The 144,179-nt window shown below is 40.7% G+C and overlaps 1 protein-coding gene and 1 non-coding gene across 11 annotated transcripts; both read right to left on the bottom strand.

The window, feature by feature from the left end:
* Positions 1-20,632: 20,632 nt before the first annotated feature.
* On the bottom strand, positions 20,633-20,739 carry LOC112129511 (U6 spliceosomal RNA). Its single transcript, XR_002911903.1, has one exon. It is a non-coding gene; the product is annotated as a U6 spliceosomal RNA (small nuclear RNA).
* A 12,924-nt stretch (positions 20,740-33,663) lies between these two features.
* Positions 33,664-128,680, bottom strand: ATF7IP2 (activating transcription factor 7 interacting protein 2). Of its 10 annotated transcripts, none has more exons than XM_054533451.2 (16): positions 128,553-128,612; positions 127,404-127,544; positions 127,200-127,316; positions 100,272-100,310; positions 95,285-95,327; positions 85,867-86,017; positions 83,593-84,422; positions 81,395-81,519; positions 76,836-76,970; positions 74,496-74,594; positions 57,525-57,682; positions 42,742-42,815; positions 41,395-41,450; positions 40,933-40,999; positions 36,333-36,418; positions 33,664-35,481 (listed from the first exon to the last, which is right to left on the bottom strand). In XM_054533451.2, the coding sequence occupies exons 7-16, from the start codon at positions 84,410-84,412 to the stop codon at positions 35,068-35,070; spliced, it is 2,034 nt and encodes a 677-aa protein (XP_054389426.1). In that variant the 5' UTR covers positions 84,413-84,422; positions 85,867-86,017; positions 95,285-95,327; positions 100,272-100,310; positions 127,200-127,316; positions 127,404-127,544; positions 128,553-128,612; the 3' UTR covers positions 33,664-35,067. The 10 variants fall into 10 exon arrangements, with proteins under 10 accessions (XP_054389426.1, XP_054389431.1, XP_054389430.1 ...); XM_054533456.2 differs by lacking the exon at positions 128,553-128,612 and adding an exon at positions 128,233-128,544; XM_054533455.2 differs by lacking the exon at positions 100,272-100,310 and having other exon boundaries at positions 128,553-128,680.
* Positions 128,681-144,179: the final 15,499 nt, after the last annotated feature.

The raw sequence follows: 144,179 nt of genomic DNA, 5'->3' as shown, positions 1-144,179 counted from the left end.
CTTACAGTCATGGTGGAAGGCAAAGGGGAAGCAGGCATGTCACATGGCCAGGGCAGGAGCAAGGGTGGGGGTGCCACACATTTTTATTTCATTTATTTATTTTTGAGACAGAATTTCACTCTTTTTGCCCAGGCTGAAGTGCAATGGCGTGATCTCGGCTCACTGCAACCTCAGCCTCCCAGGTTCAAGTGATTCTCCTGCCTCAGCCTCCTGAGTAGCTGGGATTACAGGCAGGTGCCAACACCCCCAGCTAATTTTGTACTTTTAGTAGAGACGGGGTTTCACCATGTTGGCCAGGCTGGTCTTGAACTCCTGACCTCAGGTGATCTGCTCCCTTGGTCTCCCAAAGTGCTGGGATTACAGGTGTGAGCCACCACGCCCAGCCACCACACACTTTTAAATGACCAGATCTCACAAGAACTCACTATCACAAGGACAGCACCAAGTGGATGGCGCTGAACCATTAATGAGAAACCACCTGCATGATCCAATCACCTCCAACCAGGCCCTACCTCCAACACTGGGGAGTACAATTCAATGTGAGATTTGGATGGGGACAAATATACAAACGACATCAACACCCCGAATTCCTTCTGGAGAGCTCTCTCTCCCTCCCTGTGGGCAATCTCTTGTAGAGGTCAATCAAAGTGATTTGTAGCATATGACCCAAGGCAGGCCAATCAACTTCCCTCTTTCAGAGCCTCTCCTGGGCTCCCCAATGGGATGCCACAAGGATGGAAACCCAGTAGGTCTTGATTCCTCCAGCACCTGTCTCCCACCAAGTCTCCTGTTCAGCCTCTTCTCTGATTTTCTCCTTGCTGTGTGTTGAGCCTTCTCTAGCCCACAGCAAGATTCTGGGGGCTACCCCATGTGCTTCCCCCAGCCCCTCTCCTGATTAAGTTCTGGTGCTCTCAGCAACTCTGAGTTTTCTGAAGGTTTTCTCTCTCTCTTTTTTTTTTTTTCTGAAATGGAGTCTCACTCTGTCACCCAGGCTGGAGTACAGTGGCACAACCTCGGCTCACTGCAACCTCTGCCTCCCGGGTTCAAACGATTCTTGTGCCTCAGCCTCCCTAGTAGCTGGGACTACAGATACATATCACCACGCCGGGCTAATTTTTTTTTTGTATTTTTAGGAGAGATGGGGTTTCACCATGTTGGCCAGGCTGGTCTCAAACTCCTGACCTCACCTTTCAAAGTGCTGGGATTACAGGTGTGAGCCACCACACCTGGCTGAAGGTTTTCTCTCTTATTCCATGACTGCATCCTGCTGCAATGCTCTGGAAACCTTCGTCCTGTTTTATATTTTCACAGGGAGCAGAAAAGAATTGAGGTTTCCTATGTGATTTATTTGGCCACATTCAACTTAGTCCATCAGATAAGCTGTGTCATCGTTGACTATATAGGCTACATGGCTTCTATGGTTTCATTGAGATTTGAACACTTTTCCACTTGTGTTGGATTTTCAGCTTAAACTAATTTATTTTAATCGACGTCATTCAATTCCAATTTTATAAAAGGATGAACGCACAACGGAAAAGAGTAGGGAACATTTTGCCTGATAAGAAAATCCGCCAGCAAGGATGTTCAGCTCTAAGCAGAACTGAAGCTCTGGAATTAAGAACACAGCCAAGGAAAAGCTTTGGACTCTGAGTTTAAAGAAGCTGACTGACTTGTAAGGCAATTCCAGGTAAGATGGGTGAATCAAGTTAAGAATCAAAAGCAACTGAGATCAACGTGGAAGCCTGGAAGGTAAGGGCCATATTTTATCTAGATACTAGCTTAGAGACTTGCTACATTGGCATTATATTTTAAGTATGTTATTTAGTAGTATTGTGAAATCAACTGGTTTCAACATTGAAAAGGATAAAAATAACTTATGAAAACAAAACGGTTTTTTTTTTTTTTTAAAAGAAGGATAAGGTGCATGTTTAATTTCAATTGCAGAAATGAAAGGAAGAGACACTCCTGCCACCTGGTGGGCATTTATCCAAATTGTTTGTTCAGGTCTTTTAGGGGTGAAATTCGTGTCGTTGAATCTAGGTTGAACACACAAACCTTCCAGCCCCAGCAGCAGTTGGGTTTTATTTCCTTCCCCTTGACCTGGGATCTGTACCTTTCTGTTTCCAATTAAGGCCTTTATAAACGAAAGCAACCTGGTTTGGCCAGATAAAAGTTCATGTCTCCTTGCCAGTGTCCTCGTGAACTGTATCACACTGCTCTCTGGAAATCTCGTGTGTGTACTTTTCACTTGTTAACCTCCTGTGTCCCCCACTAGAAGGCTAGCTGCAAGAAGGCAGGGATTCTGTCTGGTCTTGCTGTTCATGATAGTGCTTGGTACACTGCCTGGCATATTGGTTGATAGTTCCCTGATGAACGAAAATTTAACAAATAGGTGAAAACAGAGTTTTGGGTTGCCTGAGTGGCATGTTCCAAGCCTTTACCATATCATAAACCTCTTAGTTCAACTGCTAATAATTTCTTCTGTGTCTTGGGTTACAATCAACCTACCCAAGTTTGGCCTCTATCTTGCTGCAAGAAGTAACTCCTGCCCATAGCTGTACCAGATCAGATTTACACAGAACTCGTTGGCCTGAAAGAAGGCCTCCAATCCTACTACTTAAGTATCCCAAATATCTCTCTGCTTGCTACTCATGGGTCCCACTTTGCAAGCAAGTGGTGGGTGAGTGTCCCTGGCTCATGGGACATTTTTTTTTTTTCATAAGGAGATAAGTGGTAGATAAGTAAAATTAGCCCAGTAGGAACTGATTTCAAGCTGTGGAGTGATGATTAGGGTAATTTGTGGGTAGTCCAGAGAATGCCCCATGATCCTAAATAATTACCATCACGTGTTGTTGCCATAGTGGTCAGATGGGTTTGAATTGATCATTGGCTGTGATTAGGGAGTCTCCTGTGCTGACCCATGTCCTCCCATCAGAGGCATCTGGAACATCAATCCTGCAGATTATTCAGATCATTAGGAATTCCCCGTGGAAGCTCAATTCTTTGCTGCATCTGAATAGTTAAACCTCTGTGTTGCAAAAATCAAATACCATCTGGCTTTTGTGTTATCTTGGTTAAATCCAGTCAATCCCAGCTTCTTCAATGGCATTTATGATATTCTGTTCCCCCAAATCCAGAGAATCATAACTGGGTTAGAAACAGTTTTATTTAATCTTGAGTGTAGAAAGATTGTTTTCATAGATCAGACAGCATTTACCTCCATCAGAGTAAGAAAAAACAATGTCCAGGTGTGTCGTTGCCCCAGTGATCACAGCATCTGTTGATATGTTCCTTGATATCAGCCTTATATATCAAACTTACTGTCATCTTTAAAGAAGTTTACTTCATCCAAGCGCGGTGGGTCATGCCTGTAAAACCAACACTGTGGGAAGCTGAGGTGGATGGATCACTTGCGGTCAGGAGTTCGAGACCAGCCTGGCCAACATGGTAAAACCCTGTCTCTACTGAAAAAGTACAAAAATTAGCCAGGCGTGGTGGCATGTGCCTGTAGTCCCAGCTACTCAGGAGCCTGAGGCATGAGAATCACTTGAACCTGGGAGGCGGAGGTTGCAGTGAGCCAAGATCGTGCCACTGCACTCCAGCCTGGGTGACAGAGTGACGCTCTGTCTCAAAAAAATAAAAAATAAAAAAATAACTTAATGGCATTGGCAAATGGTTGCCCACCCCACAAACCACCTACCCACCCTAGTATCAAAATTATGGGAAATTGTTTCTTTCAAAGAGACTTCAGAAAAATATTGTATCCTGGTATAGAATGGATTGTTATTTCATTGTCTGTATGAAAGGGCCTTGCTTGTTGACCAATATTTGCATTTTAATTAATTTTTGCCCTTTCCCACTATCTAAATAGCAAATCTGTTGTAACTCCTGTGGTTACTGTCTTTTTAGACTTTGCCTGTGTGTTTGGATGTTTGGATTCCAGTAGAGAGGGTTCTTCCCCCGACACAGTCCCACCACTCGTAGTTCAATTGCAGGAGAGGAAAAACTTCATTTATCCTGTTAGATTCTGTGACTGGAGTCTGTAAATTAAACTGACAACAGGTAGATGAACAGGAGGAAAGACATACAAATTTTAATATTTTTACATGCATGGGGGCTTCACATAAAAGGAGCAAAAATGCAAAGCAGTGGTTAGACTTCGGGGCTTATATACCATCTTCCTTTTTTTTTTTTTTAGAGATGGAGTCTCGCCCTGTCACCCAGGCTGGAGTGCAATGGCATGATCTTGGTTCACTGCAACCTCCGCCTTTCGGATTCAAGTAGTTCTCCTGCCTCAGCCTCCCAAGTAGCTGGGACTACAGGCACAAGCCACCACGCCTGGCTAATTTTTTGTATTTTTAGTAGAGACTGAGTTTTACCATGTTGGCCAGGCTGGTCTCGAACTCCTGACCTCAGGTGATCCGCCTGCCTTGGCCTCCCAAAGTGCTGGGATTAGAGGCATGAGCCACTGTGAGTGATCAAAAAAAAGAATTCTTTTTTTTTAAAATTAGTCAGGAGTGGTGGTATGTGCCTGTAGTTCCAGATACTCAGGAGGCTGAAGTGGGGGGATCTCTTGAGCCCAAGAGTTGGAGGCTGCAGTGAGCCATGATTGTGTCACTGCACTCTAGCCTAGGTGACAGAGACTCTGAGAAAGAGAGAGGGAGGGAGGGAGGGAAAGTCTGGGTTCCTAGGGCTGGTAGGTTGTGGAAAGATGACTAGGAAGTGGTGGGTAAGGGTTGTTTAGTAATGTTTGTCATGCCAACTCATCTCTGTGCCAGTCACCCTGCTATGGAATAGAGAAACATCTTTACATGGGGAATTTCCCTGCTTTTAGGCAGAAAGGGAGTGGGTAGAGAGCTCTTTTTGTCTGCAGTTTCTCAGTTGCTCTCAGCTCAAAATAATCCTTAGGCCAAAGTGGCCTGTTTTGGGGTAATGTATTCTGATCCCCTTCAACACCAATAGAAAATCAAGGTAGATGCACACCCCTCCTCCCAAAGTCTCATGAGGGTGAAAGGCAGGAACTGAAAGGATTATATTTGTCTTCCTTATAGGGCTCTTTCTCTCTCTCTCTCTCTTTTTTTTTTTTCTTTGAGGTGGAATCTTGCTGTATCTCCTAGGCTGGAGTGCTCACTGCAACCTCTGCCTCGTGGGTTCAAGCAATTCTCCTGCCTCAGGCTCCTTACAGGCACCCACTACCACACCCAGCTAATTTTTGAATTTTTAGTAGAGACAGGGTTTCACCATGTTGGCCAGGCTGGTGTCACACTCCTGACCTCATATGATCCACCCGCCTCCACCTCCCAAAGTGTTGGGATTACAGGCATCAGCCACTGCACCCGTCCTCTTTTTTTTCCTCTAAGTTCAGTTCAGTTCTTCCACTCTGTCATCCTGGACTTGTGGCCATGGGTAATATGTAAGATCTTAGTCTGTCTCTGCTTTTGCAACCTTGACTGCCGTCTGACAATTCAGGATAAGGCGTCTCTGCTTTCATGATACTGGCGCATCTGACTGAGTATCAAGAGTAAGAGCTCTTGAGGGGATTGACGGAGGGCTTTGCAGCTTCCTTATTGGTGGGTAAAACGTCTCCCAGCAAATGTGGGTGTCTAAGAGTATGCAGGGGAACCCACCTCCATGGCATATGGGGTGAGGGCCTGGTGTCATTTCTTTGAACAAGCCATGGCTCCCAGTGGAGACGCAATGTGTTAGTCAGGCTAGGGCTGCCGTAACAAATTACCATAAACGGCCAAGTGCGGTGGCTCACACCTGTAATCCCAGCACTTTGGGAGGCTGAGGTGGGCGGTTCACCTGAGGTCAGGAGTTCGAGACCAGCCTGGCCAACATGGCAAAACTCCATCTCTACTAAAAATACAAAAATTAGCCAAGCGTGGTGGCACACACCTGTAATTCCAGTTACTCAGGAGGCTGAGGCAGGAGAATCACTTGAACCTGGGAGGCAGAGGTTGGAGTGAGCCGAGATCACACCACTGCACTCTAGCCTCGGCAACAGAGTGAGACTCTATCTCAAAAAAAGAAAAATTACTGTAAACTTGGTGACTTAACACAACAGAAATTATTTTTCTCGCCATTCTGGAAGCCGAGGTGTCCACAGGACTATGCTCCCTCTGGAGGCCCTCATGGAGAACTGACCCTTGCTTCTTCCAGCTCCTGATGGCTCCAGGCATTCCCTGGCTTTTGGCTGCATTGCTCCAATCCCCACCTCTGTCTTCACATTGCATCTCTTCTCTCCCTCATCTCTGTGTGTCTCTTATCAGGACACTTGTCATTTAATTTGGGCCCAGATCATCCAAGATGATCTCATCTGGAGATTCTTAATTACATCTGTGAAGATCCCCTCCCCTCCCCTCCCTTCCTCTCTCCTCCCCTCCCCTCCCTTTCCCTCTCCTCCCCTCCCCTCCCCTCTTCTTTTTTAAGACAGAGTCTCACTCTACTGCCCAGGCTGGAGTACAGTGTGGTATGATCATAGCTCATGGAGCCTCAACCTCCTGGACTCAGGCGATCCTCCCAACTCAGCCTCCTGAGGACCTGGGACTACAGGTGTGGGCCATCATGCCTGGCTAATTTTTTATTTTTTTTAGATTATGGGGTCTCGCTATATTGCTAGTCTCAAACTCCTGGGCACAAGCAATCCTCCTGCCTTGGCCTCCCGAAGGGCTGTGATTACAGCAGGCATGAGCCACCGTGCCTGGCCGATCCTTTTTTCCAAATAACTTGACATTCACAGATTCTAGGATGAAGACGTCTCTTGGGGTGGGGGACCCAGTTCAACCAGCTGCACATGGGATGCAGATAAATGCTGGAAGGGCCCAGAGGACGCTTCTTGATGATGGAGTAGAGTTTCTCTTTCTTCATTAGCAAGGGAACCACACACATTTGTAGAGCAGTGCCCCTTAAAAATCATCATTTATATTTTCAGTTCCTGTCTCAGCAACCAGATGAAGTCTTGAGTGGAGTCCCTTCCATCCACATTAATCTGTTGATGGTAGTGGTGTGTTCTCTCAACATCACCACCAGGTGGCAGCCAAGAGCTTAGAGTCAGGCGGGCTCATGCTTGCTGCCTGACCCAAGTGCATGGTCTTGGCTCCTGAACTGAGACCCAAGTTTCCAAATAACGACAGAGGGTGCCAATTCAGCTTTGCTCTGGCCTATTCAGTAACATGTCACTTAATAGGGAGAATTACCAGATCAGTCCACCAGCCAGCCTAGTGTGGCAATAACTTACCCCAACTGTTTAAGCATTTATATAGTACTACCTGTTTTTTGTTTGTTTGTTTTATTTTTGAGAGGGAGTTACGCTCTTGTTACCCCGGCTGGAGCGCAATGATGCGATCTCGGCTCACTGCAACCTCCGCCTCCTGGGTTCAAGTGATTCTCCTGCCTCAGCCTCCTGAGTAGCTGGTATTACAGGCATGTGCCACCACGCCCAGCTAATTTTGTATTTTTAGTAGAGACGGGGTTTCTCCATGTTGGTCAGGCTGGTCTCGAACTCCCGACCTCCCGCTTCGGCCTCCCAAAGTGCTGGGATTACAGGCATGAGCCACCGTGCCCGGCATACACACCTGTTAATTTTGCCTGTTTGGCATTTCTTTCCTTACTTTGGGGTAGTTGGGAATGTTAATCACATTAGCCCCTTCCCTAGCACAATTATTGTTTCAAAGATTGGCATATTATGTCATTCCAGTGGGAGCATCACAAAGAAAATCTGATATTCTTTTCTTTCTGTGAATCAACCTGTAGCTTTCCTATAAGTAATTCCCCCAAAACACTTGCTTGCAGTCACAGGACCCTCATTGATGGGATCTGCATTTTGTTAACAGCTTAAGTTGGTCAACTCTAGCACAGGCCAGGCTAAAAGTAAAAAATTCTTCATTACTGAATGAATATCCTAGGTAGATTATACAAGGATGTCCTTATACTACAAAAGAATGTTCTTTTATAATATAAAAGGATGTCCTTATTCAGATGTCCTTAGACCAATTACTTTAACTTTTGGAATGTCCAAATACAGTCAAAATTGACCCCTGAATTGTTTCTAAAACTGAGAGCTTTTATTAAAATAGCAAAAGGAAGAAGTGATAGGTTCCGTGAAGCCTATAGCTACAGAGATTTATTATTGAATTTGTTCAAAACATTTTTGTGTTTTAAATGTTTCCCAGATGATTCTGATATGTGACCAGGGTTGAGGACCAACATTTCTGTATGAGAGCTAGAGCAGGTGTGAATTTCAGAATTAGAGGTATTTAATTTGATTGTTATCTCTTTCTCTTTCTACTTTTTGTGCCTGGAATACTTAGTTAAAACTTATTAAGCACGGTGGCTCACACCTGTAATCCCAGCACTTTGGAGAGGCAGAGGCAAGCAGATCACTTGAGGTCAGGAGTTCAAGAGGAGCCTGGACAACATGGTGAAACCCTGACTCCACTAAAAAAAATACAAAAATTAGCCAGGTGTGGTGGTGTGCATGCCTGTAGTCCCAGCTACTCGGGAGGCTAAGGCAGGATCACTTCAACCTGGGAGGCGGAGATTGCAGTGAGCCGAGATCGCACCACTGCACTCCAGCCTGGGTGACAGAGTGAGACTCCATCTTAAAAAATAAATTAATTAAATAAAACCAATTAATTTCAGGAGACCTGATTCTCTCTTGCTGAGATGGGTAGAGAGAAATCCTTTGGCAACTAAACCTGTTACTCTAGCATTCTCTCTGTTTTCCAAAAATCCTGCTTAAGCTCTACTTATCTGTATTTAATGTGAAACTATCCCCCCTTATTGTTCTTCTATGCCACCTCATCTTAAAGTCTATATATTGATAGAGAAGTGCAAGAACTCAATGCAGAACCTGAGGAAAGAGAGCAAGAGAATTGTGGAAGTTTGGAAGAAGTGAGGGTGAACAGATTGGATATCTTTCCAAGTTAAAGCAGTTTGGAGCCAAGGCTGATGGTAAAGAGAATATTGCAGAATTTGTTAGATATCCATTAATGAGTAGAATCTGGCAATTCCTGGAACCATAGTTCGAGATTGAGGGTGGAATAAAGATATATCAGATACACCCACAATCAGAGAATTGAACACCTATAGCCCCTAATTGAAAGAAAAAGTGTAGGATGCCAGAAAAATGGTAAATACAGAAATGTGATAAAAATGCCAGTAAATTAAACAATTATTGACTGGAAACAGCCGTGATGAGCTCTTTTTGCTTTTTATAAGATGGGTCTAAACTTATTGATAAAAATAACAAATAGGCTGGGTGCAGTGGCTCACACCTGTAATCCCAGCACTTTGGGAGGTTGAGGCGGGTGGATCACCTGAGGTCAAGAGTTCGAGACCAGCCTGACCAACATGGTAAAATCCCGTCTCTACTAAATACAAAAAATTAGCTGGGCGTGGTGGCACATGACTGTAATCCAAGCTACGCAGGAGGCTGAGGCAGGAGAATTGCTTGAACCCGGGAGGCAGAGGTTGCAGTGAGCCGAGATTGTGCCACTGCACTCCAGCCTGGGCAACAAGAGCGAAAACTCTGTCTCAATCAATCAATCAGTAGGTGTTTATCTGGGGTAGGGAACCCGTAGTTAAGGCATTTTCTTGGAAGATCCTTTTCTTGATTGTAAGGATGTCAGAGATATGGATTAGACTTTGTTGGGAGAAAAGGTTTTGAATGTATGTTGATATTAAAACATTATGAATAAAATGACATATCACAGATCTGCATCATAATAATTCAGTGACTGATGGGAGCTGAGAGGGTATACAGGGTTTAGATGAAACAAGGTTGACATGAGTTGAAAATTGTTGACCGAGCATGGTGGCTCACGCCTGTAATCCCAGCACTTTGGGAGACCGAGGCAGGCGGATCACCTGAGGTCGGGAGTTCGAGACCAGCCTGACCAACATGGAGAAACCCCATCTATATTAAAAAATACAAAATTAGCTGGGCATGGAGGTGCATGCCTGTAATCTCAGCTACTCGGGAGGCTGAGGCAGGAGAATCACTTGAACCTGGGAGGTGGAGGTTGTGGTGAGCCGAGGTCACACCATTGCACTCCAGCCTGGGCAACAAGAGCTAAACTCCGTCTCAAAAAAAAAAAAAAAAAAAAAAAAAAAAAAAAAAGGGAAAAAGAAAATTGTTAAAGGTGAGTGATGGATAGATATCACAATATTGAGCTTCATGTGTGCTTCTGGAAAATAGCGATGGTTAAGAAATACCTCCTACCTTAGGTGGCCCAGGAAATGGCTTACTGCAAAGAAACCCACTCTTTCCCATGAGACTCGGATAAGACCCATTGTTTGACCTTATAACAAGGACAGAAACAGACCCTCCAAATTCCCATTGTTTGTCACATAAATGATTAGGTGAACTGTCTGTTCCCATTGACCAATCCAGACAAAATGCCTGCTCGTTGACCGTATTTTAGGCAGACATCTCTCTTCCCCCTGGTCCCTGAACTCTGGCCACACTTCAGTTTCAGCGAGCAATGAAATGTGCAACACCTCCTACTCCACCCTGCCCCTTAACAACCCCTCCCAAGAACCTGCTGATTGAGACATCTTCTGTCCAATTGCTGGAGCACCCCTCTCCCCCACATCTAGTAATTTCTAGACTTACTTTACTTCTTCCTATAAAGGAAAACCATTCCCACCTTTATTCTGAGACACTTGTAGATCTTGTGTTTGGAGCATTTTCTCTATTATGATAAGTCTTTTACAATAAAGTCTCTCCTTCCCTAAGGCTAGATTTGTTTTTTACTTGACAGATACATGGGATTTTATTATACTGGTCTTTCTACTTTTGTATATGTTTGAAAATTTTCATAACAAAAAGGTTTAAAGTAGTATATGTTGGCTAGGTGCGGTGGCTCACGCCTGTAATCCCAGCACTTTGGGAGGCTGAGGTGGGTGGATCATTTGAGGTCAGGAGTTCGAGACCAGCCTGGTCAACGTGGTGAAACCCTGCCTCTACTAAAAATACAAAAATTAGCCGAGCATGGTGGCAGGCAGCTATAGTCCCAGCTACTCGGGAGGCTGAAGCAGGAGAATTGCTTGAACCTGGGAGGCAGAGGTTGCAGTGAGCCAAGATCGCACCACTGCACTCCAGCCTGGGTGACAGAGGAAGACTCTGTCTCAAAAAAAAAAAAAAAAGTAATATATGTTGACATTTGAGGGAAGTCACTGAAAGAACAGAAAAACAATGAAATTGCTGTAAACAAGCAGAACGAAGAAGGAAGAAAAGAAACGTTTCAACAGAAGGAATAGAAGGAGAAAAATAAGCAAACAAAGAGGATAATAAACAAAGAAAATACACAAAATAATATGGTATAAAATAAGTCTCACTGCACATTTCAATTGTGAACCCAAAACTATCAAAGACAGATCTCAATCAATTTAGAAAGTGTATTTTGCCAACGTTAAGGATGTGCCTGTGACACACAGCCTCAGTGTTACAGGAAAGGGGTCTCGATCCAGACCCCAACAGAGGGTTCTTGGACTCCACACAAGAAAGAATTCAGGGTGAGTCCATAGATTAAAGTAAAAGCAAGTTTATTAGGAAAGTAGGGGAATAAAAGAATGGCTACTCCATAGACAGAACAACCCTGATGGCTGCTGGTTGCCCCCCTTTTTTTTGAGACAGTGTCTTGCTCTGTCACCCAGGCTGGACTGCAATGGCACGATTTTCTTGCCTCAGCTTCCCGAGTAGCTGGGACTACAGGCACATACGCCATCAAACCCGGCTAATTTTTGTATTTTTAGTAGAAACCGGGTTTCACCATATTGGCCAAGCTGGTCTCGAACTCCTGACCTTAGGTGACCCACCCGCCTCGACCTCCCAAAGTGCTGGGATTACAGTCATGAGCCACTGCACCTGTCTGGTTGCCCATGTTTATGGTTATTTCTTGATTATATGCTAAACAAGGGGTGGAGTATTCATGCCTCCCCTTTTTTAGACCATATAGGGTAACTTTCACACGTGTCTGTGTGAAGAGACCACCACACAGGCTTTGTGTGAGCAATAAAACTTTTTAATCACCTGGGTGCAGGTGGGCTGAAGAGAAGGGAGATAGAGGTGGGGCTGTTTTATAGGATTTGGGTAGGTAGTGGAAAATTACAGTCAAAGGGGATTGTTCTCTGGCTGGCAGGGGTGGGGGTCACAAGGTGCTCAGTAGGGGAGCTTTTGAGCCAATATGAGCCAGGAGAAGGAATTTCACAAGGTGATGTTGTCAGTTAAGGCAGGAACAGGCCATTTTCACTTCTTTTGTGATTCTTCAGGCCATCTGGATGAATACGTGCAGGCTTGGGCTCAGCGGCCTGACAGTAACTTCCGCACATTTCCATGGCATTTGTAAGCTCTCATGGCACTGGTGGGAGTGTAGCAGTGAGGACGACCGGAGGTCACTCTCGTAGCCATCTTGGTTTTGTTGGGTTTTAGCCGGCTTCTTTACTGCAATCTGTTTTAACAGCAAGGTCTTTATGACCTGTATCTTGTGCTGACCTCCTGTCTTGTCCTGTGACTTAGAACGACTAAGTCTGGGAATGTAGCCCAGAAGGTCTCAGCATTATTTCACCCAGCCCCTATCAAGATGGAGTTGCTCTGGTTCACACACCTCTAACATTAGGAGGTCCAGATGACACGTGCCTACTGTGGTTGGGGCATAGCTTGGATTTATACATTTTAGGGAGATATGAGACATCAATCAATATGTGTACGATGTACATTGGTTTGGCCTGGAAAGGTGGTGTTAGAAATAAGAGCTCGGAGTCATAAAGAAAATGAGCACTCAAACAAAAGATTTCTCAGCAAGCCAAATTTACTTCTGCAGAAAGGTGCAGCTTGCACCAGTCATGACTGCAAGAGCACACCGAGTGGGGCAGGGCATGGGTTTTTATCCCTAACACAGTTCCTAGAACTTCTGTGTCCTTTCCCCATTGGCTGAGGTTGGACTTCACAATCTAAGCTAAGGTTTAAACTGAATAGGGTCTATTAGATGGGAAGGAAGAGGGACTGTCCTTTACTAGGCCAGAAGGACTTGTCTGAGCGCCACAAAGGTGAGAAGGTTGTTTACAGAACAGGTAGCTAGGAGACAAGGAAGTACAAGGAAGTTGGTCGTAAGAAACAAAGAACAGAGAACTAAAGCTTTTTTGAAGATTAATTTATCATCTCTGACATTGAGACAACCGGGTGTAGGGTGGGAATTTCCAGGTCATAGGTAGATGAGAGACAAAGGGTTGCATTCCTTTGAGTCTCTGATTAGCCTCTCACTGAATATGCAATTTACATGTGAGAGGAGGGTAGAGGAGTAGTCACTTAGGCCTTAGTCTGGTTTAGTGAAACAATAGGGCAGAGGAAGCAATCAGATAGGCATTTGTCTCAAGTGAGCAGAAGGAAGACTTTGAGTTCTGTCTGTCCCTTGTCCACAAGGAATTTCCTTCTGGGAAAATTGTGAGGGGAGGTATGTAGCTTTTTTTTTGTTTTTGCTGCTGTTGTTAAATCTTTGTAGCTATGTTATTTAGGAATAAAATGGGAGGCAGGTTTGCCTGACATAGTTCCCAGCTTGACTTTTCCCTTTAGCTTAGTGATTTTTGGGGTCCTGAGATTTATTTTCCTTTCACACAGTAATCACTATAAATAGAGTCTGAGGGTAGAATCTATCAGATTGAACTGAAATAAACAAACTGTGAAGGAGACCGTAAGAACCTCACCCAAATCTCCCAAAGTAAGAGGTCCCAGATTCTTCCAGTTGTGATATAACTTGTGTGTTTTGGACTTTTTTTTTTTTTTTTTTTTGAGATGGAGTCTCGCTCTGTCACCCAGGCTGGAGTGCAGTGGCGCGATCTTGGCTCACTGCTGCAACCTCCACCTCCCGAGTTCAAGCAATTCTCCTGCCTCAGCCTCCTGAGTAGCTGGGACTAGAGGTGTCCATGACCACGCATGCCTGGCTAATTTTTGTATTTTTAGAAAAGATGGGGTTTCATCATGTTGGCCAGAATGGTCTCCATCTCCTGACTTCGTGATCCACCTGCCTCGGCCTCCTAAAGCGCTGGGATTACAGGCGTGAGCCACTGCGCCTGGCTGTGTGTTTTGGATTTTTTTGAGGGTCTAGACTAAAAGAGACTTTGGAGATCTAAATCGTCTCATTATAGTTAAGGAAAGCGATTTAGGAAGGGAAAGCTACCTACTCAGGGTTACATATTAAATGAGAGCCAGGGAAACCAGAAACCAGAATCTCCTCCCAATCCAACAATTTTTCCTATTCACCTGAGATTCCTGATTCATCAACCGCAGGACATAAGATTAGTCTAGAGCAGATGTCACTGGAAAGGAGTCCCAATCCAGACCCCAAGAGAGGGTTCTTGGACCTCATGTAAAAAAGAAGTGAGAGCAAGTTTATTAGAGAAGCAAAGGAATAAAAGATGACTACTCTGCCTGGGCACGGTGGCTCACACCTGTAATCCCAGCACTTTAGGAGGCCGAGGCAGGTGGATCACAAGGTCAGGAGTTTGAGACCAGCCTGGCCAATATGGTGAAACCCCATCTCTACTAAAAATACAAAAATTAGCCAGGTACGGTGGCAGGCACCTGTACTCCCAGCTACTCTGGAGGCTGAGACAGAAGAATTGCTTGAACCCGGGAGGCGGAGGTTTCAGCGAGTTGAGATCACACCACTGCACTCCAGCCTGGGTGACAGAGCGAGACTCTGTCTCAATTAAAAAAAAAGAAAAAAAAATGACTACTCCATAGGCAGAGCAGTGGCATGGGTTGGTCAAATGAGAATACTTATAGTTATTTCTGAATTATATGCTAAACAAGGGGTAGATTATTCATGAGTTTTCTGGGAATTCCTGAAACTGAGGGTTCCTTCCCCTTTTAGACCATATAGGGTAATTCCTTGGCGTTGCCATGGCATTTGTAAACTGTCACGGTGCTGGTGGAGTGTCTTTTAGCAGGCTAATGTGTTATAATTAGCGTATAATGAGTGGTGAGGGTGACCAGAGGCCACTTTTGTGGTCCTCTTGGTTCTGGTGGGGTTTTGGCCAGCTTCTTTAGCGCATGCTGTTTTTTTTTGTTTTTGTTTTTGTTTTTGTTTTGAGACCAAGTCTCGCTGTCGCCCAGGCTGAAGTGCAGTGGCGCGATCTTGGCTCGCTGCAGGCTCCGCCCCCCGGGGTTCATGCCATTCTCCTGCCTCAGCCTCCTGAGTAGCTGGGACTACAGGCGCCCGCCACCTCGCCCAGCTAATTTTTTGTATTTTTAATAGAGACGGGGTTTCACCGTGTTAGCCAGGCATGGTCTCGATCCCCTGACCTCGTGATCCGCCCACCTTGGCCTCCCAAAGTGCTGGGATTACAGGCGTGAGCCACTGCGCCCGGCCCTAGTGCATGCTGTTTTAACAGCCAGGTCTTTGTGACCTGTATCTTGTGCTGACTTGTGTCATCCTGTGACTAAGAATGCCTTAACCTCCTGGGAATGCAGCCCAGTAGGTCTCAGTCTCATTTTACCCAGCCCCTATTCAAGATGGGGTTGCTCTGTTTCAAACATCTCTGACACAGATACAGAATTTCATCAGATTTAAAATTTTGCCTCACTTTATTGACAATAAAAAACCAATGATGGGGAGGGCATACTCCATTCTCTGTTGGAAGTGTGGAGTGGTGAAGCCTTGAGAGCAATCTGTCAGGATTCTACACTGATAACTGCCCTGAAAAGCCTAGAAGAAAATATACCCAGCTGGTAAGAGTAGTTACCTCCTCAGCAGAAATGTTCCCGGACCAAACTGAGGGTCAGGCTGCTTATTCTTGTGGCCCAATACCAAGATGCAGATGAACTGGGAAAGGAAGGAATTTTTATTTGGGTAACTGGTTACAGGGAGAAGGCCTGGAAAATATCACCAGACTAACTCAAAATTAGAAAGTTTTCCAGCACTTATATACCTTCTAAGCTATATGTCTACATGTAAGTGTGCATTCATCTAAAGACATAAGTGATTAACTTTTGTTTCTTTTTTTTTGTTTTTTTTGAGACAGAGTCTTGCTCTGTCATCCAGGCTGGAGTACAGTAGTGCCATCTTTCTTCACTGCAACCTCTGCCTCCCAGGTTCAAGTGATTCTCCTGCTTCAGCCATCCAAGCAGCTGTGATTACAGGCACGTGCCACCATGTCCAGCTAATTTTTGTATTTTTAGTAGAGACAGGGTTTCACCATGTTGGCCAGCCTGGTCTCCAACTCCGGGCCTCAGGTGATGCACCCACCTCAGCCTCCCAAAGTGCTGGGATTACAGGCTTGAGCCACCGCACCCAGCTAACTTCTTTTAATCTATAACTGAGATCTCAATCCTGAAGACCTTCCTCTGTAAATTTACTTAATCTAAATGGCTCCAGGTGCTGGGGTGATTACCCTTATCTTGTCTCCTGCTAAATCATGGAGGTTTGGGGAATTCCTTCAGACCTGATGGGACAAGAGTACCACCATCTTAACAAGACTCCACCACCTTAAACTATCAAGTTTCCATTTCTCAGAACTGTCCGTTGCCACCTGACCAAACTGCAAAAGTCAGCCCCACCTATATCTTCAACAGAGCATAACAGCCCTAACCAAGCATATCAAATTCCCCAGCAGTCCCAACCAGCCAGCACTCCCCTAACCCCTCCCCTACAGGAACCACACCCAGAGCACACTTCCCCCACTGGGCCCTTTTTAAATGCCTCAGGCTGTAAGAGAAGTTTGCTCCTGATCCTGCCAGCCAGAAGCCCTTCTCAGGTTTACTCTCAATAAACCTGTCTCAAGTGTTTGAGCCACTCTCTTGTTTCATCTTCCTTCTCGTCTCTCCCTGTGCTCTAACAGGACCCCCAATAAACTTCTTCATTGGAGGCCTAGGGAGTTTTTTCGGACCCCCAATAAAACTTGTTTAATCCTAAACAGGTCCCATTAAGAATTCCTTCATTATCTTGTCATGCTTTATAAGGCCCACAAAAAGCCTAGGCAAAACTCTTGTTGGGCTTTTGTTACATTCCAGCCTTTGTATGAGGGCACTGGCTTTCTCAGCTTTTAACCACTCAGTCAGTGCTGAGACAGTTGTTATGGAGGCCTGTGTTAGTGAGACCTGGCCTGCCATGGAAGGACTGAGTTGGGAGTGAGTGGTGCTAAAATGAGACTTTTGATTTTTTTTTAAGTGCTATATTTATAAAATAGTTTTCTACTGGGAATATGTTCACATATTGTGATTTTTTTTGAAAAGAGGCTGCTGGGTGCAGTGGCTCACACCTGTAATCCTAGCACTTTGGGAGGCCGAGGTGGGCAGATCACAAGGTCAGGAGATCCTGGCTAACATGGTGAGATCCCGTCTCTACTAAAAATGCAAAAAAATTAGCTGGGCATGGTGGCGGGCGCCTGTAGTCCCAGCTACTTGGGAGGCTGAGGCAGGAGAATGGCATGAACCCGGGAGGAGGAGTTTGCAGTGAGCTGAGATTGTGCCACTGCACTCCAGCCTGGGCAACAGAGCGAGACTCCATCTCAAAAAAAAAAAAAAAAAAAAGAAAGGCCAAGCACATCTGTTATCCCAGAAAATTAGGAGTCCGAGGCAGGTGGATTGCTTGAGCTCAGGAGTTCAAGATCAGCCTGGCCAACATGGCGAAACCCCATCTCTACAAAAAATATAAAAATTAGCTGGGCATGGTGGTGCGCACCTGTAATTCCAGCTACTTGGGGGGGTGAAAGGCTTGCTTGAACCTGGGAGATCAAAGCTACAGTGAGCCAAGATTGTACCACTGCACTCCAGCTGGGGCAACAGAGTGAGACACCCTGTGTCAAAAACAAATAAAAGAGAGAGAGAGAGAGAGAGATATATATAATTTAATTTATATATATCTTTATATTATATATTATATATATCTTTATATTATATATTATATATATAAAATATAACATATATATTATATATCAACAGAAGATGGCAAGTCACTCAGAAGTAGTCATGGAGATAAATATATATATATTTATTTTTATATATAAAAATAAATAACAGATATATATCTTTATTATATATAATATATAAAAATCCAAACATATATAATAGATAATATGTATTATCTATTATATATTACATAAAAATCCCAACATATATAATATATATTTATAATATAATATATATTTATAATACATATTATATATAATATATTTATAATACATATTATATATAATACATATTTATAATACATATTATATAATATATATTTATAATACATATTATATATAATATATATTATATATAATATGTATTTATAATATAATATATTATATATTATTTATAATATATTGTATATATTTATAACAATATATTTATATAATATATAATATAAGATATATGATATATAATATATATTTTATAGATTATATTTTATATATGATATATTATATATAATTCAATGGTATATATCTTTTATATATTATATATAGTTATATATCTTTTATTTTTATAAATAAAAGATATATATAATTATATCTTTCATTTATTTTATTATATCTAAAATAAATAAGTGATATATAATAAGTTTTATGTAAAATAAATGATATATGTTATATAATATATATTTATTATTTATTTTTATTATATATAAAAATAAATAAGTTATATATATATTTATCTCCATGACTACTTCTGAGTGACTTGCTGTGTCCTGTTGACCCGCTTGTCTCAGTAAATCACCAGTTAGGAAACAAGGTATTTTTCATTCTCTGCCTCGCCTAGCATTTTAGCTTTGTCCTAGGTATTTTATGTTATCTCATTGTTGGGTTTTTGCTCTGACTTGGTCTTGACGTCTCTCTCGGGCAAGGATCTATAAACTCTAGCCCTGTCCTGATGGGGGTCCAGGAGAAGTGGGCGTTTGGAGCGTGCCTTTCATGGGATTCTTCTTTTTCTGGTGGACGACCTAAAGCCTGTGTCCAACTGGTTACCAGGTGTCCCTCTCCCACGAGACTTGTTTGTACTGGCAGACACCCTTTTGCTCTTGCTGACCTGTGTGCAGTTTGTTCTTACCGACACAGCCACTCTCTGGGAGGAGAGCCCTGACCGGAAGGAGAGTCAGGCTCAGGTGTGTGGCTCAGGTAAGACACAGAGCCGGCAGTGCAACAAAACACAGGAAACCACAGCAGCGCTTTCTTACTCACAGGTCCAGAGAGAAGAGTGGTGACCACAGGGTTGACGGGACGTCCAAAGGCGGCAGGGAGCTCCTCCAGTGGGTGGGGAGCAAGAGAGAGAAGGATCTGCAGGACTAAAGCCTTTACTCGGGTCCAGGAATCACCCCAGCAGGTTTCCTGTGGGGAGTTCCCACTGGTGGCTTTAAAGCAAGCTTGTCCAACTCACGGCCCACAGGCTGTGTGTGGCCTCGGATGGCTTGGAATGTGACCCAACACAAATTCGTAAACTTTCTTAAGACACTATGAGTTTTTTTGTATTTTTGTGTGTGTGTTTTTTTAGCTCATCAGCTTTCATTAGCATTAGTGTATTTTATGTGTGGCCCAGGATGATGACTCTTCTTCCCATGTGGCCCAGGGAAGCCAAAAGGTTGGACGGCCCTGGTTTAAAGCAAGCAGGCACGGGTCGGGCTGTGACTGGGAGGTGATCACTGCAGCATATCTGCACAGCACAGGCAGGCTGTGGGGTTCACTGGAGTGAGTCAGGCAGGTTGTATCTAGCTATCCCATGGGGAGGTGGTCACCAGGATAGGGCAGACATCTGGATGGATGACACTGAGGAACTAGGAGGAGGTGGAGAACTGCAAATTGGAACTAAGTCCTGCTTCTGGTATGGGAAAGTGTAACTTGTATTCAAAATGGAACCATACAAATGCAAATTAAAACCACAATGAGATTCCACCTTACTCCTGCAAGAATGGCCATAATTAGAGTCAAAAAACAATAGATATTGGCATGGATGTGGTGAAAAGGGAACATATTTACACTGCTGATGGCAATGTAAATTAGTACAACTACTTTGTAAAACAGTATGCCTCAAAGAACTAAAAGTAGATCTACCATTTGATCCAGCAATCCTACTACTGGGTATCTACACAAAGGAAAAGAAGTCATTTGAAAAAGACATACGCATACATGTTTATAGCAGCACAATTTGCAGCTGCAAAGATATGAAACCAACCTACATGCCCACTGACCAAGGAGTAAATAAAGAAAATGTGGTGTATATACACCATGGAATACTCAGTCATAAAAAGGAACAAAACAATGTCTTTTGCAGCAACTTGGATGGAGCTGGAGGCCATTACTCTATGTGAAGTAACAGGAATGGAAAACCAAATACTGTATGTTCTTACTATTTTTTTTTTTTTTTTTTTTAGCGAGAGTCTCACTCTGTCACCTGGGCTGGAGTGCAGTGGGGCAATCTCGGCTCACTGCAACCTCTGCCTCCCGGCTTCAAGCGATTCTCCTGCCTCAGCCTGCCGAGTAGCTGGGATTACAGGTGTGTGCCATCACACTCGACTGATTTTTGTATTTTTAGTAGAGACAGGGTTTCACCATGTTGGTTAGGCTGGTCTTGAACTCCTGACCTCAAACAATCCACCCACCTTGGCCTTCCAAAGTGCTGGGATTATAGGCATGCGTCACCATACCCAGCCAAAAAAATATGGAATGCTTCACGAATTTGTGTATTATTCTTGCACATGGGCCATGCTAATCTTCTCTGTATCATTCCAATTTTAGTATATGTGCTGCCGAAGCAAGCACTGTTCTTACTTTTAAGTGGAAGCTAAGGTACGAGGATGCAAAAACATACAGAGTGATATAATGGACTTTGGGGACTTGGGGTGGGGTGACATTGGGAGGTGGGAGAGATAAAAGACTACATACTGGGTACAGTGTGCACTGCTCAAATGACAGGTATAATAAAATCTCAGAAATCACCACTAAAGAATTCATCCATGTAACCAAAAACTACCTATATCCCAAAAACTATTGAAATAAAAAAAGCAAATAGAACCATAAAATTATAAGAATTTACCACACTCATTTATTCCTTACAATGGCACTGTATGTATCTATCAGGATTCTTAGTCTCACTTTTAAAAAAATTTTTTAATTTTTTGAGACAGTTTCGCTCTTGTCACCCAGGCTGGAGTGCAGTGGCATGATCTCAGCTCACTGCAACCTCTGCCTCCTGGGTTCAAGCGATTCTCCTCCTCAGCCTCCTGAGTATCTGGGATTACAGGTGTGCACCACCACACCTGGCTAACTTTTGTATTTTTTTCAATAGAGACAGGGTTTTGCCATGTTGGCCAGGCTGGTCTCGAATTCCTGACCTCAGGTGATCCGCCTGCCCCAGCCTCCCAAAGTGCTGGGATAACAGGCATGAGCCACCACACCTGGCCTAGTCTGCCTCTTAATAGAAGAAGAACCAGTTAATTATGGAAAAAGAAACAGAGAAAAAGAGGGAGTAGGAGGGAGGAAAGAAGGGGGAAAGAGAAAAGAGGAGAAGGGCAGAGAAGGGAAGGAAACTATTACAAAATGTAGGCGGCCAATACTGCCTACATTTTGCACGTAGAGAAAAAGAAGGCTCAGAGACATAAAACTTGTTGCCCAAACTAGTTAATAAGTGTTGGAAATGACTTTCAGACCCAAGGGTGTATTTGTGAAGTCCATATTCTAGCACACACCAGTGAATGAGATATGCTGCTTTCCGGGATAGGTTGGGAAGCTACTGCCCTCCTCAACTCCTCAGAGCAAGGTTGCTCTTCCTGTGTCCTGGGAGTCCCCATCGTCTCAGGCAGGGAGCTATAGAAAGTTATAAATAATTTTTTGGTGCTGCAAAAGAAATAGCACTCAAACATAAATTTAATTTTCTCAGCAAGGCAATTTTACTTCTATAGAAGCGTGTGACTCACAGGTGGAGCAATGGCGAGAGCACACCTGAACAGGGGAGGGGAAGGGGTTTTTATTCCTGACACAGGTAGCCCCTACTGCCATGTCCCCTATTGGCTAGGGTTGGACCTCACAGTCTAAGATAATTCTGATTGGCTATTTTAAAGAGAGCAGGGGTATGAACTGGAGTGGCAGGGTGAGTAGTTTGGCAGGAAGGGTGGTTACAGAACTGGTGACTCAGGATAATTCAGGACGGAGCAGGTGACCAGGGGTGACTTAGGACGGAGCAGGTGACCAGGGGAACAGATGTGAACTACTGATTAGAACTGGAAAAGGTTGTTTATGGAAACTAGGGATGAGGAGAATGAGAAAGTTAAACTATAAAATAGAGAACAAAGAACTGAACATACTGACATACTGATTATTTGAAGAGAAATTTAGAACTCACTGTATTCAACAACTCCATCCTCTTGAATTTTACTTTCTCTTCAAACTTCCTTAACATGTCTTGGCTTAGTTGTTCTGCCTGATTCTCTAAAAGAAGCAGCTTCTCTGAATAAGGTGGAGGAGAGTTAAGGGAGGTTTTAGTAAGTGCTGTCTCTGAGTCTCTGCACCGGCCCACGGATGCATGGTATGACACAACACCCAACAAGAATGAGTACACCTATTACAGCTGCAAGAGAAGTAAGAATTGAGGCTATGATTTCTTACCATTTACCGAACCACCTTTCTAGCCACCCTGAGAAATGGTTATTTACTCCTGAGTTTTTGGCTAATTCATTGGACTGAGCAGTTAGACTTTGCAATGCCTTTGTTATACTTCCATCAGGGGTGGTATTGTTTGGGATGAAGGTACAATATTGAGTTTTGTTTTGTTTTGAGACGGAGTCTTGCTTTCGCTCTGTTGCCCAGGCTGGAGTGCAATGGTGTGATCTCAGCTCACTGCAACCTCCATCTCCTGGCTCCAAGCAATTCTCCTGCCTCAGCCTCCTGAGTAGCTGGGATTACAGGTGCACACCACCACACCCGGCTAATTTTTGTATTTTTAGTAGAGATGGAGTTTCATCATATTGGTCAGGCTGGTCTTGAACTCCTGATCTCATGATCCACCTGCCTCGGCCTCCCAAAGTGCTGGGATTACAGGCGTGAGCCACCGTGCCTGGCAACTACAATATTGAGTTTTAATCATAACACAAAGTCCTCCTCTTTCTGCTAATACCATGTCTAAGGCTATTCTGTTTTCCCAAGCCATCTGGCTAGTAGCCCCTAATTGCTCAGCTATTCCTTTAACAGCATCTCTAGTGTAGTTAATAAACTGCTGTTTGTTGTAATAAATGTAATTTATCCAATCTACATTCTTATTGTCACCCACCAAAATATTGACTCTACTCCTACAGCTATTTGATCTTGGGCTTTAAATTTATCTAGTACTCCCTGTGGGACTCCAGTTGCATCTAAATAAACATGAGAGTTGAAAGACCCATAAGGGTCTTCCCTTGTTTTACGATGTTGTATTTTCCCTCTCTCTGGTTGATGAAATGCCAGGGTGAAAGGGATAGCCAGTTGGACTAGAGCACAAGTGCTGCTCCAGTTACTTGGCAGTGTCCAGTAAAGGTCCACCACAATACTGCCACACATCTGCTTGGGGATGAACAAGGCTGACTGATTGGTAAGCTCCTGAAAAGTCTTGTGTCCTTTCAGTTCTCCAAGGAATAAATTCCCTCCTTGTCGTGAAAGACACGAAGCGAACTTAGGGTTGGGAGATGGAGGCTAGATGGCCCTCGGAGGCTGACCCACAGGGTGTCGGACTTCGGGATATAGCAGAGAGACAGCTTGGCACGACTTGCTACCCCAGGCTGTGGGATCCTGGAACAGAGCTACCATACAGCCCATGCCTGGTTGACTGGAGGACCATCCTAGTGGAAAGGGGATAATCTGGGCCTCTGGCCTGTCGTGTGCACAGGCATAACAATTGCTTTTGTTTAGCGTGCAAACAGAATATTGGATCCATTCCAACTAGGCATTTGCATCTTGATATCCTGTCTCTATTGCTAAAGTTTGTTTTAAATCATTTACCTCCTCAACGTCTACTTTGATCCTATCACTGGGTATATAATGAGAGAAGGTTTGTTTAGTGGAAAACTTAGGAGAGGGAGAAGGCCATGCAGGAGGTGAGGAGGCAGTGAAGCACATTTCAAAGGATCTTATGGGGTCCTTCTCTGAGACTTCTGTTCCTATATCATAGAAATGGCTTAATGAAGGGGAAGACCTCTGGGGAGCAGAGATGGTCGTCAGTACTGGATTGTACTGGTTCAGCTTACAATGGGGAGGGTAACTTCTTTAGTAAAATGAATATATGGTTTTAAGAAGCTGAAAGTACTAGTTGGGGCGGTCCATCCTTGCTCTTTAGTATTTTGTAGAGCATTGGACCAACTTCGGCAGAGAAGCTCTGCTCTAGGAGGACAAGATTCCCAGTTTATACTGGAAACCTTCGTCAAACTCTTCCCAAACTAACTTATCCCAGTTAACAGATTTCCAGTCTGAGGAAAGCTAGGAAGGATAAAAATACTTTTCTGAAGTGGAGAGTTGCCTCTGGTTTGGCAAATCTCCACAGGGCATCACAAGGCAAGCATCCAAAGTAATAGTTTGGGGTGAACTTGACCTGGTTACATTAATAACAAGAGGACTAGCAATAGAAGGGGAAAAGAAAGAGATGCAATATAAGAGGATCAACCCCGTTTTAGCTTTAGCTTGCTTGTGGCCCTGGAATAGCTGTCCATGATTTCGGAGGGGGTGTTGCTCATTTGACCCAGGTGTGATGAGTCCATCCTTTTTCTGCTATTCGAATTGTGATCTCAGTGGTTTGAAGCACTAGGTAGGGTCCTTCCCAAGCCAGTTCAAGTTTTCCTTCCATCCAACTTTTGATGAGGTCATGGTCCGCAGGCTGATGGTGGTGTACTGGAAACTCTAGGGGTGGTACCTGTGCTAAAAGACCTTTAGTTCTGCGGGAAGAAAAAGTGGAAGATAAACCAAGTATATAATTTCTGAGAAACTGATCTTTTGTTTCAAATGTAGGAAGATCAGTAATGGAATGTAGATAAGGCAATCCATAAAGCATCTCATAAGGGGATAGGCCTATGTCTTTTCAGGGAACAGTTCAGACTCTCAACAGGGTAATAGGCCTTTCTACTTTCCCTGATGAAGGTGGGTGCCAAGGAATATATTCCCATGTTATATCCAGTACCACCTGTGCTAATTTCGTAATGACATGTGCAGTGAAATGAATCCTATTATCTGAATCAATGTTTTCTAATAATCTACACCTGGGTATAATATTTTCTGTTTTTGAGATGGAGTCTCGCTCTGTTGCCCAGGCTGGGGTGCAGTGGCACGATCTCGGCTCACTGCAAGCTCCGCCTCCCGGGTTCATGCCATTCTCCTGCCTCAGCCTCCCGAGTAGCTGGGACTACAGGCACCCGCCGCCACGCCTGGCTAATTTTTTGTATTTTTAGTAGAGACGGGGTTTCACTGTGTTAGCCAGGATGGTCTCGATCTTCTGACCTCGTGATCCGCCCACCTCGGCCTCCCAAAGTGCTGGGATTACAGGCGTGAGCCACCACGCCTGGCAATATTTTCAACTAATGCCTTGACTACATTATTAGCGGTTGTACTTGAAAAGGAAATAGCTTCTACCCAATGAATAAGGTGATCTACTATTACTAATAAATACTTTAGACAACCAATTGGAGGCATCTCTGTGTAATCAATCTGGATACTTTGGAATGGCCCTAAGCCTGGACTCCTTTCCCTAAAGGGGAAGCTTTTACTATGCAACTGTCTGTAACCCGTTTGGCCAGGGTATAAGTTTCTATGCACCCATAAACTCCGAGGACTGCGTCACACATGACTTGGGGCCCCCAGTGGTTCCCTTGATGCAGTTGGAACAAAATTTTCCTCATAAGGGGTTTGGATAACATTTCTTTCTGGTCTGGCAATATCCATTTTCCTTCTGAATTCTCTTTAGCACCTATTTTTTATTAGTTTTTAGACCAAAGAAAACCAAACAGCACTTTATATTTGACAATCCTTCCTGTATGATTTTATACAAGATAAGCTACATTTCACCTTTATATTAATGTGCTATTAATGTTAAACTCAATTTTAATAAAACCTTGTGACATATTTATGCAATTTTAATGTCTGACCATAAGGTAAGATTTTTATAGACTCTTTTAAACCCTTTATAATTTTTGCTAAAGAGCAGGTTAGTGCTTTAAGAAAAACCTATTGTGATTTTATTTTAATGCCCAGTTCACAGAAAAACTGGATGATACCCCATTAACTTTAATACGTTTACACACAGAATTTCCTTTACAATTAAAGTTTCAAAACTTGCTTAAATTTTCAAAACAAATTTTAACCTTTTAATGTAGGTAAAAATCCACATTCTTATGCCTCCTTAATAATCCTTTTACCAAAAGTATATTTTATTTTCCTTACACACCTCGCACATAAACTGTTTCTTCAATAGTTTTACGTTCAGGAGGCCTAATTACTTTTAAATTATACAACATTTCTTGCATAAATTCCCTTTTATAACATTTTTCACGACTTTCACAATCTTTAACATGCCTTAACTTTCTGACTTGTTGTAAACATCCTTTTCTTTCAACAACCAGTTAATTTATTTTAGGACAAGAATTTACCATATAAGATTGTTTTTACATAAATTCTCCTTTTTTTTTTTTTTTTAAATGTCAGAGATGATAACCATTCTTTCCTAAAGCAAACTTCCTTCGTGTCTGTGGACTAGACTGCCTACGGCACAAGATTAGAAGTTAGGATAATACATGTTACACTGTCAACTTTTAGCAAACTTTACTTTTGTTGAAAACCTTGTAAATTTGGGACTTTAATTAAAGACAGGCTTTTTCTGGTATCTGGGGACACGGACAATAGCTATTTCTTTTGGCAATTGAAGGTTATTTAATACTTGGGTGATTAATTCCTTGGGGACCAGGTCTTGGCCTTTGCTATTAATAAGACCTCGTTCAGTCCAAATTTTTCCAAATCTATGAGCCACTACAAAGGCATGCTTAGAATTGGTATAGATGGCTCTTTCCTTGTTCTGTAAGTGCTTTAAGGCTTGGCTGAGTGCAAACAGCTCACAAGTTTGAGCAGACCAATTATTAGGCAAATTTCCTAACACTATTTCTACAAGAGCTTCTCTATCAATTACTGAACACCTATTGTGTCTTTTTCCCTCAATCATCTGGGAGGAACCATCTATAAATAAGTGTTGTCCTGTCCTGAAGGGAGTTTCTCCTAGGTCTGGTCAGATCTTTGTATGGTAATTAATTACATCTAAACATGTGTGCTCTCTCTTTAGATTTAGATTCCCTGTTAGGAAACCTGCTGGGTTAAGCGAATTATCAGTGGTTAATGTTAAATCATCTTTTTCTAACAGAATAGCCTGATTTAAGATTCTTGAGTCAGTAAGCTACCTTTGCTTTTTGACTTAGGATAGTTCTGACCTGGTGAGGTGTGCTCACAATGAGGATTCCTCTAAAAGTTATTTTTCTACTTTCTTCTGTTAGCAAAGCAGTTGCCACTATAGATTGAATGCATTTGGGCCATCCACTGGTTACTGGATTAAGGATTTTTGATAGGAAGTTTATGGGTTGCCAGTGGCCTCTGTGCTTTTGGGTATTTCTAAGGCTACGCCCTTGTTCACACTGACAAAAAGATGGAATGGCTGCTTACAGAGGGTAAAGCTAGGACAGGGGCAGTTACTAATAGATGTTTTAACCTTTCCACCTACTGGATTTCTGATAATTGCCAAATGGGGGGGTTTGGCCCATTTTGTGTGAACTTTTTGTATAAAAGCCTATCCATAGACAACAGTACCTGACTAATCCTAAAATTTTCTAAGTTCTTATTTAGTCTCCGGCAGAAGCAAGGATATAATGCCTTCAATCCGTTCAAGCTCAATTTTCTGTTTACCTTTGCTAATTAAATGACTTGTTCTAATATTTGACTAAATACATTTGGAGACTCTGTAAACCCTTGGGGTAAGACTGTCTATCAGTATTGCTATTTTTGACTGGAGTGAGGGTCTTCTTACTCAAAGGCAAATAGGTCGTGGCTGTCCTCTGCTGACAAGCCCAGAAGGCGTCTTTTAAATCTATTACTGTAAACCATTGGTGACTGTATGGGACCCTACTGTTAATAGTATAAGCATTGGGAACAACAGGGTGGGTAGTTTGGACTATTTGATTAATAGCTCTAAGGTCTTGTGTTAACCGGTATGACCCATCTGGCTTCTTTACAAGCAGTATTGGAGTGTTATAGGGAGACATACAGGGTTTAAGAAGCCCATCACTGAGAAGGCCTTCAATTATCAATTATAGGTTTTAAATTTATTCTGGCTTGTAAAGGAATAGGGTACACTGCTTTCTCTTTACTACTTCCCCAGGGGTTTTTAATTTAACATGAATCTGAGGAATCTGTAACTTTCCTCAGTTCCCGTCTTTTGACCATATATCAGGATGAATGTGTTCTTCATCTGCAGTGGTGAGCAAGTTTAGGGAGGGGAGGAATTTTCCATGATTGATTTGGAGGCCTAAGCCTAATTCTAGCATCAAATCTCTTCATAATAGATTTGTCTCTGCTTCCAGAATTAACAGAAATTTAATATTAGCTGATTTTCTTTTATATATGACTTTTGTTCTTCTTCCTATTCGGAACTTTGTCTTTTGAGGGTGATCTATTTTTAATTTGAAGCATTTGTTTTGTCCTCTTTCTGTCCCTTTGCCTCTCCCTCTTTCTTTGCCTCTCTCTCTCTCTTCTACTCTTTCTCTCACTCTCTGCTTCCCTCTTTTCCTCTCTTTCTCTCTTCCTCTCTCTCCCTTTGACTCTCTGTCTCTCTCTCTTTCTCTCTCAGATTTTTTTTTCTTCTACCTTTGAGTCTCCTGGCTTTACTTTCATACCCTTTATATTGCCTGGAGAGTGGGGGTCTAGGTTCTTTATAGGTTCTGGGCCCCTGGGTACTTTGTTGCATGGTGGGCACAATTTTTGCCTTCTGCTTTTGTTTTTCTTCATCTCTTTATTTTTGAGATGGAGTTTCACTCTTGTTGCCCAGGGTGGAGTGCAATGGCATGATCTCAGCTCACCGCAACCTCCACCTCCCAGGTTGAAGCGATTCTCCTGCCTCAGCCTCCCAAGTAGCTGGGATTATAGGCATGCGCCACCACGCCCGGCTAATTTTGTATTTTTAGTAGGGATGGGGTTTCTCCATGTTGGTCAGGCTGGTCTCGAACCCCTGACCTCAGGTTATCCACCCACCTTGGCCTCCCAAAGTGCTGGGATTACAGCGCCCAGCCTCTTCATCTCTTCTTACATATACTTTTTGGGTTTCTCTTAGAAACTCTTCTATAGGTTTATCTTTCTAGTTTTCTTTCTTTTATAATTTCTTGTTAATATCTGGCTGTTAGTGGCAAAATGAAGTTTTAACATTTCCTATGTAAGAGGATCCTCGAGACCTAGACCAGTATATTTTCTCATTTGTTCCTTTAATCTGTCTAAAAATTCTATAGGCCCTTCATCTTTCCCTTGCTGTATATCAAATGTTCAGGTAAGATTCTGGGTTTGGGGTACAGATTCAACCCAGGTACAGATTCTGGGTTTGGGGTACAGGGACAAATCTATTAGGAAGAGATTTGATGCTAGAATTAGGCTTAGGCCTCCAAATCAATCATGGAAAATTCCTCCCCTCCCTAAACTTGCTCACCACCACAGACAAAGAACACATTCATCCTGAGATATGGTCAAAAGACGGGAATCAATTCTCTAAGGTCCTGCATATTTTCTTGGTTGGCTGCATTGTTATTGTCCCACCGGGGTCTTCAGTGGGAAATTTTTGATCTGTTGTAGGAATGTTTTGGCCAGGAGGGTGTTCACGGTTCCTAGGCTCCCATAACGGCTCTATGGATCATGCCTCTTTCCTCCGAGAAGAGGGGAATGGGAAATTCTGAATATCCTTTTTACATTGCTCTGTCTTGTGTTGAAGTCCTTTTAGGGAAAGGCACTTAGGCTGGTAGTGAGTGGGCTCTTGGGATGATTCCCAAGAGGCAGGGTTATAAGGAGGGGGACAACAAGGATAGGAGAAGGGTCTGGGACAGCAGCTGATTTTTCTTGTTTTTGGTCCTTTCATTATCCTTCTAATATTTTAACGTTAGGCCTGGGGGATTATTAGGGGGAATATTATTGTTGCTAGCTTTATCCTTTTTATCCCTTACGTTACTTGGCTTATTTCCCATCTTGATGGCTTTGGGGTGAGGCTCAATCTCCCTTTACTGGAAATTTCTCACGTATTAGGGTGAGGCTCAATTTCCCTTACTGGAAATTGCTTGCCAAAACTTTTGGAGTGAGGCTCAATTTCCCCTACTGGAAATGTCTTGCCACTTCTTCTTACACTTTCAATCTCCCAGATCCCCCGACCAAGGAATACTTCACCACCCCCGAGGCTTTTCTTGCCTTGGTATCTCCCAACCACCAAGGAAATACTTTGCCGCTTTTGCAACGTTTCTTACCTTGGTCTGTGCACAGAGTTACGTAGTCGCTGTGGTATGTGAGGATCCTTTCCCCAGGGTCTCCGGTTGGTTTCTTTCCGCTTTGCTGAGAGTCTGGGTTTATTCATCATACCGGGTGGGTCTCAATTCCTTACCCGAGGCTGCTGCAACAAGGCAGCGCACTTCTCCTGATGGGAGCAGTCTAGACCCGCCCCAGATGGAGAATGGGAATCTCGGGCAAGCCCCCAAATTGTTCTTTTTCTGAGACGGAGTCTCACTCTTTCACCCAAGCTGGAGTGCAGTGGCACTATCTTGGCTTACTGCAAGCTCCGCTTCCTGGGTTCAGGCCATTCTCCTGCCTCAGCCTCCCGAGTAGCTCGGACTACAGGCGCCCGCCACCGTGCCCGGGTAATTTTTTGTATTTTTAGTAGAGACGGGGTTTCACCGTGTTAGCCAGGATGGTCTCGATCTCCTGACCTCATGATCCATCTGCTTCAGCCTCCCAAACTGCGGAGATTACAGGTGTGAGCCACAGCGCCTGGCCCCAAATTGTTATAAATAAATTTTCAGTGCCACAAAAGAAATAGCACTCGAACATAAATTTAATTTTCTCAGCAAGGCAATTTTACTTCTATAGAAGGGTGTGACTCATGGGTGGAGCAATGGTGAGAACACACCTCAACAAGGGAGGGGGAAGGGGTTTTTATTCCTGACTCAGGTAGCCCCTACTGCTGTGTCATTCCCCTATTGTCTAGGGTTAGACAACACAGTCTAAGCTAATTCCGACTAGCTATTTTAAAGAGATCAGGAGTACGAGCTGGAGTGGCAGGGTGAGTAGTTTGGCGGGAAGGGCGGTTACAGAACAGGTGACTCAGGATGACTCAGGTCAGAGCAGGTGACCAGGGTGACTCAGGACAGAGCAGGTGACCAGGAGAAGAGATGTGAACTACTGATTAGAACTGGTGGAAAAGGTTGTTTACTGCAACTAGGGGTGAGGAGAACGAGGAAGTTAAGCTTTAAAATGGAGAACAAAGAACTGAACATACTGACATACTGATTCTTTGAAGAGAAATTTAGAACTCGTGGTATTCAACAAGAACAAGGATCTCTCATGGGGCCAGACTTGTTCCTATGCATGAGAGCTGGTGGAGAAGGCCACACAAACTGTTCCCTTTGTGTCTATTGTGAAGCCTGGAGTCACCATCGGTCAACCAGGCAGGCTGTTGGGGAGGAAGGATGGATGTGGTTGGGACCAAGTACAAACTGGAACCTGTGTCACCAATCCCACCTTGAAGCCATGGGAATAATGGGCTGTGGGAAAAACACACAGCAGCACCCATACGTGCCCTGTACTTGGACAGGCTAGAGGTGGCTTTGATGGCAACTGCAGGTCCATCAACTCGCAGATGAGCAACAGTGCACACCACCAGCCTCATTCTGATGTCCTGCACTGCCCTTCGGAACCCAAGACATATGATGCCATTTCACTTCTGCTCTCTAAATCTCAGCAAATGTCTCATGATCAATGCTAACCTTGAACCAGCCAAGGAAGGAAATCCTGGGCAGGTAGTTCTAGCTTAGCTATGGGGACACAGTCCAGAACCACCACACTTACCTTGTGATACACCTCTCACTGAAGATTGGAAATACCAGAGGTTTGCTTCCCCAATTCACCTTGCAACTTGAACATAAGCCCTAGGATTAGCCAATCAGATGCTGGGATTTCAATCTGGAGCCAGAAGGCAGCAAAGAGTGTGAATTCTAACTGTCCCTTCAGTCTAGTTGCCACAGACAGCAGAGCATGGTGTACACAGCATGAATCAGAACCATGTAGCTGGTTTTGAATCCTGGCTGTAATAATTCCCTGGGCCTCTGTGACCTTGCACAAGTCTCCTAAGCTCTCTGGGCCTGTCTCTCTATCTTTAAAATGGGCATAAAATGTCTAACATATCATTATGTAGAATGTGAATTGCATAAACTGTATCAGGTTCCAAACTTCATTGGGTTGTTGCAAAGTATTTTTTTTCCTTGAGTCTCTAGGATTCCTAGTGATTCCTTGGGCCACTCCATAGCCTTTTCTCAATGTATTCAATTTTCAGTCATCACTCAGTTTGATTCTGTTACCTAATGAAGGTATAAAGGTTTCCCACTGGAAGTATAGGAAGCATTTCGTGGGGTGGGGTCAGGGTGTGGGTTCTCTGTACTGTGTGACTGTGTTACTGGCAGGACTTTTGTCCTTAGGCTGGCTGGCTCCTTCCTGGTATCACTGCTGTGTTAACAGTTGAGGATCTGCCTATAATCCAAGCACTTTAGGAGGCCGAGGCAGAAGGATCCCTTGAGCCCGAGACCAGGCTGGGCAACATAGTGAGACCTCATCAATACTAAAGTTCAAAAAAATTAGCCATGCATGGTGGTACACACCTGTAGTCCCAGCTACTTAAGAGGCTAAGGTGGGAGGATCACTTGAGCCCAAGAAGTTGAGGCTGCAGGGGCACTGATGGTGGTGCCACTGCACTCCGGCCTGGGTACACAGAGATCCTATCTCAGAAACAAATGAACAAACAAAACTGTTGATCTTGCCCCTGCCTCGCCAAAAGACAAAACAGTAAGGCTTTTTTTTGAGACAGAGTCTTGCTCTGTCAGCCAGGCTGGAGTGCAGTGGTGCGATCTCGGCTCACTGCAAGCTCCGCCTCCCGGGTTCACACCATTCTCCTGCCTCAGCCTCCCAAGTAGCTGGGACTACAGGCGCCTGCCACCACACCCAGCTAATTTTTCGTATTTTTTGTAGAGACAGGGTTTCACCATGTTAGCCAGGATGGTCTCGATCTCCTGACCTCGTGATCCACCTGCCTCGGCCTCCCAAAGTGCTGGGAATATAGGAGTGAGCCACCGCGCCTGGCTACAGTAATGCTTTCTGAGGTACCACCGCTTAAGAGGTTTGCTGTCAGCCTTTCTCCCTCTTCCTGTGTTCATAAAGGCTCATTTGTTAGAGACTTGAGCATCGATCATCTTTCCAGATGGCCCACTGGCTGCAGATGCAGGTTCACTTGGTAATGGGTACCAAAATCTTATTTCTAGGCTGTGTCTTTGGGCTTCACAGTGAGTGAATGTCTAGTCCATGGCAATCCCAGGGTGAGTTCCTGGCTCTGAGCAGGAAATGGAACTCACAGGGCAGTTCCTCTCATGAATCAGTAATTTTCTTAAAAGTAAAGACATAGAAGACTGCAGAAAATAACAGCTTTATTACTGCAGATGTGAGAGCATTTACAAAATGCCAAGGAAAACCATTCCCTGTTTTGAGCCTCTGGAGCCTGAACTCTCACCATGTACCAGGAAAGAATGCCCCTCTTTCGAACTTTCAAACAGTTGGGATTATTTTTGTTTCTTATCATCCCAGTTATTTTCTCAAGTTTGCCTCCATTGGGCCCTGTTCAGTTTCTTGGGCTGCTTGTACTAGTCACAGCTCCACTTCCATCACTTCTCTGGAAGAGGTGGGCACAAGACACATCTAAGCCCCTTAGTACTGTGATGGCAGCCAGGAAATGATCAAAGGGTAGCATTTAGGAAATCAGCAAACTAAAGCTTCAAATCTAAGGTGGACAATTCCATTCTCAACTCAAATAGGTTGGGTAATGCTTTCATAAGATACTATTATGTTTTTGTGTACACAGCACACAAATTTTATTATGTCTACAAACAGATTCAGGAAAGATCTCCAGGCTATTTCCCCAAATGACTGACAAAGTGCAAAACAAAACAAAAAAGAGGAGGGGCACAAATGAATAGCCCACTTAGAAGCTGAATAGAATGGGAAGCCATTTCTTTTCATAAAATCTTTTAATTTTTGGCCAGACATGGTGGCTTACGCCTATAATCCCAGCACTTTGGGAGGCTGGGGCAGGTGGATCCCCTGAGGTCAGGAGTTTGAGACCAGCCTGACCAACAAGGTGAAACCTCATCTCTACTAAAAATAAATTAGCCGGGCGTGGTGGCAAGCGACTATAGTCCCAAGCTACTTGGGAGGCTGACATAGGAGAACTGCTTGAACCTGGGAGATGGAGGCTGCAGTGAGCTGATACTGTGCCCCTGTACTCCAGCCTGGGCAACAGAGCAATATTCCATCTCAAAAAAAAAATCTTTTAATTTTTATAATTAACTTTCATCATGCAGCCCAACATGTCATCTTTTCATAAAATCTTGGTAGAGGTGCACTCCAGGGATGATCTGGCTCTCAGTCAAGGGCTGACTTTTCCTGTAGCTATGCTGACCACAGTAGGTCACTAAAAGCTGATTGTTAATGGAGGAAACAGTGGCTGCTTGTATCCTAGGTCTTCTGATAGCAGCAGAAGTTCCACAGTCACCAAAGGTATTCTTCACAACGCACCTCAGCAACACGGGCCCATGATAGCATATGTTTTAGAACTTATCCATTGGAAGGACATATTTAATACAAACCAGAAATTCATCAAATTACTGGCCACTTACAACATATAGAAGAGGACTGTCCCAATAGAAAGGGCTCACAATCTGAGCTGGCCTTTTACAACGGCAAATAGTAATACAGTAACATTGTAAACAAATATGAAAAAAAGAGTAGTATAATATATAATTATTAAAGACCTCTCTTTTAGGTAAGATTTTCAGAAAACCCAGGGATAGATTTTATATCACAGAATGGTCCATATCGTCCAAAAATATCTTTTGATTGGACAGTAAAATAGTATCTGTTGGAAGCTAAAAACTGAGATAAAGTACAGGCCATGGGGAGTGGTAAAGCTTTAATTTCTCCAATCTTCTTCCAAATCAACTTATTATTAGAGTTCTCATGACACAGGAAGAGGTGGTAGCTTTCTACAGGAGCGCACTTGGGATTGATTTTGGTTATATTCCAAGTCAGGGCAATGCCATTGGGTCTGAAAACCCGTTTCACTTTGAGCTCAGGCTTCTGGGGAGGAAGTGTGTCTCGGGTTTTGTCTACTAATTCAGGTAGTGGTGTTGGTGGTTCTGGGAGAGGTGGCAGGTGCTCAAAGGACTCAGGAACCTAAAAACACAATTGTAAGAAAATATAGCTTTTAAAGTGGTCAATTGCAGTTGTAGAAATATGTATTTCTCATTCTTCAATCCATTTATCAAAATAATAAAAGGATATTTCAGTAATATGTGAGGCTGGATCCAGTCCTTTAAGCATAATCCTCTTTTGGATTTAAGATTTCTACACCCTGGAATATCAATAATCCAGAATGGGTTAGGTTCCAGACATGTGGGATAAATATTCCATCTCATTTCCAAATTGCGTTCTCAAACACTATACTAATTTACATGAAAAGTGTCAGCGTGGCTGGGTGCATTGCCTCACCTGAAGTCAGGAGTTTGAGACCAGCCTGGCCAACATGGCAAAACCCCATCTCTACTAAAAATACAAAAATTAGCTGTGCGTGGTAGTGCATGCCTGTAATCCCAGCTACTCGGGAGGCTGAGGCAGGGGACTCACTTGAACCCAGGAGGTGGAGGTTGCAGTGAGCCGAGATCACGCCACCACACTATAGCCTGGGCGACACGGCAAGATTCCGTCTCAAAAAAAAAACAAAAAAACAAAAAAACAAAAACAAGGGTCAGTGTATGTTTGAGAACACCCTTTTCCTCCCATCCTCATCAACAATGGCTATTGCTTCTTTTCCAATTTGTTCAATAAAAAAAGTATTTGTTTTAATTTCTGTAGCTTCTGTAAAACTCAATTTAATAATTTTAATTGTATAAATAAGGAGATTAACAGCAGCACATTAAATTGTTTTCTAAGCTGAAATGTGACCAAAATGTTTCTTCAAGAGTAAGATAGGTACTTCCCACTCAATTTGGAATAAATATCCCTTACAGAGCACTTTGAATCAGTACCTGGGCTCCATTTTGTGCCAATGGGGTTGTTTCTTTTGAGTTTGAAACAGCTTTCGGATGTGACTCCAGCGGGGATACTGGACTTTCTGTGAACAACACAAGGTTTAAGAAGTAAATGTTATCTGCAATAATCAATTCTATAGCCTTTAAGCTATAGTTTACATCTTTGGTGGTAATTAAATGTGAATTAAAATTATAAAACCGTGAATTATGAAGATACACTTTTAATTAAAGTTCAAGATACAGAGGTACCAAATATAGAAAATTTTTAAGGTGACAAAAATTCCCCTTAAGGTAAACACTTCAGACATTGTGTAACTGGGAACTAGATAAGTTTACACATGGGACAGAGATCTCTGATCAATGATCTTAGAGGCAAATTTTCTCGTTAGGCCAACAAACATGTCCACAAACACAGAGCCATTTATAATCTACACCCAAGTTTTAGGAATTCAAACTAAAAATCATGTGGGTTGGGGTTAAAGAAATCTCAACTAATGAGGTCTATGCTCGTCTGGAAGGAATTAGGTATAAAATGTGGAGTGGGGAAAAGAAGAGTGGAAGGAGGAGAAACAGAAAGGAAAATAGATGGTGACAAGAAGAAAGGAGGCGAATAGGAAAAATGTGGGTGGGTGGGAGGGAAAGAAGGTACAAGTAGGCAAAAGAATGGATAGAAAACAACCGGGGAGGCTGCGCATAGTGGCTCACATCTGTCATCCCAGCACTTCAGGACGCAGATGACTTGAGGTCAGGAGTTCCAGATCAGCCTGGGCAACATGGTGAAATCCCGTCTCTACTAAAAATACAAAATTAGCCGGGTGTGGTGGCGCATGCCTATAGTCCCAGCTACTCGGGAGGCTGAGACAGAGAATTGCTTAAACCCGGGAGGTGGAGGTTGAAGTGAGCCAACATCAAGCCACTGCATTCTATCCTGGGTGACAGAGGACAGAGCGAGACTGTCTCAAAAACAAACAAACAAACAAAAAGTATTTCCAGTTCTAAATCACTAAGAAATCACCAGACTGTTTTCCACAATGGTGGAACTAATTTACATTCCTACCAACAGTGTAAACGCATTCCTATTTCTCTACATCCTCGCCAGCATCTGTTGTTTTCTGACTTTAATAATCGCCATTCTGACAGGCATGAGATGGTATCTCATTGTGGTTTTGATTTGCATTTCTCTGATGATCAGTGATGTTGAGCTTTTTTTCATGTTTGTTGGCCAAATGTACGTCTTCTTTTGAGAAATGTCTGCTCATGTCCTTTGCCCACTTTTTAATGGGGTTGCTTTTTCTTGTAAATTTGCTTAAGTTCCTTATAGATTCTGGGTATTAGAACTTTGTCAGATAGACAGATTGCAAAAATTTTCTCCCATTCTGTAGGCTGTCTGTTCGCTGATGATAGTTTCTTCTGCTGTACAGAGGCTCTTTAATTAGAACCCATTTGTTGACTTTTGCTTTTGTTGCAATTGCTTTTGGCGATTTCATCATAATATTGTCATTTGGCCTAGCAGTCTCATGACTGGGTATACACCCAAAGGAATATTAATCATTCTATCATAAAGATACATGCATGTATATGTTAACTGCAGCACTATTCACAATAGCAAAGACATGGAATCAACGCAAAAGCCCATCAATGATAGACTAGATAAAGAAAATGTGGTACATATACACATGGAATACTATGCAGCCATAAAAAGGAATGAGATCCTGTTCTTTGCAGGGACATGGATGGAGCTGAGGATAATTCCTCAGCAAAGTAACGCAGGAACAGAAAACTAAATACCACATGTTCTCACTTATAAGTGGGAGCTAAACAATGAGAACACATGGACATAGGGAGGGGAACAACACACACTGGGCCTGTTGGGGGAGGGCAGGGGGTGGACAGAACATCAGGAAAAATAGTTAATGCATGCCAGGCTTAATACCTAGGTGATGGGTTGATAGGTGCAGCAAACCACCATGGCACACATTTACCTATGTAACAAACCTGCACATCCTGCACATGTACCCCAGAACATAAAGTTAAAACAAACAAACAAACAAACAAACAAACCACACAACTGGGGAGAGTAAATACAGGGATGGTTAAGAAAAGGGGGTTTATATTGGAAAGTATGAAGTGGGGTAGCTAAAAATCCCAGAATTAAGCAGTAAAAACCATTTTAGATCCTTTATATCCTGTGACGTAACTAATACATTTTATGAATCCTCCAAATGAAATTTCTTTTACTTATATTTTTCTTTTGACAAAGATGAACAAGATTCTGTATTGTGTTTCAGAGTTAGTCACCTTATTTACTGGTATTTTTACAAAAACCTTCCTAGAAAAAGTAATGAGTTTATTATTTTAGAGAGTCTGTTCAGCTCTTTTGTACTAGCTTTAAGAGAAAGATTTGTAAAATTATAATCTACAGGTTAAGAACTAATACAAATAACCTTTAAATTTTTAGCCAACAGCTGAATATTTAAAATATCCTAGCAAATATAATTTCTTGTAAATAATATTCCTTCTTTCAAGGCAGTAAGTCAACAGGCCCTTGGCAAATTAAAACAGACTACAACAGAAGCTGAACTTTATGATAATAAGAGACAAAACAGGACTTTCATTCCAACCCAAGTAATGTTTATTTCCTTTTCAAAATACATCTCTTGTAATCATAGTTGAGACTTGTATTGTTCTCCAGTCTAACAATGCTTTTCAATGGAGTGTTTGGACCATTTACATTTATTATCAGTGTGGTCAGGTTTAAATTGATCATTTTGCCTTTTGTTCTCTATTAGTCTTGTTTGTTCTTTCTCTGCTTTTTTTTTTTTTTTTTTTTTCTGGCTTCTTAGATTGGGCTTTTTTTTTTGAGATGGAATTTCGCTCTGTTGCCCAGGCTGGAGTGCAGTGGCGCGATCTCGGCCCACTGCAAGCTCCACTTCCGGGGTTCGCACCATTCTCCTGCCTCAGCCTCCTGAGTAGCTGGGACTACAGGTGCCCACCACCACACCCGGCTAATTTTTTTTTGTATTTTTAGTAGAGATGGGGTTTCACCGTGTTAGCCAGGATGGTCTTGATCTCCTGACCTCATGATCTGCCCATCTCGGCCTCCTAAAGTGCTGGGATTACAGGCGTGAGCCACCACGCCCAGCCAGTTTGGGTATTTTAAAAATTCTGTTTTATCTCCGCTATTGGTTTCTTAGCTTTACTTCTATTTAAAAGAAAAAACTGTTGCTTTAGGCATTACCATATATATAACTTATCATAGTCTAGCTTCAAATAACATGACACCACTCCATTTAAGAGCCTTATAACAGCATACTTCCAATCCCATGACTATCTTTTGCACTAATGTTTTCATCTACTGACTTCTATATACATTCTACAATATAGTTTTATTCCTTTGTGTAGATCTACTTTCCAGCTGGTATCTTTTACTATCACTTGAAGAACTTCCTTTATTTCTGATAGCAAAGGTCTGCTGGAAACAAATTTTGTTGATCTGAGAAATTTTAATTTTGCTTTATTTATTCTTATTTTTGTAGAGATGGGGTTTCGCTATGTTGCCTAGGCTGGTCTCAAACTCCTGGCCTCAAGCCATCCTCCTGCCCTGAACTCCCAAAGTTGCTTTCATTTTTGAAAGACATATTTTCTAGATAAAGAATTACAGGTTGACAGTTATTTTCCCCCAGCCTTTTAATGAAGTAGTTCAATTGTCTTTTGGCTTGCATTGTTCTAGCCTAGAAACCTGTGAATTCTTTGTTCTTTCACCTACATTGTATCTTCATTTTTCTCCTTATCACTGGATTTCAGGAACTTGACTATGATATGTCTTGGTACGACTTCTTTCGCGTTTATCCTGGAGTTTATTAAACATCTTGGATATGTGGGTTTATACTTTTCATTAAATTTGAATGAGACCTTATAACTGATCCCCAGCCCCACAATTGTATTTCACTTCTTTTTCCTTAAATCTGTGAAAGATGACAGACACTGTTGTCACTCTCCCTCTACATTTTCAGGTTATACCCCAGCTTCTGTTTCTCTGTGCGTCCTCTCAGCTGCTATTGTTGTGGTTAGGGAAAAAAGTATGTACCACAGGAAGAAAATAAATTTGTAAAAGTCCCCAACAAGCCAGATGTCTTTCAATGGGGTTCATGAATAAAGAAATTATTATGCATCCACACCACGGGCAACTCTTGGCAATAAAGAGGAACACACTACTGATACACAACAATATGGATGGCCCTCAGAATTATGCTGAGTGGAAGAAGTCAATCTCAGAAGGACACATATTGCATTATCAAATTTATATAAATTTGTGAAATAACAATTATAGTACAGAACAGATTGGTGGCTGCCAGGGATTGGGGCAGAAACAAGGTGTGAGTATAAAGGGGTAGCATGAAGGAGCCTTGTGGCAACAGGCTCTGTACTTTCACTGTGATGGCAGTTACATGAATCTGCACATGAGCTAAAACTGCATAGAGATATAAATATAGGCACACTAACATATTAAAACAAACTTCATAAGTAGACCCAGTACACTGTGAGTTGTTACCCTTCCCTCCTTTTTACAAAAGAAAGATCTAAAAAATCCTTTTACCTGTATTGCAGTTGGATAGGCCTTCTTTTGTCAAATCAATTATAGAATCAAGTTTCTTCTGTACAGCCTAAAAAAATTGTAAAAAAAAAAAAATAATAATAAAGCTTTGCCTCAATAGCTGAAAATGTTTTTAAAAATTTAAAAACATTTGGTAATTTTAAATGGTAATTTAAAATTACCATTCAGAAACTAGAGATGGAACATTCTCTAAGTCTCTTGTGGTTTAACTCTACTATTAAAAAGCTCTTATAAAATACTAAATGGTTTCTGAGAATATGACTAAGGAGAATGTAAATGAATTGGTAAATGAGTATCGTTATGAATTATGCTTATCATTAGCTGTCTGCTTTTCAGTGTGTAAGCTGGACTAAAAGTAAATCATCCAACGTGTAGCAAACACTAAAGTTCCTTGAACTAACATATTTAAATGAACAATATTCAGAATCAATATTTATTACTCACCATAACTTCAGCATTGGGAGAATTGCTAGAATTTCCTGATGTAATTTTTCTGGTATCTGAAAGAAATTAGACATTTGACAAATTCATTACACAATATTTATGGGCTTTATGAAATATGAATGCTAAAACAAAATAATAGGGATGCTAATTAGCTGTTAATTACATAGTGATAAAAAGTAACTCAATTGGCTTTACCTATTCCAAAGACTGAATGAAATTTTTTTTAAAAAATGTAATTTTGGGTCAAACCATTTTTTCTTTCTGTAACTTTGAAACTATATTAGTAACTCTTTTTTTGAAAATCTACCTAGAAATTTCCATGAGAAAATACACTTGGAAATGCACACACTTTTAATTCACATTATCTTTACACTACAACTGCCTGACATGGCTGAAAAGCACTCTTCATGGAACCAGTAGGAAGCCTAAGATAAATGATTAATATCCTTTGTAATTCTCTGATTCACAATCTTAGCCCAAATTGTGGGGACAATTAAGTAGCTATAAGTGGAGGCAAAGTTTTAAAATTAAGATGGAAATACTCTAACATAGTAGGAAAATGAAATGAAAATGGGGAATTTTGGATAAGAAATTATGAGCCAAACAAGATGGCTATTTTTGAGAGAGAGAAAAGTTATCATTGGAAACGTAAGGTTAAAATTTTTTTTTTTTTTTTGAGATGGAGTCTTGCTCTGTTGCCCAGGCTGGAGTGCAGTGGCACAATCTCAGCTCACTGCAGTCTCTGCCTCCCAGGTTCAAGCAATTCTCCTGCCTCAGCCTCCCGAGTAGCTGGGATTACAGGCACCTGCCACCATGCCTGGCTAATTTTTGTATTTTTAATACAGATGGGGTTTCACTTTGTTGGCCAGGCTGGTCTTGAACTCCTGACCTCAGGTGATCTGCCTGCCTCGGCCTCCCAAAGTGCTGGGATTACAGGTGTGAGCCACCACACCCAGACTGACTAGACAAATTTTAAATCTTAAGTAGACTATAAGATAACTTAATAGATAAAAAATAAAAAGACAAAAAACAAACCATCACTACCATCAAAAAAAGGCCAGGGCAAACGATTAAAAATAAGTAGTTTTACAACTTATAAAGTCATTAAACACATAAAAGAAACAAAAGGCCCTAAACTGATAAAACACAAGGTTAAAATGAAATCTCAATTACATTAAGGAATTATTTATTTAGGTAATATTAACCATGATATAAATTAGAACATTGGAGAGTACATTTAAATTTTTCATTTCATTAAAAGATATTATTCAATTTTTCACTTTAAAGCAAACATTGATTTAAGGCCTTCTAACTTGATAGATCATATTCTAATCAGCTATAAGATACCTGTTGGATTTGATGTAATTGGAGTTGTCAAATTAGGACTTTCCACAGAAATCAACATAACATCATCATTGTTACTAAAATGATAAAAAGAAATTAAAAACAAAAACTAAACATGCATTATCAGGCTTAAACATGCAATTAGTGGTTAGGAGTCCTCTAACTTAACATTTCATAATGTTTTAATTGAACAATCGTGGGGGGAAATAGAAATGATAAAACCAAATACCCAAAAAAACTCCATTTATTACCAATTCAGTTATATGACCAAAGATTCATCAAAATCCAATAATTAGATCCCTACTACATTTTATGGGTCTTTCACAATGACTCAAAATATATATAAATATACAATGGACATAAATGTATAAAACATACAAATTCATTTGAGCATATATACTTGCTTCTATAAAAATGAAACATCATGTAATGAAGGAAATCTATTAAGACCCATAAAAACACCTGGACTCCTAAAGGTAGAAAACTATAATAAAGAAAATTATTTAAAAAAAAACTGCTACTACTCTTTATTGTATCTCTCCAGTAGCAATATTTACCACAAATTTAATTGAGGCAATGATGATAAATGATGCTGATTATGGTTATAGAGTATTTCAAGAAATTTTGACCCTGTTTTTTTATGAGTGACTTTTTTGAGACGGAGTTTCGCTCTTGTTCCCCAGGCTGAAGTGCAATGGTGTAATCTTAGCTCATCAAAACCTCTGCCTCCCAGGTTCAAGCGATTCTCCTGCCTCAGCCTCTTCAGTGGCTGGGATTACAAGCATATGCCACCATGCCCAGCTAATTTTTGTATTTTTAGTAGAGACAGGGTTTCAACATGTTGGTCAGGCTGGTCTTGAACTCCTGACTTCAGGTGATCCGCCCACCTTGGCCTCCCAAAGTGCTGGGATTACAGGTGTAAGCCACTGCGCCCAGTCCAATTATACCATTTTCTTGCAGACATCTTATATTTTTACTGTTTGTACCTAGGTGTATGATCCATTTTGAGTTAATTTTTGTTTATGGTATGAAGTAAGAGCTGAGGTTCACTTTTCCCTCTATTCCAGCAACATTTGTTGAAAAGAACATCTTTTCCTGTTAAACTACATTGGTACCTTTGTTGTAAACCAATGAGCTACATGTGTATTCTCTAGTGTGTCCACTGGTCAATATGCCTATCCCTATGCCAACACCACTGTCTTAATACTACACCTTTATAGTTAAGCCTTGAACAAAGATAGTGTAGTCTTCTAACTTTCTTTCCCAACATTGTTTTCATCTTCTAGGTCTCTGCATTTTCATATATATATATATATACACACATATACATATATATACACACACACATATACACACACATATATATACACATACACACATATATATACACACACACATATATATAATTTTTTTTTTTTAAGAGACAGACTCATGCTCTGTCTCCCAGGCTAGAGTGCAGTGGTGCAAATGTATCTTGCTGAAGCCTGAACCTCTGGGCTCAAAGGATCCTCTCACCTCAGCCTCCTAAGTAGCCGGGACGACAGTATGTGTCACCAGCCCTGGCTAACTTTATAAAAAATTTTTTTTTAACTTGTTTTTTATGTTGGCCAGGCTGGTCTTGAACTCCTGACCTCAAGTGATCCTCCTGCCCTGGCCTCCCAAGGTGCTCAGATTATAGGTGTAAGCCATCATGCCTGGCCTTAAGTTTTTAATCAATCAGTTTGTTACTTTCTACAAAAATGGCTGAGGCATTGATAGATATACAATTTGGGGTGAAGTAACATCTTAATGAATTCATGAAAGTTGCATATCTCACCACTTATTTAGGTCTCCTTTAATTTCTTCAGTAATACTTTGTAGTTTTAGGTTAGGTGGTTTTGGTTTATCCCTAAATATATTATGTTCTCTGAAGTTATTGTAAATGGCATCCATTTTAAATTTCAAATTCCAATTGTTTCTTGCTTGTGTGTGTGTATATATATAATTTCTAAACTATATATTCTACATATATAGGATGTAGTGTTTCTATATAGAGTGTGTGTTGTGTGTATACACTATATAGAAACAAAAATATTTTCTATTTGCCAACATATTTACAATGTCTGTCAGTCTATATTACCTTGTACAGATCCAAATTTCTATTTAATACTATTTTCCTTTTGCCTGAAAAATCTCCTCCAAAATTTCTTGTAATGTAGGTCTGTTGATGTATTCTCTCACCTTTTTTTGGCTTAAAAAGTCTGTTTTTCCCCTACAATTTGGAAACATATTTTCACTGTGTATAGAATTCTGAATGGACTTTTTTTTTTTTTTTAACCTTTCAATACTTTAGAAGTATCTATGATCTCAGTTTTAGAGATGTCTTCTAGTTTGCACAGCTTACAACAAGAAGTCTGGTGCCATTATTACTTTTTGTTGCTTTTTTGTTTTTTGAGATGGTGTTTTGCTCTTGTTTCCCAGGCTGGAGTGCAGTGGCACGATCTCGGCTCACCGCAACCTCTGCCTCCTTGCTTCAAAGCTATTCTCTTGCCTCAGCCTCCCGAGTAGCTGAGATTACAGGCATGCGCCACAATGCCGGGCTAATTTTGTATTTTTAGTAGAGACTGGGTTTCTCCATGTTGGTCAGACTTTCTGTTCCTTTCTATGTGATACGTCTTTTGTGTAGCTACTTTTTAAAATTTTCCCTTCCTCCCTGACTTTCAGCAATCTGATGATGTGGTTTTGTATACTTTTATGTTTCTTCTGCTTGAATTTAACTTTTTTTCATTTATGGATTTAGAATTTGCATCAACTATGGAAAATTTTGAGACACTGTATCTTCAAACATTTGCTCACCCCTGCCTTAGTGATACTCCAATAATGTGTATTAGACTGCTTGATACTGTTCCATAGGTCTCTGATGCTCTGTTCGTTGTTTTTTCAGTCTTTTTCCTCTCCATGCTTTAGACTGAACATTTTCTATACTTATTTCACTGATATATTGGCAATAGCTCTTTTAGGTCGTCTGCTAAATCCAAATTATTTCTAGGTAGATCACTTCATTCTTCTCCTTGTTAATGGGTCATATTTTTGCTATGTTGCATGCCTGGGAATTTCTCATTAGATGTCAGATATTGTAAAATTTATGCTGTTGGGTAATGGATGTTGTTTCATTCCTTCAAAAGAGTGTTAGACTTTGTTCTGGCATGCAATTAAATTACTTAGGATTAGCCTGATTCCTTTGAAGCTTGCTTTTGGCTTTTCTGTGTATAGATTCTTTGCAGTCTCTGGGACTAACTGAGCCCCACTAAAGCAATACCCATCTGTGGACCCTACCTGTTAATTCTGATTACAAATTTTCTTCATTGTAGCCAAGGGGAAAGCAAAAGGTTCCCAATCTTCCTTCTAGGCAGACGGAAAACAAGATGTATGACTTCTAGGCATCAATCACTTGGCCTTCTTTCCAATAGTTCTTTCCCCAGTCTCTCGTAGTTTCATCCTTTGCATGCAGATCTGTTTTCAGCCAATATTTCAAGGCCCCTTTGCAGATCTTCAGAGCTCTATCTGAATTTTTTTGTCTTCACTGTTCCACTTCATAAATTCTGGCCAACTCAGATTCTCCAATCTCTAACCTAAACTCAGCAAGACCACAAGGCTCTGTTTGGAATCCCTCCTCCATCCCTGCTCTTGAACTGGAAAATGCCTCCAGGCAGGAAGCTGGGACAATGGTAGAGTTAATTTCATTTGTTTTCCCAATCATGATCCTAAACTCCTGGTTGAACAATATCTGAAAACAATTTTTTAGCCCGATTTGCCTTGTTTACAGCAAAATGTCAGTTCCTGTAGCTCTTGACTGCATGGGGAGAGGCAAAAATCATGTTCATTTTTCAGTTCATGCTCAACAGTTTTCCATGCAGATTTAAAAAAACACAAATTCAACAATTTTTTAAATATCACATTTCTCAATGGGACTCTAACATTTGCCATTATTTCTAACTAAGAAACAAAAACAAATATTTAAATCTAAATTTTATTAAGAATATTTGATTTGGGCCAGGCACGGTGGCTCACACCTGTAATCCCAGCACTTTGGGAGGTGGAGGTGGGAGGATCACCTGAGATCGGGAGTTCGAGACCAGCCTGACCAACATGGAGAAACCCTGTCTCTACTAAAAAATACAAAATTAGTCGGGCGTGGTGGCACGTCTTTAATCCCAGCTACTTGGGAGGCTGAGGCAGGAGAAACGCTTAAACCCGGGAGGCAGAGGTTGTGGTAAGCCGAGATCGCGATATTGCACTCTAGCCTGGGCAACAAGGGCAAAACTCTGTCTCAAAAAAAAAAAAAAAAAAAAAAAAAAAAAAAAAAAAAAAAAAAAATTGACTTTTGGCTGGGCGCCATGGCTCACGCCTGTAATCCCAGCACTTCGTGCGGCCAAGGCAGGTGGATCACCTGAGGTCAGGAGTTTGAGACCAGCCTGGATAACATGGTGAAACCCCATCTCTGCTAAAAATACAAAAAATTACCAGGCATGGTGTGAGCTCTACTCAGGATGCTGAGGCAGGAGAATCGCTTGAACCATGAGGCACAGGTTGCAGTGAGCCAAGATTATACCACTGCACTCCAGCCTGGGTGACAGAGAAAATCCATCTCAAAAAAAAAAAAAAAATTTGATTTTCTATCCACTTTTACCCTCTAAATTGTTAAATTTCTTTTATATATATTTTTGTCTTCTAGTAATAGTAGTCATATATTGGATGAAAGACTGATAGCTGTATTTTTCATTGCTAATCTAAGAAAATTTTAAGTAATTCTTCTCAGATGTTCATTATATGACAGTCATAATACTTTACCAATCTCAAAATCCTTCACTTAATTTTTCTTTGGTTGAAGGTACAGTACTTCAAATTATTGCTATTTGAGAGTATAAGAAACTGAGCAGAAAATCTTTAAAAAGGAGGTAATTTTTGGCAGTCTCATTGTATTTACGAGGTAAATAATAATATTTGGGACCCACCAAGGTGAAGGAGCCCTGGCAAACAGTCCAAGCTTTCAGATGGTAACCATGGTAGGCTATGTCTTAGAGACCAGAGTGAATTAGAGGTAGAAGGAGCCTTACCAAGATTACTACAAGCCTTGTGATACCATTCCCTGAGAAGATTAGGTGATCAGATCCTACTCTATTTGGCAAGCAGAGGATTAGCCTTGTCTTATGGCAAGGTATCACTTAGAGCCTCAACAATTTTTCAGAAACTATCAAGCATGCCAAAAAAAACCAGAGACTGACAGAAAAACAATAGAAATAGATGCACAGGTGATCCAAATACTGGAGTTAAAACAAGAGCATTAAAACAACTATGATTAATAATTTTAAAAATATGGAAGTAGGAGCAAACAGTTAAAACAGATAGAGCATTCATCAGAAAAGAATATAGTCTATGAAAAAAAACTACACTGAAATTAAGTACAGTCAGTTCATATAAAGACACCATTAGGGAAACAACACGACTTTGGGTCAGGAAAGATATTTATAATAAATGTATCTGTCAAAAAAAATTGAAAAGACAAAGCAAAAATCTTCATAAAAGAAGATATCCAAATGGCTAACATGCAAATTTGCTTAATTTTCATTATTAGAAGGAAATACAAATTAAAACCACAATGTGATGCTATACACCAGTATGGCTAAAAAGAAAGAGATACCACCAAGAGTTGGCAAGGATATGCAGTAATAAAAATCTCATGTACTTATAGTGGGAGTGTAACTTGGTACAACTTCTTTGGTAAACTGGTTGGTGGAATCAGACCTCAAGATACGCATACCTTATGACCTAGCAATTCCATTTCTAGGCATATGTCCAACAGAAGTGTATATATGTACGTTCACCAAAAGACATGTAAAAGAATGTTCACAGCAGCACCATTTATATTTTCCCCAATCTGCAAACAATCCAAATGGCCATGAACTGAACTAAACAGGTTAATTGTGGCACATTCATATGATAGATATTATATAATTGTGGCATATTCATATGATATTATATAGCAATGAATAAACTGCTGAATAGCAACAGCACGGATGGATCTCACAACACATAATGTGGGATGAAAGAAGACATAAAAGAGTTCACTGAGTAATGATTCCATTTCTATAAAGGCAAAAATAAAGCAAAAACAATTTGTGGTGTTAGAAGACTGATGACTAGGAGAACAGGCATGAGGCAGGCTGGATGCCATTGGTGTTTCTTAATCTGGGTCATTTGTCACTTTGTGAAAATTCATCAGGCTAACATACTGTTCATGTAGCTTTTAGTAGATATTACACGTCAACTAACTTTATTTTAAAAATTATGTCTGTATATAAAGCTGTTAATGCTTATCTTGAGAAATCCATTTGTAAAACGGCAAACTTATGGTCTAACTGGAATTCCACTAGATTTTAATGTAATGATATGAAACTTTCATGAAACTATTCAACTAACTGCTACCAATGAAAGCTCTTTTTTGTTTTTGGGCTGGAGTCTCGTTCTGTTGCCCAGGCTGGAGTGCAGTGGTGCAATCTCGGGTGACTCCAACCTCTACCTCCCAGGTTCAAGCAATTCTCCTGCCTCAGCCTCCCGAGTAGCTGGGAATACAGGCGCACGCCACCACGCCCAGCTAATTTTTTGTGTTTTTAGTAGAGATGGGGTTTCACCGTGTTGCCCAGGATGGTGTCAAACTCCTGCGCTCAGGAGCCTCGGCCTCCCAAAGTGCTGGGATTACAGGCGTGAGTCACTGCGCCTGGCCCAGCTCTTTTTTAATGAACCACATCTTGGAGGAAAACTGAGGAAACTGATAATTTTTATGGAAGCCTGAGTGTGACTAACATATGTTATCTACTTGTAGTTTACCTTGGAGAAACATTTCTATGTCTAAAATTAGTAATTCATTTCTCTAGGTATTGTTATTATGTAGTAGGTAAAAGCATAGGTTCTGGAGACAGAATGTTTGGATCCAAATCCAGGCTCCGCCATTTACTACTTAAGTGTTTTGGGGTGAGAAACTCTGCTTTGGTTTCCTCATCTGTAAAAGAGGGATACATTTATTATTAGGATTAAATAAATTTTAATAAAGAATGAGTAGGATGGACAGGCGTGGTGGCTCATGCCTATAATTCCAGCACTTTGGGAGGCTGAGGCAGGTGGATCACCTGAGGTGACGAGTTCGAGAGCAGCCTAACCAACATGGTGAAACCCTGTCTCTACTAAAAACACAAAATTAGCCGAGCGTGGCAACACAGGCCTGTAATCCCAGCTAACTCAGGAGGCTGAGGCCGAAGAATCGCCTAAACCTGGGAGGTAAAGGTTGCAGTGAGCTGAGATCGTGCCATTGCACTCCAGCCTGGGCAACAAGAGCGAAACTCCGTCTTCCAAACAACAACATCAACAACAACAGCAACAAAAGAATGAGTAGGCAGCAACACATGCAAAATAGTAGTAACTTTCTTAAGATACTGTGGCTAGTAACTCCTTCCTGTCCCCCTTTCTATCTTGTAAACATTTCCTTATCACACGAAATTCAATGCGAGATTTTTTTAGGCAGTATTAATATTTTATTCAATCAGTATTGGTGAAATGATCTGCTCTTGGGTGCCTTAGACCCTGATGCTTACTCTTTGGAAGTAATTGCACATAAAGGCATTTTCTTACAACTTAAGCAAGTTTCATTTTTGTCATGTGTTTTGGGCCATAAACTATCTCTTCTATGAGCTTCTGCAGCTCAGTTGTTATTGCCTTTCCCATTTCCTCCTGATTCTAAAAACAAAAATGCTTAAACTTCTAAATCTAGCCATACTATAGACACGGACAACAGTGGCACTAATTCCTTCAATACCTGTGGCATGAGAAAAAACATTTATAAAATCTCCTGGTTTTCTCTAGAGCCAGGATAATAACAGAGGGAACAATATATTTCTTTTTTCCTTTGTAAGGGTTCCTTTATTTCTTAAATGTTTTTAAACATTTAAAAATAGATAATGTATACAAAAGTACATGACGGACATGTAGAACAGCTATGATGGAGCGCCACACTTCAGCAATTTGAAAAATTGGGGAAAAAATATCTATTTGAAGACATTAGAAAGCTGTGGTGGCAGCCATAACTTGACAGACCAATAACTAGAGAGACCAAGATCCAAGAGAAGTGAGCTAGACACTTGGCCACTGTTCTTCTCCCAAGGCATTTGTCAACTCAGCCATACAGGATGCTATGAAACCAAGCAAAAAGTGACTGAAATCACAGAGGGCTGGTATTGAGGAGCCAAGAACTGGAATATAAGACCAGCAAGAGGAGGGGTGCCACAGACCATATCCCAGGCAAGAGGGCTGTAACACAAGAATGGGGGAAAATAAGAAATCACCAAGTCTTATAAAATCTGTAGATCAGCCTCAGTTCTGCTCAATTTCTAAATAGATTGAAATACTGTATTGTATCTCTATTGCCATGTAATAATTTACCCCAAAACATAATGGCCTAAAAATCCAAACATTCATTATCTCAGTTCCTGTTGGTAAATAAGTAGGAAGTTGTGTAGTTCAGGGGTTCTGGCTCACGTTTTCTCATGAGGTTGCAGTCAGGATGTTGTCAGGTGCTGTAGTCACCAAAGGTCTGACCAGGGTTGGGGGTCAGAGCCTAAAACGGCTTGTTCACAGAGCTATTAGCAGGATGCCTCACCATGTAGAGCTCTGCATAGATTGCTTGATATTCTTATGACATGACAGTTAACTTGCTCCAGAGCAAGCGATTTAAGAGAAAGCAAGGAAGCTAATGTCTTTTATGACCTACTAAAATAATGTCACTTGTGCCATATTCTATTCATTAGAAGTGAGTCACTAAGTATAGTCCAAGATGGAAATTAGGTTCCACATTTTAAAGGAGGGGTATCGAAAACTTGTGGACATATCTAAAATCCATCACAGGTGCTGTGTCTCTCTGCTGCTTTCCAGAGTACAGAGTGAATCTGGTCTGGTGGAAGACATCATTCAGAGCCTTTACAGTTTCCAATATACAATATCCAGTAATCAAACACAAAATTAGCAACTGTCCCAACAAACAGGACAAAGATGTAAAACAGCAAACACAAATAAAGTTCAAAGTGACCCAGATAGGAGAGCCATTAGAAATAGATCTAAAAATCTTAGTGACTAAAATGTTCAACACATGGATGGCAAGGTAAAGAATTTCACCAAAGAACGTGAATCTGTAAAAAATAACCAAGAACTGAAAAATACACAAATTGAAATTAAGAATTCAATACATAGGTTTAATGGCTACTTGGATCCAATAAAAGAAAGGATTAATAAGCTGGAACATAATACAGGTTAGTTGAAAATATCCAGACAAAAGTATCTAGAGCAAAACAGATGGAGTATATAGAAAAGCACATAATTAGAAACCAGTAAGACAGAAGACATAGAATGCTCCAGAAGCAATATCTGAAGCAATAATGTCAAGAATTTTCCCAAGATAATGAAAGGTATCAAGCCACAGATTCAAGAAGGGCCACAAGCCCCATCAGTATAAATTTAAAAGGCAAAGTATACTACCACCACCCCACCACCTAACATCTTATAGTATATTGATGAAAACCAAAGTAGAATATCTTAAAAGCAGCTAGAGACTTATCTTCGAAAAAGCAAAAATAAAACAAATGTTAAAACATTTAATCAGAAATAGAAGTCAGAAAGCAATGTGATGAAAATGAAAGTGCTGAAAGAAAAATAACTGCCAACCTATATAATTCTATACCCAAGTTAAAATACCCTTCAAAAATAAAGACAAAATGAAGTCATTTCTGGATAAAAACTGACGGCATTTTTTCTAAGCAAAACTAAAAGCAAAAGAAATAATAAATGGAGATCTTCTTGTGGAAAAAAAAAATGAGCCCAGATGGAAAGATGAAACTACAGGAAGAAATGAGCAAGAGAAAACATAAATATGTGGGTAACTCTAAATAAACAATGATGGTACATAGTAGTCATCCTCTGGGACTTAATGTAAAATTGAAATGCACAAAAACACATAAGATGGGGAAAACAGTAAACAAAGTTAAAGTATTCTAAGATCAAGCATTGTCTATAAAATAGCAGAAGTGGTATTCCAATGAGTAAACAATACATATCATTATCTTAGGATAACTTCTAAAGGAATAATGAGAACAGTAAAATTAACAAAGTAATGGGGAATGGAAAAAAAGATTAATTCAAAAGATGACTAAAACAGAGAGACAGATACATATGAGGAAAAGGACCATAAAACAGGGCCAACAGAAAACAGGTAGTAAGATTGTAATTATAAATCCACACACATCAGTCAGATTACACTAAGCATAAATCACTTTTCTGATTAAAAGATAATTATTTTCAGATTATATTAAAAATATATTTTCCATTAAATCAATACAATGCTCGTGCCCATGTAGCCATATTCAGGTAAGTAAATTTTAAATTATCAGCACTTCAGAAATCCATATGCCTCTATCCTATATCGTAAACTTCCTCACCATAAATGGCATATGTGGTACTAATCTCCTTGTTTTACTCTTTAGATTTACTATCCAGCTTAGAATCCCTAAATCATGCACTTTGTTTTATGGCTATTTTTGAACTTCATTTAAATGGAATCACACAAGTCTTGCGTCTGCTTTCCAATCACACGTTGTGGGAATAATCCATACTGCTGCATGTGACTGCAGTTCCTTCATTTTCATTCATTTGCAACATTCCACCTTATAGATTTACGGTAATTTCTTTTTCAACTGTAGATGGACATATTTTCCTTTCAGTTTTTGGCCATTATAAAAAATGCTGCTAATAAACATTCCTATACATATATTCTATGGCATATCAACATGCAATAGATATTACTCTAACTAGGATATATCAAGAGCTGGGACTGCTAGGTCAAAGGATATTCATATCTTTGACATTTCCAGATAATGTCAATTTTCTTTTAGAGTACTATACCAATTTACTCATGCAACAAAATATTAACTACTACTCCCTTTATTTCAAAACCTCACCAATACCCAGTAGTCAGATTTTTAAATGTATTTTTTCCTTACCTGATATGAAATGATATCTCATTGTGGTTTTAATTTGCATTTCCCTGATTACTAATGAAGATGAACACCTTTTCATATGTATATTGGCCATTTCGAACTCCTCTTTTGTGAAGTGGATGCACAAGTCTTTTGCCCATTTTTCTTTTGTATTATTTGGCTTTTACTCATTGATTTGTTGAAGTTCTTTATATATATTCTGCGTACTAGTCCTCTACAGGTTATATGTGCTGCGAGTATCTTCTCCAACTCGGATGGCCTGTCTTCTCACTATCTTTATAGTGCCTTTTGAGAAAAGAAGTTTCTAATTTTAATGTGGTAAAATTAATCAATTTTTCTTTTATGGCAAGGGCATTTATGTCTTAAGAAAACTTTCCCTATCCAAGTTCATGAAGACATTATATATTCTAAAAGCTTTATAATTCTAATATTCTATTCTAATATAATTCTAATATTCTAAAGCTTTATAATATATATTCTAAAAGCTTTGTAATTTCCTTTAGATATTTTTAGTTCCTTAATCCATGAGTTTTTTTGTAGAGCTTTACAAAGGAGTCCAATTTCATATTTCCCCCAACATAAACAGCAAACAAGATGGTACCATTTACTAAAAGTCAATCATTTTCCAAATGACTGACTGCCACACAATCTCCATCACATATCACATGTACATACATACATGGGTTTCTGGACTCTCCACTGTTACACTGATCCATTTGTCCAGCATGTGCCAATCTCATACTATGCTATTACTGTAGCTTTGTAATATCCTAACATCTGAAGGCAAATTCCTTCCATTTTGTTTCTCTAATTAAAGAGTATCTTGACCTCTGAACCCACTGAATTTTAGAATCATGTCATTAAGTTCTATAAAATTACACACTAAGATACTGACTGAAGTTGTACTCTATAAATATAATACTCCTTTGTCCACACCATATATCTTTTTAATTGATTTTTCTTTAATATCTAACGTTTTATATTTTCTTCAGCTATTGTTTGTCTTATTAAATGTATTCCTAGGTACTTGATATGATTTGGGGCTTCTATAATGGTGTTACAGCTTTTCCAAAATTTTATTTCCTGATTGTTTCTATCTTGTATTCTAAACAGGAATATGAAAGATTTCTTAGATATTTGAATTCAGCAATCTTGTTTTACTCTTATTAATTTTAATAATTAATCTGTAGGTTTCACTAGATTTCATACATACACACCCCAATCACCCAAAAATAGTAGTAATATTGTTCCTTCTTTACTATACTTTGTATTTTTCCTTTTCCCCTGATTTTTTGGCATTCTTGCATTAGCTAAGACATCCAGTATGTTATATAAAATGGTGACAGCAGGCACCTTTCTTTTGTATCTCCAAGGAACACTTCCAATGTTTTACCATCAGATTTGTCCTAGGGATTTTGTAGATAATTTTTGTCAGATTAAAGAAGTTACCTCTTTTCTGAGTTTGCCACGAATTTATTTTAATCATAAATGGGTATTTTATCAAGTCCTGCATCTATAGTGAGTTGTGAGTTGATAATGGTTTTTCTCCAGGCAAATCACATTAGTTTATTTATTTTATTTTATTTTTTGAGAGTCTTGGTCTGTCGCCCAGGCTGGAGTACAGTGGTGTGATCTCAGCTCACTGCAGCCTCTGCCTCCCGGGTTCAAGCAATTCTCCTGTGTCAGCCTCCCGAGTAGCTGGGATGACAGGCATGCACCACCAGGCCCAGCTAATTTTGTATTTTTTTTTTTTCTTTTTGAGATGGAGTCTCGCTGTGTTGCCCAGGCTGGAGCACAGTGGTGTGATCCCGGCTCACTGCAAGCTCCACCTCCCAGGTTCACGCCATTCTCCTGCCTCAGCCTCCTGAGTAGCTGGGACTACAGTCGCTCGCCACCATGCCGGGCTAATTTTTTGTATTTTTAGTAGAGACGGGGTTTCACCATGTTAGCCAGGATGGTCTTGATCTCCTGACCTCGTGATCCACCCACCTCGGCTTCCCAAAGTGCTGGGATTACAGGCGTGAGCCACCGCACCTGGCCTAATTTTGTGTTTTTAGTAGAGACAGGGTTTCTCCATGTTGGTCAAGCTAGTCTTGAACTCCCGACCTCAGGTGATCTGCCCGCCTCGGCCTCCCAAAGAGCTGGGATTACAGGCATAAGCCACCGTGCCTGGCCAATTTTTGTATTATTATTATTATTTTTTATTAGAGATGGAGTTTCACCATGTTGGTCAGGCTGGTCTCAAACTCCTGACCTCAAGTGATCCACCTGCCTCAGCCTCCCAAATTGCTGGGATTACAGGCGTGAGCCACCATGCCCAGCCACATTAATTGATGTTTAATTGTTAAACCGAGGTTCCCATACTCTTGAGTCAAACTCAACTTTTGTAGACTATTGAACTTGGTTTACCTAGTTATCTTGTTTAGGACAGCTGCATTTATTTTGTGGTTTAAAGCAGGTTGTAATTTTCCATTTCTGTAAAATTTTTAAATTGATTTTATAATAGTATTAGGGTTATGCTAGTCTCATAAAATGAGCTGAAAAAAGTTCCCTTTTTTTCTATTCTTTGGAAGAGTTTGCTTCAAGCTGGTGTTATTTCTTGCATAAATATTTTATAAAACTCACCATTAAAGCCATCAGAATCAAGTTACACATTTGTTACACCTATCCGCACATTAACCATGGGCTGAGAGTGCTGCCTCAAACAGTTTTATAATTCGCAGGGTTCTTCCTTCAGAATAGAACATGAGATAGATTTGTTCATATAAAAGACACAAACCATGGCTAAATTGGATATATTTTTCTATAAAGTGCTATTTTAATGGTGTCTTTTTCACTTCCATCACTAGCACTTTTTATTTTTTGTTACTTCATGAGTTTCAGCACATGCATCAATAAGGGGTCACACTACAAAGTGTCACTGAAATGTGGCTCTTGCCTTCATCAACTAAATGCCTCCTTCACAGCAGCTTCCTGGCTTAAAACTAAAATGTGAGCCCAATATTACAGAATATTAGGGCATCTCCTGAAGGGTCACAACTGCATGTTAAATCCCCCAAAACAAACATAAATGGTTTAGATCTGTAATGCTTCTCCTTTGTTCTCCTTTGTTTTAGAGCCTCCTTGTGTACGCATAGTTATTTGTGGGAAAGGGTGTTCTTCAAACAATGCCCATCGTTTAATCTACTTATTTTTGATTGTATGTTTTCCTTTTTTAAAAAACTCAAGTATAGGGCCAGGCGCAGTGGCTCACGCCTGTAATCCCAGCACTCTGGGAGGCCGAGGCAGGCAGACTGCCTGAGCCCAGGAATTCCAGACCAGCCTGGGCAACATGGTGAAGCCCTGCCTCTACAAAAAAATATAAAAAATTAGCCCAGCATGGTGATTGCACACCTGTAGTCCCAGTTACTTGGGAGGCTGAGGTGGAAGATCACTTGAGCCCAGGAGGTTGAGGCTGCAATGAGCCGTGATTGCACCACTATACTCCAGCCTGGACAACAAAGTGAAACCCTATCTCAAAAAAACCTGCAAAACCCAAAAACCAAAGAAAAACCCACAACTGAAGTATAATATGTAAAAGTAAAACTATAGGACATTTTAAGAGTGAATGTTAAGAATAATCAACATTACAAAGATCCAAAACTGTGATGAAGAAAAAATTCATTATTATAGATTTAGATAAATTTATGCATATTTGCAGAAACCACCTACCTTTCAGAAACAGACTTATTTTGATCTGGTGACAAATTAATTTTTTTACTTCCTTTTTCTGAAGGGTTAGAAGGCTCATAATTCACAGAAGACTTTTCAATTGGACTATTAACTGACTCCAGATTCTTATCCAAAATCATAGTCTCTGAATTTGCAACCTATTAAATAGGTGAGAAAAAAGCAGTTGAAGGGAATTTTACCAATTGTATCCTTCCAAACAAAATTAGCATTTTCAAAGTATTCTTGCATACATATGGCAAAACATAAGTTAAATCACATGTATTTCGATGGCTGATGACCATGATTGTGATTTGCCTGCCAAAATGAATTTTTAAAAATTCCGAAGAAATAAAAATGATGGTATACATCAACTTCCTACCTTGGATGGAAAGAAGAAAAACAAATGTTCAGATACTTAGACAACACTTTATTCCTATTAGACTAACTTTTAGGACCTAATAAACACTATACTTAAGAAAATTTTACTTTTGTTATACTTTTAATAAAGACTAGAAATAACTCAGATTGCTAACTTGCTCTTCCAATTGTTATTTAAAACTTGAAGCTGAAACATTCAGTGTTCTCAGCTTTGGTTGAGAACTTGCAGCATTTTATATATATGTAAATATATATGTACATTAATTCAAAAGGATCAAGGACAGCATGAACAAAAATGCACTAGGTGCCATGGAAGCCGGGCACCCATCCATTGCCCCAAACCTGCAGAAGTGGTGGCTAACCCCCCAATTCCATACTTGCAGGATCAGGGGGCCCAATTCACCACAGCAGCACTATCAGTTGGGTGCTCATCTGACATCTGGGGCAATGGCAGGCCCAATCCGTTGCAGTGGTAGTGACCATAGGCCAACTTTTCCTGAATTTCCCACCCAACGGCACTGGGGATTGAGGTGGCACCGGCAGGGGCTAAATGGGAGACCCAGTGGAGCCAGAAGAATGAAGCTAAGCAGTATGGCACTGTAAGAGCTCTGAAAAGTAAACTGTCATTGAAACTGCAGCTTAAAAGAAGAGGCGAGGATCTACATACTAAACCTAAACAGGGGAACTTCCTGCTGAAAGAGAGTCCTATGCTTAGTGTTTTCAAAGAGCCCTCCATGTGACTGGATACTGAGACATTTGATCCTTCCAAGGCACTAGCAAAAGGGTGTCCAGCCAAAATCTTGACTTTCTCTCCAGGGCATATTCTTCTGATAGTGAGCCTCTTAAGAGTCTTCTGCAATTTGGTCAGGCTGAGAATTGCCTAAATCATTAAGTCCTGGTTCCTTTCTGATAAACAGTTTGTTTCTTCTTCAATTTTTCTTTTTTTTCTCACATTGTAAAAAGAAGCAAGAGGAAATCGGGCCAAACCTTCAACACTTTGCTCAGAAACCTCATACACCCCTGTAATCCCAGCTACCCAGGAGGCTAAGGCACGAGAATTGATTGAACCCAGGAGGCGGATGTTGCAGTGAGCCGAGATTGTGCCACTTCACTCCAGCCTGGGCAACAGAGCCAGACTTTGACTCCAAAAAATAAAAAAATAAAAAATAAAAAAATAAATACAATCTCATAAGTCAAACAAAATCCAAATTCATAGTTTACAAGTTCTGTTTTCCATGTAACCGTAGGATACAATGCAACTAAACTTCCTGCCACTATGTAACACAAATCCCCTTTCCTCCTGTTTCCAATAACATGTATCCTCACTTCCTTTCAAGTCCTCACCAACACAATGCTTTTAATGTCTATATTTCTATCAAAAGTTTGTTTATGAAGATCTAGGTATTAAGTCCATGGTAGGTTTTCTCCACTGTGCTCATTTCCTTTTAACCCCCACGGGCAGTCTTTAACTTCCAAATTTCTATAAGAGTCTGTTCAAGGTAATCTAGGCTTTTTATAAAGCATGCTCCTCAAAACTCCTCTAGTCTCTACGCATTACCCTACTGCAAAGCCACCTTCACATTTTTAGGTATTGGTTACAGCAGCACCCCATACTTCCTGGTACCAAATTCTCTGTGAATTTCCTGAAGTTACCTTAACAAATTACCACAAACTGCATGACTTATTTTATCATAGTTTTAGAAGCCAAAAGTTTGAAATCAGTTTTACTAAGCTGAAATCAAGGTACTGGCCTTCCTTCTGGAGGCTGCCTGTGTCTCTGGACTTGAGGCCCTCCTCCATCTTCAGTGTACTTCATTCCAGCCTCTGCTTCCACTGTCCCATTTCCTTTTTCTGCTTTTGACCTTCTTGCCACTTTTTTTGTAAGAACTCTTTTGATTAAAATGAGCCCACACAGATAATCCAGGATTAACTACCCATCATCTCAAGGTACTTAATTTAATAATACCTACAAAGACTCTTTTCACCATGTAAGGTAACATATTCACAAGTTCTGGGCATTAGGTCATGGACATCTTGCAGGGACCATTTTTTCCATCTACCACAGCTGTAGAAGGTCGAAAAAACACTATGAACCATCTTGGCACAATTAACTGAAACATGACATTTATAGAACATTATAACCAACATTCTGTACATGGAACATTCGTCAAGTAAAATAATATGCTGGCCTATAAAATAAGTTTAACTTTCAAAATTTAAATTTTACATAGTATGTTCTCTGACCAAATGAAATCAGGTATTATAAAAATAAAATACCTAGAAGTCATAAATATTTTCAAATTAAACACACACTTCCAAATAATTCATACGTCAAAGAATACAAGGAACATTATAAATCATTTTGAACTGATAGAAAACAAAGATATGATATATCAAAGATTATAATATTTGCATTAAGAAGTACATAATCTAATCACTAAGAAGATGCTTCGAAAAAGTCATGCTTAGAAGGAAATTTAGCTTTAAATGTTTAATGTTAGAAAAGGTCTCTTAAGAACCTGGAAAAAGAACAAATTATAACTAAAGTCAGTAAAACAAAGACAATAAAAAAAAACAGGAATCAAAATAAAGAAAACAAATGATAGAAATAACAAAATTTGGCTGATCAAGAAGGAAAAATAATATAAAAATACAGATTAACCCACATCGGAAATAAAGTACAGTGATACACTGTAGAACCCCAAACATTAAAAGGACAAGTGAATTTTTTTTTTTTTTTTTTTTGAGATGGAGTCTCACACTGTCACTGGGCTGGAGTGCAGTAGCACAATCTCGGCTCACTGCAACCTCCGCCTCCCGGGTTCAAGTGATTCTCCTGCCTCAGCCTTCCAAGTAGCTGGGATTACAGGCACCTGCCACCATGCCCGGCTAATTTTTTGTATTTTTAGTTGAGATGGGGTTTCACCATGTTAGCAAGGCTGGTCTCGAACTTCTGACCTCGTGATGTGCCCGCCTCGGCCTCCCAAAGTGCTGGGATTACAGGCGTGAGCCACCGCGCCCAGCCTAGGACAAGTGAATTTTACTGATAACTTTATGACAGTGAATTCAATAATTTAGATAACACGGATAAATTTTTTACAAAGATAACTTGCAAAACCGATAAAAGATGGAAAAAAAATCTGAATGGCTCTGTACCTACGGAAGAATTGGATTTTCAAGTAAATACCTTCTTACAAAGAAAGCTGCAGGCCAGGTGTAGTGGCTCACGCCTATAATCCCAGGACTTTGGGAGGCCGAGGCGGGTGGATCACACGAGGTCGGGAGTTCAAGACCAGCCTGAGCAACATGGAGAAACCCTGTCTCTACTAAAAATACAAAATTAGCCAGGCGTGGTGGCGCATGACTGTAATCCCAGCTACTCAGGAGGCTGAGGTAGGAGAATCGCTTGAATCCGGGAGATGGAGGTCACGGTGAGCTGAGATCGTGCCACTGCACTCCAGCCTGGGCAAGAAGAGTGAAACTCCATCTCAAAAAAATAAATAAAAAAAGAAAGCTCCTTGCTCAGTTTTCAGAATCTAAGTGCTGAGTATACAAGTATTCACTATAAAATTATTTTGGATTGCTGGCAAGATGGCTGAATAGGAACAGCTCCCATCTGCAGCTCCCAGTAAGATTGATGCAGAAGGTGGGTGATTTCTGAATTTCCAACTGAGGTACCTGGTTCATCTCATTGGGACTGGTTGGACAGTGGGTGTAGCCACAGACGGCGAGCTAAAGCAGGGTGGGGCTCTCACCAGGGAAGCACAACGGGTCAGGGAATTCTCTTCCCTACTCAAGGGAAGCTGTGATGGACTATGCCGTGAGGAATGGTACACTCCAGCCCAGATACTGCCTTTTTCCCACGGTCTTCACAACCCACAGACCAGGAGATTCCTTCCGGTGCCTATGCTACCACGGCCCTGGGTTTCAAGCACAAAGCTGGGTGGCTGTTAGGGTAGACACTGAGCTAGCTGCAGGAGTTTTTCTGTTCCGTACCCTAGTGGTGCCTGGAACACCAGTGAGACAGAACCGTTCACTCTTCCACAAAGGGGGCTGAAGCCAGGGAGCCAAGTGTTTTGGCTCGGCAGGTCCCACGCTACACGGAGCCCAGCAAGCTAAGATCCACTGGCTTGAAATTCTCGCTGCCAGCACAGCAGTCTGAGGTTGACCTGGGATGCTCAAGCTTGGTGAGGGGAGGGGAAGACACCATTGCTGAGGCTTGAGCAGGTGGTTTCCCCCTCACAGTGTAAACAAAGCCACTGGGAAGTTTGAACTGGGCCGAGCCCACTGCAGCTCAGCAAGGCCACTGTGGCCAGACTGCCTCTCTAGATTCCTCCTCTCTGGGCAGGGCATTTCTGAAAAAAAGGCAGCAGCCCCAGTCAGGGGCTTACAGATAAAACCCCCATCTCCCTGGGACAGAGCACCTGGGTGAAGGGGCGGCTGAGGGCTTCAGCAGTCTTAAATGTCCCTGCTGGACAGGACTCTGAAGAGAGCAGCGGATCAGTGATCTCCCAGCACAGCATTTGAGCTCTGCTAAGTGTCAGACTGGCTCTTCAAGTGGGTCCCTGACCCCCGTGTATCCTGACTGGGAGACACCTCCCAGTAGGGGCCAACAGACACCTCATACAGGAGAGCTCTGGATGGCATCTGTCAGTGCCCCTCTGGGATGAAGCTTCCAGAGGAAGGAACAGGCAGCAATCTTTGCTGTTCTGCAGCCTCCACTGGTGATACCCAGGCAAACAAGGTCTGGAGTGGACCTCAAGCAGACCTGCAGCACAGGGGCCTGACACAAAAGTAACAAACAGAAAGGAATAGCATCAACATCAACAAAAAGGACGTCCACTCAGAGACCCCATCCGAAGGTCACCAACATCAAAGACCAAAGGTAGATAAATCCACGAAGATGGGGAGAAACCAGCCCAAAAAGGCTGAAAATTCCAAAAACAAGAATGCCTCTTCTCCTCCAAAGGATCACAACTACTTGCCAGCAACAGACCAAAACTGGATGGAGAATGACGGTGACGAATTGACACAAGTAGGCTTCAGAAGGTGGGTAATAACAAACTCCAATGAGCTAAAGGAGCACTTTTTTTTTTTTTTTTGAGATGGAGTTTTGCTCTTGTCGCCCAGGCTGGAGTGCAGTGGAGTGATCTCGGCTCACTGCAACCTCTGCCTCCCGGGTTCAAGTGATTCTCCTGCATAGCCTCCTGAGTAGTTGGGACTACAGGCGTGCACCACCACGCTCAGCTAATTTTTTGTATTTTTAGTAGAGATGGGGTTTCACTATGTTGGCTAGAGTGGTCTCGAATTTTTGATCTTGTGCCCGTCTCGACCTCTCAAAGTGCTGGGATTACAGGTGTGAGCCAGTGCACCCAGCCTAAAGGAGCATCTTCTAACTCAATGCAAGGAAGCTAAGAACCTTGAAAAAAGGTTAGACAAATTGCTAACTAGAATAACCAGTTTAGAGAAGAATATAAATGACCTGATGGAGCTGAAAAACAAGGTACGAGAACTTCATGAAGCATACACAAGTACTAACAGCTGAATTGATCAAGCAGAAGAAAGGATATCAGAGATTGAAGATCAAATTAATGAAATAAAGCAAGAAGACAAGATTAGAGAAAAAAGAATTTTTGAAAAGGAACGAACAAAGCCTCCAAGAAATATGGGACTATGTGAAAAGACCACATCTACGTTTGATTGTTGTACCCGGAAGTGACAGGGAGAAGGGAACCAAGTTAGAAAACACTCTTCAGGATATTATCCAGGAGAACTTCCCCAACCTAGCAAGACAGGCCAACATCCAAATTCAGGAAATACAGAGAACACCACAAAGATACTCCTGGAGAAGAGGAATCCTAAGAACATAATCATCAGATTCACCAAGGTTGAAATGAAAGAAAAAATGTTAAGGGCAGCCAGAGAGAAAGGTAAGGTTACCCACAAAGGGAAGCCCATCAGACTAACAGCAGATCTCTCTGCAGAAACCCTACAAGCCAGAAGAGAGTGGGGGCCAATATTCGACATTTTTAAAGAAAAGAATTTTCAACCCAGAATTTCATATCCAGCCAAACTAAGCTTCTTAAATGAAGGAGAAATAAAATCCTTTACAGACAAGCCAATGCTGAGACATTTTGTCACCACCAGGCCTGCCTTACAAGAGCTCCTGAAAGAAGCACTAAACATGGAAAGGAACAACCGGTACCAGCCACTGCAAAAACATACCAAATTGTAAAGACCATCGACACTGTGAAGAAACTGCATCAACTAACCGGCAAAATAACCAGCTAGCATCATAATGACGGATCAAATTCACACATAACAATATTAACCTTAAATGTAAATGGGCTAAATGCCCCAATTAAAAGACACAGACTGGCAAATTGGATAGAGTCAAGACCCATTGGTGTGCTGTATTCAGGAGATCCATCTCACATGCAAAGACACACATAGACTCAAAATAAAGGGATGGAGGGAGATCTACCAAGCAAATCGAAAACAAAAAAAAGCAGGGGTTACAATCCTAGTCTCTGATAAAACAGACTTTAAACCAACAATGATCAAAAGAGACAAAGAAGGGAATTACCTAATGGTAAAGGGATCAATGCAACAAGAAGAGCTAACTGTCATAAATATATATGCACCCAATACAGGAACACCCAGATTCATAAAGCAAGTTCTTAAAGACCTACAAAGAGACTTAAGACTCCCAGACAGTAATAGTGGGAGACTTTAACAACGCACTGTCAATATTAGACAGATCAACACGACAGAAAATTAACAAGGATATTCAGGACTAGAACTCAACTCTGGACCAAGTGGACCTAATAGACATCTACAGAACTCTCCACCCCAAATCAATAGAATATACATTCTTCTCAGCACCTCATCATACTTATTCTAAAATTAACCACATAACTGGAATTAAAACACTCTTTAGCAAATGCAAAAGAACGGAAATCCTAACAGTCTCTCAGACCACAGTGCAATCAAATTAGAACTCAGTATTAGGAAACTCACTCAAAACCACACAACTACACGGAAACTGAACAACCTGCTCCTGAATGACTACTGGATAAATAACAAAATTAAGGCAGAAATAAAGATGTTCTTTGAAACCAATGGGACCAAAGACACAATGTACCAGAATCTCTGGGACACATTTAAAGCAGTGTTTCGAGGGAAATTTATAGCACTAAATGCCCACAAGAGAAAGCGGGAAAGATCTAAAATCAACACCCTAACATCAAAATTAAAAGAAGTAGAGAAGCATGAGCAAACAAATTCAGAAGCTAGCAGAAGACAAGAAATAACTCTAAGATCAGAGCAGAACTGAAGGAGATAGAGACATGAAAAACCCTTAAAAACAAACAAACAAACAAAAAATCAATGAATCCAGGAGCTGTTTTTTTTTAAAAAGATCCAACAAAATAGACCGCTAGCCAGACTAATAAAGAAGAAAAGATAGAAGAATCAAATAGACAAAATAAAAAATCATAAAGGGGATATCACCACCGATCCCACAGAAATAAAGACTACCATCAGAGAATAATATGAACACCTCTATGCAAATAAACTAGAAAATCTAGAAGAAATGCATAAATTCCTGGACACATACACCCTCCCAAGTCTAAAGCAGGAAGAAATCGAATTCCTGAAAAGACCAATAACGAGTTCTAAAACTGAGGCAGTAATTAATAGTCTACCAGCCAAAAGTCCAGGACCAGATGGATTCACAGCCGAATCCTACCAGAGGTACAAAGAGGAGCTGGTACCATTCCTTCTGAAACCATTCCAAAGAATAGAAAAAGAGGGGATCCTCCCTAACTAATTTTATGAGTCCAGCATCATCCTGATACCAAAACCTCACAGGGACACAACAAAAGAAAATTTCAGGCCAATATCCCTGATGAACATCAATGTGAAAATCCTCAATAAAATACTGGCAAACCGAATCCAGCAGCACATCAAAAAGTTTATCCACCACGATCAAGTTGGCTTCATACCTGGGATGCAGGGCTGGTTCAACATACACAAATCAATAAACTTAATCCATCACATAAACAGAACCAATGACAAAAACCACATGATTCTCTCAATAGATGCAGAAAAGGCCTTTGACAAAATTCAACACCCATTCATGCTAAAAACTCTCAATAAACTAGGTATTGATGGAACATATCTCAAAATAACAAGAGCTATTTATGACAAACCCACAGCCAATATCATACTGAATGGGCAGAAACTGGAAGCATTCCCTTTGAAAACTGGCACAAGAGAAGGATGCCCTCTCTTTCACTACTCGTATTCAACATAGTATTGGAAGTTCTGGCCAGGGCAATCAGGCAAGAGAAAGAAATATGGGGTATTCAAATAAGAAGAGAGGAAGTCAAACTGTCTCTGTTTGCAGATAACATGACTGTATATTTAGAAAACCCCATCATCTCAGCCCCAAATCTCCTTAAGCTGATAAGCAACTTCAGCAAAGTCTCAGGATACAAAATCCATGTGCAAAAATCACAAGCATTCCTATATACCAATAACAGAGAACCAAATCATGAGTGAACTCCCATTCACAATTGCTACAAAGAGAATACCTAGGAATCCAACTTACAAGGGATGTGAAGGACCTCTTCAAGGAGAACTACAAACCACTGCTCAAGGAAATAAGAGAGGACACAAGTAAATGGAAAATATTCCATGCTAATGGATAGGAAGAATCAATACTATGAAAATGGCCATACTGCCCTAAGTAATTTATAGATTCAATGCTGTCCCCATCAAGCTACCATTGACTTTCTTCACAGAACTGGAAAAAAATACTTAAAATTTCATATACCAAAAAAGAGCCCACATAGCCAAGACAGTCCTAAGCAAGAAGTACAAAGCTGGAGGCATCACACTACCTGACTTCACACTATATTACAAGGCTACAGTAACCAAAACAGCATGGTACTGGTACCAAAACAGATATATAGACCAATGGAACAGAACAGAGGCCTCAGAAATAACACCACCTATCTACAACCATCTGATCTTTGACAAACCTGACAAAAACAAACAATGGGGAAAGGATTCCCTATTTAATAAATGGTGTTGGGAAACCTGGTAACCATATGCAGAAAACTGAAACTGGACCCCTTCCTTACACCTTATACAAAAATTAACTCAAGATGGATTAAAGACTTAACCATAAGACCTAAAACCATAAAAGCCCTAGAAGAAAACCTAGGTGTTAGGAACAGTTTCTCTTCAAAGGATTTCACCCCCCTTGTCCTTTGTTCTATTTTATAAGTAACCTTTCCTGCCATTAACAGGCCCAGGCATCCACCAAGCTTGTAGCTGACCCACACTACCTTACTTTAAATTGTTAGGCACAAACAATAAACTTCCTGGTTCTTTGTCCTATTCTAAATGCTAAACCTAGTCAATTGGGATCTGTTTAGATTGTGCGGTCTGACCCCAATTAACGGGGGAGGTGGGGGGAGACAGGGAGGACACAGAAACAGGAATGGCATTAGGAATAAAAACCCCTGCTTTCCTTTGTTCGGTGTGCTCTTGTGATTGTGACTGACGCAGACAGCACCCTTCTGCAGAAGTAAATTTACCTTGCTGAGAAGTCTTTTGAGTGTTCGTTTTCTTTGCAACTCCCAGCTCATTTCTAACAATTTGGGGGCCTTGCCCGGGATCCCATTCTCCTCCAGAGAAGGGTCTCTGGTCATCTTCTGGGAGGGGATGCATCACACTGACTTGGTGCAGTGGCCTCAAAGGCTGGAGACTAAGAACCACCCATTGTGACAAATAAACCTGGAATCTCAGCAACGCGAGAAGAGGACTACAAATACTGTGGCGACCAGGTAACTATGTGCACAGACCAAGGTAAGAAAAGCCGCTGGGGCGGTGAAGTGCTTCCCTGATGGTTGGGGTATCTTGGAGGTTGAAAGTGCATGAATTGTAACAAGCACTACTGCTGTGCGGAGTGAGTGAGTCCAATCTGCAGTTCCGTGGTCAACTCATATGGCTTATGGCGGCCCTTTGGGATCCCGTCACGGTTTTATACTGATCCATCAATGTTAAGAAGGACCTAAATTCCCTCTGGGGAAGTGGCCAGAGAAGACGAAGCAAAAGGAGAAGAGTGCAAGAAAACTCCAGTGGTTGGGGGGCAGGGGGCGGGTTGAGGCTGTAGGAAAGGAAAGGCAAGAAATCTCCAGTAGGGGGCATTGAGCCTCACACAAACTTCCAATAGTCGGGAAGGCAAGAAATTTCCAACAAAGGATATTGAGCATCACCCCAAAACCCCTAAGATGGGAAATACCCCAATAAGGTAGGGCATAAAAAGGATAACACTAGCAGCAGTAACATTCCCCCTGATAGTCTCCTAGGGCTTACGTTAAAATACTGGAAAGATAATGAAAGGACTAAACACAAGAAAAAGCAACAGATGATAAAATATTGTTGTTTCATTTGGACCCAGGAACCAATCCTCGAACCCTCAGTTTTCTGGCCAAAGTTTGGGTCATATGAGGACTGGATTTGTCAGCTTTCAATAGAACATATTAATAGTAAGAGTCCTACCTCCCAAGAGGAAATAGGTTATGCCCTATGTTGGTGGCAAGGACTTGTACTCCTTCACCCCCTAAAGACTGGAGGGAACAAGTCAAAAACTAACCTTTGGTGGAAAGTTGGTTGTAATCACATCTCATCAAGTTAGAACCATCTTAAATCAAAAGGCAGCAAGGTGGCTTACTGACTCAAGAATTTTAAAATACGAAGCTATCCTGTTAGAGAGAGATTATTTAACACTATCCACTGATAATTCACTTAACCCAGCAGGTTTCTTGACTGGAGATCCAAATCTAAAGAGACCTGAACATGAGTGTTTAGATTTAATTAATTACCGTACAAAAGTTAGGCCTAATTTAAGAGAGACCCCTTTCAAAACAGGGCAGCACTTATTTATAGGTGGCTCTTCCTGAGTAACTGAAGGAAAAAGATATAATGGGTACTCAGTAGTCAATCAATGGGGAAGCCCTTGAAGAAGTAGAGTCAGGAAGACTGCCCAATAATTGGTCTGCCCAAACATGTGAATTGTTTGCATTATATCAAGCCTAACGCACTTGCAGAACCAAGAAGGGACTATTTATACTGATTCCAAGTATGCTTTCAGGGTAGCTCACACTTTTGGAAACATTTGGACTGAACAAGACCTTATTAATAGCAAAGGTCAAGACGTAGTTCACAAAAAGTTAATCACCCATGTATTAAATAATCTCCAGGGCTGGGAGCGGTGGCTCATGCCTGTAATCCCAGTACTTTGGCAGGCTGAGGCGGGCAGATCACCTGAGGTCAGGAGTTCGAGACTAGCCTGACCAACATAAAGAAATCCTGTCTCTACTAAAAATACAAAAAAATTAGATGGGCATGGTGGCACATGCCTGTAATCCCAGCTCCTTGGGAGGCTGAGGCAGGAGAATTGCTTGAACCTGGGAGGCGGAGGTTGCTGTGAGCCAAGATCACGCCATTGCCCTCCAGCCTGGGCAACAAGAGTGAAACCCTGTCTCAAAAAAATAAATAAATACAATAATCTCCAGCTGCCAGAATAAATAGCTATTGTCCATGTCCCAGGACACCAGAAAAGCCTTTCTTTTCAAAGTCAGGGAAATAACCTTGCAGATCAAATAGCCAAACAAGTGGCTGTTTCCTCTGAGAGGCCTGTTTTTCACTTAACTCCTTGCCTTCCTCCCCCTACCGCAGTCCCCATTTTCTCTTCCACTGAAAAAGAAAAATTAATAAAAACAGGGGCTAAAGAAAACTCAGAAGGGAAATGGGTATTATCAGACCAAAGAGAAATGTTATCCAAACCCCTCATGAAGGAGGTCTTGTCTCAGCTGCATCAAGGAACCCATTGGGGACCCCAAGCTATGTGTGAAGCAGTTCTCAGAGTTTATGGGTGTATAGGAATTTATACCCTAGCCAAACAAGTTACAGATAGTTGCTTAATATGTAAGAAAACTAATAAGCAAACTCTAAAAAAATCACCACTTGGGGGAAGATGTCCAGCACTAAGACCATTCCATAGTGTCCAAACTGATTACAGAGAAATACCTCAATAAGTCACCTAAAATTCCTATTAGTAATAGTAGATCACCTCACTCACTGGGTAGAAGCTATTCCCTTTTCAAATGCAACTGCTAATAATGTAGTTAAGGCATTAATTGAAAATATTGTACCCAGGTTTGAAATAATAAAAAACACTGATTCAGATAATGGAACTTGTTTCACTGCAAATATTGTTAAAGGGCTTACTCAAACTCTAGGAATAAATTGGGAATATCATACTCCATGGCATCCCCCTTCATCAAGGAAGGTATAAAAAAATAAACCAAACTTTAAAGAATCATTTAAATCGATTTTGAAAACTTCATTGCCTTGGACCAAGTGTCTCCCCATTGCCCTGCTCAGAATTCGAACTGCCCCTCAAAAAGACATTATATACTTGGTCTATCTTCTACTTTGTCTTCTCTTAGGACCCAAGGTCTCTTAGCACAAACACCACCTCTTGAGTTCCCAGTGCATCCATATCGATCTGGAGATTACGTCCTCATCAAAAGCTGGAAAGAAGAAAAACTCGAACCAATCTGGGAGAGACCTTATCTAGTGCTCCTAACCACTGAGACAGCAGTCTGGATTATTAAGAAAGGGTAAACTCATCACACTCAGGTGAAAAAGGCATGACCCCCTTTGGAGTCATAGGTTGTCACTCCCGGGCCAACACCTTCCAAACTAATATTCAAAAAAACTTAACCTGTCTAACTTGCCTCCTCTTTCTTTCGTTAGCTACCCAGGAACATTTTATTATCAATGTAACCTGATCATCATTTCCTCAAACAATTACATTTGATGCTTGTCTTGTTATGCCCTGTGGGGACCTACAAACTCAAAGGCAACTAGCCTCTTCAGGTTAGTACCTTTGCCCTGGCCCTCTAGAACACACAGAACCCACCCCTAACTCTCACCGTTGTGACCGTCTAGCATGGTATTTGAAACCCTGTAGCTCTCGGGAACATGTTTATTGGACCACTCAGTACCAAGGCTGGGCTTTTACGGAAGGTCCCTGTGCTGCCCTAAAGCCTTATCTCTGCATCGCTAAATGAACCACCCCCTCTAATTGTCAATCCTACCAATGTAACCCAGTCCTTCTCTCCACTACCACTTCTACTTCCATTGACCCTAAGCCCACCTTAGGCTGTCTCTATGGTTTAGGAGCAGATGTTGCTGGAAGGGACCCTATAGCCTCCTTGAAATACATTTTGTCCACCATTCTCCACCTCCTACCACTTCACCTTCCCTAAATCCACCAAATCACATAGTGGGTGCCACTCCTCACCCCATTCCCAATGACAAAACTAAAGTAGCTATTGTAAAAGTAAAAGATTTAAAACAGACTTTAGCAATTGAGACTGGATACCAAGAAGCAAATGCCTGCATGGAATGAATTGAATATTCTGTTTGCACTCTCAACAAAAGCAGTTGTTACGCTTGTGCACACGGTAGGCCAGAGGCCCAGGTTGTCCCCTTTCTACTTGCATGGCCTTCAAATCGACTGGGCGTGGACTGTATGATAGCTCTCTTCTAGCACCCCACAGCCTGGGGTAATAAGTCATGCCAAGCTCTCTCTCTGCTATTCCCTGAAGTCCAGCACCCTGCAGGTCAGTCCCTGCGGGCCACCCAGCTTCCATCTAACGATGCCAATTTTACTTTGTGTCTCTCATGACAGGGAGAAAATTTGGCATTTCTTGGAGACCTAAAGGGATGCAGTGAGCTTAAGCCTTTCTAAGAGCTTACCAATCAGTCTGTCCTTACTCATCCTCGAGTGGATGTATGGTAGTCCTGTGGTGGACCCTTACTGGACACTCTGCCAAATAACTGGACCAGTACTTGTGCTCTAATTCAATTGGCCATCCCTTTCACCCTGGCATTCCATCAACCAGAAAAAGGAAAAACACCACCATAAAACAAGAGAGGCCCCTCAAGATCTTTTGATTCTCACGTTTATATAGATGCCACTGGAGTCCCACGAGGGGTACCAGATAAATTTAAAGCACGAAACCAAACAGCTGCAGGGTTCAAATCCTTGTTCTGGTGGGTAACTGTTAATAAAAACGTGGATTGGATAAATTATATCTACTATAACCAACAACAACTTGTCAGTTATACTAAGGATGCCATTAAAGGAACAGCTGAGCAATTAGGGCCAAATGGCCTGTGAAAATAGGATGGCACTAGATATGATACTAGCAGAAAAAGATGGAGTCTGTATCATGATAGGAACCCAATGTTGTACCTTCATCCCTAACAATACAGCTCCTCATGGAACAATCACTAAACCTCTACAAGGTCTCACCTCCTTATCTAATGAGTTAACCAGGAATTCTGGGGTAAATGACCCCTTTATAGGATGGTTAGAAAGGTCGTTTGGTAAATGGAAAGGACTCATGGCTTCTATTTTTACTTCCCTCGCAATTATACTTAGGGTACTCATTCCCACTGGCTGCTGTATCATACCTTCTATTCATGGATTAGTTCAATAAAACAATAAAACTTGTAAAAACAGCCCCTACTAAAACTTTCCTCATTTCTTTTCCACCCTATTCTGACAAGCTTTTACTTCTAGACAATCAAGAAGAACAGCAAAGTCAAGACATGTTAGATAAGTTTGAAGAAGAAAATGTGTAAATTCAAGAGGGGGAAAATTTTTAGGAACAAACAGTTTCTCTTCAAAGGGTTTCACCCTCCTTGTCCTTTGTTCTATTTTATAAGTAACCTTTCCTGCCTTTAACACACCCAGGCATGCCCTCCATCTACCAAGGTTGTAGCTGACCCACACCACCTTACTTTAAGTTGTTAGGTACAAACCAACTTCCTGGTTCTTTGTCCTATTCTAAATGCTAAACCTAGTCAATTGGGATCAGTTTAGATTGTGCGATCCGACCCCAATTAATGGGGGGAGGACACAGAAACAGGAACGGCATTAGGAATAAAATCCCCTGCTTTCCTTTGTTCAGTGTGCTTTTGCAATCGTGACTGATGCAGGCAGCACCTTTCTGCAGAAGTAAATTTGCCTTGCTGAGAAATCTTTTGTTTGAGTGCATGTTTTCTTTGTGACTCCAAGCTCTTGTTTCTAACATAGGCAATAACATACAGGACACAGGCATGGGCAAAGACTTCATGACTAAAATACCAAAAGCAACAGCAACAAAAGCCAAAATTGACAAATTGGATCTAATTAAACTAAAGAGATTCTGTGCAGCAAAGGAAACTATCATCAGAGTGAACAGGCAACCTACAGAATGGCACAAAATTTTTGCAATCTATCCATTTGACAAACGGCTAATATCCAGAACCTATAAAGAACTTAAATTTACAAGAAAAAACCCCATCAAAAAGTAGGCGAAGGATATGAACAGACACTTCTCCAAAGAAGACATTTATGCAGCCAACAAACATGAAAAATAGCTCACCATCACTGGTCATTACAGAAATGCAAATCAAAACCACAGTAAGATACTAACTCATGCCAGTTAGAATGGCGATCATTAAAAAGTCAGGAAACAACAGATGCTGGAGAGGATGTGGAGAAATAGGAACGCTTTTTATACTGTTGGTGAAAGTGTAAATTAGTTCAACCATCGTGGAAGACAGTGTGGCGATTCCTCAAGGATCTATAGAGCCAGAACTACCACATGACCCAGCAATCCCATTACTGGGTATATACCCAAAAGATTATACATCATTCTGCTATAAAGACACAAGCACATGTACATTTACTGCAGCACTATTTACAATAGCAAAGACTTGGAATCAACCCAAATGCCCGTCAATGATAGACTGGATAAAGACAATGTGACACTTATACACCATGGAATACTATGCAGCCAAAAAAAAAAAAGGATGAATTCATGTCCTTTGCAGTGACATGGATGAAGCTGAAAACCATCATTCTCAGCAAACTAACACAAGAACAGAAAACCAAACACCACATGTTCTCACTCATAAGTGGGAGTTGAAAAATGAGAACACATGGACACAGGGAGGGGAATATCACACACCAGGGCCTGTCGGGGGGTGGGGGGCTAGGGGAGGGATAGCATTAAGAGAAATACCTAATGTAGATGACAGGTTGATGGGTCCGACAAACCACCATGGCACGTGTATACCTATGTAATGCAACTGCACACTTTGCTCATGTACCCCAGAACTTAAACTATACATAATTTCATATACATAAACTATAAAAATACATAATTTCAACTTTGCTGTATATATTTGATACTTTTCATGATAAAATGGGGGTGGGGGAAGCCAATTTTGGCAATCATCAATCCTCTTTCTACTCCCTTTACTACAGAAATACAAGTGGCATGTACTACCTAAGGGTGTCTTTTCCAGAGACAGATTCATGGGAACACTCTAAGTAAAAACTTACTTACCTTTACACCTTCTGTCCTAGCTTGGAAATATATTCATTTCTTCTAATCAAACCACTTATATGAGTCAAATAGATTATTAAAATTCCTGTGTGTTTATACAAACCTTACAGGCTCCATTACTGGATAACATGTTTGGTTTCAAACAATTCCTTTGAAATAATAATACTGTTTTAATACGTCTTTGAAGTTTTGCTATTTTTGCCTAGAAGAAAAAGAGAAAAAAAATAAATACTACGCCAGAGTACTATATATCATATAGAGATACAGGGTAAATTATTTGCCAAAGTAGTTGTGGAAGACCTAGGCATCTACCCAAATGAGAAATTCTAATATATGCAAAAGCTTGAAATCACATTTTATGCTTGTATAATATACATATATATATATATAAAAATAAATTTTTTTTTTTTTGAGACGGAGTTTCGTTCTTGTTGCCCAGGCTGGCGTGCAATGGTGCAATCTCGACTCACTGCAACCTCCGCCTCCCAGTTCAAGTGATTCTCCTGCCTTAGCCTCCCAAGTAGCTGGGATTACAGGCATGTGCCATCACACCTGGCTAATTTTGTATTTTTAGTAGCGACGGGGTTTCTCCATGTTGGTCAGGTTGGTTTTGAATTCCTGACCCCAGGATCCACCCGCCTCTGCCTCCCAAAGTGCTGGGATTACAGGCGTGAACCACCATGCCCAGCCTATGCTTGTATAATATTAAAGGCAAGGAAGATAAAAATCTCAAACTTCGGCCGGGCGCAGTGGCTCAGGCCTGTAATCCCAGCACTTTGGGAAGCCGAGGCGGGCAGATCACTTGAGGTCAGGAGTTTGAGACCAGCCTGACCAACATGGAGAAACCCCATCTCTACTAAGAATACAAAAAATTAGCTGGGTGTACTGGCAGGCGCCTGTAATCCCAGCTACTCGGAAGGCTGAGGCAGGAGACTGGCTAACACGGTGAAACCCGTCTCTACTAAAAATACAAAAAATTAGCCGGGCATGGTGGCATGCACCTGTAGTCCCAGCTACTGGGGAGGCTGAGGCAGGAGACTCGCTTCAACCTGGGAGGCGGAGGTTGCAGTGAGCCGAGATCACGCCACTGCACTCCAGCCTGGGCGACAGAGTGAGACTGTTTAAAAAAAAAAAAAAAAAAAGGCCGGGGGTGGTGGCTCACGCCTGTAATCCCAGCAGTTTGGGAGGCCGAGGCAGGCTGATCACGAGGTCAGGAGATTGAGACCATCATGGCTAACACAGTGAAACCTGCCTTTACTAAAAATACAAAAAATTAGCCGGGCACGGTGGCAGGTGCCTGTAGTCCCAGCTACTGGGAGTACAGTAGGCTGAGGCAGGAGAATGGTGTGAACCCTGAGGCAGAGCTTGCAGTGAGTCGAGATCGAGCCACCGCACTCCAGCCTGGGCGACAGAGCAACACTCTGTCTCAAACAAACAAAACAAAGCAACAAACTCAAACTTCTAATTGTTCTACAATAAAATTAATGTGGTTAAAAACATCATTAAGCAAACAATACTAGAAGAGGAAAACAAAAAGTCCAAAAAAGCTTGAAACAGGTTGTACAAGTTCTAATAAAGGATATATTTAGGTTTAAAAGAAACTGCCTATGTAATTTTTTTTTTTTTTTTTTGAGATGGAGTCTCGCTGTTGGCAGACTGGAGTGCAGTGGTGCAATCTCTGCTCACTGCAATGTCTGCCTCCCTGGTTCAAGCAATTCTCCTGCCTCAGCCTCCCGAGTAGCTGGGACTACAGGCACACGCCACCATGCCCAACTAATTTTTGTATTTTTAGTAGAGATTGCGTTTCACTATGTTGGCCAGGACGGTCTCGATCTCTTGACCTTGTGATCCGCCCACCTTGGCCTCCCAAAGTGCTGGGATTACAGGCATGAGCCACCGCGCCCAGCCTAAACTGCCTAAGTATTAAGCCTGTCAATTGACAGAATGCCTAACAGTTCTATGAGTATTTCTCAAAAGCCAATACTGCTAAGCTATAATAAATTACATTGCCTATGATATGTTCTTACATTAGGCTAATGGCCAGAAATCAGATATGTCTTCCCTTGTTTTCTTTTGCTAATATGAAAAATCTCACCAAATTCTTCTCTTTAAAAGGACTCACATGGGCCAGGTGTGGTGACTCACGCCTGTAGTCCCAGCACTTTGGGAGGCTGAGACTAGAGAATCACTTGAGCTCAGGAGTTTGAGGGAAGCATGGGCAACATGGTGAAACCTCATCTCTACAAAAAAAAAAAAAAACCCAAAAATTAGCAGGGCATGGTGGTGTGCACCTGTAGTCCCAGCTACTCTGGAGACTGAAGTGGGAGGATTGCTTGAGCTCAGGAGGCAGAGGCTGCAGTGAGCCACCGTACTGCAGCCTGAGCAACAGAGCAACAACACCCCCTACTCCCCTAAAAGAGACTCAAATGTAATCAAAACTTACCAAGAGTTTATCAGCTATTCCTTCATGTTTATTTCTGCACTCTGTCTTCCCAATGCGTTGGTTCAATTCTTTCAGTTTCTTATCAAATAGTTCATAATTTATGCTATGGATCTCCTGTTGAATCAAATGTCTGACCTAGGATTTTAAAATAAAAACCAAAACACCCTACGTTTCAAATTTCAAAGCAATTTTACTTTCTACTTAAAAAGCCTTGCTCTTTTCCAGATTTACTGTAACCAATTAAATAGTTTATTTATATTTGTATGTTTATATAACTATACCACTAAGTTTTATAAAACTTGAATATTAAACTCAGAACACACCCAATATTTAAGTATACTGGACATGTTAGAAATTAAATTCTCATAATGCTAACTTTAGTTTCCTATAGTTCCACTTGAATTCCATACTATACATTATAGAAACAATTAAAAGACTATATGCCATTTATATTTTTTAATGTCCATAACTCCTAGTTAGTATTCCATATAAAGGAACTCTACTTATCTGAAAACTAGAGCCTGATGAAAATGGTTGGTTGGTCTGTAGCAGATATAGAACAAATTACACAAGTGTGAGTCTTGACATTACCACTAATAAGCTACTTGACCCTTCAGTCAGTCACATTATTTTTGAGCTTCATTTTCCTTGTCAACAAATGAGTAGATAATATAATAAATGTTGAACAAGTGATACTCAAAGGATTCTTAAAGGAACATAAGGTAATACGCAAAAGAGCACCATAAAATAAAAAACACTGAATTGATATGAAAGAAATAAATAGGTAAGATAATCACCATTACTTCCATAATTTTTTTAGGGGGTGGCTTTCTTATTATTAAAATTGAAATAATACCAATCAGTTGGTTAGCCCAGCTAGTTAGAGCATGGTGCTAAAACTGAAAGAAGCCAGCCGGGTGCAGTGGCTCAACGCCTGTAATCCCAACACTCTGGGAGGCCAAGGTGGGCAGATCACGAGGTCAGGAGTTGAAGACCAGCCTGACCAACATGGTGAAACCCCGACTCTACTAAAAATACAAAAATTAGCCAGGCATGGTGGCAGGCGACATAGTCTCAGCTACTCAGGAGGCTGAGACAGGAGAACTGCTTGAACCCGGGAGGGGGAGGTTGCAGTGAGCCGAGATCACACCACCGTACTCCAGCTCAAAAAAAAAAAAAAAAAAAGGGGAAAAATAGCCAAGGACAATTATGTAGTTACCAATGTTATCTGGCATAATGTATGCCATTCTAACAAATCGTAGTAGCTATAATATGAAAAATTAATGAACTTCATTATCTTTTTTTTTTGAAAACAGACTGGCCCATTTTCAGGGAGAATAATTAATTTCAATGCCCACTGATATGAGCAGCTCTGCTGAGCCATACATTCAGAAACATTCACTGTAGTTTTTTACTTAGTGTGTATCCTCCTGGTAAGCAATTTTCATCACAGTGTAAGTAGTCTTTGTTAATATGACGTGTTATGATACATTTAAGGTATTTATAATATTTATGTATTTTTTCCTCCAGTATCTTGCTTCATGATGCTCAAAATAGAACACATAGTTCCTATGTTAAACTCTTATATTGATATCACCCGGATGATTATATTCTTTAATTCTGATCATTCCCAAGGCTCTTCCTTCCTGTTTCCAAGTGTTCTCACTCTTCAACATTGTCTACTTGATCTCTTCTCTAATGCTTCACTAAGATTTCTTCCATGGTTTCTCTACATTAGACATGATTGTCATTTTTACTTTCATAACTTTTGAACATGTGAGCAAATGAATGTGCTCAAAATGTATTATTTAAAAAAAAAAGGCTCAATAACACATATTATTATTATTTTTTGAGACAGAGTCTCGCTCTGTCACTCAGGCTGCAGTGCAGCGGCGTGATCCCTGCTCACTGCAACCTTCGCCCACCAGGTTTAAGTGATCTTCCTGCCTCAGCCTCCCTAGTAGCTGAGCCTGCAGGCATGCTCCACCATGTCCAGCTAATTTTTATATTTTTAGCCGAGACAGGGTTTCACCATTGTTGGCCAGGCTGGTCTTGAACTCCTGACCTCAAGTGATCCACCCACCTTGGCATCCCAAAGTGCTAGGATTATAGGCGTGAGCCACCATGCCCGGCCAATACTATTATTTTTACCGATGACCATTAGCTATTACTCGTGTGGTTTTTATGGATCATCACATGTTTGTTAGTTCACTGGCTGGGTTCAGCATGTGAAGCTCATACCCACATGAACCTTGGAGAAACAAATCTAAATGTTTTGAATGTGGAAACACTGTTTTGTACAGTGTTTCTCTAACAGTGTTCTTCATCCTTGGCGAGGAACAATCACATAGGATGGTTGTTAAAAATCAAATTCCTAGGCCCCATCCTGTATCTACCAAACACAATCTTTTGGAAAGGAGCCTGTAAAGGTGTATACTAAACAATTACTACAAATGATTTTTATCAGGTACGTTTGAGAAAGCAGTAGCCTAAAACAACAGTCTTCAACTATTAGCTCAAGAAACCACAATTTAAACAAGTACTCCTGGTGGTTCACATTGGGACAGGTCCTTAAATTTGATCATTTTTGACTAAGTACCCACCATGGGGTAACTCCTCTTGGTTAGACTATACACTTGTTCTAATTTAATGGTAATGTTCCTTATACAGAAGGAAGACACAATAACCTCCATCAAATACCTCATAAATGTTTTTACCAATGGTAATGTGCCCATCAACAGGGAATCAGACTGAAGTCCTGGCTTCAAAGTGGAGATGGCAGCCAAACTGGACTAAAGTTTGGAGAAAGTACAAACTTATCTCCAATCTGTTCCAACTTTCTGAGATACTGGGTAGAGTGAATAACTTAAGACTGTAAAGGAAAAACCCTTCCTCTTCAGTAATTTAACTGGAATTAACCAGGCCATGCTCCTTATGAAACCTCAAAAGGCTAAGAAACGATCACTGTAGGAATCTTTCAGTAGTGGAGAACAATGTCAGAATGACGGGGAGGGCTATCTCATTGAGATTCAAACAAGGTAAACATCTAGATACGGTTTAGAGAGATAACTGTTTGGACAGGAATAAGAAGTGAGGAAAAGCTAGCTATTTAGAGATGGTTATGTACACATCAGAACTTACTTCTGGCTGGGCGCGGTGGCTCACACCTGTAATCCCAGCACTTTGGGAGGCCGAGGCGGGCCGATCACTTGAGATCAGCAGTTCAAGACCAGCCTGGCCAACATGGTAAAACTTGTCTACTAAAAATACACACAAAAAGTTAGCTGGGTGTCCTAGTGTACACCTGTAGTCCCAACTACTCAGGAGGTGGAGGTAGCACGGAGCTGAGACTGTGCCACTGCACTCCAGTCTGGGTGACAAAGTGAGACTCTGCCTCAAACAAACAAACAAACAAAAACTTACTTCTCACTTCAGCTACTAATTACTGGAAACAAGACACAGCTGGAATCCCCGACCTTCTTCTTGAATAACATGGTCCTTAGGGCTAGGATCCATGCTTACCATACTTCTACCCTTTCCCTGCCAACAACATAACACTTACAGATTTTTTATTGTCTCCTTTGGTCTTCTTCAAAGAAAACCAAAAGGTAGACACGGAAAAACTGTTGACTCACCCTTTAAGCTGGTTCTGCGTAAGTCTTTCCCTTTATTTTCCCTTATTATTAGGTGAAGAATACACATTCATAGTATATGTAACTATGTAATTGTAATGGTCTGTTTTAAAAAATGGTAGTGTTTCTGTTTCTGAAACAGTTTGCAGGGTAGTTTGGACGGGGAACTTTTGGTCCATTACAGCTGGGAGACATTAGTCTACTAGGTAATGATTTGTAGTGGTGGCATTCTAGTGGTAGTGAAATAGGAAAACATGGTCATCAAAACCCGTCCTCAGTATAGCCATTCTACTAGAACTGAAACATGCTACACTTCAGCTAACAATTGATCAGATGCATATTGAGACTGTAGTACAATGAGATAAAATGAGGCCACAATGAAAGCAAGAAGTGTATTTAATGATGCTATAAACCAAAATGTCAGATAATGTACCATATCCGTTTAAGTTTGGAAAATAGAGCAAGTAAACCTGAATGCAGAGGGACTTTGCAATGGACTTCCAGGTTGTTTGAGTCTTCTGGGTTGTGGTGAGATCTACAAACGGATAGAGCTGCAGATCTAAGAACCCCATGATTAGTACAAAAGAGACTGGACTGTTTAATAAAGCTGAAGGTCATGCAGTGTCTGACTTACAGACAAATATGAGTGTAATACTGACTGAAAGCCCATTCTCTTTTTGCAACAGGACTCTACCTACACATGATCCCTAGGTTATTCTGCATGAGACCATTTACAAGAAACCAGAGCTGTTTTGGTAATGTAAATAATTCTCTCTCCCCAGTCTGTCTGGTAATTTGGCTTTCACACACCAGCTTTGCATCAAGTGAAAGTCGTCTGTATTATGCCACTGTGGGGACCAGATAAATAACTTTTACCATGTTTTACTAATCAAAAGTAAAAGTTTTATTTAAGCCCCAATATTTTACCTGTTGCAGGAATGCTGTTTGCCTTTCCAAACTTACACAAATATTTTCATTAATTTGCTCTGAAGTTTTCATGCGTTTAACGTTTTCTTCGTTTTCTGAAAACATCCTCTTCTTCTGATAATGGCCTTGAGAAGATGGAGAGATTAGAAAGAAAGATATTTTAAAGAAAAAAACACGTTCACTGTGGTGGTTCATGTCTGTAATCCCAACACTCTGGGAGGCTAAGGAGGGAGGGTGGCTTAAGGCCAGGAGTTCCAGACCAGCCTGGGCAATATAGTGAAAATTCATCTCCACAAAAAATTTAAAATTAGCTGGGTATGGTGGGGAATGCCTGTAGTCTCAGCTACTCAGGAGGCTGAGGTGAGAGGATTGCTTGAGGCTGGGAGGTTGAGGCGGCAGTGAGCACCTCAACCACTGCACTCCAACCTTGGCAACACAGTGAGACCCTGTTTCAAGGAGGAAAAAAGAGAAGGAAATAGGAATTCTCTAATTTAGAGACCCTCTGAGCAAATGGAAAAACTAAAATGTGACTGCAGCATTTTTTAGAACATTCAATTGCATAAAAACATAACCACAAACTAACCTTAAAAAAAAAAATCAGTTATCTTAGGTAGGGTTCTGGTCTCAGATACTCTGTCCCTTTAATCTTACTTAATAATTCAATACAAACAAAAACTTAACAAATTATGGCATTTAATTCTCTATTTATAGTGACTTGAGTGGTTCTATGTTATTTTATATAAAGGTACTCTTTTTTCATTTTGGGAAGGAGTCTCGCTCTTGTCGCCCAGGCTAGAGTGAAGTGGCACGATCTTGGCTCAATGCAACTTCCGCCCCCCAGGTTCAAGCAATTCTCCTGTCTCAGTCCCCGAGTAGCTGGGATAATAGGGGCCCACCACCACGCCTGGCTAATTTTTGTTGTATTTTTAGTAGAGACAGGGTTTCGCCATGTTGGCCAGGCTGGTCTTGAACTCCTGACCTCAGGTGATCCACCTGCCTCGACCTCCCAAAGTGCTGGGATTATACTCGTTAGGCACAGCGCCCGGCTTTTTTTTTTTTCTTTAAGAGACAGGGTCTTGGATCTGTTGCCCAGGATAGCCTGATGACTCAAGTGATCCTCTTGCCTCGGCCTCCCAAAGTGCTGTTAATTACAGGCGTGAGCCACCGCACTCAACCAGTCCTATTATACATATTTTAAATAGATGATACTGTTATTATTTTTAACCAATTTCAAATTCATCTTGTTAAATGACCATTCTGTAGTCTAGACAAGAACACAAAATTTATAGCATTAAATCAGTTTTTTTCTATTTCATTAACAAAATACCCTACTTCAAATGAAATTCACTTTTGCTATTTTAATGATGTTATAACCCAAGGACTTCATTTATTATTTGGGGTGCTTCTCTTTCTCTACACACACACATATACACACATGTGTGAATATATTATCTATCATCTTATACTTAGCATGTGATTTACAGGTCAATTCTATAGAAAGAAATAGGGTTGGCTGGGCACAGTGGCTCACGCCTGTAATCCCAGCACTTTGGGAGGCCAAGGCGGGTGGATCATGAGGTCAGGAGTTCGAGACCAGCATGACCAACATGGTGAAACCCCGTCTCTACTAAAAATACAAAAAAAAAAAAAAATTAGCCTGGCGTGGTGGTGCCCACCTGTAATCCCACCTACTCAGGAGGCTGAGGCAGGAGAATCACTTGAACCCGGGAGGTGGGGGTTGCAGTGAGCCAAGATCGCACCACTACACTCCAGCCTGAGCGACAGAGAGAGACTCTGTATCAAAAAAAAAAAAAAAAAAAAAAGAAAGAAAGAAATAGGATTACCAACAATTTTTAAAACCCACTCTTTCAATTAGCCTCCTTCTTAATCTAATAAAACTTCAAAATAAGAAGAGATGTATATGAAATGAACCAAATAATTGCTATAAACCACCTTTTGATATTTTGTACTTAAGGAAAAGTGATTGATTCCTTCTTTGCAATAATTACCCTTTTAATATGGTGGATACCTGTCCCCCACCTCACTAAGAATGGTTCAGAAACAAGATACTGTGAAATAATTGTCATTTACCTTTTTCCTGCCTATACTCTACTTGTTTGTATATTTGAGACTTTAAAATACCCTAAAGAAAAGTGACTATTTTAATTTTTCTAAAAGGTGCATAAGTATATACTTACTGTTGTTATTAGTGTCAAGTGATGACTGCCTTGAGTCTGCACTTTCACAATTTGAAATACTGGTTCTACTACACCCATTGGTTTTTAAAATGTCATCAGCACAGTTGTTAGAAGTGACTGAATTCACCAAATTAGGTGTTTTCTCAACAGGCACAAAACCTGAGTGTTCTGAACATAAAATGTTGTCACTTTGCCTTTTATCATGTGATTCTGAATTGGAGTTTGTTTCTAAATGGAAAACCATCTGGTCAGTTTTCTTATCACCCACGGTACTGGTTACTGTAGACTCTGGCATCTGAACACCACCACTCAATACACTGGGTGGACAGCAACTGGACTTCAGACTACAAGCCCCTTCATGCTCAAAAAGGGATCTTGTTACATTTGTCTGATACTCAGAATCGTTTTCAGAAGTGTTCAGTGAATCTTTTGCCTCTTCTTTGAAGACTCTGCTGGGGGATTCTGTTGTTTTACTTGGCTTTTGGTACGAACAAACAACTTGTTCCAATTTTGTTTCTGAATGAACAATTTCTTCTACTGGTTTTATGCAATTCTGAGAGAATACTTTACTTTTCTCTGATATTGAATTTTTATTAGAGTCCAATGAGGATGCATCATTTTCAGAAGGGCTACATTTGGTAGTTATGACACTAGGACTGAAACTCTGATTACCACTTGGAACATTACTCCCAATTGCTGCTGTTTTCAGCGCTTCAACATTCCTTGACTTATTCAGCATCTCTACTTGCTTCCGGCAACTTAGGGGCATTGTTTTTTTGGCTTTTAATATCTTCCGTTTACTTCTATCTGGACTTGCCATCTTTCATATCCTGGAATTTAAGACATCATATTTAAATGCATTTCTCTAGTGAACAAAAGTTATTTACTACTGAATTAAAGTTATTTTATTAAAATAACATTGACACTGTCTCTCCAGATTTAGATAATCACCTTACTGAAAATTATATCCATTTTCATGACACTGAAAACATACAAATCTTTTCTATTGTTTCTATAAATCTAAACTACATAAATTCAAAATCTGTATTGCTAGTAAGCCTCTACCTGATAGTTTTATCTAGCCACTTCTTGTTATATCACCTCAGTGCTATAACCATTCACTATTGATTCATCCAGGTAAGTCATAGTTTAAATAATCTAAAGATTACATTGCACTTATTCATAAAAACAAAAAAAAAGTTTTTATAAAATATTCCATTTTCTATACATAATGGCATTTGTTTAAGCTTTCCTAATGTTCAAGTTTCTAAAATAAATGTGGCCAGGTGTGGTGGCTCATGCCTGTAATCCTAGCAGTTTTGGGAGGCTGAGGCAGAAGGATTATTTGCAGTAAGGGGTTCGAGACCAGCCTGGCCAACGTGGTGAAATCCTGTCTCTACTAAAAGTACAAAAATTAGCCACGCATGGTGGCATGCACCTGTAATCCCAAGCTACTCGGCAGGCTGAGGCACAAGAATCACTTGAACCTGTGAGGTGGAAGTTGCAGTGAGCCAACATCGCGCCACCGTACTCCAGCTTGGGCAACAGAGTGAGACGGTCTCAAAAAAAAAAAAAATAAAATAAAATAAAACCAGCACTAAGATACATAACATTCCAGCTTAAATAAACAAGCCAACTAACCGGGTGCGGTAGCTCACGCCTGTAATCCTAGCACTTTGGGAGGCCGAGGCAGGTGGATCACCTGAGGTCAGGAGTTCAGGCCAGCCTGGCCAACAGGGCAAAATGCCATCTCTATTAAAAATACAAAAATTAGCCAGGCATGCTGGCACATGCCTGTAATCCCAGCTTCTGGGAGGCTGAGTCAAGCGAATCACTTGAACCCAGGAGGCAGAGGTTGCAGTGAGCCGAGATCGTGCCATTGTACTCCAGCCTGGATGACAGAGCGAGACTCTGTCTTAAAACAAACATACAAACAAACCTGATATATATACTAAATAAATCCAAAAAACAGCACAACACTCTTCATTAATTAAGACCCTAATACGCCTATACAATTCTATTTTTCCTATAGGACTGTGTATTATTTGACAGTCTCTTCATGAATACAATTTTTGTGTTATTTTCCAAAGAAAATGAACAAATCAAATCTTTCCTCTAGCATGGTTTTATGATGTATTTGCTAAAACTGATAATCATGATGCATAAAACTAGCAGCTTTGCCTGAAGACACTGCTACAGTTTTGTGTCCTACAAATAAAAACATTATTGTATTACTTTAAAGGGAGAATTCAACCAGGTGTGTGTGGCACATACCTGTGCTCTCAGCTACTCAGGAGGCTGATACAGGAGGTTCACTTGAGCCCAGGAATTAGACACTGCCGTGATCTGTGATTGCACCACTGCACTCCAGCATGGGTGACAGAGCAAGACCGTGTCTCAAAGAAAAAAAAAAAAAGCAGGATTCCTATCAAAAAAAGAAAATAAATATATGGTGAATTTATAATTGAATGTGCTATGTTATTATTTTTGATAGGAGAAAAGTGCTGTTTTGACTGGAAATTGATAAGAATGAAATCCTACACTTAAAATTTTAAACATCAGATTCAATTGGGAATTTCTTCCTGATTACCTTCTGGTTTCATAAATTGCAAACTTTGGTTTCTCTAATACTCACATATTACAGGTGCCAGGCACCAGAGACCACATTCCCAACACAATCAGGCTGACAGACTATAATTACCTACATCCAGAAATGACTCTGAATCACAAACACATCCCACTAAACACAAATAAATCCCCCAATCACAAAATGCCTGAAACCACTCTACTGCCAGCTGACACAAAGAAGAAATCAAGGTGAAGAGAGACAGGGGTCTTAAATGACTATACTGAAAATATCTTACTATTGTAAATCTGATAAAAACATCCAACCACGTGAACATATTTACTATGGCCCTTCTAAGGGCCTTTGGAAAAGGCCCAAACTAGTAAAACGTGCTGAAATTTAAGCTCTGGAGTAAAAAAATGCCTCTACATTTGATGCATACAAAAGACTTGTAATATGTGTTAATTACAAAGTATAATAAAGTGAACATCTTTGAAACACCCGCAACAAATAAGTAGAATACTATCAGGAACCTGCATTTACTTATGTTTCTCCAGACTATGCCCCTTGCACCTCTTCTCCATCCTGATGATGTATCCTAAACTTAGTTTATAATTCTATTACTTTTTCTAGTTTCATCATAAATGTCATACGTAAACAAATATACTGTTTAATTTTGTTTTTGAGCAAATTATAGCTAATACTTGTTTTTTCAGTTATATATATGTATAAAATTCATCCATGTGCTTATGTATAGCAATAATTCATGTTCTTCTTTGCACTGTAATAATTCATTGGGTAGATATACCAAAATTTACCTATCTGATCATTTGTGAAAGATCTTTGGGTCATCTCCAGTTCCTTTTTTTTTTTTTTTTTTTTTGAGACAGGGTCTTGCTGCTCTGTTACCCAGGCTGGAGTGCAGCATGGCTCATGGCAGCTCCAACCTCCCAGGCTCAAGCTATCCTCCCACCTCAGCCTCCTAAGAGGCCGGGATTACAGGCATGCACCACCACACCTGGCTAATTTGTAAAAAAAATTTTGTGGATATTGGGTCTTACTGTGTTGCCCAGGCTAGTCTGAAACTCCTCGGCTCAAGTGATCCTCATGCCTCAGCCTCCCAAAGTGTTGGGATTACATCTCCAGTTCTTGTTGATGTTCTGACACAACAATGCTATTCTGATTATTTCTGTCTCAAGGTACTTATGTGTAAGCATTTCCTGAGTGAATTTCTGGATACTGATAACGTATCCATGTTCAACTTTTCAAGAAAGCCAAATTATTTCCTGGAGCAGTTTTACCAGTTTGTATCCATACAGTCAATACGTAAGAGTTACCACTGAGCCACATCTTCTTGAACCCTTGGTATTGCCAGATTTAATTTTAGCCAATCTACTTGGATAAAGAATTAGCTCTCATTGTCTTAATTTGCCTTTCCCTAATTACTATCATCTTTTCCTATGTTAATTAGCTATGTTTACTTGTCTGTAAAAATTCCTGGTTATTTCCTGCTCATGACTTCTTGAGGTGTCTTTCCCCTTTCATTTTCAAAGCATACTTAACATATTATAAACCATACTCCAGCCAGGTGCAGTGGCTCACGCCTGTAATCCCAGCACTCTGGGAGGCTGAGGCGAATGGATCACCTGAGGCCAGGAGTTCGAGACCACCCTGGCCAACAGGGTGAAACCCTGTCTCTACTAAAAACTACAAAAATTTGCTGGGTGTGGTGGCACACATCTGTATTCCCGGCTACTTGGGAGGACGAGGCAAGAGAATCGCTTGAACCCGGGAGATGGAGGTTGCAGTGAGCCGAGATCACACCACTGTACTTCAGCCTGGACAACAGAGTAGGACACTGTCTTAAAAAAAAAAAAAACCAAAAAAACAAAAACAAAAAACATATTCCTTTGTCAATCCTTTGTTACATGAGTTACAGGTATCTTATCAGGCTCTTCCTAATTTTAATATAGTCAAATTAAATATTTTTTTTCTTTTCTGGTTAAAGTTTGATCTCTCTTCCTTGTGACATCCTTCTCTACCCCATGTTGTGTGAAATTGTGAAGCCTACTGGTGCTAAAGAAGCCTTTCACTGATGTAAGTTATTTAAGGACACGGTGCTATACCATGGCTGTGCAACTATTACAATATATAGTAAGAATACAGAGTGCCAGCTCAGAGTAAATTTGTTAAACTTCATGAAAAACATGAATTAAATGGTCATTAACATTACACACTTCATAACTGGTTAAACTTACGGCTCTGAGGAGGGGTATTTCACCTGGAAAACGTCTGCATGACAATGCTTAGTGAAGACAAGTAAAACTGCTGATAAAAGGCTCAAGTTAAATATTTCTAACTATATAGTTTGCCTATCATAGAACCCGTTTAGTGAAGTTGAATTCATTGCTGAGAATAAAAAACAACCACCCAAACTAATTGGGGATCCCTACCAACATCAGAACTCCTCTCTTTAGCCAATTTGAATTATTTGCTGTCACATAAGCCACAACTCACAGATCTTTGAGATGGTAATACTGTCCTGTAACACACGCTGCAAAAGATGAATTACATTTTCTCAAGTTTTAATTATATTTTCTCAAGTCATTTACAATTTAAGTATTTAATTCATCGAGAATTTATTTTAGCATATAGAAAGAGGAAAGGGCCTATTTTCATTTTTCCCTCAGATGCATAATTGCTTGGCTGTATCCTCACTGTTAACTTCATTTTGAAATAATAAAATTATCTAATCTGTACTTTTAATGTTTTATGATGATGTAAATCCTACTGAACATAATGTTGTCCATCCTTTACTTTTAACTTTTTTTTTTTTTTTCCAGACAGAGTTTCACTCTTGTTGCCCAGGCTGGAGTGCAATGGCATGATCTCGCCTCATCGCAACCTCTGCCTCCCGGGTTCAAGTGATTCTCCTGCCTCAGCCTCCCGGGTAGCTGGAATTACAGGTGTGTGGCACCAGGCCTGGCTAATTTTGTATTTTTAATACAGACGGGGTTCCTCAATGTTGGTCACGCTGGTCTCAAACTCCCGACCTCAGGTGATTTGCCCACCTCGGCCTCCCAAAGTGCTGGGATTACAGATGTGAGCCACCACACCTGGCCTACTTTTAACATTTTTGTATCAATTTATGTTTCTTGTAATACATAAAAATTTTCACCTAATGAATTTGTCTTTCAACAAAATTTAATCCATTTACATTAGTTATACATGCCATATTAAAGCCTTAATTTACATTATTTACATTATTGTTTCTATATTATTTAATATTAAGGTGTCATTAATTTTTTTTTTTTTTTTTAAGATCTGGATCTGCTTCACAATTGCATGGAATTGAATACCTTTAAAGATTTCCGGCTGGGCACAGTGGCTCATGCCTGTAATCCCAGCAGTTTGGGAGGCTGAGGCAGGCGGATCACTTGAGGTCAGGAGTTCAAGACCAGCCTGGCCAACGTGGTGAAACCCTGTTTCTACTAAAAATCCAAAAAAAAAAAAAAAAAAAAAACAAAACTAGCCAGGCATGGTGGTAGGCACCTGTAAACCCAGCTACTCAGGAGGCTGAGGTGGGACAATCGCTTGAACCTGGGAGGCAGAGGTTGCAGTAAGCCAGGATTGAGCCATTGCACGCTAGCCTGGGCAACACGAGCAAAACTGTGTCAAAAAAAAAAAAAAAAAAAATTCTGATATAAACATTCATGTACAAGTTTTTATGTTGACGTAATGTTTTCATGTTTCTTTGTTCTATATACCTAGCAGTAGAATTATTTGGTCATGTGGTAACTCTAGATTTAACCTTCTGAGGAACTACCAGACTGTTTCCCAAAATGTCTGGAACAACTTACATTCAAACCAGCAGTGGATGAGAGTTCCAATTTTAACACCTTTTCACCAACACTTCTCATCTGTTTGTCTTAGTATAGTCATCCCGTTGCAACTGATGTGGTGCCTTATTGCCATTTTGATTTGTATTTACCTGACAGTTAATGATGTTGAGAATCTTTTCATGTACTTCTTGGAGGCTTGTGCATCTTCTCTGGATAAATATCTATGCAGATTCTTTGAGAATTTAAAAACTGTGTTATTTGCCTTTTTATTACTGGCTTGTAAGAGTTCCTTATATATTTTAGATTAAGTCCCTTATAAGATATAATTGACAAACTTTCCCTCACATTATATGGATTGTCTTTCCCATTCCTTGATGGTATGCTTTGAAAACAGTATAAAATTTTCATAAAGCATAATTTCTAAAGATTTAAAAACACATTTACATGTGTTTTTAGCAAGTATTACAGCCTAATCCAACGTCCTAAGAATTTTAAAGTTTTATGAGTGCTTATATTTAGGTTTTTGATCCATTTTCAGTTAAGTTTTGCTTATGGTGAGAGATAGGGGTCTGCTGGGAACAGGACCCCAAATCTGGCCATAAACAGGCCCCAAAACTGGCCATAAACAAAATCTCTGCAGCAGTGTGACATGCTTGTGATAGCTATGACGCCCATGCTGAAGGTTGTTGGTTTACCAGAATGAGGGCAAGAAACACCTGGCCCACCCAGGGCGGAAAACCCCTTAAGGCGTTCCAGAACCGCAAACAATAGCATGAGTGACCTGTGCCTTAAAGACATGTTCCTGCTGCAGATAACTAGCCAGAGCCCATCCTTTTGTTTCCCCGATTTAAACTATAATCTTTAGAAACAATGCTTATCACTGGCTTGCTATCAATAAATACGTGGGTAAAACTCTGTTCGTGGCTCTCAGCTATGAAGGCTATCAGCCCCGATTCCTGCTCCACACTCTGTATTTCTATGCGTGTGCCAGAGCGACGACTGGAGAACGTAGAACTACGCTGGAGGACACCAGAGTACTCTTAAGCAATCCCTGTGGTAAGAAGGGGAGCTCAGAAGCATCAGGGTAACAATGGGACAAGTGTGGGCTCTGGTTCGTTCCACCTTGGAACCTTTTCACACTGATGATGAGGAAGGAGGGTATAACAAAGTAACATAAGAGGTGACAGAGCAGGTTTGTTGGCCAGCTAAAGCTAAAGTGGCAAAGGAGGGAGAGGTTTGGCCCTACCCTTCTGCACCCCCTCATTATTTTGAAGAAAAAGAGTGGCCTGACCCTCCAAATCTTTTTCCAGAGGACAGTGGGTGAAAAGTAGATGCCCCAGGAACTGGGCAGTGCCTTGAGCGACCACTCTCAGTTCTTTTCAGGCAGGAATTCAGCAAGCTAGACGAGGGTGATATAGACGCTTGGCAGTTCCCTGTTAGAATACACCACCCATATCAACAGGGAAATATCATAGCTACGTTTGAGCCTTTTCCTTTTAAAATACTTAAAGAATTTAAACAAGCTATAAATCAATATAGACCAGGTTCTCCTTTTGTAACAGGACTGTTAAAGAATGTTGCTGTCTCCAGCCAGATGATGCCAACATTACTTCTAGGTAGGTCTAGTTTAAATAAATAAATTTATTTATTTATTTATCTGATGGAGTCTCACTCTGTCACCCAGGCTGGAGTGCACTGACGCGGTCTTGGCTCCGTGCCAGCTCCACCTCCCAGGCTCACACCATTCTCTTGCGTCAGCCTCCTGAGTAGCTGGGACTACAGGTGCCCACCACCACACCTGGCTAATTTTTTGTATTTTTAGTAGAGACGAAGTTTCACCATGTTAGCCAGGATGGTCTTGATCTCCTGACCTCGTGATCTGCCTGCCTCGGCCTCCCAAACTGTTGGGATTACAGGCGTGAGCCACTGCACCTGGCCTCTAGTTTAAATTTAAAAGGAGTGCAAGTACATACAGGAGTCATTAATTCAGATTACAATCGGGAAATTCAAATTGCAATATCTACTTCTGTTCCCTGGAAAACAGAGCCAGGAGCATGTATAGCACAGCTCCTGATTGTGCCGTAAGTGGAAATGGGGAAAAGTGAAACTAAACGAACAGGAGGATTTGGAAGCACAAATAAACAACGCAAAGCAGCTTATTGGGTGAATCAAATTACTGATAAATGTCCTATCTGTGAAATAACTATTCAGGGTAAGAAATTTAAAAGTTTGGTAGATACAGGAACGGACATTTCATTCATTTCTCTACAGCACTGGCTGTCCTCATGGCCAATTCAACCTGCTCAATTGAACATAGTTGAAGTTAGTAAAGCCCCTGAAGTATATCAAAATAGTTATATCTTACATTGTGAAGGGCCCGATGGGACAACCTGGGACTATTCAACCAATTGTAACTTCTATACCCATAAATTTATGGGGGAGAGATTTATTACAACAATGAGGAGAACAAGTTCTAATTCTAGAGCAATTATACAGCCCTCAAAGTCAACATATGATGCATGAAACCGGGTATGTCCCTGGTATGGGGCTAGGAAAAAATTTGCAAAGTTTGAAGGAACCGCTTCAAGTGGAAAGACAAAGTTCCTGCCAAGGTTTAGGATATCATTTTTGATGGTGGTCACTGTTAAGCCTCCAGAACCTATACCTTTAAAATGGTTAACAGATAAGCCAATTTGGATAGAACAATGGCTGCTGAGCAAAGAGAAACTGGAGGCTTTAGAGGACTTAGTTACTGAACAATTAGAAAAAGGACACATAGCTCAAACATTTTCCCCTTGGAATTCTCCAGTTTTCATAATTAAGACAAAATCAGGTAAATGGAGAATATTAACTGACTTAAGGACCATTAATTCAGTTATACAACCTATGGGGGCATTACAGCCAGGACTGCCTTCTCCTGCTATGATTCTGAAAAATTGGCCTTTAATAGTCATAGATTTAAAAGACTATTTCTTTACTATCCCCTTAGCTGAGCAAGACCATGAATGGCTTGCATTTACAATTCCTGCGGTAAACAACCTGCAGCCTGCTAAGCATTTTCATTGGAAAGTGTTGCCACAAGGCATTTTAAACAGTCCACCAATTTGCCAGACGTATGTAGGGCAAGCAATTGAATCTACTCGTAAAAAATGTTCACAGTGTTACATTATTCATTATATGGATGATATACTTTGTGCTGCCCCATTAGAGAATTATTACTCCAATCTTACGATCACTTGCAAATTTCGATTTCTTGTGCTGGTTTAATTATAGCTCCTGACAAAATTCAGACTACTACTCCTTACTCCTACTTGGGGACCTTAGTAAATGACAGTACTATTGTGCCACAGAAAGCAACCATACGTAGGGATCAATTGAAAACATTAAATGATTTTCAAAAATTACTAGGGGACATTAATTGGATACAACCTGCTCTAGGCATTCCTACCTATGCCATGAGTAATCTATTTTCTATCCTTAGAGGAGATCCTAGTTGTAATAGCCCTAAGCAATTAACAAAGGAGGCAGAGGCAGAGTTACAGCTAAGTGAGAAGCAAGTGCTTAAGGCTCAAATAAATAGAAAAGATCCAGAGAAGACTCTAGATTTGCTAATTTTTTTCAACTCAGATTCACCTACTGGTGTTATTGTTCAAGAGCAAGATCTTGTAGAGTGGCTTTTCTTCCACATACTAATTCACGGACTCTAACTCCTTATTTAGATCAAATCGCTACTGTGATAGGAAATCAGAGAACTCAGATTGTTAAATTACATGGATATGATCCTGGAAAAATTATTGTCCCTCTCACGAAGGCACAAATACAGCAAGCTTTTATAAATAGTCTTACTTGGCAAACTCATTTAGCTGACTTTGTGGATATTCTCAATAACCATTTTCCTAAAACAAAACTGTTTCAATTTTTGAAATTAACTAATTGGATTCTCCCTAAAATGACTAAATTTAAACCAACTGAAGGTGCTGAAAATGTCTTCACAGGTGGGTCTAGTAATGGTAAAGCTTCTTATTCTGGCTTGAAAGGTAAAGTTTTTCAGACGCCCTATACTTCAGCTCAAAAAGCAGAGCTTGTAGCTGTAATTGAGGTATTGACTGCCTTTGATATGCCTATTAATGTGATTTCTGATTCTTCATAGGTGGTTCATTCCACACAATTAATTGAAAATGCTCAGTTATGATTTCACACAGATGAACAACTGATTATTTTCCCAATTGCAAACAGCAGTTAGGAGTAGAATGCACCCTTTTACATCATTCACATTAGGGCTCACACATCTCTTCCAGGACCTTGGACTGCAGGGAATCAAATGGCTGATCACCTAGTTGCTACTGCAGTATCTAATGCCAGACACTTTCACAATTTAACCCATGTTAATGCTTCTGGTCTCAAACGCAGGTATAGCATTACCTGGAAAGAAGCTAAAGCTATTATCCAGCGATGCCCAACTTGCCAAATGGTGCATTCCTCATCTTTTACAGGAGGAGTTAATCCTCGCGGATTGGAACCTAATTCTCTTTGGCAAATGGATGTCACCCATGTTCCCTCATTTGAGAGACTAGCTTATGTGCATGTATGTGTAGATACCTTTTCTCACTTTGTCTGGGCTACATGCTAATCAGGACAGTCTTCTGCCTGTGTTAAACATCACCTTTTGGGGTGTTTTGCGGTGATGGGCATTCCAGCATCTATTAAAACGGGCAATGCCCCAGGCTATATATATACTAACCAAGCTCTAGCTACATTTTTCTCTGTATGGAATATTAAACACATTACTGGCATCCCATGTAATTCTCAAGGACAACCCATTGTGGAACGAATGAATCTCTCCCCGAAACAGCCATTGCAAAAGCAAAAGGAGGGAAACAGGGACTACAGGACATCACACACGCAAGTGAATCTGGCATTACTGACTTTACATTTTTTGAGCCTGCCTAAAGGCTGGATGCTATCAGCAGCTGAACAGCATCTACAGAAACCAGCTGCAAAGACAGAAGCAGAACAACTGGTTTGGTGGAGAGATGCAATAACAAAAAGTTGGGAAACAGGTAAAATAGTAACTTGGGGTAGAGGTTATGCTTGTGTTTTGCCAGGACCGAATCAACAGCCAATTTGGGTGCCATTGAGACACCTAAAGCCTTACTATGAGCCAGATACTCCGGAAGAGGTTTTGGGAGGGTCCCAAAGACCCACCAGTTGCAGCCATGTTGAGACTGACACTGAGGAGGACCCCAACTGTCACGAGCAACACCTGTCGAATGCAGCCACCTACCTTAGGACAGATCAAGAAGCTGTCACAGATGGCGGAAGAAAACCTGAGGAAAGCATAACAACCAATCACAATGAGTAATTTAATGATAGCTATGATAGCAGTGATCACCATTGCCATGAGTATTCCTTTAGCAAGGGCTGACACAGAGAACAATTATACTTATTGGGTATATTTACCCTTTCCACCACTTCTAAGGCCTGTAACTTGGCTGGACCCCCCAATGGAGGTATACACTAATGATAGCTCTTGGATGCTCAGTCCTACAGATAATAGAGGCCCGTGTAACCCACATGAGGAAGGAACTGTTAGGAATATTTCTTTAGGATTTGAACATTCACCTATCTGTTTGGGAAAGGCCACTAGTTGCCTACCCCCTCACTATCAATCTTGGCTGGCAATAATGCCTGGATGTAATCACTCTATGACACAGTTACACATGCTTTCTGGTCTCACTATTTACCATAATAAATCTGCTCCTATAATTGAGGCATACTGCCATCAAAAACCTGTTTGTAAACAGAATTGGACCTGGTCCAAAAAAATGAATGTACTTGTTTGGGAAGACTGCATTGCAGAACAGGCAGAGGTGCTGCTGATTCCCACGGAATCATTATTGATTGGTCCCCTAAGGGGATGTTTAGCACAAATTGTACCTCACTCTGTGTGCCATGGCCACACTATGTTCAGTTGGTCTAAACAAAACGGTCAGATGGTAGAAATGGTAAGAAGTATGGCAAGAGTTCCTATTATCTGGAAACATGGCGGTATAGTGGCACCTCAACCTCAAATGATATGGCCCGCTCTAGGAGCTAAACATAAGGATTTGTGGAAACTATTAATGGCTCTTAATAAGATCAAAATTTGGGAAAGAATAAAAAAGCATCTATAACGATACTCTACAAACTTGTCTTTGGATACTGCAAAATTAAAAGAACAAATATTTAAAGCATCCCAGGCATACCTGACCTTAATGCCAGGAACTGGAGTGCTTGAAGGAGCTGCAGACAGATTAGCAGCTATTAACCCATTAAAATGGATAAAAACACTTGGAGGCTCTGTGATTTCAATGATGATTGTGCTTTTAATCTGTGTTGCCTTTGTATAGTCTGCAGATGTGGATCCTGACTCCTGCGAGAAGTAGCTCACCGTGATAAAGCCGCCTTTGCTTCTACTGTCTTGCAAAAACAAAACAGGGCGACGTGTTGGGAATAGGCCCCCAAATCTGGCCATAAACAGGCCCCAAAACTGGCCATAAACAAAATCTCTGCAGCAGTGTGACATGCTTGTGATAGCTATGACGCCCATGCTGAAGGTTGTTGGTTTACCAGAATGAGGGCAAGGAACACCTGGCCCACCTGTGGTGGAAAACCGCTTAAGGCGTTCCTGAACCACAAACAATAGCATGAGTGATCTGTGCCTTAAGGACATATTCCTGCTGCAGACAACTAGCCAGAGCCCATCCCTTTGTTTCCCATTTTAGTTAATCTATACTCTATAGAAACAATGCTTACCACTGGCTTGCTGTCAATAAATATGTGGGTAAAACTCTGTTTGTGGCTCTCAGCTCTGAAGGCTGTCAAGCCCCCTGATTCCCACTCCGCACTCTATATTTCTGTGTGTGTGTCTTTAATTCCTCTAGTGCCACTGGGTTAGGGTCTCCACGACCGACGTGGACATCCAATTGTTCCAGCACAATTTTAAAACACCATTACTTACCTGTTTTATGACACCCTTATAAAAAACAAATTGACTTTAAATGAGAAGGTGTATTTCTGGGTTCACGATTCTATTCCATTTGTATATAGGTCTGTACCACATTATCTTGATTACTGTCATTTGTGAGAAGTTTGGAATTCAGGATGTGTAAGTCCTCCAACTTTGTTATTCTTGGAGAAGACTGTTTTGGCTATTGTGGGTCCCTTGAATTTCCATATGAATTTTAGGATCAGATTATCAATTTCTGTCTAGTATAAGTGCGGTGTTGTTCCCTACCATTATTGTTCAGCTGTCTATCTCTTTCTTTAACTATAGTAATATTTAATGAATCTGGGTGGCCCAGTGTTCAGTGCATGCATATTTAGGATTGTTATATCCTCTTGTTGAATTGATCCCTTTATCATTAAATAATGATCATGTTTGTCTTTCTTTACTGCTTTTGATTTAAAGCTAATTGTATGTGAGATAGGTATAGCTGCTCCTGCTCAATTTTGGTTTCCATCGCACAGAATATCTTTTTCTACCTCTTCAACTTGAGTCTAAATGTGTCTTACCATGTAAGATGTTTCTGGTAAGCAGCATATACGTGGTTCATGGGTTTTGAAAATCCATTCCATCAATCTCTCTTTTCAGTGGAGCATTTCATCCATTCAGGTTCAATGTTAATATTAATATGAGAGGTTTTGATCCTGTCACATTATCGATTATTATCTAGTTGTTGTATAAATTCTTTCCTTGTTTTCCTTGTCTTTGTGGTATAATGGAATTAAATTATGTTGCCATTTGATTCCTTTCTCTTCTTCTTTTATGTGATTGTTTTATATGACCTCTGATTCTTAAACTTTCATGAGGTTTCATTTCCAGTTTTAATTTGTAACTTCTGTGGGTACATAAGATACTTTGATACAGAAATGCAATGCGTAATAATCACATTGGTAAATGGGGTATCTATCCCCTGAAGCATTTATTCTTTGTGTTACAAACAATCCAATTATAGTCTTAGTTATTTTTAAATGTACAACTAAATTATTGATGACTATAGTCACCCAGTTGTGCAATTAAATACTAGGTTACTAGGTCTTAATTCATTCTAACTACCTTTTTTTTTTTTTAAGACAGAGTCTTGCTCTGTTGCCCAGGCTGGAGTGCAGTGGTGTGATCTTGGCTCAATGCAACCTCCGCCTACTGGGTTCATGTGATTCTGCTGCCTCAGTCTCCTAAGTAGCTGGGATTACAGGTGCCCATCACTACCACACCAGGCTAACTTTTGTGTTTTTTAGTAGAGAGGCGGTTTTGCCATGTTGGCCGGGCTGGTCTCGAACTCCTGGCCTCAGGTGACCCACCTGCCTTGGCCTCCCAAAGTCCTAGGATTACAGGTGTAAGCCACTGTGCCTGGCCCATTCTAACTAGCTTTTATACCCATTAACCACCCCCAACTTCTTCCCCAACACAAAATACCTTTCCCAGCCTAAGGTAACCATCCTTCTATTCTCACCATAAATTCAAGTGTTTTAATTTTTAAGCTCCCACAAATAAGTGAGAACATAAGTGTGTCTTTCTGTGCCTGGCTTATTTCGCTGAAGATAATGACCTCTAGATCCATCCACATTGTTGCAAACGACAGATCTCATTCTTTTTCATGGCTGAATAGTATTCTATTGTGTATATGTACCACATTTTCTTTATCCATTTATCTGCTGATGAGCACTTAGATTGCTTCCAAATCTTGGCTATTGTGAACAGTGCTGCAATAAACATGGAATTGCAGATATCCCTTTGTTATACTGATTTCCTTTCATTTGGGTATATATTCAGCAGCGGGATTGCTGGATTGCATGGTAGCTCTATTTTTAGTTTTTTAAGGAACCTCCAAACTGGTCTCCATACTGGTTGTACAAATATTCATCCCCACCAACAATGTACAAGGATTCCCTTTCTACACATCCTCACCAGCATTTCATATTACCTGTCTTTTGAATAAAAGCTATTTTAAATGAGGTGTGATATCTCACTGTAGCTTTGATTTGCATTTTGCTGATGATCAATGACGTTAGGCAGCTATTCACATGCCTGTTTTCCATTTGTATCTCTCCTTTTGAGAAATGTCTATTCAGGTATTACCATTGTATAATTGGATTATTAGATTCTTTCCTATAGAGTTGTATGAGCTTCTTATATTCTGGTTATTAATGCCATGTCAAACATGTAGTTTACAAATATTTTCTCCCATTCTGTGCCTTGTCTCTTTACTTTGTAGATTGTTTCCTTTGTTGTGCAGAAGCTTAACTTGAAGTGATCCAATTTGTCCATTTTTCATTTGGTTACCAATGCTTATGAAAATTCTTTTGCCCAGAACAATGTCCTAGAGAGTTTCCCCAATGATTTCTTCTAGCAGTTTCATAGTTTGAGGTCTTAGATTTAAGTGATCCATTTTGCCTTTTTATATACAGTGAGAGATAACAGATCTAATTCCATTCTTCTGTATGTGAATATCCAGTTTTCCCAGCACCATTTATTGAAGAGACTGTCTTCTTGCAAATGTTTGTGCTTGACATCTTTGTCAAACATGAGTTCACCCACTGTAGGTATATGGATTTGTTTCTGGGATATCTATTCTGTTCTACTGTTTGGTCTGTTTTTATGCTAGTACCATGCTGTTTTGGTTACTATAGCTCTGCAGTATAACTTCAAGTAAGGTAATGTGATTCCTTCAGTTTTCTTCTTTTTGTTCAGAATAGTGTTGGCTATTCTCAGTCTTCTGTGGTTCCATACTAATTTTAGGAATGTTTTCTCTATTTCTGTGAAGAATGTCATCGATGCTTTGATAGGGACTGCACTGAATGTGCAGACTGCTTTAAGTAGTATGAACATTTTAACAATATCGATTTTTCTAATCCATAAACATGAAATATCTTTTAATTTTTTTGTGTCCTCTTCAATTTCTCTCATGAGTGTTTTACAGTCTTCATTGCAGGTATCTTTCACATCTTCAGTTAGTTACTAGGTATTTAATTTTAAAGAGAGATAACAATCACTACAGCTCAGCTCTCAGAAAGCCACATTCCTAGGAAAAGGGTTAGAGTACTACATTGAGGGAACATCCCGTGGGACAAAAGAATCTGAACAACAGTCTTGACCCCTAAACCTTTCCTCTGACAGAGCCTACCCAAATGGGAAGGAACCAGAAAACCAACTCTGGTAATATGACAAAACAAGGTTCCTTAACATCCTCCGCCCCCCCCCCCCCCCACACACAATCACACTAGCTCACCAGCAGTGGATCCAAACCAAGAAGAAATCCCTGATTTACCTGAAAAAGAATTCAGACGGTCAGTTATTAAGCTAATCAAGGAGGCACCAGAGAAAGGTGAAGCCTAATTTAAGGAAATCAAAAAAATCATACAAGAAATAAGGGGAGAAATCTTCAGTGAAATGGATAGCATAAATAAAAAACAATCAAAACTTCAGGAAATAATGCACACATTTATAGAAATGCAAAATGCTCTAGAAAGTCTCAGCAACAGAATTGAACAAGCAGAAGAAAACTTTAGAGCTTGACAAGGTTTTTGAATTAATCCAACAAAGACAAAGAAAAAAGAATAAGAAAATATGAACAAAGCCTCCAAGAAGTCTGAGATTATGTTAAACAACCAAACCTAAGAATAATCAGCATTCCTGAGGAAGAAGAGAAAGCTAAAAGTTTAGAAAACGTATTTGGGAGAATAATCAAGGAAAACTTCCCGGGCCTTGTTAAAAACCTACATATCCAAATACAATAAGCTCAAAGAACACCTGGGAAATTCATCGCAAAAAGAGCATCACCTAGGCACACTGGCATCAGATTATCTAAAGTTAAGACGAAGGAAAGAATCTTATGAGCTGTAAGGCAAAAGCACCAGGTAATCTATAAAGGAAAACCTATCAGATAAACAGCAGATTTCTCGGCAAACCCTTCTAGCTTGAAGGATTTGGGGCCCTATCTTCAGCCTCCTTAACAAAACAATTATCAGCTAAGAGTTTTGTATCCAGTGAAACTAAGCTTCATAAATTAAGGAAACATACAGTCTTTTTCAGACAAACAAATGATGAGTGAATTCATCTCTACCAAGCTAACACTGTAAAAACTACTATAAGGAGCTCTAAATCTTGAAACAAATCTTGGAAACACATCAAAACAGAACCTCTTTAAAGCATAAATCTCACAGGACCCATAAAGCAAAAATACAATAAACAAACAAACAAAAAACCAAGGTATAAAGGCAACAAACAGCATGATGAACGGAATAGTACCTCACAACTAAACACTAACTGTATTAGTCCATTTTCATGCTGCTGATAAAGACATACCTGAGACTGGGAAGAAAAAGAGGTTTCATTGGACTTATGGTTCCACATGGCTGGCGATGTCTCAGAACCATGGCGGGAGGCAAAATGCACTTCTGACATGGCAGTGGCAAGAGAAAAATAAGGAAGCAGCAAAAGCGGAAACCCCTGATAAACCCATCAGATCTCATGAGACTTATTCACTATCACGAGAATAGCATGGGAAAGACTGGCCCCCATGTTTCAATTACCTCCCCCTGGGTCCCTCCCACAACACCTGGGAATTCTGGGAGATACAATTCAAGTTGAGATTTGAGTACAGACACAGCCAAACCATATCATTAACATTAAATGTAAGTGGCCTAAATGCTCCACTTAAAAGACACGGATTTGCAGAATGGATAAGAATTCACAAACTAACTATCTCCTGCCTTGAAGAGACTCACCTAACACATGAGGGCTCACATAAGCTTAAGGTAAAGGGGTGGAAAAAGACATTCTATGCAAATGAATATCAAAAGCGAGCAGGAGTAGCTATTCTTATATCAAATAAAACAAACTTTAAAGCAACAGCACTTAAAAAAGACAAAGAGGGACATTATATAATGATAAAAAGCATTATCCAACAGAAAAATATCACAATCCTAAATATATAAGTACCTAACACTGGAGCTCCCAAACTGATAAAACAATTACTACTAAACTTAGGAAATGAGATAGACAGCAACACAATAATAGTGGGGGACTTCAACTCCACTGACAGCACTAGACAGGTCATTAAGACAGAAAAGTCAACAAAGAAACAATGGATTTAAACTATACCCTGAAACAAATGGACTCAACAGATATTTACAGAACATTCTACCCAACAACTGCAGAATATACATTCTATTCATTACACATGGAACTTTCTCCAAGGTAGACCATATGATAGGCTACAAAACAAGCCTGAATAAATTTAATAAAATTGAAATTATATCAAGCACTCTCTCAGACCATAGTGGAAAAAAACTGGAAATCAACTCCAAAACGAACCTTCAAAACCATGCAAACACATAGAAACTAAATAACCTGCTCCTGAATGATCATTGGGTCAACAATGAAATCAAGATGGAAATTAAAAAGTTCTTCAAACTGAATGACAATAGAGATACAACCTATAAAACTTCTGGGATATAGCAAAGGCGGTGCTAGGAGGAAAGTTCATAGCCCTAAATGCCTAAATCAAAAAGTCTGAAAGAGCACAAACAGACAATCTAAGGTCACACCTCAAGGAACTAGAGAAACAAGAACAAACCAAACCCAAACACAGCACAAGAAAGAACATAACTAAGATCAGAGCAGGGCTAAATGAAATTGAAACAAAAAAACAATACAAAAGATAAATGAGATGAGTTAATGGGTGCAGCAAACCAACATGTCACATGTATACCTATGTAACAAACCTGTACCTTGTGCACATGTACCCTAGAACTTAAAAGTATAATAATAAAAACAAACAACCAAAAAAAAAAAAAAATAAATGAAACAAAAAGCTAGTTCTTTGAAAAGGTTAATAAAATTAATAGACCATTAGCAAGATTAACCAAGAAAAGCTGAGAAAAAAAAACCAAATAAGCTCAATTAGAAACAAAATGGGAGATATTACAACTGACACCACAGAAATATAAAAGATTATTCAAGGCTAATTCAACACATTTATGCATATAAACTAGAAAACCTAGAGGAGATGGATAAATTCCCAGAAAGATATAACCCTCCTAGCTTAAATCAGGAAGAAGTAGATACCCTGAAAGACCAATAACATGCAGTGAGATTGACATGGCAATTAAAAAATTGCCAACATAGGCCAGGTGCAGTGGCTCACATCTGTAATCCCAGCACTTTGAGAGACCCAAGGTGGGTGGATCACCAGAGGTCAGGAGTTAAAACCAGCCTGGCCAACATGGTGAAACCACATCTCTACTAAAAATACAAAATCAGCCGGGAATGGTGGCACGCGCCTGTAATCCCAGCTACTCTGGAGGCTGAGGCAGGAGAATTGCTTGAGCCAAGACTGTGCCACTACACTCCAGCCTGGGCGACACAGCCAGACTCTTGTCTCAACAAAACAAAACAACAACAACAACAACAACAACAAAAACACCAAAAAAAAAGGCCCAGTACCAGACAAATTCACAGCTGTATCATACCAGGCATTCAAAGAAAAATTGGTACCAATCCTGACTCTATTCCAAAAGATAAAGAAAGGGAATCCTTCCAAAATCATTCTATGAAACCAGTATCACCCTAATACAAAAACCAGCAAAGGACATAATCAAAACAGGAAACTACAGACCAATATCCCTGATGAACATAGATGCAAAAATCCTTAACAAAATACTAGCTAACTGAATCCAACAACATATCAAAAAGATAACCCACTATGATCAGGTAGGTTTCATACCAGAAATGCAGGGGTGGTTTCACATATGCAATTCAATAAATGTGATACACCACATAACAAGAATTAAAAACAAAAATTATACAATTATCTTTAAATAAACACAGAAAAAGGATTCAACAAAATCCAGCATCCCTTTATGATTAAAACGTTCAGCAAAATTGGCATACAAAGGACATACCTCAATGTAATAAAAGCCATCTATGACAAATCCACAGCCAACATAATACTAAATGGGGAAAAGTTGAAAGCATTCCTTCTGAGAACTGAAACAAGACAAGGATGCCCACTCTCACCACTTCTCTTCCTAGCCAGAGCAATCAGACAAGAGAAAGAAATAAAGGGCATCCAAATCGATAAAGAGGAAGTCAAACTGTCACTGTGTGCTGATGATGTGACTGTATACCTAGAAAACCCTAGAGTCCTCCAAAAAGCTCCCAAACTAACAAAAGAATTCAGCAAAGTTTCTGGATACAAAGTTACTGTACACAAATCAGTAGCTCTCCTATACACCAGCAGCAACCAAGCTGAGAAACAAATCCAGAACTCAACACCTTTTACAATAGCTGGGGAAAAACAAAACAAAACAAAAACAAAACAAAACAAAACAAACAACTTAGGAATATACCTAACCAAGGAGTCAAAAGACCTCTACAAGGAAAACTACAAAACACTGCTGAAAGAAATCACAGATGACACAAACAAATGGAAACACATCCCGTGCTCATGGATGCGTAGAGATAATACTGTGAAAATGACCACACTGCCAAGAGCAATCTAAAAATTCAATGCAAAAAAATCAAAATACCACCATCTTCTTCACAAAACTAGAAAAAGGAATCTTAAATTGATATGGAACCAAAAAAGAGCCTGTATAGCCAAAGCAAGACCAAGCAAAAAGAACATATCTGGAGGCATCATATTACCTGATTTCAAACTACATTATAAGGCCATAGTCACCAAAACAGCATGCTACTGGTATAAAACTAGGCACAAAGACCAATGGAACAGGATAGAGAACTGAGAAAATCAAATACTTACAGTCAACTGAGCTTTGACAAAGCAAACAAAAACATAAAGTGGGGAAAGGGCACTCTGTTCAACAAATGGTGTCGGGATAACTGGCAAGCCACATGTAGGAGAATGAAACTGGATCCTCATCTCTCACCTTAGACAAAAATCAACTCAAGATGGATCAAGGAGGCTGGGCACAGTGGCTCACGCCTGTAATCCCAGCACTTTGGGAGGCCCAGGCGGGCGGATCACGAGGTGGGGAGATCGAGATCGTCCTGGCTAACACCATGAAACCCCACCTCTATTAAAAATACAAAAAATTAGCTGGGCGTGGTTGCAGGCACCTGTAGTCCCAGCTACTCGGGAGGCTGAGGCAGGAGAATGACTCATTAAAAAAAAAGTCTCAAAAAAAAAAAAAAAAAAAGACGATCAAGGATTTAAATCTAAGACCTGAAACTATAAAAATTCTAGAAGATAACATCAGAAAAACCCTTCTAGATGTAAGATATAATAAATTCCTCTTCAAAGGTTTAGCTTGTTAACTTCCTTATTCTTTGTTCTCAAACTCAACTTTCTTGTTCTCCATGCCTCCTTGCCCCTAATTACTGTAAACAACCTTCCTATCAGCTCTAATCAATAACTCACATCTATTCCCTTGGTTGCTAACTCTGCACCCATTCCACCCTTTGAAACCACATGTCCCACCACTGTAACTCACATCCCCCTTCCCTTCCTTATTTGGGAAAATATCCACAAATAGCCCATCAGGTCAACTTAGAATGTGCAGTTCAACCCGCCTACCCCCCTCCCATGGGAGACTGACACAGATGTAGGGGCCACATTAGGAATAAAAACCCTTTCCCTCCTTTGTTCAGTGTGCTCTTGTGATCGTGACTGACACGAGCAGCACCCTTCTGCAGAAGTAAATTGCCTTGCTGGGAAAACTTTTGCCTGAGTGCTGGTTACACTTTGTGACACTGAGCATTTATCTCCAACATAGACATTGACTTAGGCAAGGATTTCATGACCAAAAACCCAAAAGCAAATGCAACAAAAACAAAGCTGAATAGGCGGGACTTAATTAAACTAAAGAGCTTCTGCACAGAAAAAGGAAGTCAGCAGAGTAAACAGATAACCCACAGAGTGGGAGAAAATCTTTATAACCTATACATCCAACAAAGGACTAATATCTAGAATCTACAAGGCACTCAAACAAATTAGCAAGAAAAAAACCAGATAATCCCATCAAAAAGTGGGCTAATGAAATGAACAGGAAATTCTCAAAAGAAGATATACAAATGGCCAACAAACATGAAAAAATGCTCATCACCACTAATGATCAGGGAAATGCAAATCAAAACCACAGTGCAATACTACCTTACTCCTGCAAGAATGGCCATAATCAAAAAGTCAAAAAATAATAGATGTTTGTGTGGATGTGGTGTAAATGGAACACTTCTATGCTGCTGGTGGGAATGTAAACTAGTACAACCATCATGGAAAAAAGTGTGGCGACTCCTTAAAGAACTAAAAGTAGAACTACCATTTGACCCGGCAATCCCACTATTGGGTATCCACCTAGAGGAAAAGTAGTCATTATACAAAAAAGACACTTGCAAAGGCATATTTATAGGAGCACAATTCACAATTGCAGAAATATGGAACCAGCCTAAATGCCCATTAATCAATGAGTGGATAAAGAAATTGTGGTATAAGCTGGGCATGGTGGCTCACACCTGCAATCCCAGCACTTTGGGAGGCCAAGGCAGGTGGATCACGAGGTCAGGAAATCAAGATCATCCTGGCCAACATGGTGAAACCCCACCTCTACTAAAAATACAAAAATTAGCTAGGCATGGTGGCACATGCCTGTAGTCCCAGCTACTTGGGAGGCTGAGGCTGGAGAATCGCTTGAACCCAGGAGGCAGAAGTTGCAGTGAGCCAAGATCATGCCACTGCACTTCAGCCTGGTGACAGAGCGAGACTTCATCTAAAAAAAAACAAAGAAAGAAAGAAGTAACTCAAGAGTAGAAAACCAAACATTGCATGTTCTCACTCACAAGTGGGAGCTAAGCTATGAGAATGTAAAGGCCTAAGAATGATACAATGAACTATGGGGACTCAGGGGAAAGGGTGATGAGGGATAAAACACCACAAATTGGGTTCAGTGTATACTGCTCAGGTGATGGGTGCACCAAAATCTCACAAATCACCACTAAAGAACTTATGTAACCGAGTAACACCTGTTCCTGAATAACCTACAGAAATAAAAAATTTTAAAAATAATCTTATTTGTCAATATTATAAATGAGACTATTTTGATTTCCTTTACATATCATTTACTGTTAGCATATAGAAATGTTACTGAATTTTGTACGGTGATTTTGTATACTGCACCTTTACTCAATTTATCAGTATTACTAGTTTTGGTGGATTGTTTAGGATTTTCCAAGTATAAGATCTTATCATCTGTAAATAAGGACAATTTGACTTCTTCCTTCCCAATTTGCATGCCCCTTATTTCTCCTGATTCACCTAGCTAGGACTTCTAGTACTATGTTCAGTAACTGTAGTGAAAACGGGCAGCCTTGTTGTGTTCCACATCTCAAACCAAAGGTTTGTAGTTCTTTTGTAGTTTTTCCCCATTCAGTATGATACTAACTGTGGTCTGTCATATATGGCTTTTATTACGTTGAGATACATTCCTTCTATACCCAGTTTCTTGAGGGTTTTTATCATGTAGGGAAGATGAATGTTATCAAATCCATTTTCAGCATCAAATGAAATGACCATATTTTTGTCCTTCATTTTGTTGATATAATGTATCACATTGATAGCTAGCACATGTTGAAGCCAGGTGAAATCCTAGTTATGATTAATAATCTTTTTCATGCATTGTTAAATTCAGTTTTCTACCATTTTGCTGATTTTTACATCAATACTCATCAGAGATATTGGTCTGTAGTTCTATTTTTATGTGTCTTTGTCTGGTTTTGGTATTGGGTAACCTCATGGAATGAGTTTGGAAGTATTACCTCCTCATCTATTTTTCAAAATGATTTCAGTAGGATTGGTATTACTTCTTTAAATGTTCAGTAGAATTCAGCAGTGAAGCAATTGGGGCTCAGGCTTTTCTTTGCTAGGCAATGTTTTATTATGGCTTTTATGTCATTACTTGTTACTGGTCTGTTCAGGTTTTTGATATCTTAATGGTTCAATCTTCGTAGGTTGTATGTGCCTAGGAATGCATCCATTTCCTCTAGATTTTCCAATTTATTGGCCTATAGTTGCTCATAGGAGCCACAAATGATGCTGTGAATTTCTGAGGTATTGTTTTTCATAGTCTACATAAATGTTTGCTTTATATTTAAAAAAACTAACTTTTCATTTCATTGATCTTTTGTTTCTTCTGCAATGATCTTTGCTACTTCTTTTCTTCTACTACTTTTGTGTTTGGTTTGCTTTTGCTTTTCTAGTTCTTTAACATGCATCATTAGGTTAATTATTTTAAGTTGGCTGGGCACAGTGGTTCAGGCCTGTAATCCCAGCACTTTGGAAGGCCAAGGCAAGTGGACAGCTTGAGCCCAGGGGATCAAGACCAGCCCAAGCAACATGGCAAAACCCCATCTCTACAACATATAAAAAATTAGTCAAGGGTGGTGGTGCATGCCTGTAGTCCCAGCTACTCGGGAGGCTGAGATGGGAGGATTGCTTGATCCTGTGGAGGTCGAGGCTGTGGTGAGCTGTGATTTCACCACTGCACTCCAGTCTGAGTGACAGAGTAAAATATTCTATGAAAAAAATTATTTGAAGCTTTTCTTTTCTTTTTTTTGAGACAGATTCTCACTCTGTCACCCAGGCTGGAGTGCAGTGGCATGATCTTGGCTCACTGCAACCTCCACCTCCTGGGTTCAAGCAATTCTCCTGCTTCAGCCTCCTGAGTAGCTGGGATTACAGGCACGTGCCACCACACCCAGCTAGTTTGTTTTTAGTAGAGACGGGGTTTTACCATGTTGGTCAGGCTGGTCACGAACTCCTGACTTCAAGTGAAAGCTTCTGTTAGGTTTTGAAGGAAAGTCAAGGGTTAAGGACAGAGAGTTGGCAGCTCAACAGCAACACAGGTTTATTGTCAGTACAAACCTACATAGGGGGACCAACTTAGTGCCAGGACCCACTGCCACTTACAGGCTGGGGTAATTGTAGGTCTGGGAGGGAGGGATCTAGGTGGTATGGCTTGCTGCCTAGGAGGATGTTGATAAAGATATTCCTGTGGTCAGGTGGTTTGGCCTTTTTGTCTGGCAGGATGTGATAAGAATGTTCCTTGGGCCTTTGTCCAGCAGGATGTGATAAGAATGTTCCTGTAGTCAGGTGGTTAGGCAGGATGTTTCTCACCGCCCAAGCCCCTGTGGAATGTTTCACTCTGACCAAGGTCTGCAAAATGGTGGGGGCTTACAAAACAATGCAGCTTGGACTAACAGTTTCCATTCAGCCACCTTGCTCTGCCCCTTCCAGGTGTCTTCACGATAATGAATATTAACCTTTTTTTTTTTTGAGATGGAGTTTTGCTGTTGTTGCTCAGGCTGGAGTACAATGGTGTGATCTCGGCTCATTGCAACCTCCGCCTCCTGGGTTCAAGCAATTCTCCTGCCTAAGTCTCCCAAGTAGCTGGATTACTGGCACCCGCCACCAGACTCGGTGAATTTTTTGTATTTTTTTTTTTTTAGTAGAGACCGGGTTTCACCATGTTGGCCAGGCTGGTCTTGAACTCCTGACCTCAGGCAATCCACCCACCTCAGCCTCCCAAAGTGCTGAGATTACAGGCATGAGCCACAGCACCCAGCCAAATATTGACCTTTCATTAAGATGTTTGGGATTTGAGGATTTATTGTAGGGAGAGTCTACTTAACTGGTGATGAATTCCCTCACCATTTGCTTCTATAAGAAAAACTATTTCTCCTTCATTTATGAAGCTTAATCTAGTTGGATATAAAATTCCTGGTTCACCAGTTTTTTTTCTTTCAGCACTTTGACAATCCCATCCCATCCCATCCCATTCTGACTTGTAAGGTTACTTCTGGTTGGGCCCAGTGGTTCACGCCTGTAATACCAGCACCTTGGGAGGCCAAAGTGGGTGGTTTACTTGAGTCCAGGAGTTCGAGACCAGCCTGGCCAATGTGGGGAAATCCTGTCACTACTAAAACTACAAAAAAGTTATCTGGGCATGGTGGCACATGCTTGTAGTCCCAGCTGGAGGCAGTGGCATGAGAATTGCTTGAAGCTGGAGGTGGAGGTTGCAGTAAGCTATGATCGTGCCATTGCACACTATCCTGGGCAACACAGTGAAACTCTGTCTCAAAAAATAAAAAAAAAGGCTGGGCAGAGTGGCTCACGCCTATAATCCCAGCACTTTGGGAGGCCAAGGTGGGTGGATCATTTAAAGTGAAGAGTTTGAGACCAGCCTGGCCAACATGGTGAAACCTGGTATCTACTAAAAATCAGCCGAGTCTGGGGGCACACACCAGTAATCCCAGCTACTCGGGAGGCTGAGGCAGGAGAATCGCTTGAACCTGGGAGGGAGAGGTTGCAGTGAGCAGAGATTGCACCACTTCACTCCAGCCTGGGTGACAGAGTGAGACTCTGTCTCAAAAAGGAAAAACAAAAGATTACTGTTGACAAGTACACTATTCGTCTAATGAGGTTTCTTTTATAGGTGATTAGACACTTTTCTCTTGCTGATTTTATAATTCTTTCCTTCACCTTGACTTGAGACAGTTTGATGACTATATGGCATTAAACCCATGTTGCAACATATTTTCCTAGGAATCATTAGGTCTCCTGTATCTAAGATGTCTAAATCTCTTGCTAGACTAGAGAGGTTTTCATTAATTATTTCCTGAAAAAGTTCCCTAAATATTTGCTTTTTCTTTCCCTTTGGAAATACTGTTAATTCATTAGTTCTGTGGCTTTATGTAGTCTTGTATGTTTCAAAGGCCTTCTTCATTCTTATATATTACTTTTGTCTGACTAGGTTAATTCAAAAAATTATTTCTTCTGCTTTGGTTAGTCTATACTTGAAGCTTTCAAATGCATTCCAAAATTCCTTCAATGAATTTTTCATTGCCATAAAGTTCTGTTTGGTTTTATGAAAAGATATCTATTTCCTTGGTAAATTTCTCATTCATATCCTAAATTGATTTTCCGACTTTTTTGTATGGGTTTTCAGATTTCCCTTGCATTTCATTAAGTTTCCTTAAAAACATTTTGAGCTCTTCAGCATTTCAATTATCATTTTTGGTTAGAATCCATTGCTAAGGAATTCCTGTGTTCCTTTGAGGGGGTGTTATAATACCTTACTTTTTCATGCTTCCTATAACTTTATGCTTATTTCTGCACATCCAGAGACACATTTGCTTCTTGCTATTATTAAATTTATTTTCACTAGGATAGAAGTTTTTTTTCTTGAGGTTGTGACTTTGCTTCTGGACGAGTTCAGTGGTGAAAACTCTTATTATTTCCTTGGTTGTAAAAAGCCTTAGTGTGATGGTTTTCTCAAATGCCAGTTGTAGTAGCAGTGTACCAGGTAGGTGAGCAGGTTCACAACCTCCTGAGTAGCCAGAATGGTATGGACAATTCTGGTAACACGAAGTCATGAGAATTCACCTCACACTCCTGATCCTAGTGCATTTGTGTCACATGTTGTAATAAGCTACGTAGGCTGACCTCCAGGCCAGTAGGTGGCACTTACAGTTAAGAGCCAGCTGCAGTGGTAACAGGATTTATACCTGACATCCATTAACCTGGAAAATCACTAATCTCCACACAAACATCACTAGACAGATGGAAACAGAAAAATCAAAATACTGGACTGAAATTGAACTTTAAACCAAATGAACCTAACATTCATTCATAGAACATTCTACCTGCAGAATATACATTTTTCTCATTAGCACATGGCACATTCTCGAAGTCAGACCATTAGACCACAAAACAGACTCAACATTTTTTTTTTTTAAGAAAGGGTCTCGCTGTGTTGATGAGGCTGGTCTTGAACTCCTCACCTCAAGCAATCCTGCTGCCTCAGCCTCCCAAAATGCTGGGACTACACGGGGAGCCGCTGTACCTGGCTGTGAATAAATTTTTAAAAAACCAAAATCAGGCCAGACATAGTCGTGCATGCCTGTAATCCCAGCACTTTGGGAGGCTGAGGTGGGAGGATCACTTGAGCTCAGGAGTTTGAGACCAGTCTGGCAACATGGTGAAACCCTGTTTCTACAAAAAAGTACAAAAATTAGCCAAGCATGGTGGCACATGCCTGTAGCCCCAGCTAGTTGGGAGGCTGAGGTGGAAGAATCGCTTGAGCCCAGCAGGTTAAGGCTGCAGTAAGTAAAAAATCATGCCACTGCACTCCAGCCTGGGTGACAGAGTAAGATCTTGTATCAAAACGAAACAAAACAAAACAAAAATCAAAATTATATCAAGTATCTTCTCAGACCGCAGCAGAATAAAACTAGAAATCAATGCCAAGAGAATCTTCAGAGCTATAAAAATATATGGAAATTCAACATGCTTCTGAACTATCACTGAATCATTGAAAAAACGAATATGGGTATTAAGAACATTTGAGACAAATGAAAATAGAAAAACAACATACTAAAACCTCTGGGATATAGCAAAGGCAGTGCTTAGAGAGAAGTTTATGGCATTCAACGTCTCCATCAAAAAAATAGTCAAAAATTAAAAATCTTACATTGTACCTCAAGAGACTAGAAAAATAATCAAGCCAAAAATTAGCAGAAGAAATAAAGGTCACAGCAGAACTAAATGAAATAGAGACCAAAAAGAAGTATCAATAAAACAAAAAGTTGGTTCTTTGAAAATTTAAACAAAATTGGAAAACTACTACCTACACCAACCAAGAGGTAAGGTCCAAATAAACAAAATCAGAAATTAAGGAGGACACATTACAGCTGATACCACAAAACAACAACAGAGACTATTATGAACAACTATATACTGACAAACAGGAAACCCTATGGGAAATGGATAAATTACTGGAAACATACAACCTCCCAAGCCTTAACCAAGAAGAAACAGAAATCCTGAATAGATGAATAATTAGTGAGACTGAATCAATAAAAAAAAAAAACTCTCCCAACAACAAAAAAGCCCATAACCAGATGGATTCACAGCTGAATTCTACCATACAAAGCTGAACTAATACCAATCCTCTTGAAACTATTCAAAAAAAAGAGGAAAAAAAAGGGAGAGAATTCTTCCTAACACATTCTATGAAGCTAGTATCACTTTGATAACAAAACCAAACAAGGACACAGCAAAAAAAAAAAAACTACAGACCAATATCCCTGATAAACATAAATGAAATAATCCTAAACAACATACTAGCAAACTGAATCTAACAGCACATAAAAAAGATAAAAGGCCAGGCACAGTGGCTCATGCCTGTAATCCCAGCACTGTGGGAGGCCGAGGTGGGTGGATCACAAGGTCAGGAGTTCGAGACCAGCCTGGCCAACATGGTGAAACCCCGTCTTTATTAAAAACACAAAAAAATTAGCTGGGCATGGTGGTGTGCACCTGTAATCCCAGGTACTCGGGATGCTGGGGCAGGAGAATCACTTGAACCTGGGAGGTGGAGGTTGCAGTGAGCCGAGATCACACAATTGCACTCCAGCTTGGGCAACAAGAACAAAACTCCATCTCAAAAATTAATAAATAAATAAATAAAAATAAACCATAATCAAATGGGTTCTATACCAAGAATGCAAGGATGGTTCTACACATGCAAATCAATAAATGTGATTTATCACAACTAAGAACAAAAACAATATGATCTCAATACATGCACAAAAAGCATTTCATAAAATTTAGCATCCCTTCATGATAAAACCCCCAATAAACTAGGCATAGAATGAAAATAGCTAAGGCCAGGTGCAGTGGCTCATGCCTTATTCCTAGCACTTTGGGAGGCCGAGGCGGGTGGATCACCTGAGGTCAAGAGTTCGAGACCAGACTGGCCACAACATGGCGAAACCCTGTCTCTACTGAAAATACAAAATTTAGTTGGGCATGGTGGCGGGCACCTGTAATCTCAGCTACTCAGGAGGCTGAGGCATAAGAATCACTTGAACCCAGGAGATGGAGGTTGCAGTGAGCCAAGATCGTGTGACTGCACTCCAACCTGGCAACACAGCAAGACTCTGTCTCAAAAAAACAAAACAAAACAAAACAAAACAAAAAAGGAAGGAACATAGCTAAAAATAATAAAGGCCATAAGGCCATATACAACAAACCCACAGCGAAAATCATACTAAATCAAGAAAGGTTGAAAGAATCTCTAAAAACTTGAACAAAACAAAGATGCCCACTTTCACCACTTCTATTCAACATACTACTATATATCCTGGCCATAGCAATCAGGCAAGAGAGAGAAAGAAAAGGGAAATAGGATATCAATGTATCTGTTTGCTGATGATATATGATCTTATGTCTAGAAAATCCTAAAGACTCTTCCAAAAAACTCTTAATTTGATAAACAAACTAAGTTTCAGGATGCAAAAATCAACACACGGCTGGGCACGGTGGTTAATGCCTGTAATCCCAACACTTTGGGAGGCCAAGGCGGGTGGATTACCTGAGGTCAGGAGTTCAAGCCCAGCCTGACCAACATGGTGAAACCCCATCTCTACTAAAAATACAAAAATTAGCCAGGCGTGGTGGCGGGTGCCTGTAATCCCAGCTACTTGGGAGGCTGAGGCAGGAGAATGGCTTGAGCCCGGGCGATGGAAGTTGCAGTGAGCTGAGATTGTGCCACTGCACTCCAGCCTGGCTGACAGAGTAAGACTCTGTCTCAAAAAAAATAAATAAATAATCAACAAATAAAAATGTGTAGCATTTCTATACACCAATAACAATCAAACTGAGAGCCAAATCAGAAGGCAATCCCATTTACCATAGCTACAAAACGTAAAATAAAATACTCAGGAATATTTTTAACCAAGGAGGTCAAAGACCTCCTATACAAGAAAAACTACAAAACACTGACAAAAGAAATTGTAGCTGACACAAATGGAAAAATATCCCATGCTTACTGATGAGGAGAATTAATATTGTTAAAATGGCCATACTGCCCAAAGCAATCTACAAATTCAATGCATTCACTATCAAAATACCAATGTCATTCTTCACTGAATTACAAAAAACAGTCTTGAAATTCACATGGAACCAAAAGAGAGCCCAAATAGCCAAAGCAATCCTAAGCTAAAACAATAAAGCTGAAGCTATTGCATTACCTGACTTCTAACAATATTATAATACAAAGCTGATGGTAATCAAAACAGCATAGTAATGTATAGAAATAGACATACAGATCAACTGAACAGAGAACCCAGAAATAAAGCCACATATCTACAGCCAAGTGATCTTTGACAAAGTTGACAAGAATATATGCTGCAGAAAGGACACACTCTTTTCAATAAATGGTGCTGGGAAAACTGGATTAACATATGTATAAGAATGAAACTGAATCCCTATCTCTTACCATACTTAAACTCTCCTTAAATTTACACAGAAAAGAAAAATCATAAATTTCTCCCAAGCCAGCTGCAATTTCATAAGGATTGTGTTGAATTTGTAGATCAATTTAGTATTACTATTTTTTCATTTAAGATTATTCTTTATGAATTTCAACAATACCGTTGTATAATTTTCCAAGTATACAGCATATTGTTACTAACTAGTCAGGTTTTGCACAATAGAACAATAGATCTTTTTTTTTTTTTTTTTTGTCTGAGTTTCGTTCTTGTTGCCCAGGCTGGGGTGCAATGGCACAATCTCAGCTCACTGCAAACTCCGCCTCCCATGTTCAAGCGATTCTCCTGCCTCAGCCTCCTGAGTAGCTGGGATTACAGGCATGCACCACCACACCCAGCCAATTTTGTATTTTTAGTAGAAATGGGGTTTCTCCATGTTGGTCAGGCTGGTCTTGAACTCCTGACCTCAGGTGATCTGCCTGCCTCAGCCTCCCAAAGTGCTGGGATTACAGGCATGAGCCACCACACCTGGCCAGATCTCTTGAACATATTTCCCTAAATGACATTCTATATCCTTTGACCAATATCTATTCAAGTCCACCCCCAGCTGTATAATCACCTTTCTACTCCTTCCTTACATGAGTCAGATTCCAAAAATGAGTGACATCATATAGTATTTGTCTGTGTCTAGATTATTTCACTTAACACAATGTTTAGGTTTATTCATGTTCTTGCAAATGACAGGCAAAATAGTATTCCATTATGTACATATACCACATTTTCTTCGTTCATTCCTTGATAAACAGGTTGATTCTGTATCTACTGTGAATTATTATTCTGCAATAAACATGTGAGTGCAAGTATCTGTTCAATATAATGATTTAATATCCTTTAGATATATATCCAATAAGATTCCTGGATCATAGGTATATTTTTAATTTTTTTGAACTTCTAAAAAATAATGGCTATACTAATTCATGTTTCCATGAACTCTGTGAGGAGTTCCCTTTTCTCTACATCTTTGCCAACATTTGTTATTTATTATTTTTTTGACAGGGAGTCTTGCTCTGTTGCCCAGACTACAGTGCAGTGGCGCCATCTTGGCTCACTACAACCTCCGCCTCCTGGGTTCAAGCAATTCTCCTGCCTCAGCCTCCCGAGTCGCTGGGATTAAAGGTGTCCACCACTGCACCCAGCTAATTTTTGTATTTTTAGTACAGATGGCGTTTCGCCATCTTGGCCAGGCTGGTCTCAAAACTCCTGACCTCATGATCCACCCGCCTCAGCCTCCCAAAGTGCTGGGATTACAGGCATGAGCCACCATGCCCAGTCTTATCTTTTATTTTTGATAAGTCATCCTAACAGGTGTGACATGTGATATTTCATAGTGGTTTTAATTGACATTTCCATGAATATTAGTGATGTGCACTTTAGCCATTTGTATGTCTTCTTTTGAAAAACATCTCTTCAGCTCCTTTGCCTTTTTTTTTTTTTTTTTTTTTGAAATGAGGTCTCACTCTGTCACCCAGGTTGCAGGGCAGTGGCACGATCTCAGCTCACTACAACTTCCACCTCTCAGGCTCATGCAATCCTCTCACCTCAGCCTCCTGAGTAGCTGAAACCACTGGCGTGCACCTAATTTCCTGCAGAGACGGGGCGTTGCCATGTTGCCCAGGCTGGTCTCAAACTACTAAGCTCAAACGATTCACTCGCTTTGGCCTCCCAAAGTCCTGGGATTGTAGGCATGAGCCACCATGCCTAGCCCATTTTCTTTTGAGGCACGGTCTCTCTGTGGCCCAGGCTGGAATGCAACTGCACGATCATAGCTCACTGTAACCTCAAACTCTTGAATTCATTTTTTAATTGGCTTGTTTTCTTGTTATTTGAGTTCCTCATATATTTTGGAAGAATTAATACTGCTAAAATGACTATACTACCCAGAGCACTTTATAGAGACAATGCAATCCCTATAACAATTCCAATGACACTTTTCATAGAAATCAAAAATACAATCCTAAAATGGATAATTTATGTGGTACCACAGAAGAGTCCAAAAAGCCAAAGCAATCTTAAGCAAAAGTAATAAAGCTGGAGGGATCACACTAGACAATTTCAAAATATACCACAAAGCTACAGTGAACAAAACAGTACAGTATTGGGATAAAAACAGACACATAACCAATGGAACAGAATAGAGAACTCAGAAATAAAATCCACAGATTTATATTAAATTGATTTTCAACCAAATGGCAAAACATACAATTTGGAAAGAATAGTTGCTTTGATAAATGGTGCTGGGTAAACGGAATATCTACATGCAGAAGAAACTAGGCAGTATCTCACACCATATACAAAAATCAACTTTAAATGCATTACTACAAAGTTAAATGTAGGCTGGGCATGGTAGCTCATGCCTGTAATCCCAGCACTTTGGGAGGTCAAAGCAGGAGGACTGCTTTAGCCCAGGAGCTTGAGACCACCCTGCGCAATACAAGGAAATCTTGTCACTACAAAAATCTTAAAAAAAATTTTTTTTTTTAAATTAGTCAGGCATGGTGTCATGTGCCTCTTGTCCCAGCTACTGGGACAAGGTGAAGCAGGAGCATCACCTGAGCCCAGGAGGTGGAGGCTGCAGTGAGCCAAGATCAAGTACTCTATCCTGTGAGACAGTGAGACACTGTCTCAATTAAAACAAACAAACAACAAAAAAAGGCTGAGGTACAACAATCGTTTCAATCCAGGAGGCAGACGCTGCAGTAAGCCAAGATCATGCCACTGCACTCCAGCCTGGGCCACAGAGCGAGACTCCCTGTCAAACTTATATGTAAGACCCAAAACTGTAAAACTACTGGAAACACAGGCAAAAACTCCATGACGTTGGTCTACACAATGACCTTTTTTAGATATGACCCCAACAGCATATGGAACGAAGGCAAAAACAGACCACTAGAATTATTTATGAAACTTAAAAACTTCTGTACAGGTAGAGAACAATCAACAGAATGAAGAGCCAATGTATGAAATGGGAGAAAATATTTGCAAACCATACATCTGATCAGGGGTTAATATCCAAAATATATGAGTCCTCTGGCTAGATGAACATGGGATTATCTTTCCATTTACTTATTTAATTTCTTTCAACATTTTGCAGTTTTCAGAGTATATGTTTTGTATTACTTTTTGATGCTATTATATATGCTTTCCTCAATCTCAGTTTTGGATTCCTCTTTGCAAGTATATGGAAATAAAACAGATTTATGTACACTGATCATCCATCCTTCAACTTTGTTGAACTGGCTTTTATCTTTAATGGTTTGTGAATCTCTTACAATTTTCTACATATTAAATCATGTTATCTGTGTATGTTTTACTTCTCCCTTTCCAATTTCGATGCTTTTATTATTTGAAAAAAAATGTGCTTCATTTTCCTGACTAGATCCTCTAGTACAATGTTGAATAGAAATGTTAGGAGGGGTCATCTTGTTCCTGAATTAGCAGGAAAACCTCCAATCCTCCACTACGATGTTAGCCATGGGTTTTTTTACAGATGCTTTTTCACAAGTTAAGGAAGTTCCAAACTTTCCCTATTGTTTAATGTTTTTATCATGAAGGGACATTGGATCTTATCAATGCTTTTCACTATCTCTTAAAAAGATCATGTAGCTTTGTTCTCTTTGATATGGCACTTAACATTAAAGATTCTTGCATGAGAAATTTACTTTGCACTCCTGAGATAAATCTCACTTGGTCATGGTGTATAATCCTTTTATGTTAATTTCAAATTACTATTATTTGGTTGAGGATTTTCACATCTCTATACATTAAAAAAATATCATTCTGCAGTTTTCTTTTCCTATAGTGTTGGGGTCTGCTTTTGGTATCCAAATATACTAGCCTTACAGAATTATTTCAGAAATGTTCTGTCCTCTTCTATTTCTTGAAAGAACTGAAGAACTGTACCTTTAAGTGTTTGGTAGAATTTACTAATAAAACCATCTGATTTGGGGCTTTTCATTTTGTCCTAATTCCACTGCTTTATGTTTGTTCAGATTTTCCTCTTCTTCAGTCAGTTCTGGTAGTTTTGTGTCTTTTTAGGAATTTGTCTGTTTCATCTACTAAAAGGAGTACCATACAACTGGAATTATTCTATAGTATTCCCTTATAATTTTTTTAACTACTAGAAGGTCAGTAGTAATGTCCCCTCATTCATTCCTGATTTTAGTAATTTGAGTCTTCTCTCCCTTTTTTGTGCTCAGTTTAGCTGAATGTTTAATTTTGTTGATCGTTTAAAAAAATGATTTATGGTTTCCTTTTCTATTTTTGTCTATTCTATCAATTTCCACACTAATTTTTTCCTACGTTCTGCTGACTTCAGGCTCAGTTTGTTCTTCTAGTTCCAGTTTCTTAAAAGGTCTAGGTGATTGATTTGAGGTCTTCTTTTTTAATATAGCATTTATCACTATAAATTTTCCAAGAATTGCTGTAATTGTACCCTCCAAAACCTTTGATATGTTTGTCTTCATTTTCATTCACCTCGAAGTATTTTCTAATTAACCTCATGATTTCTTCTTTGACCCATTATCTAGGAGTGTTAATTTCAACATATTTGTAAATATCTCAGGTTTCTTTTCAGTACTGATTTCTGATTTTATTCACTGGTCAGATAATGTTCTTTTTCATAATTTCAATCCTTTTAAGTGTGTTGGTTTGCTTCATGGCCTAGTGTGACTATACTGATGGATGTTCTACATACACTCCAAAAGAGTCTATTCTGCTGTTGTTGGGTGGACTGTTCAAAGATGTCTCTTAAGTCTAGTTGGTTTAGTGTTGCTCAAGTTGTCTCTTGTCTTGCTGATTTCCTCAGTTTTCTATCCGTTATGACAGTGTTGTATTGAATTCTCCAATTATTACTGAACTGTGCATTTCTTCCTTCAATTCTGTCAATAGTTGCTTCATACATTTTGCTGCTCTCTTAGTAGGTGCATATGTTTATGATTTGTATGCCTTTCTGAGGCACCGACTCTTTTGTCATTATAGAATGTCCCTCTGTATCTCCAGCAATACTGTTTCAGTATATTTTGTCTGAAATCAGTATAGGCACAATAGCTTTACTATGGTTGCTATTTGCATGTTGTATCTTCATCTATCCTTTTACTTTCAGCCTATTTGCATCTTCGAATCCAAAGTCTGTCTCCTGTAAACAGCCTATAGGCCAAGGCTGTTTTTCCCTTCAGCCTGAAAATCTCTGGCATTTCACGGGATTGTTTAATCCTTTCACACCTGACATTGCTTGGTTGTTTTTGTTTGTTTAGAGATAGGTCTCTCTATCATGCACAGTGCTGAGATCAGAGCTCACTGCAGCCTTGAACTCCTGGGCTTAAGTGATCTTCCCACATCAGCCTACCAAGCAGCTGGGACTACAGGTGTGTGCCATCACACTCAGCTAATTTTAAAATTTTTTTGTAGAGACAAAGTCTTACTATGGTGCCCAAGCTCATCTCAAACTCCTGGCCTCAAATGATCCTCGGCCTACCAAGGTGTTAGGATTCCAGACATGAGCCACTGTACCTGGCCTTCATATTACTTTTGATATACAGATGCTGCGTGACTTGCAATAGTATTACATCCCCAAAAACCTACCAGAAATGGAATATATCCTAGGTCAAAGATGCAGTTAATACAGGTACAACTAACCTACTGAGCATCATAGCAAAGCCTAAGCCTACCTTAAACATGTTCAGAACACTCATATTAGCCTACAATTGAGCAAAATAATTTAACCCAAAGCTGATTTTATACTGGTCTTGAATTTCTCAAGGATTTATATTCTACCGAATGCCTATCACTTTCTGTAGCATCATAAACTAAAAATCACGTCAAATCATAATTCAGGGTCTACCTGTAGCTTGATTTATGTCTGCCTTTCACTTTTTGGTTTACGTCTCATGCCTTTTGTTCTATTCCTTTACTGCCATAGGATTTTTCCAATGGTGTCTTTTTTTTTTTTTTTTTTTGAGACAGAGTCTCACTCTGTCACCCAGCCTGGAGTGCACTGGCATTGAGGCAATCTCGGCTCACTGCAACCTCCACCTCCCAGGTTCAAGCAATTCTCCTGCCTCAGCCTCCCAAGTAAGTAGCTGGGATTACAGGTGCCCACCACCATGCCCAGCTAATGTTTGTATTTTTAGTAGAGAGGGGGTTTTACCATGTTGGCCAGGCGGGTCTCAAACTCCTGACCTCAAGTGATCCGCCCACCTCAGCCTCCCAAAGTGCTGGAATTACAGGTGTGAGCCATCGCACGTGGCCTAATGGTTTCATTTTTAAAACTTCATTTTCCTTTTCTTTTGGAGACGGGGATTCACGTTGCTGCTCAGGCTAAAGTACAGTGGGCATGAACACAGCTTACTGCAGCCTCAACTCCTGGACTCAAACAAGACTCTCACCTGACCCTTCAAGTAGCAGGGACATCAGGGGCCCCCATCACACCCAGCTAATTTTTTTTTTTTTTTTTAAAGACAGAGTCTCACTATGTTGCCCAGGCTGGTCTTAAACTCTTGGGCTCAAGAAATCCTCCTGCCTTGGCCTCCCAAAATGCTGACATTAGACAATTTATGGGCCTGTGCCTGGCCTATAAATGGCTAACATTATGTTTATAATTTTTATATCAGTGTTAATGAGAGATGGGTCTATTTTTATTGGGTGTTGACATCAAAGGTTTGCTGACCTCATACAAACTACAAAGTCTTTCTAGTCTCTGAACAATTTGTGTGTGAATGGTGTTGTTTTTCCTTAAATATTAGAATAATTCACCACTAATGCCATCTGGGCCTGGGGTTAACTTAGTGGTAAAGGTTTTCAACTAAAATTGAGGTATAACCAGCTGGGAGCAGTGGCTCACATCTGTAATCCTAGCACTCTGGGAGGCCAAGGCTCAAACAGCCCAGGAGTTCAAAACCATCCTGGAGACATCATCTCCAGTTTAAAAAAAAAAAAAAAAAAAAAAAAGCCAGGCGCCGTGGCTCACGACTATAATCCCAGCACTTTAGGAGGCCAAGGCAGGTGGATCACCTGAGGTCAGTAGTTCAAGATCAGCCTGACCAACATGGCGAAACCCCGTCTCTACTAAGAAGTACAAAAATTAGCTGGGCATGGTGGCAGGTGCTACTTGGGAGGCTGAGGCAAGAGAATCACTTGAACCTTGGTGGTGAGGGTTGCAGTGAGCTGAGATCTTGCCACTTCACTCCAGCCTGGGGAAAAGAGTGAAAATCCGTCAAAAAAAAAAAAAAAGATAATACAACCATTCATACTTTTTATATCTTTTGGCCTCAATTTTACCTATTTTTCCATTTCAACACAATTTAAAATTTGTCAATACAAAGTTCTTATAGTATTCTCTAATTGTATGTGTAATACCTGTAGTGCTGTCCCTCTTTTCTTTTTATTTTTTTTTAAACAGAATCTCGCCCTGTCACCCAGGCTGAAAGGCAGTGGCACGATCTCAGCTCACTGCAACCTCCACCTCCCCGGTTCAAGCAATTCTCCTGCTTCAGCCTCTCCAGCAGCTGGGACTACAAGCGTGCACCACCACGCCCAGCTAATTTTTGTATTTTAGTAGAGATGGCGTTTCACCGTGTTGACTAGGCTGGACTTTAACTCCTGACCTCAGGTGATCCACCTGCCCTGGCCTCCTAAAGGGCTGAGATTACAGGCGTGAGCCACTGCACCTGGCCTCATTCTTGATATTAGTGATGTGTTTTCCTCTTTTCTCTTGATCAATTTTATTAAACATGTATCAAGATTGTCAAAGTAAACAAAAATACAAAAAAAAAAGACAAAAAGAGATTGTCAAAGTACTTAAAGTTTGCTAGCTTGCTATTATACAGTGTTCCATTTAATAATTTCCTGCCATATTCCTCTTATTTTATTTGACATGGAGTTTCACTCTTGTTGCCCAGGCTGGAGTGCAAAGCACGATCTCGGCTCACCGCAACCTCTGCCTCCTGGGTTCAAGTGATTCTCCCACCTCAGCCTCCTGAGTAGCTGGGAGCCACAGTGCCTGGTCTTTTTAAAATTTTTTATTGCCCAGGCTGGTCTTGAACTTCTGGGCTCCAGCAAGCCACCCACCTCAGCCTCCCAAAGTACTGGGATTACAGGTGTGAGCCACCATACCCAGCACATTTTTTTTTTTTTTTTTTTTTTGAGACACGGTCTCTCTCTCTGGCCCAGGCTGGAATGCAATGGCACGATCATAGCTCACTGTAACCTTGAACTCTTGGGCTCAGCAATTCTCCCATCTCATTCTCCAGACTAGCTAGGACTACCGGTGCATGCTACTGCACCCAGCTAATTTTTTTTCATAGTGATGGGGTCTCATTATGCTGCCCAGGCTGGGTTCAAATTCCTGGGCTTAAGTAATCCTCCGATCTTGGCCTCCCAAACCATTGGGATTACAAATGTGAGCTACCATGCCCTACCCTCCTTCTGCTTTCTTCGCGTTTGCTTTGCTGTTCTTGTTCCAGCTTCAGCTTCAGGTAAAAACTCAGATATTTTTCAGTCTCTCTTTTTCCTTTTCTTAGAGTCTCACTTTGTCACCCAGGTGGAGTGCAGTGGCATGAACATAGCTCACTGCAACCTCAAAATCCTAGGCTCAAGTAATCCTACTGCCTCAGCCTCCCAAGTAGCTAGGACTACAAGTGTGTCCCTCCATGGCTGGCTAATTTTACAAAACATTTTTTTGTAGAGACAGGGTCCTGTGTAATGTTACCCACGTGGGTCTCAAACTCCTGACCTCAAGTTATCCTCTACCTCGGCCTCGCAAAGTGGTGGGATTACAGGCATGAGTCAGCACACCCAGCCTATTACCTTTTTTTCTAAATTCTCACTTAAAGCTGTAAGTTTTCCTCTAAGCCCTACTTTAGTTGAGCCCACAAGTTTTGAAAAACTCTACCTTATAATTTGATATTTATCCAATATTCTCTAAGATGCATTGTAATTTCTTAACCTGCAGATTATTCAGAAGTATGTTACTTTCCAAGCAATAGCATATTTCCTGTATCTTTGTGGTTAAAAGTTAGCTTCATCTTTTTTCCTTTTATAGTTCGAAGTTATGGGTACGTGCTGATTTAGTTTTGTTTCTTCCTGCTTCATTGGGTTTCTCCATTATAAAACATCTCTGTTCTCCAATGATGTTCTCCAGGGTAGTATCTTAACACATTATAAACACTTTAATAAGAGCAATTCTCATTAAATTAAAAAAAAAAATCTACTGAACTGAATTTTTACTGTTACTCTTTTTAAAAAGTAAAAATTAAAAAAAAAAACCCATTTAACTAAACTTGTTCAAAGTCAGATACTTCAGCCAATATTTGAACGGAGGGTCTTAAGACTCAAAGAAATCTATCACAAACACAAAACAGGTAAGTTATTATGAAGCAATAGGGCGCTTTAACAGTTATATAGTGGTTAACAAAATGACAAAACTCAGGCCAGGTGGCAGTTAATCTCATAATGAGCATGAAGTAATGCCAAGTGTGGTTCATAGACCAGCAGCATCCGCATCACCTGAATGCTAATAGAATTCTGACATTACTTTTTTCAAGTTTTATCAATGTAACAGTATAAAATGCTCACTATGAAATAAAGCAGTTGCTTGCCAGCACTCCCGAATATCTAATGGCAATCACTTTAACAACTTGTTTTTAAAATCTCAGTATTTTAAAATATTTTCATACTATTTCTTGAGTTACAAATTTTAGCCATGTCGATTTCCTGTAATTGCAGATGAAGATTTAGCTCACTTAAGTATTTTTTTGGAGGTGGGGAGGAAACATTTTAATTGGATGGTAGGGGATGGTAACACTGGACAGGGAGCACTCACAGTTCCAAGAGTTTCCCTCCAAATTATAAAGACGTTATTCTAATTAGCTAGATATTCTATAGCCAGGTCTTATGCCCAAGGGAAGGAGGGGAGGATGTGAAAAGCATTGTGGTCTGCTCTCCTGTCATTCATAGATCAAGTTCTGTAGCTCACACGTCTCTTACAGCTCATTGTATTTTCAGTTAAATCAATATTTAAATTGTTATAAATATTCTCTATATAGCCAGATAGACTACCATGACTACATTATCTTTCTTTCACAGTAGTTTGTCTTTTCCTGGAGATATCAACTGAACCTTCTTATAAACCTAACCTTCACTTTCCAAATTGACCAGAACTGTCGTATTATTAACCTTCCCTCCTAGTCTATGCTCTTTCAAGATCAAGCTTAAAGATCACCCCTCAAAAAAACAGCCCCAAGAGAACTACTACTTCTTTATCTAAATTTCCCACTAAAAATTTTTTTTTTTTTTTTTTTTTTTTTTTGAGATGGAGTCTTGCTCTGTCGCCCAGGCTGGAGTGCAGTGGTGCAATCTCGGCTCACTGCAAGCTCCGCCTCCTGGCTTCACGCCATTCTCCTGCCTCAGCCTCCCGAGAAGCTGGGACTACAGGCGCCCACCACCACGCCCGGCTAATTTTTTTGTATTTTTTAGTGGAGACGGGGTTTCACCATGTTAGCCAGGATGGTCTCGAGCTCCTGACCTCGTGATCCACCTGCTTCGGCCTCCCAAAGTGCTGGGATTACAGGTGTGAGCCACTGTGCCGGCCTACAAATATTTTTTATATCTTCAATGACATGCCTTTCTTACAGTAGTTTTAATGCTGTTTAATGAATATTCACTTAAAAAACAAACCTCTGGAAAGCCACCCAAAGTTATTCTCTCCTTAATAACAAGTACTGAAAAGCCTCCCAAAGTCACTGTCTCCTTAATAAAGAGTACTAAAAAGGCCTCGGCAACTTTTGCCATGCCTATCTGATAAGCTATTTCACATAAGCATACTGTACACACTAGAGCCTCAGAGGTATACTAATGGAAACTACCACCACATTTAGTAGACACATACAATGCCTCTAAATAATTCATGGCTAACTTCAGTAACACCTCTCTGAACATTTCATGGCTTAATCAGAAGTTTAAAAAAATCCAATATATTATCTCCCTTTCCTCCAAAAAGTCATGGTTATTTCTCTCTAGATACTGGCTGACTCCAATCTGTCCCATCACTGGTAAAAATGAAGATAAAAAACTATCCTAGTCTACTGTAATGCAAAATAATTATCTAAATGATATAAGAATATGAGATAGGCCGGGCGCTAAGACTAGTGTGCCTGTCATCCTAGCACTTTGGGAGGCAGAGGCGGGCGGATCACCTGAGGTCAGGAATTCGAGACCAGCCTGGCCAACAAGGTGAAACCCCATCTCTACTAAAAATACAAAAACTAGGCGGGCGCCTATAATCCCAGCTACTTGCCAGGCTGAGGCAGGAGAATCACTCGAACCCGGAGGGCGGAGGTTGCAGTGAGCCGAGATCGCGCCACTTCACTCCAGCCTGAGCCAGAGTAAATCTCTGCCTCAAAAAAAAATAAGATAAAATAAAATAAATGAGATAGATAAGTCACCGCAGTGTGTGTGTGGGGTGGGGGTGGGGGGGGGAAGTAAAATAGACTATGACATAGAATGAGAGAATACGATTTTTTGGTATTTCATATTATCTCGCTCAACAATGAGAACTAATACTCTTGCGCATTTAAAGTTGTATTTTATTTTTAACTATCCAATATATTATTTAAACTTTGATTACATCAAATGAAATAGATTGTGCACGCTCACTATAAGAGAGCTATGATATATGCAGAAGCAAAGGTGCAGGGATCATGCAGTAGTTTCGTACCAGATTTCAAGATATCAAGTAGCAAGGAAACACAATGGAATTGAAGGCTGAGGTGAAGTACAGGCATAAGGCAAGGAAAGCAGAACATTCAAGATGTACCTATATACACCAGTTCTTAAAACGCGCAAATCATTTCCAGTAAGGCACCGGCTCATGTATTTCTGTTGAGGCAGAAGTCAATCTTAGGATGTGGTCTGTACATATCTGCAGATAAGACTGAGAGTGAAGTAAATTTGATTAAGATCGGAGTCAACACTTCTACAAATGTATTGCAGAATAAAGAAGCTAAGAAGAAAGGCATACTTCACAAAAGCTGAATTCAGTGTTATTAGTCCTTCATTCAGATGATTCATTTTTGCATTTTCAATTGCTTTCCTGTGATATAACTTATCTTGGTCTTCCCCATTTGTTTTGCAAATAGTTATGTCGCAGGTCATTTACTGGCTACAATAAATATGACAAGATCATAATAAAAACAGTATTAAGTCGCAATCTAGAATAACAATTTAAGTGAATATGACATAATTTTTCTAATGTGGACTATTCAGTACAACTGTCCTCTTCTATACATATTAACCATATACAAGTCTTCAGAGCAGAAAAAGCCGTTGTGTCTTAAAGGAAGGAACACGTGGTTAGAAACTTCATTTTCAACACAGAAACATGGAAACGTAGAAGCCCGTTTCCTTAAGTGCGGTAAGGTTTTAACAGAAATAAAGCAAAAATAATTACTGCGTCCTCTCTTTCTCAAACTTGCTTGCCAAACTTGGAGAAAATTGGTTAGAGAAGGGCGATAAGATGGAACTTTCTTAAAAACATATTCATAAAAACGAACTTCTACCTTAAGGAAATCGTCTTCCTTAAATCCTACCATCCCTACACCGGCAAGCTCTGAGGTACGGGATTTCAGCATTTTACTCAGAATTTTGTATGTTTCCTGATGCTCTGGTCCCTACTTTTTAACAAACTTCAAGGCCGCCTGTCGAGATCCGGTTGCCTTCTGGCACCTGGCTTCATTAGATGATTAAAACGACTCAAGAAAATTTGGCAATGGGACACTAAAGTTGGTGGAGGTGGAGATTTATCCGTTAATTTCTGAAAGCATTCCGGACAAGAGCGAGCTTTCACTTACCCCTCAGGACAAAAAACACGGACCACTTCCCTCCGCAGTCCCCAACCCCAGGGCCGCCCGGACCTAGGGCCGCACACCACTCCCGTTTCACCAGCACCCCTCTGCGAAAACGGTGCAGACGCGCCCGTCTGCCCCTCAGGGGCCTATTCCCGGCCCGGTCAGACGGCCCCGCGGGCGCTTTTCAGTCAGGGCAGCCTCGCCGCAAACGTCCGGTCGGCCCGGCGCTCCGAGGCCGGCCCACAGAGAGGCGACCGACGCTCCCAGAGCCGCCACCCCGCCAATCGCCGCTCTCGCAGGACACTCGCCCGGCCCCAACGTACCTAGAGCGGCGCCGCGCCAGCCGCAGCAATCCCCACAGCCACTTCCAACCGCAGCCGTTAACAATGGTGGGCCAGCCAGGACCTGCTGAAGTAGGTCTCCCTACGCCCACCCCCAGCTGACTATGGACCAATGGCAGCGCGAATGTGCGGCAGCCCAGCCAATCAGGCACAGCCAGCTAGAGTGGGCGGGGCGAAGGGTCGTGAGGGAAAATGGAAGTAGGCTGAGGGGCGCCTGGGGTTCGCCTCCGTGGGTGCTTCTTCCGGTCAGCCACCGGGGCTTACCCGCCATAATGCAGATGCAGGCTCCTGAGCTGGGCCTTTCTTTTGAGTGACTCGTGTGAAGATTTAGACTTTCGAAACTTATTAGGAATAAGACCTTATTTACAAAAACAATGCCTCACCCCGATCGGTAGTTTCTGATTTGAATTTTTTAATATTGTTTGAAAATATTTATCTTATTTTTTTGACGACTCCTTAAATTTTGCGACGCAGGAGATTGGTCCGAGCACCGTAGTCTTTTTTTTTTTTTTTTTTTGAGACGGAGTTTCACTCTTGTCGCCCAGGCTGGAGTTCAGTGGCGTGATCTCAGCTCACTGCAACCCCCATTTCCCATCTCATAGGTTCAAGCGATTCTCCTGCCTTAGCCTCCCGAGTAGCTGGGACCACAGGTGTGCACCACCATGCCCGGCTAATTTTTGTACTTTTAATAGACATGGGGTTTCACTATGTTGGCCAGGCTGGTCTTGAACTTCTGACCTCAGGTGATCCGCCCACCTCTGCCTCCCCAAATGTTGGGATTACAGGCAAGAGCCACTGCACCCACCCGCACCATAGCCTTGAGTTTGCTAAATTGTCCTGGGAACCTGCCAGCCTTGGCTGCTTGTGATTTCATGAGGCCCAATGCCTTAGGTGGCTGTGCACTTGGATGCCATGAACTCACTCAACAGCTGGTCACTGAATGCCCACTATGTAGAAAGTACAGGAAATACAACAGCGGGTTAGATCCATAATGCCCTCTTTTTAATTAATTAATTAATTAATTAATTTATTTATTTATTTATTTGACAGAGTTTCGCTCTTGTTGCCTAGGCTGGAGTGCAATGGCGCAATCCCGGCTCACCACAACCTCCGCCTCCCGGGTTCAAGCACTTCTCCTACCTCAGCCCCTCCTCAAGTAGCTGTGATTATAGGCATTCGCCACCGTGCCTGGCTAAGTTTTTTTTGTATTTTTAGTAGAGACCGGAGTTTCTCAATGTTGGTCAGGCTGGTCATGAACTCCCGACCTCAGGTAATCCACCTGCCTCGGCCTCCCAAAGTGCTGGGATTACAGGCGTGAGCCACCACGCTTGTCATGAGGCTAGAGCTGCCTGCCTTGTCACTTCCAGTTAGGAGAAAAATAAGGCGAGTCTGGACAATCTAGGTTAGGTCATCAACGGAATAACATACTCCAACCAGCCAGTTCCCCAAATATGCTCCAGGGATCTAGGGGTAATCTTTAATGTCAATCCTATTTTTATAATTGTACTATTTTTATAATAATATAAAGATGATTTTGCTTTTTTCATTCTCTGAGTCAGGAGAGTCAAGGGAATTTTCTAGAAGCCTCTGGAAAATTGACGTGTGATATTGCTACAGATTGAATACAGAAGCAGACATGAGAATCTAACTACCAACCTGGGCAACAAAGTGAGACCCCCACTTTTCTAGAAAAGTAAAAATAAAAAGTTAGCGGCATCCTTCCAGCTACACGGAAGGCTGAGAGGATGGGAGGATCGCTTAAGCTCAGGAGTTAGGGACTGCAGTGAGCTGTGATAGTGTCACTGCACTCCACCCTGGGTGATAGAGCAAGAGACTGTCTTAGATAAGAGAGAGAGAGGCCAAGCGCAGTGGCTCACATCTGTAATCCCAGCACTTTGGGAGGCCGAGGCAGCCAGATCATGAGGTCAGTAGTTCGAGACCAGCCTGGCCAACATAATGAAACCCCATCTCTACTAAAAATACAAAAATTAGCCAGGCATGGAGGCGCGTGCCTGTAATCCCAGCTACTCAGGAAGCTGAAGCACGAGAATCGACTGAACCTGGGAGGTGGAGTTTGTGGTAAGCCGAGATCGCACTACTGCACCCCAGCATGGGCAACAGAGTGAGACTCCGTCTCAAAAAAAAAAAAAAAAAAAGAAAGATAGAGTCTTACTGTATTAAGTTAGACATTAAGGAAATTAGCAAAAATGTAAAACAATCCTAATCTTTGCACATTTTTTGTTGTTCTAGAACATGATTTTGAAAATAATTATAGGGTTGCTAAGAGAGATAGTGTGGGAGGGAGTGGGAGGTAGTAAGTTGCAGTCAGATAAGGAATTTGGACTTAATTCAGTTAACAGTGAGTAACTAGCCTTTAGAAATGTTATGTCTATTTAAGGTACTAGGATATCTTGTATGTCATTTTAACAATAGTATATAATAGGCCAGGCGCATGCCTGTAATCCTAGCATTTTGTTATGTCTATTTAAGATACTAGGATATCTTGTATTTCATTTTAACAATAGTAATATAATAGGCCAGGTGGACACCTGTAATCCTAGCATTTTAGGAGGCCAAGACTGACAGATAGCTAGAGCCCAGGAGTTTGAGACCAGCCTGGGCAATATAGCGAGACCCCATCTCTATAAAAAAATTATAATAATTGATATTTACTGGACATTATGTTAATAACGTTTATCGTTGGCTGGGTGCGGTGGCTCATGCCTGTAATCCCAGCACTTTGGGAGGCCAAGGTGGGCAGATCACTTAAGATCAAGAGATCGAGACCATCCTGGCCAACATGGTGAAACCCCGTCTCTACCAAAAATACAAAAATTAGCTGGGCGTGATGGTGCGCACCTGTAGTCCCAGCTACTTGGGAGGCTGAGGCAGGAGAATTGCTTGAACCTGAAAGAAGGAGGTTGCAATGAGCCAAGATCATGCCACTGCACTCCAGACTGGTGACAGAGTGAGGCTCCGTCTCAACAAATAAATAAATAAATTCATTCACATAATGTGCTATATGAAGTACTATGAAGTCTCTCAATTTGCTGTTTGACTTTTTAAAATAAATAATGCTTAACATAATAACAGATACAGTTGCTTGTACATTTCTTGACTTATAGTAGACACTTGATGTACAGTAACTATTATTATTAAAATTAATAAAGCTGAGAATATCAATGATCTTGAGTAAATTCTTTAGATTTTTGTGTTGGAATGCTTTCTTGTTTGTTAGTTTTCTTCCATTGAGGATTGTGGTGGGCAGAATTTGTATTCCCATGATCTTTGTCTCCTAGTGTGTGTCTTATGGTTATAAGTCACCTTACATGGCAAAAGGGACTTTGCAAATATGATTAAGGTTATAATCAGCTGACCTTAAGATGGAGGACTTAACCTGGATTTTCCTGGTGAGTACAGTGCAATCACGTGAATCCCTAAAGGCAAAAGACAAGTCACACAGATGCAGCAGAAAGGAAAGTCATAGATTTTCAAATCACAGGCAGAACTCAGCCCATGGTTCCTGACTTGAAGATGAGAGGGACCACAAGCAAACCTTGAGAATGAAAGTAGTACTGCCAACGACCTGAATGAACCCAGAAGCAGATTCTTCTGCAGAGCCTTAGCTGGCTGACAGCCTATTGAGACCCTAAGCAGAGTTCCCAGCTGAGTCCACTGTACTTCTGACTTCTATATAGAACTGTGAGATAAGTGGGTAGCGTTTTAAGCCATTATGTTTGTGGTAACATTTTATGGCAACAATAGAAAACAAATGCAAACGTTCATTCCACACGCTTCTCAGCACTCCTAAGGCGAGGTGGAAACCCTATGAGCTACATTTCCCAGGAGCCCTTGCCTCCTGTATTCTGGATTCACATGTGTTTTACCCAGTGGAATGCACTTCCTGAAATTTGAAAAGTGGCAGAGATACATGTTACTGTGGGTTTTTTCCTTAGGCTTTGGCTTTGTTTCACACCAGTCCCTGTCTAAGTTATTTATTTTTTTTATTTATTTTTTTTTTTAGCTTCTTTTTTTTTTATTTTTTATTTTTTTATTTTTTTATTTTTTTTAAATTTATTTTATTATTATTATTATTATTATTATACTTTAGGTTTTATGGTACATGTGCACAATGTGCAGGTAAGTTACATATGTATACATGTGCCATGCTGGTGCGCTGCACCCACCAACTCGTCATCTAGCATTAGGTATATCTCCCAATGCTATCCTTCCCCCCTCCCCCCACCCCACAACAGTCCCCGAAGTGTGATGTTCCCCTTCCTGTGTCCATGTGTTCTCATTGTTCAATTCCCACCTATGAGTGAGAATATGCGGTGTTTAAAGGCAGCTGTGACAACAGTGGTTTCCTGAACTTTTCTGCCCTTTGGGCAGCAGAAGCAGCACCCTTCTTATTCTCTGGACCACAGAGGCAGCAGCACAAATGAAAACCAATGTGAGGCTGGGCGTGGTGGCTCACGCTTGTAATTCCAGCAGTTTGGGAGGCCAAGGCAGGTGGATCACCTGAGGTCAGGAGTTCGAGGCCAGCCTGACCAATATGATGAAACCTTGTCTCTACTAAAAATACAAAAATTAGCTAAGCGTGGTGGCGGGCACCTGTAATCCCAGCTACTAAGGAGGCTGAGGTAGGATAATTGCTTGAACCCAGAGGCAGAGGTTGCGGTGAGCCGAGATCGCACCATTGCACTCCAGCCTAGGTGACAAGAATGAAACTCCATCTAAAAAAAAAAAAGAAAGAAAACCAATGTGACAGTAGCTCCTCCAGACCTTACAAACTTATGAGTATCTAATTCTCTGTACTAAATACCATTATGTTTGAAATATCTGGAGTAGTTTCGTTTTTCCATGACTGAACCCTAATTAATAGACTTCTCCATGCCTGAGTTTCCTGACATATAAAATGAAATTACTAACAATACATAACACATAGTAAAAATGTAACCATTTAGAATTATTGCATGAATTAAATTACATTGACTCAATTCATGTAAAGTGCTCAATAGAGTACTTAACCAATAGTAAGTGTTCGATAAACATTTGTTACTATTTTATTTTCTAAGGGGCTATTAGTGTGATTACCATATTGGCACTACAAAATGCCAGTTTATTCTACCTTTTCTCTAACCTATCATGAACATTCCTAGCTTGAAAACAAACATACACCAGCCTTAGCAACATAGAGAGACCCTGTCTCTACAGTTATTGTGTGTGTTTTTTTTTTTTTTTTTGGTTAGCCAGGTGTCGTGGTGTGTGTCTATATTCCTAGCTACTCAGGAGGCTGAAGTGGGAGGACTACTTCAGCCCAGGAGTTCCAGGCTGCACTCCAGCCTGGGTGACAGAGCAACACCAAAGAGAAAAAAAAAAGAAGAAGAAAGTAAAAGAAAAGGGGCCAGGCATAGTGGCTCATGCCTGTAATCCCAGTGCTTTAGGAGGCCAAGGCAGGCAGATCACAAGGTCAGGAGTTCGAGACCAGCCTGGCCAACATGGTGAAACCCTGTCTCCACTAAAAATACAAAAAATTATCTGGTCGAGTGGCAGGCACCTGTAATCCCAGATGCTCGGGAGGCTGAGGCCCGAGAATTACTTGAACCTGGGAGGCAGAGGATGCAGTGAGCTGAGACCGTGCCACTGCACTGCAGCCTGGGCAACAAAGCGAGCCTCTGTCTCAAAAAAAGAGAAAAACGAAAAGAAAAGAAAAGAAAACACACATGCATTGTGAGGACTAAACTCTGATTTTTAAAAATCTTGGCCAATTTCCTATCTAAGGGACCTGGGGAGTCATGCCCTACAAACCATAAATTCTCATCAGTTGGGTATAAAACCTGTATATCATGACTTACTTTCCGACCTGACAAGAAAGTAAAAATATTTCACCCCAAAATATGTTTCTTTGCCATATTTTGAAATGATCCTGCAAAGCTGTCCTTTGTGGAGCAAAATGTGCATCTGTAAAGAATCTCTATTAACACAGCTAGATATTTTTCTTCCAGGCCCTCCCAATCCTGAAGAGATTAAGTAAAACTCTAGCATCCTTTAAAGGTATGAATAGGAAACATGTGTCATCTGTTGTCTCTAAGGGCAGCCACTATAAGACTTCAAAAGAACCTTGGTCTCCATAGTCTTTTATCTTAATCTGAACATTTCTTGATCCCACGTCTTTTTTCTTTTAGATGGAGTTTCACTCTTGTTGCACAGCCCAGGCTGGAGTGCAGTGGCGCGATCTTGACTCACTGCAACCTCCACCTCCTGGGTTCAAGTGATGCTCCTGCCTCAGCCTACAGAGTAGCTGGGATTACAGGTGTGCACCACCATGTCCGGCTAACTTTTTTTGTATTTTTAATAGAGACGGGGTTTCACCAGGTTGGCCAGGCTGGTCTCGAACTCCTGACCTCAGATGAACCACCTGCCTCAGCCTCCCAAAGTGCTGGAATTACAGGCATGAGCCACTGCGCCCAGCCTGATCCCAGGTCTTTAGACAAACTCAACCAATCGTCAATCAGAATGTTTAAATTTTCCTATAGCCTGGAAGCCCCCACCACTCCTGCCTTTCTGGACCAAACCAATGTATTTCTTCAATGTGTTTGATTGATGTCTTATACCTTCCTAAAATGTATAAAACCAAGTTGCACCCCAACCACTTTGGGTACATGTTCTCAGGACCTCCTGCGGGCTGTGTCATAGGCCATGGTCACTCATATTTGGATTAGAATAAATGTCTTCACATATTTTACAGAGGGTGACTCTTTTCATAGACAATTGCCACCTCTTTATCTATTGGAGGGCTTTAGCAGCCACAAAATAACATAAGAAGTCAGAATTATATGTAGTTTTCAGACTGTCACGTATAAAAAAACAACTCTGAGGTTAGACTATTTTGTATTGGTCTTTACTGGATTTTTTTTTTTTTTTTGAGAAGGAGTTTTGCTCTTGTTGCCCAGGCTGGAATGCAATGGCTCGATCTCGGCTGACTGCAACCTCCGCCTCCCAGGTTCAAGCGAGTCTCCTGCCTCAGCCTCCCGAGTAGCTGGGATTACAGGCATGTGCCACCACACCCAGCTAATTTTGTAGTTTTAGTAGAGATGGGGTTTCTCCATGTTGGTCAGGGTGGTCTCGAACTCCGGACCTCAGGTGATCCACCCCCTGTGGCCTGCCAAAGTGCTGGGATTACAGGCCTGAGACACTGAGCCGATCTCTTTTTTTTTTTTTTAGATGGAGTCTCACACTGTCACCAGGCTGCAGTGCAGTGGCACGATCTCAGCTCACCATAACTTCTGCCTCCTGGGTTGAACTGATTCTCCTGCCTCAGCCTCCGGAGTAGCTGGGACTAATGGCGCGTGCCACCATGCCCGGCTAATCTTTTGTATTTTTAGTAGAGACGGGGTTTCACTGTGTTAGCCAGGATGATCTCCATCTCCCAACTTCGTCATCCACCTGCCTCGGCCTCCCAAAGTGATGGGATTATAGGTGTGAGCCACCGTGCCTGGCCCAGATTGATTCCCTTTCAAAAGCCATATAAAGCCAGGCATGGTGGCTCACGCCTGTAATCCCAGCACTTTGGAAGGCCAAGGCAGGCAGATCACCTGAGGTCAGGAGTTTGAGATCAGCCTGGCCAAGTGGTGAAACCCCGTCTCTACTAAAAATACAAAAATTAGCTGGGTATGGTGGTGGGCGCCTGTAATCCCAGCTACTTGGGACGCTGAGGCATGAGAATTGCTTGAACCCAGAAGACAGAGGTTGCAGTGAGCCGAGATCACGCCGCTACACTCCAGCCTATGCAACAGAGCGAGACTCCATCTCAAAAAAAAAGTCTGGAAATACGGCCATCACAGTAGGCAAAAACACTTTTATGGTGACTATGGAATAGTAACTCCTGTCTACCTTACAATTGTCATTTCTAGCCTCTTGATCTACAGCCTCTCTAGAAGACACTGTATTATTTTAAGACTTCAGGAATTTGCATTTGTTGCTTCAACTATTTGGAAAATCCTTTTCCCCCTTCCTCAAATGGTTAATGTCTACTCATTCTTCACCTTTGGTGACAAGGTTGAGTAATTGCAACAGAGACTATAAGTTCCACAAAGCCTTTTTTTTTTTTTTTTTTTTTTTGAGATAGAGACTCACTGTGTCCCTAGGCTGGCGTGCAGTGGTGCCATCTTGGGTCACCGCAATCTCTGCCTCCCAGGATGAAGCGATGCCCTGCCTCAGCCTCCTGAGTAGCTGGGGTTGCAGGCACCCACCACCACCACACCTGGCTAATTTTTGTATTTTCAGTAGAGACGGGGTTTCACCATTCTGACCATGCTGGTTTTGAACTCCTGACCTCATGATCCACCTGCCTCGGCCTCTCAAAGTGCTGGGATTACAGGCATCAGCCACTGTGCCCAGGCCACAAAGTCTTTTAAAGAAAAGTGGGACAACCCCTTCGAGAGATCATAGTAGGCCAATCCTTCCATTGACAACTACGTCTACTCATTCTTCAAATCACTTCACCTTTACCTGCAGCATAATGTTTATTATATTGTTTTTTCTCTTTTCTCATTTGTCTCTTCTTACTATTTATGAGCATTTTGAGGTAGTGGCTCATCTTTCAGGTAACATGTAAAATAATGCGGGTAAAGAACTTTAAAAAGTACCTGCCCTATAGTAAGTGCTTAGTAAAACTTTACAACAACTATTACAAATATAATCATCACCATCCTCTCATTATCATTGTATCTCCTTGTTTCCATTATATGACTATATAATAGATGCTCAATAAAAGAAGCTCATAAAATGAAAGACAATGAATAAATTCATTCAGAATTAGTTTTTCAACATATCTTTATAATATCATTTTGACAAGCATACATCAAAATAGAACAATTGAAATTTATTTAAGGCAAAATTATAGATAGCAACATAATTGCTGATTATGAATGCAATATTGGATTATAGGATAGAAATACTGTTATCGTGAATATATTTCTTAAAGTATGATTACTGTGATGGTTAAATTTTATGTGGTAACTTAGCAAGACTATGATACCCAGTTGTTTGAAACATAAGTCTAGATATCGTTGTGAAAATATTCTGTAGATGTGATTCACATCTATAATCAACTGACTTTAAGTAAATTACTTTAAATAATATGTGTGAGCCTAATCCAATTAGTCCAAGATGTTAAGAGAAAAAACAGGCTTCCCAGAGAAGGAATTATGCCACAAAACTAACATAGAAATCCTGCCTCAGACCAGGCACAATGGCTCATGCCTATAATCTCAATACTTTGGGAGGCCGAGATAGGAGGATGGCTTCAGTCCAGGCATTTGAGACCAGCCTGGGCTGAACTGAGACCCCATCTCTACAAAAATAAAAATAAAAAAATTATCTGGACATGGTGGCTTACACCTGTAATCCCAGCTACTTGGAAAGCTGAGGTGGGAGGATCCTTTGAGCCCACGAAGTTGAAGCTATAGTGAGCCATTGTAGCACCGCTGTACTCCAGCCTGGGCAACAAAGCAAGACAAAGAAATCCTGCCTGAGTTTCTAGCTTGCAATCCTGCCCAACAAATTTCCTACTCAAGACTACAGCATCAGGCCAGGCATGGTGGCCCACACCTATAATTCCAGCGTTTTGGGAGGCTGAGGTAGGTGGATAATTTGAGGTCAGGAGTTAGAGACCAGTTGGCCAACATGGTGAAACCCCATCTCTACTAAAAACATGAAAATGAGCCGGGCATGGTGGCGCATGCTTGTAATCCCAGCTACTCAGGAAGCTGGGGCAGGAGGATCGCTTGAACCAAGGAGGCAGGGGTTGCAGTGAGCCAAGAACATGCCACTGCACTCCAGCCTGGGAGACAGAACGAGACTCCATCTTAAAAAAAGAAAAACAAAAAACAACTCAAACAACTCTCAGGGCAGAAACATGGCTATTTGGAAGACATTCCTTATAAACACTGAAAGACAAATGAACAACCTGCTGCCACATGAGGCAAAATACTATAGTTAAGCAAAAAAAAAAAAAAAAAAAAAAGATACACTAAATGCCTTGGAAGAAAAGCTCATGATTGGGATTCACCGAATAATTAGGGCAGTAAACACCAACAATGAATCCTAGGGAATATTGAAAGCCATGCCCTTGCCCACAGCATGATTAATATTCATAAAAGACCTGAGAAGATCCTACCCTATGATTTTAACTCTGGCTGATTGGTAGAGAAAAAAGGAACTGAATGCTAAAGCAGAGACAAAGAGCTCCAAGAAAGGTAAATGCAAAGGACTCCACACTAACATGTTATATCATCAAACTGTCAAATACCAAAGATACAGAGAGAATCTTGAAAGCAGCAAGAGAGAGGCCGTCTGTCATGTAAAGGGGATCCTCCAAAAGATCAACAGCCAATTTCTCAGCAGAAACCAAGGAGGTCAGAAGACAGTGGGATGACAAATTTAAAGTGCTGAAAGAAAAAACAAAACAAAACAAAAACAAAGGGAAAAAAAAACAAAAAACAACCACACTGTCAACCAGGAATTTGATAGGCAAAACTAGCCTTCAAAAATGAAGAAGAAAATAGGACATTGCCAGATAAACAAAAGCTGAAGAAATACAGAACTAGCAAACCTGCCCTACAAAAAATGCTAAAAAGACTCCTTCGGGCTGGGCGCGATGGCTCACGCCTATAATCCCAGCACTTTGGGAGGCCGAGGTGGGCGGATCACGAGGTCAGGAGTTCAAGACCAGCTTGGCCAATATGGTGAAACCTTGTCTCTACTAAAAATACAAAAATTATCAAGGCATGGTAGCAGATGCCTGTAGTCCTAGCTACTCGGAAGGCTGAGGCAGGAGAATTGCTTGAACCTGGGAGGCGGAGGTTGCAGTGAGCCAAGATTGTGCCACTGCACTCTAGCCTGGGTGACAGAGCAAGACTCTGTCTCAAAAAAAAAAAAAAAAAAAGACTCCTTCAAGAAATCCTGAAAGAAAATAAAAGGACACTGAACAGTAACACAAAGCTATATGAAGAAATAAAAAACATTGGTAAAAATAACTACCAAGAAAAATACAAACACCAGCATTATTTTATTTTTGGTTGATTACCCCTTATTTTATTTCTGTGTGATTTTAAACATTCAAAAATAAGTCTATGTTAATAGGCACACAATGTATAAAGATAAAATTTGTGATAAGGCTGAGTGCGGTGGCTCATGCCTGTAATCCGAGCACTTTGGGAGGCCAAGACAGGCAGATCACCTGAGGTCAGGAGTTTGAGACCAGCCTGGCTAACATGGCAAAACCCTGTCTCTACTAAAACTACAAAAATTAGTTGGGCATGGTGGCAGGCGCCTGTAATCTCAGCTACTTGGGAGGCTGAGACAGGAGAATCACTTGAACCTAGGAGGCAGAAATTGCAGTGAGCCAAGATCATGCCACTGTACTCCAGCCTGGGTAAAAGAGCAAGACCATGTCTCAAAAAACAAACAAACAAAAAATTGTGACAGCAATAACATATGGGGAGGTAAGGAACTGTATAAGAGCAGGAATTCTGTGTGCTATTGAATTTAGGTGATAATAATACAGTACCTTAAGAGTCTAGTTGTAATCTTCAGGTAACAACTAAGAAAATAAATTTTTAAAAATTAACATGCTGGGCATGGTGGCTCACACCTGTAATCCCAGCACTTTGGGAGCCCGAGGCAGGTGGATCACGTGAGGTCAGTAGTTCGAGACCAGCCTGGCCAAGATAGTGAAACCCCATCTCTACTAAAAATACAAAAATTAGCTAGGTGTGGTGGTGGGTGCCTGTAATCCCAGCTACTCGGGAGGCTGAAGCAGGAGAATCACTTGAACCCAGGAGGCGGAGGTTGCAGTGAGCCGAGATCATGCCATTGCACTCCAGCCTGTGTGACCGAGCGAGACTCCATCGCAAAAAAAAAAAAAAAAAGAAAAAGAAATTCACAGAAAAGGAAATGAAAAATAAATAAAAATGGTACGCTACAAAAAAATCACTTAAACCCAAAAGAAAAAGGTAATGGAAGAATTGAGAAACAACATCAAAAAAAGACATGGAGAGGCCAGGCGTGGTGGCTCATACCTGTAATCCCAGCAGTTTGGGAGTCCAAGGCAGGCAGATCAGTTGAAGTCAGGAGTTCGAGGCCACCATGGCCAACATGGTGAAACGCTGTTTCTACTAAAAATACAAAAATTAGCTGGGCATGTTTGTGGATGCCTGTAATCCCAGCTACTCAGGAGGCTGAGGCCAGAGAATCACTTGAACCTGGGAGATAGAGGTTGAAGTGAGCCCAGATTGCGCCACTGCACTTGAGTCTGGGCACCAGAGTGAGACTTCATCTCCAATTAAAACAAAAAAAGACAGAAAAACCAAACAGAAAAATGACAAGTCCTTCCATATCAGCAATTACTTTAAATGTGAATAGAATAAAGTCTCCAATTAAAAGCAGAGTTGGATTGACAGAATGGATTTAAAAAATAAACACAATCCTACTATGTATCTTCTATAAGAGATTTACTTTAAATGCAAAGATATAAGTAGGTTGACAGTGAAAAGATAAAAATAGATATTCTATGTAAATAGTAACAAAAAGACAGAGTGGCTATCTTAATATCAGACAAAGTAGATTTTGCACGAGTCAAAGATTGGCATTATATATCGATAAAAGGGTCAACTCATAAAGAAAATATAGCAGTTATAAACATATATGCACCTAACAACTGAGTTCAAAAATGTATGAGGCAAAACCTGACAGAAATGAAGGAAAAACTAGACAATTCTAAAATTATCATGGAGACTTCAATACCCCACTTTCAATAATGCATAGAACCACTAGGCATAAGACCAAATAGAAGGTAGAAAACTTAAACAATAGTATACAGTAACCAGACCCAATAGATAAATGGAGAACATTCTACCTGAAAACAGGAAAACATACAATTCTCCCATATACATGGAACATTGTAATATACCATATGGTAGGCATGGTAGCCCACACCTGTAATCCTAGCACTTTGGGAGGCTAAGGCAGGAGGATCACTTGAGGAACAGGAGTTTGAGACCAGCCTGGGCAGTATAGTGAGATCCTACCTCCACAAAACTAGCCAAAAAAAAAAAAAAAAAAAAAAAAAGCTGGGCATGCTTGTATGTGCCTGTAGTCCTAGATACTTGAAAGGCTGAAGTGGGAGGATCACTTGAGCCCAGGAGGCCAAGGCTGCAGTGAGCCATCATTTCACTACTGCACTCCAGCCTGGGCAACAGAGCAAGACAGTGTCTCAAAACAAAGAAACAAAAGCCTGATTTTTTGCAAATGGCAAAATTGTGTATGTTAAAATCCCCCCAAAAATCCACTGACACATTATTAATAAATGAATTTAATAAGATTGCCAGATACAAAGCCAATATACAAAAATCAATTGTGTTTGTATATATCACAATTAATAAATGAAAATGTTAAAGTAGTACTATTTCCAAAAGCATGAAAATATATCATACCTAAGTGTAACTCTAAGGAAAAAATGTGCAATACTTCCATACGGAAAATGACAAAGCATTATTAAGAGATATTAAAGAAGACAGTAGATAACATGCTATATCCCTAAATAAGTGATATTGCAATCCTATAGGGAAACAGTTTTTTTAAAATACTAAGTGATGCTGGGTCAAGTGGCCATTCATTTGGAAAAAAAAAAAAAAATCCTATTTTGCCCTCTGTCTCATGTTATACACACACACACACACACACACACACACACACACACTCAATTCCTGATAATTCCAGTTTGTTTCAACTGTTAAAGGTAAGATAATAAATTTTTTATAAGAAAATATTAAGGCCGGGCACGGTGGCTCACGCCTGTAATCCCAGCACTTTGGGAGGCCGAGACGGGCGGATCACGAGGTCAGGAGATCGAGACCATCCTGGCTAACACGGTGAAACCCCGTCTCTACTAAAAATACAAAAAATTAGCTGGGCGTGGTGGCGGGCGCCTGTAGTCCCAGCTACTAGGGAGGCTGAGGCAGGAGAATGGCGTGAACCTGGGAGGCGGAGTTTGCAGTGAGCCGAGATCGTGCCACTGCAGTCCAGCCTGGGCAACAGTGTGAGACTCCGTCTCAAAAAAAAAAAAAAAAAAAAAAAGAAAATATTAAGAGCATTTTTATAACCAAATTAGGCAAACACTTCTTAAACAGGACACAAAAAGCGCTCACTGGGAAAAATGGATAATTTGGACAACCTTAAAAATAAGCACAGCCAGGCCGGGCATGGTGGCTCACGCCTATAATCCCTGCACTTTGGGAGGCCGAGGCGGGCGGATCACGAGGTCAGGAAATCGAGACCATCCTCGCTAACGTGGTGAAACCCCGCCTCTACTAAAAAATACAAAAAATTGGCTGGGTGTGATGGCGGGTGCGTGTAGTCCCAGCTACTTGGGAGGCTGAGTCAGGAGAATGGCATGAACCCGGGAGGCGGAGCTTGTAGTGAGCCAAGATCGCGCCACTGCACTCCAGCCTGGGCGACAGAGCGAGACTCTGTCACAAAAATAAATAAATAAATAAATAAAATTAAAAAAAATAATAATAATTAAGCACAGCCGGGTGCAGTGGCTCATGCCTGTAATCCCAGCACTTTGGGAGATGGAGGCGGGCAGATCACGAGGTCAGGAGTGCAAGACCAGCCTGGCCAACATGGTGAAACCCCGTCTTTACTAAAAATACAAAAATTAGCTCGACATGGGGTCGTGTACCTGTAATCCCAGCTACTTCAGAGGCTGAGGCAGGAGAATCACTTGAATCTGGGAGGCAGAGGTTGCAGTGAGCCGAGATCATGCCACTGCACTCCAGCCTGGGCAACAGAGTGAGGCTCCCTCAAAAAGGAAGGAAGGAAGGAAGAAGGAAGGAAGGAAGGAAGAAGGAAGGAAGGAAGGCAGGCAGGCAGGCAGGCAGGCAGGCAGGCAGGTGGGAGGGAAGGAAGGAAAGGAAAATAAGCCCCTTTTCTTTTCTTTTATTTTTTTCAAGATGCAACCTTGCTCTGTCACTCGGGCTGGAGTGCAGTAGCGTGATCTCGGCTCACTGCAACCTCCGCCTCCCAGGTTCAAGTGATTCTCCTGCGTCAGCCTCCCAGGTAGCCAGGATTACGGGCATGCACCACCACGCCCAGCTAATTTTTGTATGTTTAGTTGAGATGGGGTTTCACCATGTTGGCCAGGCTGGTCTCAAACTCCTGACCTTGTGATCTGCCCACCTTTGACTCCCAAAGTGCTGGGATTACAGGCATGAGCCACTGTGCCCGGTGAAAATAAGCACTTCTGCTTATCAAAATACTCCACTAGGAGAATAAAAAAGTAATCCATGGAAGGGGAGTAAATATTCACAATTTATATATCCCAAAGTAGATTTATATCCACAATATATAAAGAACACCTACAAATCACTAAAAGTGATAGGCAACCCAACCAAAAAAAAAAAAAAAAAAAATGAGCACACATATTTTGAACAGACACTTTACAAATGAGGATATCAAAATGGCCAATAAACAACAGAAAAATGTTCAACCATATGAATTAGGAAAATGCAAACTGCAACCATAGTGTGATCCACCACATAC

This window comes from Pongo abelii, chromosome 18 (assembly GCF_028885655.2).
Source record: "Pongo abelii isolate AG06213 chromosome 18, NHGRI_mPonAbe1-v2.0_pri, whole genome shotgun sequence".
Classification (NCBI taxonomy): Eukaryota; Metazoa; Chordata; class Mammalia; order Primates; family Hominidae; genus Pongo; species Pongo abelii.
Note: the sequence above shows the minus strand (reverse complement) of the source record. Positions and strands in the feature narration are given on the sequence as shown.

Coding starts and splice junctions, on each gene's coding strand:
- ATF7IP2 (XM_054533455.2), bottom strand. CDS start 84,412: ATGGCAAGTCCAGATAGAAGTAAACGGAAGATATTAAAAGCCAAAAAA. Junction 74,595..76,835: donor GAATAGCTGATAAACTCTTG/GTAAGTTTTGAT, acceptor TTTTTCTTCTAG/GCAAAAATAGCAAAACTTCA. Junction 36,419..40,932: donor CCTATCCAACTGCAATACAG/GTAAAAGGATTT, acceptor TGTTGTTCACAG/AAAGTCCAGTATCCCCGCTG.